Raw genomic sequence first — 144179 nt, forward strand, 5'->3', positions numbered from 1 at the left:
CATGTTCAGATTTGCAAGGAATTCAACATATTACATGTGCACCCTCTCTTGGGAAGGTTCTGGAAGATGTGCTCCAGAAAATGAGGGAATGAACCCAGAAAAGGAAAATGTGTTAAAAGATAAACTGAGGCACATTAAAAGTTTCAAGAGTTAAAGCCAAAATTAATTTGATCGGTCAGCGTCAAACCAGAGGTGGTTAGGAGTGCTCCCTCAACAGAAGCAAGGGAAAGACTTAGAGAAGGCGTGGAAGCAAAAAAAGGATATTATATAATTGGCTATAGCTTAAAGGCTAGTTGGCTGTCCACGACTGGTTTTCTCTAGTGTTTAAATTTTGCAACCTTGAGGCATTTACAGGCTTAGATTTCAGTTTGCTTGCATAGGTCACCACAGCATTACAGCCTCTTCAGTCTAGTGGCCTTCCTGTTTAATTAATTTAACACATGGGACCCAGGCAAAAGGAGCTCCAACAGAGTGAAGGGGTGAAGGCAAGTTGGAGGATGGGAGCTCTGCGAAGGCTGAGAGCACAAGCAGTTCAGCTTAGAGCAAGAAGACAGAGAATGGGAAAAGATATGTTTGATAATTTAGAAAATAACACTGGCATTTGACAAATGTGATGATATGCATGCAAAATGAGTGCCAAGGGCATAAAAAAGCTAAACCAATGAAAAAGTGAGACAACACCAGGTTAACCAAAGATTATATAAGAAAGGAAAAAATTACTCCAAAATTAAACTCAGCAATCAGGGATATGGTCTACAAAATGATGTCATTGTTATGTTTACATCACGATGTTGAAGACGGGAATGGGGAGTACAAGAGGCAAACAATCTGCCATAATACAAAGCCAGTAGCTAACGTCTCTGATTGATAAATTCAGAAATATGACTTAATCTTTTGCCTCTGAGAGACAGAGGTGAGAGGGAGACCATTCTCTGAATTCCTACTGGAAGCTTTTGAATTGTGAGCCATTTGTATATACTGCTTTTCTGGAATTATTCTATTTGTTAAAGACACATCAAATGGATTTCCTCTGGAAGTATAGTCAATGAACTGCTCCTAGTGGTTGTCACTAGTGAAGGGAAATGGGAGGCTGAGGAAGCAAGTGGGAGAGAAAAATATTTTTCACTAAGCATCCTTCTGTACTTTTTAAACCTGTACTTTGAGGTTGTATTATCAAAAAGACATATGATTTTTTTTCCAAGGCAAAAGAAAGAGGAATTGAAAATGGTTGCCCCTGGGCAGTAGAACTGAAGACAATGAAGGCGTGGAGAGAATAGGGATATTTCGTATCATTTTCTATTTTTATATACAAAAAGATTTGTTGTGTTAATGCTTGAGTATTATATTTTTAACATATGCATGTTATTCTATGTATAAATTTTTAATAATGTTAATGAAAGCTGTGTTGTTGCTTCTCGGACACCAAAGTTTAAACACTGTATAGGCTGCACCATCAGGCAGGCAAAGGAGATCCTGACCGCATTCTGTAGCCAGGGAGTTTCCCAATCATGGAAAGTTCTTTGGCCCCCTCTGCTGGTGAGTGATACCCTTGTCAACGAGTATGAAAGCACTTGCATGTCTTTGCTGAGAACCTCCTGTAAGCTAACAAATTCATTAGCTGAGTAGTTTCATTTCTATCAAAAATCCCATTAAATTATCTGAGTATGTTCTACATTCACTGGCAATGTCACAGAAGGAAACGTTACCATCTCACACTTTTCTGTGAATTCCAAAGAACTTTTTTCCCCTCAGCCATTATTTTCACATAAATAAAATCTCGGGGCACCTGGCTGCTCAGTTAGTACAGCATATGACTCTTGATCTCATGATCATGAGTTTGAGTCCCACACTGAGGGTAGAATTTACTTTAAAAAATTAAAATAAATCTTTTCTGGTGCTCAAAGATACTTTTTTCTCACGCTAGATCTGCAAGAGAAAACCAAATGGTAAATTTAAAGATTTTTTTCATCCTTGCAGTTAATTTCCAGATGCCATATGGACAGAAACAAGTCTCTGAAGACTCATTAGTCTTTGCTGTCTGAAGGGACTTTCTCCACCTCCTGCCTCAGATGGGAGGACTCCCTAGAGAGATCCCAGACGTGTAAAAATCCACCTTGCCTCATCCACATATCGAGAGAGAGAGTTAGCAAATACTTCCATGGGTTTTCTTTATTTTTGATTATACAAGTAATACATGCTGGCTTTAAAAATTAGACCTTTTTTTAATTGTCACAGCAACTTTTAAAAGAAATTCCAGAAAATCTATTTTGAAGCTTTTTTTTTTCACCGCATACCCTATGACCCAGCAATTTCACTACTTAGTGACTCTCCCAGAGAAACAGGAGCATGTATACAACGCCACAAGAGTTGGAGACTGTGGCACTGTTTGTATTATCAAAAAAATGAGAACAATCTAACTACCCATCAGCAGGGGCATAGTTAAGTAGATGGTGATTATCTACACTATGGTTGATTCCTTAAGCTATTCAGCATTTTAAAAGAATAAGGTAGTTTACATGTGCTAATGTGTGGATATATATTCAAAAACACAGTGAAGGGAAAAAAGTATATTGTAGAAAAATCCATATGGCATGGTGTCACGTGTTTTTTAAATACTATAAATTCTCTCTATGTACATATATAACCATGTAAATATGCAGAAAATACCAGGAAGGCCACATACTAAACAGATAACATGGGAGAGGGCAGGGAAGACGGCCAAGGGTGGTATTCAAAGGCGCCAGCTTACAAACATATGGATTCGTTAATTACTTGAGTAATTAAAAACTGATGTAAAGGTTATCTCTCCATCCCCATCCAATCCCACCTCCCCAGAAGTAATCAACCTTAACAATCCTTCTATAACTTTCTCTATGTTCATACAGAAATACACAAATACACAGGCACATGCACCTTCTTCTTTTTTTAATTTTCCAAAACAGGATCAGATTACACATAATATTCTTTCTTTTTTTCACTTAATAATATTTCAAAGATAAGGGTGCCTGGGTGGCTCAGTCGGTTAAGTGTCTGACTTCGGCTCAGGTCATGATCTCAGGGTCCTGGGATCAAGACCCACTTTAGGCTCTGTGCTCAGCTGGGAGTATGCTTCTCCCTCTTCCTCTGCCCCTCCCCCTGCTCATGTGAGCGTGCCACGCGCGCACTCTCTCTTCCTCTCTCTCAATAAATAAAATCTTTAATAATATTTCAAAGATACCTCTTCAGGTAATATATAGACATATTTTATTCTTTCTAGTAGTTTCACAATAATCCATAATATGGATGCATCATGATTTATCCCAAATTCCCTTATTCATGAACATTTCAGTTGTTTCTAGTAACTTTTTGCTACCGTATCATATAGATATTATATACACATGTATCATTTAAACATAATATGGTGACAAAAATACAGATACATATGTATAAATATATACTCATATAAAATAGCAAAAAGAAAGAACCAGAACTATTTATCTTTACATCCTGCCATTTTTTCTGAGGAATGCTAGATCAAAGGGCATACAAATTTATGGTTTTATTAGATAATGAAGGCTATTTGTTTGTTGACTATGAGGTTCCTAACTTCTGATAGAGTTAATGTTCCAGAACCAGCCTTATCCAGAACAAGGCCACCCTCTAGTTCAAAAGTTAAAAAACTTTTTCTCTAAAGGTCCAGATAGTAAGTATTTTTATGATCCTCAAAGATTCACACTCCCACCAGCAATGCATGGGGGTCTCCATTAATCCCAAACACTCACTAGTTTGGATGCTATCAACCAACTGCCAAATACAAGGTTTTAAGAGGGTCTAAGCAAAATCACCCACTACAACCACCTTGCTTTACAAGAGGGCAAGCTAAGACCCAAAGAGATTAAGTTATTTATCCAAATCACATAGCACCTAAATAAATAAACTGGTAACTACTTGTATTACAACTGGTTGTTAAACAAATTTTCTACTTTTCACTGGACTTTAGCTGAAAGCAGATAAGTTTGGAGCTGCCTGAGGACAAAGCATGCCTGAGAGCAGAATAACACAGAGATTGACAGAGCTGACAGTCAGCCAGCAGTGGTTCCCTCCCCAACAATTTCAGTTTAAAAGATAACTTCAGTTTGTTTTTCACCATTTGTAGCCTAAAAAATTCTGTCTAATTCACTAAATTCCCAGTCATATGGTGTGCCTTTATGGTTCTTTCTGAAGAGAATTTTAAGTTATTTTTTAAGAAAACTGATACACTAGAAAACTATACAAAACCATAGAACTGTCTGAAAGCTCAAGATTAATAACTATTTGATAAAACAGCCACCAAGTTCCCAGGTTAGTGAGTGTTCTTTTTCTTCAGTACAATAAGGAGGGTCATGTTTCAGTTAAAAGAAAAATGAATTGAAGTGTGACGGGGAACAAAAAGAACGTCTGGATTTCACAGGTTGAGGGACATAAACATATTCTAAAACTACAGTGTTCTCCAGAAATCTTTAATAATATGCGAGCCACTTGGAGACAAATACCAGGATGAATAGCACCTCTCTGCTCTTTATGCTGGACACTTGGAAAGTTCACGTTCTAAACCAGCTGATTGGTTGCAGATACGAGGCTGGCAATGTAGAGTGAGGATGGCCAACTGTTTTTGCAAATAAAATTTTATTCAAAAACATCCACATTCACTTGTTTTCATGTTTTCTATGGCTGCCTTCTCATTACAAAAGTAGAATAACTATAAGAGAGAGCAAATAGCCCACAAAGCCAAAAATACTATCTGGATATCTAGAGAAAAACTTTGCCAACCCTTGAGCCAGAGGGTTGCCTTGTCCTGGATCAGGCTGGGGAAGACTGGCTCCACCACCAATTAGGACCCTCATGGGTTAGACCCTCAAGTCAAAGCAAACACTCCATAATGCTGGAATACCCATTATGTGCAGGCACTGTGTTCCCGGCTGGGAACATAGGGGTCAAGACCACCTGGCCCTGACCTCTAGAAGGTTTCTATATATATAAACAAACAGCACAACATGATATGGGATTTGAGAGTTATACATTTAAATTAAACAATATATAAAGAATGCTTGGCACAGGGCCTAATATGTAGTAAGCAATTAATGAAGGATAGCTCTTAATTTCTCTTTTTATTGTAATTCCCCAAATGCCTTCAGAGCCACCTACTCCTGGCTAGAGAAGACAGAAGGTGTTTCACAAGGTTAGATGTTGAAGCAAATGAGCCAGAAGGAACCCATGACTCCAGGCCTGGGGGGTTAGGTTGTGAGTGTGAAAAAATACGTATTTGTCAAAGCGCAGCGAGTAATATGGAAGTCTGAGGCTCAGCAATCGCGCCCGGGAAGAACCTCCTAAAGCCTCTGAGACCAGATCCTGAAGGATTCCTCGTGTTGCTAACAAACAACGACCAAAAGGAAGAAGAAAGAGGCGGGTTCTGTGAAGAGTTGGTTTCTTTTTGGACAAAGAAGCCCTTAACAGGCTTGCAGGCTGAGCAGAGAGACGAAAGGGAGAGAAAAGGAGCAGACGCCTAGAGACCCTGGGACATAGGGGCTTCCTCAGAGAAAGCAAAAGGGGGTGCTGGTTTGCAGACCAGCCCGCACACGGGAGGCAGGGGGTGACGTGCAGGGGCGGCAAGGCCCCCCAGGAGGGCAGGGGCGGCAGGACGCACGCTGCCAGGGAACTTACACACCAAGCGGTCCCGGGCGCCGCCAGCCGCGCGGACCCCCGCAGCCGCCGCCACGGTCTGGAGTTGATGCGGACGCCTCCCTTGCGCTCGGTCACAGACACCCCGAAGTCTCCACAGCACATGGTTCCCTCGAGGCTGCGCCTCGGAAAGCGACTCCCGTTGCGGAAACGGTGCGAAGAAGGAACGCTCCAACGACTGGGCGGGGCGAGGGGCCTCTGAATGCCCGGATCCACCTGGGGAGTCAACTGGAGGTCATGACCTCTCCGTGACCTCTGCGGACACTGCGTGCCTGCGGAGGCTCTTACAACCCGGCGCTCCCCCCCCTTCTACAGTGAGTCCGGATCAGTCAGCAAGGGGTTCCCCTATCAGGGTGGTGGCTCATTTGGGGGCTGCGGGGTACAGTGGAGGCAGGTACTGCAGCAGCAGGATAGGAGTGTGCCAGAGAAGACTCGCATCAAGATAATGGTTCCCAAAATAACTAAGTTTTTCTGCCCAGAGTCCCATGATCCAAACCACTGATTTAAGTCCCACAGACTGGGGGTCCGATCACTCAGGGCTTTCACTTGTGCCCTCACGTGATTTAATAAAGATGATACATTGGCAGACTCATCAGTTATAAACATATTTTGTTTGGATAATGGCACAGGTGCGTCCTTGCAGGCAGTAATAATGTCCATTCTATTTCGGAGGGCCGCTTTTATCATTAGAGAGAGTTCAGTGCTCAGTAAAACCAGGCTTTGCCAACAATCATTTAAAGCTTGTTGGGAGAATTTAGTAAGGACTTCTTTGTGTCCTATAATGTCTTCCAGGTCAATGGAGGGAACATAGATGGCGGCTAAATGATCATACTGGTGGAAAACAGAATGCGCCCATCTGGCCTTGAGGAGATGGAGACTGGCAGCTTTAGGAATTTGATCTGGTTGTGCCTATCATACATGTTGGCTGAGGGAGGCAGCACTGTCTGCATGAAGAGATGGCCTGGGGGCAGTCAGAGGTAGGATTCAAACCAAAGTTTTTCCAAACTCAGTGTTAATAGCCTTAATATTTTCCATAATGTTCTTCAAGTGGTTGGCGATCAAAGTCAGGCCTTTGACACTTTAACTTAAAGTGTGATCTTCTCTCTTTAGCCACTTGCCAGCATTTGACATGATTTTCTGCCTCCTTACCTGACTCTAGTCTTATTGGCCACTGCTGTCCTGCCTGTTCACTGCCGTTCTGTACCCTGCACCTTGCCCTCCTTTGCTGGAACACCTCTGCCATGTTCCTCTCTCAGCCCTAACCTGTCTACAAAAGTCCTCATTAATTCCTAGAAAATACTGAAGGCACCAAACATAACCCCAACTTTGCCTTCTCCTTCCCCTCGGTGCCACTCCATATGCTGGATGGGGAAGCTACTTCACCCAGCTGACTCTGGGAATGTCATGGTGCTCCATGAGGGTATCCGGGTATCTGATGAAGTCTGCCACTCTCTGCTTGTGGGTTTTGTATGCTTTCTTCAGGGTCCTTTCCATTTGTTCCAATTAATGACATTAGAGGGAAGAGTGGATTGTCTTTCTAACCCACTTTAACAGAATATTGTCATATGAAAAAGAGAAAATGCAACCAAAAATTGTAGCAGAAACGTGTTGGAGAGGAATGCCAGTTAACTAATTTTAAAATGTCATTTTTCTGGATTTTATTAGTTTATAGCATTCGTCTTTCTTTTTTAAGATTTTATTTATTTATTTATTTGACAGAGAGGGAAAGACTGCAAGCAGGGGGAGCAGCAGAGGAAGAGGGAGAAGCAGGCTCCCCACTGAGCAGAGAGCCCAAGGTAGGGCTTGATCCCAGGACCGAGGGGATCATGACCTGAGCCAAAGTCAGATGCTTAACTGACTGAGCCACCCGGGCACCCATCATTCGTCATCTTTTTAAAATCTGCAATTTTTTGTGATTTGTTCTCATTCTAAATGAACAGCCTCATTCTTTTGAATTTCTCTTAAAGAGAGCCCCCCAAACTGTATAAGTTTTAGGCTCCACAAAACCTAAGTCACCCCAACTAAGCTGGGATGATGTTTTGTACAGCAGCTTTAACAAACTACCACAAACTTAGAGGTATAAACAACACAAATCTATTATCTTACAGTTGTATAGGTTTTAGAAGTTTGACATGGGTCTCACTGGACTGAAATCAGTGGCACGGCTGAACTCCTTCTGGAGGCTGTAGGGGAGAATCTCTTTCCTTGCTTTTTCCAGCTTTTATAGGCTGTCCACCCTCCTTGGCTTGTGGTCCCCTCCTCTATCTTCAAAGCCATAACAGTGATCAAATCCTTCTCACATCCACCACTCTGACCTCCAGTAGTCAAGTCTCCCTGACTCTCCTGCCCCCCTCTTCCACCTTTTATTTTAAAGATTTATTTATTTATTTATTTATTTATTTATTTATTTATTTATTTTTAGAGAGAAAGAAGGACGCGTGCAGCAGCACATGACTCAGGGGAGGGGCAGAGGGAGAGAATCTCAAGCAGGCTCCCTGCTGAGCGTGGAGCCTGACCTGGGGCTTGATCCCATGACCCTGAGATCATGACCTGAGCCGAAACCAAGAGCTGGATGCTTAAACACCTGAGCCACCCAGGTGCCCGCCTTCCACTTTTAAGAGCGATTGTAACTACACTGGGCCAGTGTGGATAATCCAGCATAATCTCCCCATTTTGTTAGTTGATTAACAATTTTAATTTCATCTTCAGTCTTTATATATATATATATATATATATATATATATATATATATATATATATATATATATATATATATTTGAAATACAACTTTATTCAGATTCTAAGTGAAACAGAATGGGAATAACAGTAACAAACAAGATTTTATCACTGGATATTGTGATGTGACTATAGTAATCTTATATTTGAAACTCAGAAAGGAAACAACTGCATTCTAAAACAGCTAAATGTGCAGGTCCAAAAAATGAGGGTACTTTCACTCTGAAGCCCATTCATCTCTTTCAGCATCCCAAAGATGAAGCACATGTTCTGCTCAGCTATATAATAAAGTAGCAAACATACTGCACCACTGACATCACAGAACCGTTGCCTATAAAACTGGGCTTCTGATGCCGGGCTCCAGATGCACGTTCTCACAGGGCACCCTCCTTCTCCAGGAGAGCAGTTACCTAAGCAAGCTCTAGATCATGCTCATTCTGTGCTGTCAAAGCTGGGTCCATGACAACCGCTAGGGGGCAAGAGCAGGCATGGCGACAAACTCTAAGCTAGGGTCTCCATTTAGGTCTCTAGCAAGCCATAGGAAGGGCTTTTCAAGTTGTAGTTACTTTTGGCAAAAATGTCATAGAACTGAAGGTTCTTCTTTCAGTGGAAAACAATAGATTTTGCCTTAACTTTCCTGTCCTTAATGTCCACTCTGTTGCCACACAGCACAATGGGGATGTTTTCGTATACCCATACCAAATCTCTGTGCCAGTTAGGCACATTCTTGTAATCCTTGATGTTACATCAAACATTATAATGTCTTGGATCTCATAGCCATCTCTCAGCCCACCAAATTTCTCCTGACCAGCCATACCCCATACACACCTTTGTTGGTATGGAACACAAGGAGGTGGACCTCAGTACCCAAGGTAGCTACATGCTTCTCAAGTTCATCAGTCAGATGACGTTTCAGGAACATAGTTTTTCCAGTACCACCATCACCAACCAAAACAAGTTTGAACTGGACTTGGGGTTCTCCTAGGACAGCCACTGTGCTCTTCCAGAAGCATCTCTGGCCTACCTGACCGAGGGCTAGAAAGATGGCAGAAGTGCAATTCAAGGGAGGCCTAGGTGGCTCAGTTGGCTAAATATCTGCCTTTGGCTCCGGTCATGATCACAGGGTCCTGGGATTGAGTCCCATGTCAGGTTCCTTGCTTCTCCCTCTGCCTGCTACCACCCCCTGCTTGTGATCTCTCTCTCTCTCTCTCTCTGACAAATAAAATCTTAAAAAAGAAAAAGTGCAATTCAAATGCCCCCCAATTGCAGTCTTAATTCCTTTTTGCTACGTGAGGTAACATGGTCAGAGGTTCGTGGGATTAGGACGTGAACACCTTTGGAAGCGATTCTGCTGCTACCACAGAGGGTGTAAGCCTGGACCACTCTGTACCAGTCTTCTCCCCATCTGCACCCACACTCATTTCCAAAGGAGGAAGCTATCAACAAACAGGACAGTAAGGGTAAACCTCAGGAGATAAGGCAGGGTATGTATGGGAGAGAAGGAGAAGAAAGGGGGAGAGAACCCTCACAAGTCCTGGTGATAAAGAATTGCTGACTACCCCCATTCTTCCTTACTATTGATCAAATTCCTTTTCTGCTTGACCAGTTTGAGTTCAGTTTCTGTCACTTGCCACTAGCAGACTCCTGATTAAAGAAGCAGTCATTTATTGAGAGTCTAGTATATGGCAAGGCACTGTGTGAAACACTTGCATTTTTCTACTGCTCATAACCACACTGCAAAATATTAGTTTTTGCATTTTAAAAAGGAAGAACCTGGGGTGTCTGGGTGGCTCAATCAGTTAAGCTTCAGACTCTTGGTTTTGGCTCAGGTCATGATCTCAGGGTTCTGGGATCAAGCCCCCACTCGGGCTCTGCACTCATCCGGGAGTCTGCTTGAGGATTCTCTCTCCCTCTTGCTCTGCCCCTCACCTTGCTCATGTTCTCTCTCTCAAATAAATAAATAAATCTTTAAAAATAAATAAATAAAGATAAAAATGAAGGCTTTAAGGATTGAAGTACCTTGCTCCAGGTCAGCCACTAAGGCTCCAAAGTAAGTCTGTCCAACGGATTTAAGCAGAGTTTATAGACAGAATTTGGAGCTTTCCTTCTGTGGGTCATTTCCTTCTGGAAGTCACCCCTAACTTTCTGTCCTATGGTCCTCCACCCAGAAAGACAGGTTTTCTACTGGTGTTTTAACTCTTCCTAACTAGGTCCTGACTCAGGCTAGAAGTCATCAAAACAGGAAACTGAGTCAGTCCCATTCATTTCTCCTAAGATCAACCCCCCTCCAGATTTTGCCGGCTCGTCTCTCTAGTGACCCCATTCTGAACTCCAAATCTGTATAACTAAGTGCTATCTAGATGTGGCCATTTGAATGCCTCAAGTTCAACATCCAAGGTGGACACTCTCTTTCTCTCAAAATATACTCTTCCTTCTCAATTTCTCTTGATCAGGTTCTTCTTTCAGTGGAAAACAATAGATTTTGTTTTTTTCAAGTAATCTCTACACCCAATGTGGGGCTCAAACCCACAATGCCAAGATCAAGAGTCTCATGCTCTTCCAACTGAGCTAGCCAGGCGCCCCTCTCAATTTCTTGTCTTAATGTATGATAGAACCATCTAAGCCAAGCAGAGGGCAGATAGCCTTGACCTCTTGACTCCCTTACCAACAAAATCCTAGTGACTCTCTCTCCTTAACACCTCAATTTCATTCCCACTACAATTGTCTTAGTTCACTTCTTTTCCATTCTTTGCCAGTATTACTGCAACACTCTTAACTATCTCCCTAATTCTCAGTGTACCCCCGTCCTAGCTTTTCTTTACACTGTGGTCAGAGTGATCCTTCTAAAATATATGTATCTTCTCATAGGACTTCTCTTCAGTAATTCCTCATTGCCTCCAGGATAACATCCCGGATATTTAGTTTGATTGTCGAGATCTCTGTCTGCTACAGTGGCCTTTGCCTATCCCTCCACACACACTCCTCTACCACTGCTTACACACTAGCCCCTCTGTTGAAACACTCTTCCCTCCTTCATCCACCTAACATTTAGTTATTTGTCAAAATAAGGAGGAGAATTTTCTGTATTTGCAGAGAATTTTCTGACATGTCTTTACGCAGGTCACAGCATTCATAATGCTATCTTGGTTTTAACTTCACTCTCTCCACACTAGGTGAAGAACTTCATGAAGGATGGGACTCCGTTTTCAGTATCTGTGTTCCCAGAGCCCAGGACAGTGCTGATATTAAATTCTCCGTAAGTACTTGTTGGCATAATGAAACAGCATACTTAAATAAGAGTAGTCATATTGTAAATGTACTTTGGGTATGCGTCTTCCCTAGATTTTTCCCTAGACAAACAATTTTAATTCTTCCAACCTTTCCTTTAATCACTTTGGTAAACATCCACAAAAAGAAAACAAACAAACAAACAACAAAAAACCACTGCACGTTCTTCACAATGAATTGAACTTGGACTGGGCATCCCTAACAGGTATCTCACACTCCTGCTTCTTTTCGTTCCTGGTTCTTTCCACTGCACTGACCATCGGGGTAATTGAATGATCTAAAAGTATCTCTAACAATTTTAGTAGGAAAAGGAACACAGTACACCTCATGTCATGTCATCAGGTTTACCAAATTCTTAAATATTACCTGGGAACAGCACCCACGTTTTCTATTTATCTAAGAGTTGCCCGTGAATAGGCAACTTTAGATAGAAACACGCAAACCTACAAATTCACAGAGTAAAAAACTCATCTATTTCAGAAGAGACAGTAACAAAAAAATATATAAAATAAAGGAAGATACAAAAATACCCTGGACATTCCTAATACGAAATAAATGTCTCTCTCAAAAGAAATGCACATCCATAAGGTTAAATAGTGAAGAATTGAATCAAAGGCAAAGGTAGCATAAGAACACTACCAAAAAAAAAAAAAAAGGACTCAAATATACAACTCACCTCTCTCATCAGACAACTAACTGCAACAATGTCAATTTTTTCTTGGCCACAAGAGAGCAAGGAATGGTGGGGTATAGTAGATTGGTCAGCTGGATAACTGTAGTGGGAAACTATTCACTAATGAATATTGATATTCCAAACTGTACCAACATGAAATGGGAGGTGTGGGTGGAATATATTCAAATAATTTATTTGACTCATGTGAGATAATTTGGAGTGGAAGAAAAGACTTATTAATACATAGAAGTAGCAACCTAAACTCAAATTGGACTCAAGATTTAAAAAAACTTCTACTAGTAGTAATAATAATACATGCAGTATTTTTCTAAATTGCTTTGCAACATTGTGCCACGTGAGGGCACCAAAGACTTAAAAATATTTTCACCATGTTTTCTGCTGAAATAAAAAGTTCCTCTAATTTCTTCAATGAATATTTATTGAGCATTGTTCATTTTTTAAGAACAAACAGATGTGATAAGGACACAAATACAAATCAAATATGATCAGTAGCCTTGGTGAATGAGTGGGAGTGGCCTTAATGCTGGCTGCTGAAGAGAATGTCGTATTTCACATTAATTACTGTTTTCATTTGGGGGTGCTGGGCCCATAATTATTGTCATTTGGTATAAGCATATTCAATCTAGCCTCGACATTACTTCTCTAACTAGGGCCCGGATTCCTGAGAGTCTCTGAGACTCTCGCAGGGTTGGTTCAGTTCACACTATTTTCATTATAATACCAACATGGTTTTGCTTCTGTCACTTCTATTTTCTCAGGCATCTGTAGTGTTTTCCAGAGACTTCATGACGTGATAATGTCATTGCTCTCCTCGGTAATGAAATGTGTTTGTAGATCGTGTTTTTAAAGAAATTTCTAAGGTACCGAGGTGATCACTCCCTCAGTGCCCTGGGGTTGGGGGCAGACGCACAAGACCGCAGGGTGTGCAGCGTCCCCGAATCCGTGAGCAAGTGAGGAGATTCTCTGCGCCCGCAGGGACCCTGCCCCCCCACAGCGATTCTGGGCACCTCGACACCGCCCCCCCAGCTACCCCCCTCCCCCGCCGCCACCCCTCCCCTCCTCCTGCACCAACTTTTCCTGCACCCGAAAGGGAATTCTCCTGTTTGCCCAGGTTACATCCTGGCTGGCGGTTCTAACCTGCTCCAGCACCTCCACACCAGGTCACTCCTCCCTGCCTGTGGCTGAGACGATCGTTGCTGCTATCTTATTTGCCATCTACATGTGTGACCTGCACACCAAGATACAGATCATCAACTGGCCTTGGAGTGATTTCTTCCTCTATCTGATCACCTCCATTGTCCTTGCTGAGAGAGGAAATACTCTAGAATCATCGCAAGGAGTACTGGGCCTAATCGATAAGTGCCTCTTCGGCTATGATGCTTATACGTCACCTTCCCCTAGAGGCAGTAAAGACTTACAGCCGCCCCCACTGACCCTGCGGATGGTCCAGTGTAGGTGAGCTCCCTTCATTTCTTTCTGTAGCCTGCAAAAAAACTTCCATGGAAATAACTCCTCCCCGCCCCTACAATACTCCCAGCCAACTCCCAGGCCCTTATTGAAGGGAAAGTGCCTTTATCATGAGACTGTCTTCCGACCTGCCTCTTGGTGTGGCCATCTTTATGTATGGGTGTGCCTATGCCCCCTTCCTTCTGCAGTACCCAAAAGGAGACACCTGTTCTGCCTGGACTATGTACCCAGTTAAGCCACAAAATTAGGGAGGAGGGAGCCTCAGATTTCAGATTCTAGGTCCCAGGTTGTGGTTCTGTGGAGGGATAAACAGATTGTTAGAACATATGATAATGAATAAATCAGTCCTGGTCAAAAAAAAAAAAAAAAAACTAAGGTAACTGCTTTAGACTATAAGTCTGTGCATTTTCAGAGATTAACTCTGTTCTCTGTACTCTTACTGGGCTCTTGCTAGCTATCTTCAGTTATACTCGCTATGGTCTCTGCTCAGTATGCAGTAAATCATGATTTTGGAGCCCACAAGGTTTTCTTACACTCTGTGGAAACAACAGTACTAAATATTCTCTGATACCTTGTTTCAAGATATTTTTAAATTCTAAAAAACTTTTTCTAGATTTTTTATATCTAAAATATTACTTTGTAACTTAATAGTTCATCCTCAAATTAACTATGTATTTTTCTTATGTTTAAGGATAGTTGGCTTAATATAGGGAGACTAAAAGACTGGTTTTCACAGTCCAGAGCTGCACCATCTACCACATAAAGATGTTGAAAGTAATGAACTCATGGAAGGAAGGAATCTACTCCAAAGAAACTGCACAAAGCTATAAATCAACAAAAGTATGATGAAAACATCTTCACTTTGGCTTTATGGAGGTCTTTAACTTATTGCGCCTTATGCAGAACATTTTCAAGTAGTTCTATGGTGTTGCTTAAATAGCAGCATCAGTTTGAGACCCAAGTTTAAAGAGTTTAAAGAAAAAGGAATGGAATACTGTACTGGGTTGAATTGTGTGCCCATTAATTCATGATCACCCTGAACCTGAGGATGTCACTTTATGGAAACAGGGTCTCTGCAGATGTAATCAGCTAATGGATCATACTAGATTAGGCCCTAATCCAATGATTAGTGTCCTCAGAAGAAGAGAAAGCAAAGACATACACACACCCGGAAAGCAGCCATGTGAAGATCGAGGCAAGAATTAGAGTTTTGTTGCCACAAACCAAGGGATGCTAAGGATTGCTAGAAACCACCCAAACCTAGGAAAAGTGAAGGAAGGATCCTCCCCCAGAGACTTCAGAGAGGGCATGGCCCTGCCAACACAATGATTTCACACTCCTAGGCTCCAGAACTGTGAGATAACAAAATTTCTGTTGTTTAAATCATAGTTTGTGGTACTTTGTTAGGCAGCCCTATGAAACTCATACAAATATTTTATTTTTTTAAAGATTTTATTCATTTATGTGACAGAGAGACAGCCAGCGAGAGAGGGAACACAGCAGGGGAGAGGGAGAGGAAGAAGCAGGCTCCCAGCCGAGGAGCCCGATGTGGGACTCGAACCCGGAAGGCCGGGATCACGCTCTGAGCTGAAGGCAGACGCCTAACGACTGCGCTACCCAGGCGCCCCCATGCAAATATTTTAAACATAGAAGTTATGAGGTCTTTAAAAGCCAAAACTTGTTTGTACCCGGCATTTCCAAACAGAAATACAGAAGTCACTGAAGCATCATACAGATCTTTTGTATTGTACTGCCTAGAGGAAACCACTTAAGTGGCTGAGAGGCTAATTTAAAGCCGTGATACAACTGACACTGCTGAATACCTGAAAATTCAGTATAGAAGTCACAGGAATGCCATTTTCCAATGACATAGTAATTCATCAAGTTAAAAAAATATTTTCTAAAGATTTTATTTATTCATTTGACAGCATCAGGCAGAGGGAGAGGGAGAAGCAGGCTCCCCACTGAGACTCAAGTTAAAGGCGCCCCTCAAGTTAAAAATTTAATTGTAACGTGAAGACTGAGTTAATAGCTCATCTTCAAAACTTGGGTGGCTCAGTAGGTTAAGCGTCTGCCTGCCTTTGGCTCAGGTCATGATCCCAGAGTCCTGGGATGGATCCCCGCATTTGGCTCCCTGCTCAGTGAGGAGTCTGCTTCTTTCCCCCTCTCCTCGCCCTTCCCCTCCCCCACCCCTGCTCTCTCTCTCTCTCTCATAAATAAAATCTTAAAAAAAAAAACTGTACTTGCCTTACAAGTGGATGAATCTATAGATGTGCTGAACTTACTATTTTGCTTATATTCATCTGATAATTAGCACCAATTATCAAAGAATATCTTCTTTTATGTGAATACTTACCAACAAACACAAGTGATGCTGAAGCAGTCAAAACACTAACTTTTTGAATCAGAGTTTATACTGCAACAATTGTGTTGAACATTTTCACTGATGGTACAAAAGAAATGGATAAACTGCTGGTACTTCACTATGAATCGAGGTGGTGACACCAAACAGTATTAGTAATTATTCTATTTTTTAGCTCCCTGGTACTAACAGTAAGGTTGGGGGGAATAACAGATTCACTTAAGAATGTTCTGTTAAAACAGTAAAAGTTATTGATTCTACTAGATTTCAACCCTTGAGTACATCTTTTTAATAGACGTGCAATGTCTGTGATGCAATGGGACATATACCTAAGGCTAAATATACCAGGTCATGTTACTCACATTTTGCCATCAAAAAGTATAAGGCAAATAAATTACACAAAACGTCTAAGTCAGAGCAGCTTACATTATTTATGACTTTGAGATGAGTTACAATGAAAAATAATGAAAATTTTAAAAGTATGAGCTAACAAATTTAATTTACTTAAGACCATACAATCTAAGTCAAAAGGACCATTACAGTCATCTAGGGCAAGATTTTCCCAAATGCAAGAAGTCTTTCACAGTATCTATGAAAACTGGTCACCAAGCTCTTGTTTGAATACTGCCACTGCTCACTCCCACTAACAAACCATTTTGTAAGAACTCTAGCAAAAGATTTTTCATTCAGTGACTGAACTCTGCATCCCTCCAACATCCTTGGATTGGCCCTAGTTTCTTTATTAAGGTAACCTGATATAGTAGAAAGCACACTGACTTAGGAAGTTAGAAGACCTCATTCAAGTACCAGTGCACTCCTACTCACAGGAAGACTTTGGGCAGATTGCTATCCTTCTTGAGTTTCAGCTTGTAAAAATGCGGAGTACTCTTGCTTTCCACTTCACTCCAGCAAATGGTCTAAGGTTCTATAAGAACATGTTTAAAACTTCTTGGTAAACATATGTTTATCCATGAAATACACATTTAGAAAATCACCTTGCTAGAGTTCTTTCCATTGAGATACACAGAAAAAAAAATAATAATAACAAAAGCTAATATTGCTGAGTGGACTGTCTGCCAAGCTCCCATAAAGGCTTTACATGTGGGTTTTTTTTTTGGTTTTTTTTTTTTTTTTTTTTTTTGAGATCGCTCCAAATACTATCCCATTTTACACTTAAGGAATTTGAGGCACATACAAGTTAGGTAATTCAGCCAACATCACACAAAAACTACGCAATTAATCTCTTTTCCTAATAATACTTGAAATACTTGAAGACAGCTTTCCTACCTGCTTTCTACTTGCCTTATCTTTCGGGCACTCTTGCACACGCAAAAATCTATTGCTCAGAAAAGCCTGGCCAGAAAGCTGGCCCAGAATCCTGGGGTCAAAGCAATGAGCCCTTCTGAGACCCAAGAATGCCTATGCTAATCAGGTACAGCAAGACAAATACCCAGGAGCAGCCACCCAGCCTGCAATGAGAGACATTCTGGAAGAATCTAACCTCTCTTCATAATTCTCTTCAAGTCAAAAAGAACAGCTTGAAAATTTGTCAGTTAACAACTGCAATTTCAGTGGAACTCTTCTCTACCAAATCAATAGCTAAAACTCAAGGCAAACAACCAATATTACTCTCAAATGTTTTCACTTAAGTCACATCTTAGAAAAGAAAGACATGTGATTTTTATTTTTTAGCAGACAGACACATTGGAACTGGACCATCCGAAAGACTAATGTTCCCTTCAGAGTAGTCACATTGGTAGGCTCTGCACTCACAAACGTGCAGGGCAGTGCTAGGCACTGAGAAGGCAGGCGCTCAATATGTGAATTATTTTGGTGATGCTGCCATTGCTTAAAGCATTTTTAGAATACTTTTGGTTAAGTCCTCCAAATCAAGACATATGTTTATTTTAATTATCTTTGACAGTAGCTCTTCTTATCCTTAGAGCTCACTATTTAACAAGTTGTGGAATTCCTTCTTCCTCTCAATTGAGAAATAAACCATAGAAAACTGCATAAGCCATGAAGAGTTTGAATACATTTTAATGTAAATTCAGTGTATTTTTAGAAATGCCAAAAGCACTATTCAAAGAGAAGTTTTTGAAAAATAATTTTTTTTCAGGTATTCTGAAATGTGCCTAGCTACCTACACAAAGAATCCAAGACTTACCTTCCCTGATCTTAGTTATATGGATACACATAACATAGGTTAAATAGACCATGTATCTTGAGGCAGGGCCACACCCTTTTATCTTTGGATTTCCCCATTCACTAACACTACATTATGTTTATGGTAATTGCCCCAAATTATTCAATTACTTGATTTTTAGTAAACTTTCAGATTTACTTTGGACACAGACAAAAGGCTTACTTGTTAAAAGAGAAAAATAACTTCTTAGAACCCCATTTTCCTTAAGTCATTATAGAAGGTATTACTGATGGACTGCCTTGGGGAATTTCTCTGATGCAGGCCAGATCCTTGTTCTGCTTTCCAACATGCCAGGAATAGTCTGCCTCTTTCATTGCTAACATACACTCCTCTACCCAGACAACTCTTCACCTACAGTCACACCTGGAATGAGGCATTCACAAGTTAACCCTTCCACCTGTCTCTGCAGGGTTGTTGTTGTTGTTATTATTATTATTTTAGTAATCTCTATACCAATGTGGGGCTCGAACTCATGACCCCAAGATCAAGAGTTGCATGCTCCTCCAACTGAGATGGCTAGGGCCCCGCCCCCACCCCGCTCCCTGCAGTTTTAAGCAATCATGTTAAAGGATTTTTAAAGCTAAACAGAAGCAACAGTGAGTCCTGCAGTCCAATTTTAAGGTCTTTGATGGTTTCCCACTGCTTGCAGGGTAAAATCAAAGTTTGGTCAACTTGGTAAACAAGGTTCTTCGTGATCTGGTCCCTGCAGCCTCACCTCCTTCTACTGCTCCTATACTTATACTGAACTCCGTAAGGTTTCCTGAACCCCTTTGGCTGTAGCATGCCTTTGCACAGGCCAATTCCTTTGCCTAAAATTTCCTTCTGCCTTCTGTGCCTTAGTAAATTGTTATTCATTCATTAAAACCAAGCTATGATATCCTCTGGAAAGCGTTCACTGAACCCTCTGACCCTGTAACCCTCTACACTACACATGCTTGAAAACTCATTTGCAATGTCTTTCCTACAAGGCTGTGATCAACTTCAGCTCAGGGGTTATCTTTATTCTTTGTACTTTCAGCAGAGAGCCTGACCTAGCAGGCCCTCACTTTAGTCAATTTATGATTTAACCTGAGAAATTGCAGATTCAAGAACATTTACTATTAGTCATTAATCATATTTAAAATGTAAACTAGTGTAGGCTTCATATGTACTTTCTCTCCATCTTCAATCGGATCCCTTCTTACCCAGGTTGGATAAAGCAAGCAATTTGAACTTCGCATCCAGTTAGAAGCTGTTTAGCTCTGCCTCCTCATTAGTATGGTAGAATTCTCAGTCCTTACTGCCGCAACTTGTTCCTTGTTCTGTGTATTTACAGTCCATGTGGCACTCTGGCGTATTACAGTCCATGTGGCACACTTACAGTCCACAAGCCACTCTGGCATGGCTTAACTGCATTATCACCTTGCAGCCTCAGTAGCTGAGGAAGGTGTTTCTGGTATCTAGTTCCTGGGTTCAGATTCGATACACTGATTTTACCTCTTTCCCCTATCAGACATACGATCTTTCCCTCACCTCCACTCCAGAAAGAATTTCAGTACTGCCCTCTTCTCTGTGCCCTATTGTTAGCCTGAAGCATGCACTACTGAGACTTAACTTCACCACTTGTCACTTTTTGTTACCTGAGCAATTATATGGGCCTTGTCTCACTGGCACCCACCAGACTTCAAAAGCAGGGACCAAAATTCTGATGGGAACCTAATGCCTTGGAATAGCAAGTTGCAATACCAAACCTCGGACCCTTTTTTCAGAGCTCTTGTTCCATTTTATGTCCTATTGCTGGTAAAGAGATGCTTTTGGTTCTCACTCATGTTCAGAACAAAGAGATAATATACTCTTTACCAAATACTTCTCCATCACGTCAGAGAAAAGCTCTAGTTTCAACCACAAGTAGTCTCTTTTCGAATAAATTGCCAATATTATTGTTGGCATAACCCAAATGAGACGAAGTCAAAACTTTTAACTTTACAAAAATGCAAAGTAGAGAACACTAGCAGAGTACCAATTCAGGAAAGAAATTACTTTTAGAGGAGAAATGGAAAGTAGGACTGCCCTTTCAAAACTGTCCCCATGATTTACTACGGTTTTCCCATTTTCTCACTAAAATACTATTTGTATTGCACCGATAAATGTGCACTTCTTTCAGTGTGATTCAGGGTTCCATGTATTTGATCCTGTGTGGACACAGTACTACAACCATGTTTACTAAAAGGGGCAAAATTAATTTTTTAAAAGTTAGGCAATTTCTAAGACTGAAAGACCATCCTGGTAATGGTGTAAAGATCAAACACCACATCTCTTTCACTTTAAAGTTTACAAAGAAAGACTTGGTCCTTAATATTTAGAACAGTTAGCAGCAAACTAACTGCTGCTTAGTTTGGCCCCCAGTTGGCCAGTTTTATTGCAGAAGACATATACATTCATTTACGTATTGTCTATGGCAGGTTTCATGCTACAATGACAGAGTGGCTGCATGAAATTATATGGTCTAAAATATTTAGTATCTACAATTTACAGAAAGTTTGCTTTCTGTAAAACTCAGAAAAAATCTCCCAAAATGGAACTCCACACATCTTAATAGGTGGTATGAAACCTCTACACCTCTATTTGGGCATGAGAGATGGTCTCTATTTTCCTTACTTCTCAACACATAGGTTTTATCTGTTCTGCAAAATGAGTAACTCTACAACTCATTTCACCAAAATAGTAAAAATTGCTTAACACTGTTGGGACATTACATCCAGATATAAGGGGGGAAAAACTCCAAATAAAGTATTTTTTCACCTCTGGGGCTTAAGGAGTGCATTTGTGTGAGGAGCACTGAGTAATGTACAGAATTGTTGAATCACTATATTATACACCTTAAACTAATATACACTGTATGGTATATTCTAGTTTAATTAAAAATTTTTTAAATGGGAAAAAATATTTTTTCACCTCACCAAATTAACTTCCTATAAAGCAACTACATCTACTTATTAACAGTACTCAGACTACCTGAAGGGAGATTCCGTTGAGTTAATCAATTGCTAGTTTGCCCTCTTCTCAGGCATTAAAGAAAACCACGTTAAAATGCAATTAAGACTATGACAATAAAAGCATATTCCCCACTGAAAAAAGCACTCATAGCTAAAGAAGAATGCTATTACAGGATCATAAACTTATGCTAAAGCTGACACCTATAATTTAATCTTCAAATCATCAATGTCACCTAGACTCACTGGGCTTGTTCTCATGATAGTGCCCATAAGAAGCCAAAGGTTATCTCCCTTTCATCACAATTCACCAGCCCGTTATCTGTTCCATCTTTAGCATCCCAGAAAAAGGAAAAAAAAAAAAAAAACATTGAAAGAAATGGAGTTGAACTCCAGCTTAGAATTGTCATTTCCACAAATAGCATGAAATGATGGAACTATTGGAGGCAACCCTATTTTTAAGGATTTGAAAGCACTGAGGGCCATCTGTGTAATTAATTCACAAGGACGTGATTTACCATTAAAGTGCAATGATTACATCTCAGAAAACTGGTAAACCTCACTTTAAAGATCAAATCAGATTATCAAGCTTAGTTCATAGCTGAACACAATACCAAAAACAAAAATGAAGCAGAGATTCAAACAGCTCAGTCTTAGTTCGAGAACTCAACCAGATGCTTCTCGTCATATGCAACCATTTGGAACAGGATCCACCTGTTTAATCTAACATGTAATTTTGAAAACATAACACTACATGCTCCTTGAAGCTTTCTATTGAATAACATGGTGTTAAGCAGTGATAAAACAGCTAAAATTTATGCAGCAGCTACTGTGTACCCAAGGTTTACACCAGGCACTCTTCATCATTTTCATCCTCAGAGTAACTCCTTGGGATATGAACATCTAAAGCATTAAGTATCTGAATTAAGGTCACAGCTCATAAGGGGCAAAGCCAGTTCTCACCGTGTTTTGAAGCTTTCCAGTGACAACAATGGGCAGACAAGTTGGGCAACAACTACTCTGTGGGTTCTTATGCATCCCAAGAATTAGGACTGCTGCATTGAATATGAAGCAAAAGTGTTCTTCCAAAAGGTCTTGTGATTTAACACACTATAAACTTAAATCACTGTGCCAGGTTTTCTACAAAACAAATACTACATAAGGGTAGGTGGAGGGAACTTAACAGGATAAATTAATCAATGATTAACTGCACAATTTATGTCTAAGTAAACAAGAAAAACTCAATTACAAAAAATTGAAAGTAGGTAATTACTGAATTACACATTTCCAAACTCTTTAACTACAAACTTTTCAGGTGCATGTGTCCCAAAATGACCAATCACCACATCTCTTTTGTTGGAGCACCAAACGTTTTAAATTCTAGCATGCAGTCCTTAGGCAAGGAAATAACATTAAGTAGCAAAACAGAATAACTGAAGCTTCTCTGCAGTACTTGGGAAGGCTCTGGGGGATTTTTCTATTGTTTGAAATGCCCAGCCCACCCCCTCCACCATGGCCAGGTGGCCATTATAACCTCCAGAAACATAACTGTTCAAAAGACAGTCATAATATCCAGCTCTCAATCAGTGATATCCTATTACTTAAAAGCCCTAGCAATGTATCCCTAAGTTTATCATGTAACTCTAAATAACAATTAAAATCTCACTTGAAAGAAACATTTCAGAAGGGTGTGCCTTTTCTAAATCCAGGTACTTAGATTCGAATAAAAGCACCTCTTAATAAAACACCTTTTATAAAGTTATGAGATTATGGAGAATCCAAGTAGAATGCGATGTCAGGTTAATGATGGTTTTTGAGTCAAAAACAAGTCATTTATGACATATTCCTAAGTTTAAAATATGTTCATATAACCACATTCTAACAACAGTACATAATAAACACTAGCAAAAGGAACTTAAAAGCATTTGTTTATAGGAACCAGGCCCTTCAAGACATTGAATTTTTAATAGTTAATATAAATCTGATGTTTTCAAATCAATCTGATTATTTTTAGGTTAACACTACTACATTTATTTCAACTTTAATAGAAATAGATTTTTGGAAATATAAATAATTCTAATTCTTATCTTAATATAAAGCAAGATACAATTTTTGAATACTATTTTAAACCCATTACCATAAGATTTTTGCTCATTAATTACATTTCATACCAAAAAAGGGGGAGGAAGTGCCGAGAGGGTGGTGGTAATAAGAGGGAAGAATTACAAAGGAGGGGACACCAAAAAAAACTTCTGGGGGGGTGACAGGTATTGTTCACTACCTTGATTGCAGTGATGGTTTCGCAAATGTCAAAGCTTATCAAAGTATATGCCTTAAATGTGTAGTTTATGTCAATTTATACTTTAAGTGGATTGTAAAAAAATAACCTGCCACAGAGAAACTGCGTAAGCAGCCCAAAGTACGTTTTTTTTTTTTTCCCCAGACCTCCAAGGCGTATTTCTGAGTTCAACAATTCCACACTGGGTGTGTAATTTAATTAGTTTCTGTACTTACAAGCTCCTTTTCAAACAATATGGTCCAAATTCTTTACCAGCTACCCATTATTCAGAGAGCAAGTTAAAATTATGCTAAGCTTTAATGGTTCTATTGAAATACTTTGTATGGATCCACCCACTCAGTAATCAAACTTAGTGCTATCATTTAATAAGTAGAATAACCACACCACTGTATCTTACCATGCTCATAAAAGGTAAACTACTAAACACATTCCATATCAACGCCATGAATACACAATAAACATTACTTAACTGCTGATGAGAATTAAGGCAAAAAAAAATTTATCTGAATATAAAGCAGAAGATGCCAGAAAACTTTTCTTAAAAAATCTTTTCTGAAAGCTATTCAGTGGAAACAGTGAAGGCAGATTTTTAATGTAAACCACATTTCTCAGGTCCCTTCTAGCTTATGTTAGCAAATACATTTTCTATCTGATAGAGTTCATTAATCTGTTAACCAGTCAATCTAAGAGTCTCCCAAACATTCATTATGTGATAGTGACAGAGCTTTGTCAAAACATACTTTATGTCCTCCTGTGGATGTAATATTACATTTAATGCTAGGTGACTGGATTGAACTGTGGTATATAAGAATCTATTTAAAAGATAACTTTAAGATCTATTTAATACTTTGTTACCACTCTTACTCATACTCTGAGTTTTGTGGGGATAAAACTGTGCTTTTGTTTTTTGTGGTTTTTTTTGGTTTTTTTTTTTTTCCTTAATTTCCCCATCACCACCAGTCTCGGTGTGAACAAAAAGTCTGGCTTCTCTTGAAAGCTGGGGAGTTTGGGCAGGATCTTGAGGTAGAAACAGCAAAAACACTGCAGCCTTCTGAGAAAATATAATTTAAAACAAGAAAAAACTCTGACGATTAGCTTATGGTAACAGAAAACCTACATTCTTACTCTGAGATTACACCCTTTACAAACAGCATATATTTAAACCGGGATGGAAATGGGATAAGGAAAGCTATAAGCAAATGCCAGGTAAACAAAACCAGAAAAATCAAAATACAAATATACAGAGCCAAATTACTATTCCAGTCAGCAATGAAACAGTAATGATTCTAAAATATGCAAGTGAAAAATAAAGTGACTATTTAACATTCATTTTAATAAACTTGTTAAGCATTTGATAATAAAAAGGATATTTTCCATTAACTTTCTTTTTGTAAACTAAGAAAGTAATCATTATCTTTGATAAAGAAAGTATAACTTTGTTTTAATAAGTAAATAAAGCATATTATGTGTTTAGAAACCAAAACCTCGAACACTAGAGAGAACAACAATATTCTGAAAATCCAGTTTATTTTCCATGTGTGGACAGATCCAGTCAGTGTGATCAGTTTTTCTGCATGTGTAATAATTTATCAAAATAAGTTTTCCCACAAGACTCTTCCATCAACTCTGAAAGTCCTGGTCTGACAACATACCCAAATAAAGTTCTTGAAAATCACCTCTTAAAATTTGGAAGAAAGTGTGTCAAGTCTTTCCTGTAACGTTTACCAAACTACAAATGGCTAAAGAGCAATTTATGTTTTAAAAGGTGACTAGTACAACACTTGAGTTCAGGAAATTAATGTTTTAGTGCACTTTGCTCCAGTTTTAGCCAACATGCTACATTGTCCTTTTGGGGGTGGGGGGCACAAAGTGGACTTCAGGATTTCCATTGTACGAAAAAGGTATGACTCTGCAAGCAAAACAGTGTAAGCTGCCTTTTTTTCTTAAGACCTGGACATTTTAAGACAGAAGCTTTGCAAAACATTACACAATTTTTTATTATTAAATGAGAAAATCTCATTTGTTACATCGTCACATTGCTAGTCAGAGAAATGCTGCAGTGATGAAGAAAGTCAATGTTGGATCAACCAAAGTCCTCATTTCTACAACATTCATTTACAAAGAAATAATGTTCAACACAGCCCAACACAACATTCTTGGTTTTCTTCATAGTGAAGTCCCTCAAAAAAATCATCTTCTAATGGGGTATTTTACTACATAAATTATAGTTCTTCATTTTTACAATTCACCCCAAACTGTATGAGAGATGTATCACACTAAAATTTCTAAAGCTGTCAGGAAATCCTTCACACATCGTCATCATCTGATGTGTCACTGCTACTTGTCTCTGTGTCATCATTCTCAATAGTGGGTTTGAAAGTGCTGTTTTTCCAGGGTCCAAACTTGAAGTCACAGATCAGGCCATTTTTCAAAATACCATTTTTCCTCAGACCATTCTTCTGTAACTAAAAGACCAAAAACAATATATTAAAATACATAATCTATCCTCCAGGGGTTACTTTATAAATTAAGAATACTGTTAATAATTCAATGTAACCATGAACACATTAATAAAATTGTATTCTACCCTGAAAATTCCAGGTATCATTTCTGGAAAACAAGTTAAATACAGTTTATTGATCCAACTGTCCTAAGGAAGTATTTCCTAGGAATAAATCCTTACCTTTTAGAGAACCACAATTAACATCTACCAAACCAAAAAGTAAATAAATAAAATTAGTGTTTATTAGCATAGTGGAAAGAGCACAGATTGTCAATCCAGACAGGGTTGGCATGGATAAAACCCTATCACTTGTTAAGGTACTAAAAAATCCTTTCCAAATTTTCACTTCCTGAGGTGAAAGTTGTACTGAATACCTTCAGATGCTAACCAGAATAAAAGCAGCAGCCATTAACCTTTAGCTGTTATTTTTATTATTCTGACCAAACTGGACTATTCCCTACAAACTGCTTTATTCACACTTTGCAGAATAAGTAGAATACAAACTATTCCAGCAGGTAAGTATTCTTTTTTTTTTTTTTTTTTAAAGATTTTATTTATTTATTTGACAGAGAGAGACAGCCAGCGAGAGAGGGAACACAAGCAGGGGGAGTGGGAGAGGAAGAAGCAGGCTCCCAGCGGAGGAGCCTGATGTGGGACTCAATCCTGGAACGCCAGGATCACGCCCTGAGCCGAAGGCAGTCGCCTAACGACTGCGCTACCCAGGCGCCCCAGCAGGTAAGTATTCTAATAAGGTGCACAAAATAACAAATTCAAATACAGCCCTTTGCTTAACCACAGAGATTCTAATACTGGGGGAAAATAGTCTTCCATTTCTGAAAATGAGAAATCAGAACTAAAGGGGTTAGATGGCAATAAATAAGAACTGGGCCCAAAGATCACAAATTGGGTGGGGGTGGTTGATCCAAATTAGAAACAAAATTTAAAGACACGAAATTAAGTTACATTAATAATAGTAACATTATACTCTCTAGTAACTCTGGTCTTCTGAATTTCTTTCATGAAAAACGAGTCTCTGGTAATTTACACCATAAAAATCTCTGAATAAACCTTCTTAAGACCAAATCCACTTATATATCATTATTTGGACCTGTCTAGAAGTTTCATATTATAGAGGGTCTTTTTTTTTTTTTTTTTCAGTCATTAAATCTTGAATATTAGGTTAGGATCCAAACGAAAAGAGCCACTTATATCACAGCTTATTTTGTTATAGACTCTGACAAACAAGAAATAACAAGTCTCGAGTCTCAGCCCTCAATTTTCCTTTTGCCCTCCCTATTTCTCTATTTTCCATAGCAGATTCTCTTTTCTACCTAAATTATACAGCTTACGCTACCTCCCTTTCACTCTGAACAAATAACCTCATACTACCTTTACTGAGAAAAACCAAAGCCCACGTACGTATCCCCTGGTGTTCTCAGCCACTGTGATGATTACGAATACACCTTGACCCTTTCTTAAAGCTACATCTTTACCATTCCCCAAAGTTCTATCCTTGCTTTTCACATATGTATAACATCAATGCTACCTCATCTTTCCACAGCCTGAAATCAGCTGGAGAACTTTGATTTTAAAAAAGGGGAAAGGGGCACCTGGGTGGCTCAGTCAGTTGAGTCTGACTTCAGCTTAGGTCATGATATCTCAGGGTCCTGGGATGGAGCCCCATATAGGGCTCCACGGTCAGCCAGGAGTCTGCTTGTGCCTCACCCTCTGCCGCTCCCCCCATTGTGTGAACTATTAAATAAATCTTTTAAAAAAAGAAAAAAACCTAAATCTTTTTCTCTGTTTTTCCTAGATGTCTGTACTGTGCCCACAAACATCTAACTTAGCATTTTCTTTTTAAAAGCTTTCTAAAAACCAGCTCCTCCTGTACTGTTTATAATCATACAATTATCAGCTCATAGGTTAAAAATTTCAAAATCCTGCTGATTCTATTTCAGATCTTAGTCTCATCAAGACCATTTTTTACTATCATTTCTCTATTTTAGGCCCTCACTTATCCCTCCTCTAATTATTACAATATATTCCCAACAAATCATCCTGATTCTGGTCTTCCAAACTACCCTTCCAATGTATACTTAATACTACACCTGTACTTCATTATGTACAAACAATTGTTTCACATCACACACACACACACACACACACAAACCTCCAGCACACTGGCTCGTTCTCTTCTGCTCTCACCTTCAATATTTTGAAATCAATCACATTCTGCTCTATATGGAAATCCCTCTACCTGCATTAAAATGTCACTCTATGAAGGAGCTCATCTATGTAAAAGTCCATAGTCTCTTGGGTATAATTTAAAAAACGTTGAGTTTGAAATCAGAGTCTCCTCTGTTATCAGATAAAATATAAAACCTTTAATAAACAGCATCAAGCCCTAATGGTTTTTCGGGTACCTGTGTCAAATGATATGTCATCATTAATATAAACATATCCATGTCCTTATTAGTTCACAAAAATTTAGACACTATACGTACATGCCACTACTCTCCAACATAGAGAATGCAAAATATTTTTATATTACTCTGTCAGATTTTATCTGCCTGCCTCAGTTACAAAGTCACAAAGTTGAAAGCCAACTATCTTGGTCAGACAGTATTTGTGTTCTTTGGAACTACTAACTTATGGTAATGGTACCTGGTGGCTTTCACCAGATTCAGAACTGTTTAAACAGATTCACAAACTGGTAAATCCATACAATGGACTACTTTCAAAAGGAAAAAAGCAGCCAAATCTAAGACTATACTGTACTTGGTTCAATTACTAAAACATGCCAGAGGCAAATTATGGCGAAAGAAAACAAATTGATGTCTGCCAGGGATTGCAGCTGGGAGTAGAACTGAATGCCAAGGGGGATGATGGTTATACCTCTGTCAAGACTTGTCCCACTGTATGCTTAAAGTCAATGTTTTTATGTAAAATATACAGTATAATAAACAAGACAAAAAATCCCTTAAAACTATTACCCTGCATTAGCTTCATAACCATGTTATGGAAAATACCATGGTTCACTAAGAATTTCTGAATAAAAAATTTAAACTGGGAAGGAAGAAGTATGAAATTGGAAAAGAAGTAAAATGATCTGTTCACAGACAACATGACTTTATATGCAGAACACCCTAAAGATTCCACACAAGAACTGAGACTATAGCAAAACTGTACACTGAAGATCAACACACAAAGTCAGCTGTGCTTCTGTCACAATGAATAATCCGAAAAGGAAATAAAACAATTCTATTCACCACAGTACTAAAAAGAATAAACACTTAGAAATAAACATACGGAATAAACTTAACCAAGAGGCCAAAAATTTGTACACTACTGACTATAAATTACTGCTGAAAAAATTTTAAAAACACCAATAAATGTATAAACAGTCCATACTCCTGGATTAAAAGACTTATTACTAGGACGTGAATATTATCTAAAGCAATCTACAGATTAAATGCAATCCCTATAAAAATCCCAAAGTATTTTCTGCAGAAGTAGAAAAACCCATTCTAAAATTAATATGGACTCTCAAGGGATTCCAAATAGCCAAAATAATGTTTTAAAAACAACAACAAAGTTGGAAGTTTCATGCTTCCTGGTTTCTAAACTTATTTCAGAGTTGAAGTCATCAAGACAATGTGGTACTGGCAGATTATCAAAGAGAAAATGCCAGTGGAATAGAAAGCCCAGAAATAAACCCTTGCATATATGGTTGATCCCTGAACAATACAAAGGTTAGGGGCACCAACCTGCCCCCTCCAACCCCATGGAGTCAAAAATCCATGCATTACTTTTGACTTAACTAACAGTCTACTGTTGACCAGTAAGCCTTACAAATAACAGAAAGACTGTTTTGTACACTTTTTGTATGTTATACATTTTATATACAGTATTCTTACAATAAAGGTAAAAATATGAAAATGTTAAGACAATAACAAAAATACATGTACAGTACTGTAAAATAAAATTTGCCATCTAAGTAGACTCATGCAGTTGAAATCTGTGTTCTTCAAGGAGCGACTGCATACTCAAATGATTTTTTTACAAAGTTCTGACAGATATATCCAAAAGAATGAAGGCAGGTCCTTATAACACAAACAAAAACTAACTCAAATGGATCAAAGACTTAAACCTAAGAACCAAAACTATCGAACACTAAGAAAAAAACACAGGAGAAAAGCTTCATGACATCCGGTTTGACAATGATTTCTGGAATACGATAGTAATAGTAGGGGGAACTAAGGAAAAAAACTGGTAAACTGGACCCCATCAAAAATTCAGAACTTTTATGCATCAAAGAATATAATCAAAAAGAGTAAAAAGGCTATCTACGGAATGTGAGAAAATATTTGTGTATCACGTAGGAGTTAAAATCCACAATATATAAAGAAGTACCACAACTCAACAACAACCTGATTTAAAAATGGGCAAAAGTACTTGAATAAATGTTTCTCCAAAGAGGATACACAAATGGCCAATAAGTACAAGAAAAGATGCTCAACATCACTAACCAATACGGAAGAAAAAATTAAAACCACAGTGAGATAACCACTTGGCAACCATTAGGATAGTGGTAATTTAAATAAATTCTTGAGCACCATTGGTGGGAATGTAAAATGGTACAGCTACTGTGGAAAAATGGTATGGTGGGTCCTCAAAAGTTAAACACAACCATATGATCCAGCAATTCCAATTCTATCAAACATTTCCTAATATTCTTTCAAAAAGGAAACGATGGAGACAAAAAACAAATGTTTCAGAACTTGAAATATTTTTATGCAAGGAAAAGGATAAAAGGTGAAGCTATCTGGGAAGCTACTCATGCTTTTTACTTCTTATCCCCATATTATTAAGAAAAAAAAAATGTCTGGAACATGACAAGTCATAGACATATTATTTATACTAATCCCTAAGCACTGCAGACTGGTTTAAAACAAAGGCAATTCTGACATATACTGTGATGTCTAATAAATTCCTACACAGAAAGGTGTAAAACCTCCCTTCCCTTTAAAAATGCTTAGTATAATATGTTGTTCTGATTAAGGAAAGGCAATTCAAAGTGAACTTGTATGATCCAAGTCCCCTCACCTGTTCACTAATAACTTGGAATTCTCTCATTTCATCCTCAGTTAAGGGAGCACATGTTTCATCATTCTCACTGTCTTCTTGCCAGCCCATCTCCTTTAACAATCTGAAAAGAAGGTAGGGAAATAGGTAAATTTAATTTAGAGCTCCACCCAAGTAGGATAATACCATTTCTATTGTGTCCAAGAAAACGCCATCCAGATCCATTATACACATAATGTATATTACATGCCACTGCTCTCCAACATAGAGCACATAACACAAAACACATAAAAAAGAACTTTACTCTATGCTTTCAATCTTTCTGAAAATGAACACGTAAGATTAAAGCCCAATAAACTTAGAAAAGATTAAGAATCAACTGTGCAATTGCTTTAACTTTGTTGTCAGAGGTTCTCTAGGCTGGAAATTTGCAAAAGGGTCTCCAGCTCAGAAACTGAAAAAAAAAAAAAAACTGCTAAAAACTTAAATTAAAAGTAAAAGCAATATTCCTCTTGGTTTTCTTTAATATCATCACAATCTATCATATTCTTAGCTACTCATTAGGTTTTTTACTTTGAAATGGTTGAGCTATCTTACCTCCTACTTCGCATTTTATAGTGTATTTATCTGTTGATATCACCTCTTACATGCATGCCAGTCATCAACCTCAACACATATTTCAATAAGAAAGGGGCATTGTGCTCTACAGTAACATTTCTCATATTTAGCTCTTAATTAGGATCAAAGTAAGTAAAATAAATAATACGGTTATACTCTTTTCCTTCCAATTTTTAAAGAGAATACCTCCATCTTAGGCAAAGAGAGCTTAAAAAAAATCATTAGCAGGGAACCAATGACTTTTTTTCAGTCAGGCAAATATGAAAATCATAGTCATAGCTGATGCATTTGACTCAACTATTTCAAAGTCTGTTTCTTACACAGCCACATATATTGTACTGATCTGTCTGTACTGGTTTTTTGTTAATTATCTCTCTTACGTATTTGTTATTCTAGTTATACCTACTCATCTTTCAACTTGAGCCTGCCACAAAGGTCTTGTACCTTTTCAAATAATCTCACAGAATACCAGTGCTCAGAGAATCTGAATAAAATTTAACACAACACCCTTATTTTACATATAAAGAATCAAGATGACATAAGTAAAATAACTTGCCTACTTGATGGCAAAGAAGCAGAGAATTCTGGTTTTCTCCTTCCAAGTTAGTTTATATTGCACCAAACCCTCTAGACCAAAATGTCACAAATGGTTGTCAAGTACTATTCCTCTCATTCCTTTCAATAGTTCAACACTTCTTTTCCAACACACTGTCTTCGCTCTTTAACCTAGACGGCTTCTTATGGAACAGCATTTCCATTCCCAATGCCACCTAGTTCAGAGTCTGCAGACCTAGATTGGTAAAACAATCTAACTACTTTTGCTAGATCCTTTGTTTCACTATTAAAAAATGAATGTTAGGGGGCGCCTGGGTGGCACAGTGGTTAAGCGTCTGCCTTCAGCTCAGGGCGTGATCCCGGCGTTATGGGATCGAGCCCCACATCAGGCTCCTCCGCTATGAGCCTGCTTCTTCCTCTCCCACTCCCCCTGCTTGTGTTCCCTCTCTCGCTGGCTGTCTCTATCTCTGTCAAATAAATAAATAAAATCTTAAAAAAAAAAAAAAAGAATGTTAGCTAAACAATAATGCAAATGAAACAGGTTATTTCAAACTGTATAAAAGACAAGCATTCCTAAATGCCCAATCTCACACCTTTCCCCTTCCTTCCAGTGGGTGTTAACTGTAAACTGTTTCTGGAATAGCTTTCAAAACAAATACTTTGCCCCACAGTTAGTAATATACTGTGACAGTGATCTGTACCTTTGCTTTTTCATTAGCATCTCTCCTCATTCTCTCAAACTATTACCATGTCACCCATATACCTTAGACTTTTATAATAACTACCCTCTGCTAAGTGTCTCCAATTGCTTCCCACTTCCTAAAGAACAAACTCCTTAACTTTAACACCATGACCACAAATTCAAATTTCTTACATTAGAAAAACCATAGGTTTAGAAGCAGAGGACTTGGGTCATAACTTCTACTCTATCACAAACAGGTATATAAGCCAAAGGCAAATTCCTTCACTTCCCTGAGCTATTTCTTCTTCTCAAGCAATGAAGATGCTTTAATAGATCTAAGGCCTGCCTCTTCAATGTCATCTCTAATTCCATTAAGGACTACGCACTCCCTCAAGAAAGCTCACTCACTGCCCCCTAAAACAAACTAGGTATGTATTCAACACTAAATATCCCTTTCACACCCACTTCTTGTCCTATTAATGTTTCACTTTTAAAGATTTAATTTAGCTCTGAATTACTCCTTCTGACTGGTACTCAAGTCATGAAATCATCCTAAACTCCCTTGAATTTCTCTGGCATCAAATGAGTGAAATGTGAAATCATTCACATTCAAGCTATCCTCACTATAGTGATGACATATTGAAACTTGACAGCAAAACTAACAATATATATGTTTTTAATATTTTATACGCTTCATGTATTTTTCATTTTATATTTTAGTTTACACATGTGAACTAAGAATTGTCCTCCTTGAGAACTGTACCACTGACACCTGATTTGTTAAAATTCAACCAATATAAGTACTTAATATGCACATAACTTAAGAATCACAAAGTTTACAGGAAATCTGAAGCCACGGAAAAATAGTTATCACTCCATTTTCAGAGAAATAAAACCCAAAATCTAACAGAAGGCATCAACTTTGTTACCTCAAAAATAATGTATTAATGTGCATCTGTAGAACACTTACAAACATATACTATACAAAGTACAAAGAAAACTCAAGGTAAGAAATTCAAATTAAAAGGGTTCCAAAGTAGTGACAGGTTTACTTCCTCTTTTTATTGACTTGGGATCCTTTTTAGCATGTGCAACATCTCCACAAAATAATATAAAGTCGTAAAAAAAAAAAAAGAGACATATATAATGTAATATTCAGGTAGTCATCACTGATAATCGCTTTATGCACCATGGGTTCCCCACCAAACGCTCCCCACCAAGAGTTTATTCCAATTTTGGATCTCCTCTTCTTGCTCTATTTGGCTTAGTTTCTAAATCCTATATCTCCCATTTTCTCCTGTTAGTAGTCGGCAGAGGACCAAACTTTGTTGAGGTATGGAACGTCAAGTCTCTCTTCCCTGCATCTTCATGGACCAAAGAAAAAACTTTCTTTGCTTTCTACACTACGTCTGCAGATGAAGAAATAATAACATTAAATCATTCATTGTAGGTACTGGGGTTATAAAAATATTTTCTAAGTAACTGTGGCTCACTCAACCTTCTTTTGCTAAAAAATACTGAAGGCAAACACAAAAACAAAAAGATACTAAGCTTCGACTTTACTATTAAGTTTCAATTTTTACTACAGCCTTAACAGTTTCTACAAGTAAATTATTTAACTTCATTCTTTTATTGCCTACACTGTATCTCCCTAAAAAACTCATCTTTTACTATCATTAGAACATCTGGCTTGTATACTTTCTTTTCTCTACACAAGACTTGTTCTCTTCTACTGTCTGACTAGAAATATTTAATGACTACTGGTGAGAATGGAAACTGGAAAAACATCTTCGAGCACTAACATGGCAGAATCTGATCATTTTAATTATGTGTGCCATCTGACCTATGAACTGCATTCCTAGTAGTTTGTTTTATACACACACAAATATTTAAGGATATAAATACAAGGATGTTCGCAAGGGCACTATTTTTTTTTTTTTAAGATTTTACTTATTTTGAGAGAGAAAAGATAAGAGCACAAGGACGGGGGAGGGACAGAGAGAGAGAAAGAATCTCAAAGCAAACTCCAGGCTGAAGCGCAGAATGTGACAAGGGGCTTGATCTCATGACCCTGAGCCAAAATCAAGAGCCGGATGCTGACCTAACTGAGGCATCCAGGTGCCTCACACAAGCACTATTTGTAAAAAAACAAACACAGGGAAGGATCCCTGATCAATAGGTAAATAGTTTCATGAATTATATCCATACTACAGAATAGTAGCTTCAAAGGAGGTATACAGTATTTCTACTAGAATGGGAAAAAAATACTGAAATGTCTACTTACACCTATCTTTTTAAAAAGGAATTATTGTTTACTAGTTTCTGCACATATGACATTGCAGCCATTACTCTCTAGGATCAGAGTCACAAGTCAAACTATATCATGAGGTAAAGGGAATTCTACCCTTTGGGGGTGGGTATAAAAACCCCATGTGGTTACTGAACCATTTATACTAAATGCATAGTAACAAGATAGTTTGCCCAAACAAGTAAATTTAAAGATACTACCTAGTTAAGTTAGCTTAAAATTAATCTAGTTAAATTAACTGTCATCAAATGGGCATTCACATTTATCATCCACGCAATAAATTATTTCAGGTAAAAGGAAGCCCCAGTTAGTATAGGAGGATTACAAAATTAAAACAAATGCCTGTGTTCTCATATACAACAGTTACAGCCACATCTAAAAAGAGCAAGACATGATTTGGTAAAGGGAAAACCATCATGGAGATAAAGAATAATGTATGAATTGGACCAGAAAGACAAAGACTTAAAGGGGTGTTTAATATAAATTTTTTAAAAGTTATTCCACAGAGGTATAGCCTACATCCCCACTGTCTTAGAATTAAATAAAGTTCTAAGAGAAATGGCATTAAACTAAACAGAAAGTAAAGTCATTTTATTTATTTGTCAGAGAGAGAGAACACAAACAGGGGGAACGGCAGGCAGAGGGAGAAGCAGACTCCCCCTGAGCAAGGAGCCCGACGTGGGACTCAATCCCAGGACCTTGGGATAATGATCCAAGCCAAAGACAGACGCTTAATGGACTAAGCAACCCAGGCATCTCAGGATGTAAAAATTTTTAATGGAAAAACAATTGTTTACACAAAGCAATTACAGGGTAATATATCACAATATTAAGTGTACATATTAGCATTGTATTGCTTTAGTAGTTACACTGAAAAACTCCAAAAATATGTATGGAAAAAAGCCTATAAACATGGAATCTGTAAGGGTGCTTGGGTGGCTCAGTTGGTTAAGCATCTGCCTTCATCTCAGGTCAGGATCTTAGGATACGGGGATAAGATCAGCCCCCATATCAGGCTCCCTGCTTAAAGGGAAGTCTGCTTTTCTCTCTCCCTGTGCCCCTCCTCCAGCTCATGCTCTCTACCCCCCTCTCAAATAAATAAGATCTTTAACAGAAGAAAATGAAAACTGTAGACTGAATAGTAATCTAAATTAATACGAGTATATATGGTAAAGAGGGTCATAATTTCTCCCTTCATGGTGCTTGAGTGAAACCAGTTGAACTGTTTTTCTTACTACAATTAAAGCTTCAATAAATCTGCTTAATTAAAACAACAAAAAAATCAAAAGGAATTAAGTAGAAGTCCACAAATCCTTCACTTACTAATGCTGAACCATGTGGTTTATTTCAAGACCACATAAAGGGTAAGTCATTTCTACAAAATACCTGCTCTTACCTCTAGAATCACAGGAGAAAAAAACCATAAAAGTTCACTCTGGACTTCATTATTCTTCAATTCTTAGACTAACTCACTTAAGAGTTCCCTATTTAAAAACAGTTTAAAGACCGTAATAATGAAAGCACAACTACTCTTGAAAGTTTGCGACAAAAAATAAATCACATGTTGAAACAACTGGATATCCACAAGGAAAAGGATGAATTTGGACCCTTATGCCTCACAACATGCACAAAACGTACAATAAGGAATAAACGCGAAAAAACTGATAAAAATGACTTCATTAAAATTTAAAGTTTTTCATTTCAAAAGGGACCACTGAAAAAGTGAACAAACTCAGAATGGGAAAAAATATCGGCAAATTATATAGGATTAAAGACTTATATTCAAAATATGTACAGAATACATACAGAATACATACAGAACTCTTACACAAGACAAATACAATTTAATAACAGGCAAAGATTTTCAACAGATTATTTCTTCACAGAAGACATATAAATGGCAGGAAGTAGTTGAAAAGATACTCAACACAGTCAACACTGATTTTTAAGGGAAATGCATTATCAAGAACTACAAAAAGATACCACTTCATATCCATTAGAATGGCTAAATCAAAGAGAGATGGTAACAGGTGTCAGTGAAAATATGCAGAAACTGGAACCTTCATATATGGTTGATAAGAAGGTAAAATGGTACAGTCATTTTGGAAAATAGTTTGGCAGTCTCAAAATGGTAAGTTTATGTCCTAGCAATTCCACTCCTGGTATCTACCCACCAAAAGAACTAAAAACATGTCCATACAAAAACTTGTACATGGAATGTTCCTACAGGAGCATTATCCAGAATACTCACCAAGTACAAACAACTCAATACTCATCTAAACTGATGAACAAAGTGTAATAGAGCCATACAGTGTACTGTTATAAAGATACACAAGGTAGTGATACACGCTACAACATGAATCTTGAAAGCATAATGCTAAGTGAAAGAAGCCAAAACATAAAACACTAACGTATGATTCTATTTATACAAAATATCCAGCAAAGGCAAGAAAATAGATTAGTAGTTGCCTAGGACATGAAGGAAAAAGGAGAAATAAATGCAAATGAGAACAGGGTTTCTTTTAGGGGAGATAGAAATGTAAAATAAATGTGATGACAGTTGCACAGCTTTGAATACACCAAAAATCAAGTAACTGTACACTTAAAATGGGGGATACTTGTGGTAAATAGCTCAATAAAACTGTTAAATAAATCACATTTCTATACTAATATCAAAATCCTGGATGTAAAACATGCAGAGAAAAAAAATAAAAATGAATACTAACCTGTGTTCTGCCTCAAGTGAACTGGAAAGAACATCAGTTTGTGGGAAGGTTGAAGACCGAATGATCTGCTGGGAAATTACTGAGGCATTGCCATTCTCCTGTGGAATTTCATTTTCATCAAAGTTTCGGTTTATATCCCTTTCTTGGTGAGTACTGTTGCTGTTATGCAAATTAAATGAATCGTCATCCTGATTTTTAGGGAGTTAAAAAAAAAGAATGAGTTAGAGAATACATAGCTGTTGAAATCTTTAATAGATTCTGGTTAGATTTCCATGTAATACATAAATATTATCATCAATAAATTTAGGAGACCTCAGAAGATATAAAATTAAGCTGTGAAAGATACCCACAGCTTTCTGTCTTCACATTTATTCAAGAAAGGCAAATCAACAGGATGAGGTAGGCAAGATGGACAATAGAAAAGAAAACATTATTTTTGCATAGAACAAGAGAATGATAAAAATCTACTTCAGAAAAGAAGTCATTCTTTATACAAATAGTAAACTAGCCTTCCTTTCAGGAAGATGACTATTTTGATCAAAGTTTATTCAAAGGTCTTAAATGATACCTGCCCAAATATTTCAATGACATGTGAATGTCAAACCAAGAGTTATTGCTAGTTCAATTACCTTCTCTGAGCCAGCATGACTTTCATCTTCATGTTCCTCTTCTACTCTGTCCCTTTTCAATGCTTTCAAAAATTCACTCTTCTTATCAGTGCGCATACGTGTCAGTTTGGTTAGACGAGGCTGCTGATTAAGTTTGTCAACAGGTGAAGTGGAATTTGAACGATTACACTAAGAAAAAAATTCAGAAATATTAATACGTAGACAATCTCAATATAAAGTTAACAACTACCACAACTTCCTATTTCACCCTATTCACAATACAAAATTGATTTTAAAGTCTGTTTTCCCCATCCCTGTTTTATTTATCCCAATGAATGAGTAAGCAACAGAATTTTCTTTAAAAAAAAAAAAATCTTTTTCTTACCCTATAAAACAATTAAGGTCTAACACTACCAACAACTATTGTTCTAAATTGAGAGCTTAAATACTATTTTCTAAAACAGATCCCAAACCTATTTAAATGTGCCTATAATACATATAGGAGTGGTTTTTATTTTATTTTATATATTTTTTAAAGATTTTATTTATTTACTCATTCGACAGAGATAGAGACAGCCAGCGAGAGAGGGAACACAAGCAGGGGGAGTGGGAGAGGAAGAAGCAGGCTCATAGCGGAGGAGCCTGATGTGGGACTCGATCCCACAACGCCGGGATCACGCCCTGAGCCGAAGGCAGACGCTTAACCGCTGTGCCACCCAGGCACCCCAGGAGTGGTTTTTAAAACTGTGTTCCACAGAGTTCTAAGGTTCTAATAGTAACTCCAATAAAATCTATTTTATGATTATTTACAAACAGATACATGGAGAGTTTATGAGGTAGGATTTCACCAAGGAAAATGTCTGTGGTAGGGCAGGAGTGAGATGGAGAGGGACATGTACTAGAGTCCTTTTGTTTTTGGTGTTTTGTTTTGACAGTGGAATACAACAGAACAGCTAGGATGTTCCAATACAGTACACAGAGCAATTTCAAATGTAGCAACATAAAAACAAATGCCTTTTCACCCTGCACTAATCAGGAAACTCCCTGGTCTAGAAGTTCAGAAACTTGGTCAAATGACAAAGAGATACTTAAGCTACCAGACATTCAAAGTCCATAAAATAACAATATGCATCTTCCCCTTCCTCTTCTCCTCTTTGGCCCCTTGAGTGTTAACACTAATAAAATGTCCATCATCCCCAAAAGATTATATGATACAAATCCTCATTTTTAGTCATGTTTCAATCTTACAGCATAGCATAACTATCACAAATGTCAAAATTGCAACTGTCATAATTCTTTTCTTAAAAATTTGTACTTGTGACTGATTGATAAGTGGGTATTTCTTTGACTTTTTTCTCTACATTTTAGGATACTTGGGAATTTTGTTTAAAAATATTTAAAGTGCAAAAATGATTAGTAAAGAACAGCTATCTGAATCAAGTCTTCTGAAAGAATAGAAATATCTCATTTTAATGTATTCATTTAATGAATCTATGCCTTCTGCCCACTGTTAATTAAATCATCATGATTAAGATATGCTGCCTTCCTCAGGAATAATTTCAGATGACATACCTCTTTCACTGAAGTTGCTGATGGACTAAAATTCTTGGCAGTTGATTTAAAAGCATTGAAATTGCCAACACCATATGTAGACTCATGAGGGAAAGAAGTCCCAACTTTATTTTCTTTAGTTTGGCTTTTCCATTGTGTAGGCTGAAGAAAAACATACAAACATTAATGTGTATCAAAAAGATTATACAGAGTATAACAAAGTGAACACTATAAAATAAAAATGACTACATGCAACTAACAAAACAATTATTTTTGTATTACATCTTAATCATTTCTACATATTTCTACCTTTTTCTACAAATAAAATCAAAGCCTGGCACTCAAATAAAAATACCTGGCTGCAACACTATTTTTTTCCAAGTTTTATTAACCTAAAGTTGGGTGTGCTTTGTCTATTATCAAGAAAACACAAGTGGGAACTCCAAAAACCTAAAACTGAACACCAAGGAAACACTATATATTATTAAGCACATGTATCACAGATTCATCTGGCAAAACAGAATTTTAGATTTCATTTACTACTAGTGAAACAAGAAAACATATACACAGATAAACACACATACCATTTAAAAGGTAACTAAAATTAATGACAACGAACTCTTTCCCCTTAAAAGTCAGTACCCCACAACAACCCCCTCACTTTCGTATAAAATTTTTAACATTCTTTTCCTAAAGTAACTCAACTGGTACCAACTTAAAACTTACATTTTTAACAATTTAGAACTTACTTTTGTAGGTGGAGCAGCCGGTTTGGGGACTAAGCCTTTATAAACACTTGGACCAGTCCCGTTCTTAACTGGTTGTGACTGAAGATTTCCTACCACTGGGAATCCAGATAGCTGTAAGTCTTTTGTATTACCTTTCTTAATGACCAGCATCCTTGGAGCTCTAGATTTAGGATTCGGAGGATATTCTGCATAAATAAAGCACGAGCAAGAGTTACACACAGCTTAAATTTTAGCATAAAATTAAACCACCAAAAAACCAGCATATTCCAAACCTTGATTGTATTTAAAAATAATAGCTGCTTCTTGGGTAAAATAATTAAGCTAAATAAGTATGAGCTGTATTTCTTCAGAAATAAAGCTACAACATAATCAAACAGAATACAGCAAGAATTGAGCAATGTCAAGTAATACAGATGATTTCAGCTCAACAGTGGCCTAGAATGTTAACTATGACCAAACCAAGATTAATTACTTTCTAACTTATTTTTAATTTTTTTTAAATGCACATTTCACCCTAGTTGCACCTAAGACTTGGAAGATAAAGTACATTATATTTTTGCCTTCTCCATTTTAAAAAGACATTTTTCCTAATTCCTTCTCATTCTTATCTCACTTACATAGTTATTACCAATAAACAAGGAACTACCGTCCCTCTATTTCTAAATTTCTACTAAAGTTATGACTAACAGAAAACAGAATTCTATTCTCATAATACCAAGTCATTCCAGTATTTCTTGGCCATCTAACTACAATGATGGCATTATGCAAAAGTTACAGGACAATGAAATCAATCCTTCTGAAGATAGTACTAGGAGTAACAGCTGCTAACTCAAATCTTTTTTCTCAAGACAACTGCAGTTTAGTTAAAATATGAAAAACTGCCCACAAAGTTTAGTTTATATATACCCCTAGAGTTTAGTTAGTGTAGGTGTTACACGTGAGCATGTTCACAATTATTGTGGTGAAGTATGTCTTTCCTCCCTTAGAAAAATTCTCAAAGTATCAGTTTCACAGTGGGAGAGCTCAGAGTAAAAGAATGAACTTAAGGGGAGAACGGTTAGAAAATCTAAATCAAAATTAGCATAATGTATTAAATAAAGTTACATCCTGTGAGATGCTGACTTGCTTACATGTTTGTGAGAATGCCCAACCTCAAACTAAACCAAACTTCCTACTGAATCATCTCAAAAGTCAACTACACAAGGATTTGTAGGGACATGAAGGTACTCTCAAAGTTCATCTGAGGCTTCAAACTCCTCAAAATACACAGCCGGTATGATGCTTCATTTATTATAATGGTGAAGTACGAAAGAACAAGGACCTAGAGCAAAAAAACAGCAATCTTCCTACAAGTTAAACACATGGCTCACCTACTAAGGCAAACATTCCAACTTCCTGGAGGCCTTAAAAGGCCCAAGAAATAAGGGCTAAGAAAGAAATCTTCGGGCACACAACACAGAAATTAAATCAGCAATACACAGCTTTTCTAAAGAACGTACACAAGTCAACAAAACAAAAACTAAGAATAAAGATCTCAAACACAGATGAATGCAGAACGCTAGAAATAGCACTAAACAATTTAAGTTTTGCAATTATTACTTATGGTGAACAGAGGATGACTTGAATAAAACGGTTAAAAAAAAAGATTACTTAAATTAGCAATTCTTAAAATTAAAAATGTAAGAGAAAATCTTAACAGCCTGGTAGTCAAACTCTAAATTAAATGAAACTCAGGAATCAGGAATGAATGGTGCTGGGAAATGCAAAAGGTATTAAGAGTTTGCAAGGTCTCAGAGAAATTCAAGTGTTGAAGCAGAGGACATTTCTATCAGTACACCACAATTAAAGAAATTCAAACATGACTGATAAGCACTTCCAGTTCAATATGGCCCATTAAGCACACATTTATCTTCTTTACCTTACCATAGGTCCTTATGTTAAAATTACTATAAATGAAAGAAGAAAACAATACAAGAGAAAAAGGGTCATCTGCAAGGGGTGACGTCAACCCACATTTCTAGAGAAAGAAGTAAAAAAAACTTTAGAGTATCCACAAAGCAACCTAACAGCTGAGGATGGGACTAATCTACCTTACATAATCTTGCATTTTAAATGGGACTTGAAAAAACCATACATGGCAGAGAGCAGAAGTGAAACTTTTGTTCAAAGATCAATCACTAAGAAAAGATCCCTACTAAAAAAAATCCTAAACAATGTACCACAGGCAGAAGGAAAATGATCCCACATGGAAGGCTGATGGTTCAAGGAAAAAAAATAATAAAATTTTTTGTACATAATCAATCAAAATTAAAAGGTAGAAGAGAAAGAGAATAGATGAGCAAACAGGTATATTACCATTAAGCCTCAACATAGTTCGTGACTACAAAATTCACTTTCCTAAATTTGGATTCTTAGACATCTAGAGCAAGAAATATTCTGGCTTCTTCCTCAAAAAGGCCTTCAGTGCAAAGACAAAATACTCTGTAAAGAAGGAATGTGAAGGGATGCCTGGCTGGCTCAGTCAGTAGAGCGTGCAACTCTTGATCTCAGAGTCGTGAGTTAAGGCCCACATTAGGTGTGAAGCCAGAAGAAGAAGGAGAAGGAGAAGAAGAAGGAGAAGAAGGGTGAAGTCTAAGAAATAAATCACAGATTTATGATAAAGGTACCTAAAGGAAGATGATAGGGTTTGGGAAGGAAAAGCAGCAGCCATAGTGCTAATGCACTGATTAGGCATTCATATTCAAATATTAACATACAGGTTAAGAACATGTACTTTGTATCAATTTATAGAATCTTGCTCCAATCTTATGAACTCTCTCATGTATAAAATGAAAAACAATAGGTCCTGTCACAGAGTTACTGTGAAAATTTTAAAAAATACTAGGAAAAACGTCCAAAAAAGTCAAATACTATCCTCCACTACAATACACTTCCAATTGTATTTCAATATTGTATCAAATTTTAGGTTGATTTAACATTATGGAAAATGAGAAAAATTGTGACAGAATGCAGACTAACTTATGTCCTGTGCAACTGCCCTGAATAAAGAGCCTGACCATTTAAAAACAAGAAAGTGGGGGTGCCTGGGTGGCTCAGTCAGTTAAGCATCCAATTCTTGGTTTCAGTCCAGGTCATGATCTCTGGGTCCTGGTATCAAGCCCCTTGCCAGGCTCCGAGCTCAGCATGGAGTCTCCTTGAGATTCTCTCCCTCTCCTCCCTCTCCCCACTTGCATGACCTCTCTCAAAATAAATAAATAAAAATAAAAACAAGAACGTGTTCTTAATAGCAATCATTACATAAAAGTAATGTAAAGGGTGATGGCAGCACTAACTGCCAAATTTAATTTGAGTCTTTTATATTCACTTTATATTACAGTTGACCCTTGAATAATAAGGCTTGAACTGCACCAGTCCACCTACATGCAGGATTTTCCCTGATAAATAACAGTACAATATTGTAAGTATATTTTCTCTTCCTTATGGTTTTCTTCTTAGTGTTTTCTTTTCTCTAGCTTACTTTAAGAATACATAATACATGTAATATACAAAATATATGTTAATCAACCCTGCTGGCAGTAAGGCTTCCAAGCAACAGTAACTATTAGAAGTTTTTTTTTTGGGGGGGGGGGGTCAAAAGTTATACATGGATTTTTTACTGGGGGGAGGGGCGTCAAGGCCCCTAACTCCTGCGTTGTTCAAAGGTCAACTGTACTTGTAAACGTGTTCAGCAATTCAAATTCTCTCTACAAATTCTTTTTTTTTTTTTTAAAGATTTTATTTATTTATTTGACAGAGATAGAGACAGCCAGCGAGAGAGGGAACACAAGCAGGGGGAGTGGGGGAGGAAGAAGCAGGCTCCCAGCGGAGGAGCCCGATGTGGGGCTCGATCCCATAACGCCGGGATCACGCCCTGAGCCGAAGGCAGACGCTTAACCGCTGTGCCACCCAGGCGCCCCTCTCTACAAATTCTCCTGACACAAATCTTCCAAGTACTGAAGCTGCTGGATTCAAACAGTATCCAATGTCTCCTTCTATACTTTCTCCATTTACTTTGTCAACTGGTAAACTGTATGAAAAAACCCAAACTGCTTATTATTTAAAAGACAAAATTTACATACTGGCGAAAAGACTTTAACACTTTTAAATAAAAAAACTAGAAAGTAAGTGATCTCAGGGACCTCCTTCTGTAAATTACATGACCTTAAGACTCTTTATGATCTAAGTTTAAAACGCCTGGAGGCAGGCCGCCTGGGCCCCAATGGCTCCCTGCTCAGCAGGGAATCTGCTTCTCCCTCTGTCCCCCACCCTGCTCAAGCTCTCTCGCTCTCCCTCTCAAATAAATAAAATCTTTAAAAAAAAAACAAAAACAAAACACCCTGAAGACAAATATTGGTTTAAGATTTTCATACCATCATTTTCCACTATCTTCACAAACTGTAATCTGACAAAAACTGACTTTAAATATCCCTTTATTATCTTGTTATTTATGCTCTCCCAAGACCTATAAATATTTTTTCCTTAAATACAGAGTCAATGGTGGGAGGAAGACTAGATCAATTCTTTGGAGACAGTTATAATTAAAATAGTGCTATCTGTAATACAAAGTAATTTGATAACATATACATGTATAGTTAAGAGCGGACATGTCAATTTTTTTTTCTTTTTTTTTTTTTTTTTTAAAGATTTTATTTATTTATTTGACAGAGAGAGAGAGACAGCCTACAAGAGAGGGAACACAAGCAGGGGGAATGGGAGAGGAAGAAGCAGGCTCCCAGTGGAGCAGGGAGCCTGATGCCGGGCTCGATCACACCCTGAGCAGAGGGCAGAGGCTTAACGCTTAACAACCGAGCTACCCAGGCGCCCCAGGACATGTCAATTTTTCATCCTCTGTGTTTCACTACACTCTCCATGTAGGTATCTTGTATGTATTTTCTGATTCAGTCCCTTATTATTCTTGGGCGATCTCTCACTTAGAAATTCCTCTTGCTTTTTAATAAATCTACTAGAATATGCAATGCTTACTAGATCTGAACATAACTTAGTTAACATTCATTATACATCTGTAATGTGATCAAAGATTTAATATAGGGGCTCCTGGGTAGCGCAGTCGTTAAGCGTCTGCCTTCAGCTCAGGGCGTGATCCTGGCATTCTGGGATCGAGCCCCACATCAGGCTCCTCCGCTAGGAGCCTGCTTCTTCCTCTCCCACTCCCCCTGCTTGTGTTCCCTCTCTCGCTGGCTGTCTCTCTCTCAAATAAATAAATAAAATCTTAAAAAAAAAAAAGATTTAATATAATACAGTGATTTTACACAGTTTAAATATTTTATACAATTTAATATTAACAATGCTTTTCTCATTAAAATTATTGTGATCATCCTCATCTCACAGAAAATTCACTGAGATTAACTCACCTGCCCAAGTCTAAATAACCATTAGGTAAAAGACCTAATGTTTTGACCCAGGTCTATCCCATCCCAAAGCAAATACCCTTATCCACTATATTATACGAACGGAGAAAAGGGAAATTAAAGTATGACTAGACCAAATACTTCAAAATGTTTACCATCCCCAACTAAAAATACTACTAATAGGCCTTAACTAAATGTTCAGAATGAGAAGCCTGTAGTGCATACTACCAAGTGAGATCAAAGTCCACTACTTTCTGATGCCAAGTTACTAATTTAGGTTCCTTATTATCTTGATCTAAGAAATGAGGCAATTTGAAGGTGTGAACAAAAGCATACAGCCAAATGAAGGGTGAATGTGAATTAAAATTTCACACTAATTTGAAGAGGAAATTTAGTAATAATACACAAATATCAAACTCAATCTGTACCACAACAATTAAGACAAATTCCTATTGTGAACATTAATTTTAATGCAGAAAATTAAATCTGTTTCTGATTTATATGAATTGATGCTGTTTTAAACTTTTTGGCTTTCAATTTTTTTAAATTTAATGTACAAATCTGTTTTGATTTATAGTAATTTGAGTTTCAAACAAATGAGAATTTAATAACTTGTAATTTATGCCAACAGCAGGGGTATGGTGTTTTTAACAAGGTCCCCTACATTATTCACACTTCTCAAAGAGTAACAACTTACATGACGAATAAATAATACTTATAACTCTGACCCACTGAAATTTACTTCTGTCAAACTGTCTAATAAAATCTTATTAATTTTCCCTTCTCAACCTTGACATATGTTGCAATACCTTTTTCTTCCTGTTGTTGTAATTTTAACAACTGTTTTCATATAAGATACTAGAGGAAAGTGGAGCCATTTCCACGTATAAACTACCAACAGAATGCTTTTACAAGGAAATTCAAGGATTATTCCTTTCTCTTAATTCTATTTTACAAGGTCATTAAAAAAAAAATTTACCGGTTTTCATCATGATCTAACTCAATATAATCATGTCACTCAATCTGTATGCTTTCGGCTAATATCATTGGAATTCTCTAGAAAATAACCCATCTTTAAGAAATAGTCACTAATTTGCTTTTAGAAAGCTAAACAAATAAATGCTTAAAAATGAACCTCCACACTCTTAAGTAGCATTATCAAATATGAGAAAAAAATCAGGAAAGCTCGAGTTATCAAGGAATAGACACGAAAATAAATGCTGAGCTAAAACAAAATTATGCTTAATTACTAGTGAATGAAATTTTTCATTATTTAGTATCTTAAGTACTAAATGTTAGCCTCTGCAAGTAATACATTGTTGACATAATTCATCAACACAATAGCCAGTAGGACTCCTGAAAACACACAAATCAACAGTCACTAATTATGTCTCAAATAGCATACAAACACATACACATCATTTTTTTCTCTTTCTCACCTCCCAAATAAATCAGTCACACAACTTAGTACTTTAAAATTGTTACAGGCACACTCAAGTACCTTTTTCTTTTAAATTATTAAGGACCTAGAGATAGATTAATTTAGAAAGCATTAATCTTAGGCACCCAACAACAGTGATCCTAATTAAGATCAAAATAAAGTCACAGATAAAAGCTACATGAAGGTGTTTCCAAAAAAGCTAATTAAGTTCTAAGCAGAATTAAACTTATGTTAACTGTATTTTAAGCAGGTTAATTACTTTCCCTCAAGGCATTTTTTTTTTAAGCTGGGATATTATATTTAAACTACTGCAATTTCTGATCTACAAAAGGACAGTTTCAGGGACAAATTGGTTTGTTTTGTAATACATACTACATTTCCATTACAAATTTTTACTTACCTGGATGGAAGTAGCACTAGAAAAGTTCTATTGAAGTCTTTCCTAAAATTCTCTCATGTCTTCCTCAGGAACATTGCTATTTTAAATGTTGCAATGGGCAAAACAGTATTTGGGAACCCAGGGGGGGAAGTGAGAAAGGAATAGTGAAGTGTAATACAATGAAAACTTCTTCATTGTATTCCTATGGGAAGTACTGGGAATTTAACAGTTATTCAAGCCACAATTAACCATTTTCTTTTTTCTAATGCAGACACACTTCTTAGTTTACCTAAGGCACAGTAAAGAGTACATCTTCCTTTTAAACATCTTTCAACTAGTGCTCAAAATCCTTAGACCAACCCTGAAACAGTAGAACCAAAATCTTTATATTAATACATTTTATTCTCAATATTTTCAAAGATGTATTTGCCTTTAAATCATTTCTAAAATTATTAAATTAACCAAGGATCAGTACCAATAGTATCTATAGGTAGTTTTATATGACAAATGCTCACTGACATTGATTTTTTTTATTTACTTTCATTCTGATCAAATCCAAATTATTCCTAATTTCTTAGAGATTCTATTTAACACCTTCCAGGTGGTTCTATATTCTTAAGCAATCAGTTGTTCCCAGAAAAACTGAATAATAAGGAAACATACCTAAGAGAGGAGCTTGGGAGATTTTTTTGGTTGGGTATGTGTGTGTCTGGGCGTGTAGGCCTGGGGAGAGTGGTAGAAATACTAATTTGCAATACAGAAAAAACAATGCCATTCACATGGTTCTAACAAAAGTGTCTGACCACCCCCACCCCCACCCTCAAAAAGCCCTTAAATAAATCGGGAGATTAAAAGAAAACAAAGTAATTCCCCAGAGTATCACCCCATAAATACAATAAAGAACAGCAGAGGAAGTGGCAAAGTTTAAAATAATGCCTTTGTCATTAGGACTAGTATGCTGTCACAAGCCACAATCCTTTTGTTTTGGTAAGTTGATAATTTTCAATAGGAAAATACAAATGAACATGTGTAGAAGTTCCAAAGAGGATTCAACACCTTTGAATTTGGCATCAAATAATTAATTTTTCAGGTATCAAATCTTCATATTTAAAAATTTTCCATTATTTTAAACTTCACTTGAATCTTTAAAAAGCTGTCTGATTTGTACTATGAGTGCAGTTTAATCTTCTGTAAGATGCTATCAAATTAAACTCAGCAGTTTTAATGAAACGGGAGTTATTACCCAAAAAATGTCATTAAGCTTTGACAATCAAAAAGGCAAATAATTTCAAACACAGATTAGTTCCATAGGCAAATTTATACAATTATTTAATACTCTCTATGTACAACCATTTTCGTAAGTAAAAAGATTAATTTTATGTCACACGATGATTAGAAGTACTTATCTTTCCAGTTAAGTAAGTTTTCAACTGTGAAAAACTAAAAATTAATTTAAACTAAGTTTTTTGTTTCCTTAGATTATCAGGCTGCTCTTGAAATGACATTGATTCATTACATTAACTTACAACCCTTAAAAAAAAAAAAAAAACTAAACTCATGAGTATACTTAATGGTACTAATATGTGCAAATCAAGTATTTCAAATCAAACTCTATCCCCAATATCTCGTTTTTAAAAGATAAGTGCTACTTTTTTATGTAGCTGAGCACTCAAAAACATATTTAAAAGAGTAAGTTTAATTCTAGCCTATTTATTTCTAAAAACACAAAAAAGTGAAACCTACAAATAACATTTTATACCCCTCAAAGATAGATTAAAAATTACTTACCCCATACACCTGCAGCTAAAGATTTATTCTGATTTGGTTCTCTCTCATATTCAGGATTTAAAGACGGCTGAAAGAAATCGGAATAAAAAGAATAAAACAAATGTTCACACTGCCCACATATTTTAAAAATAAACCTTTTAGGGGCACCTGGGTGGCTCAGCTGGTTAAACATCTGCCTTGGGCTCAGGTCATGACAGGGTCCCTGCTCAGCGGGGGGCCTGCCACTCCCCCAGCTTGTGTGCAAGCTCTGTCAAATAAATAAATAAAATCTTTAAAAAAATAAACATTTTTATTTTTTTTAAGATTTTATTTATTTGACAGGGAAGGAGAACACAAGCAGGGGGAGAAGCAGAAGGAGAAGCAGACTCGCCGCTAAGCAGGGAGCCCAACGTGGGGCTCAATCCCAGGACCGTGGTATCACAACCTGAGAAGGCGGGTGCTTAACCGACTGAGCCACCCGGGCACCCCATAAATAAACCTTTTAAAAGTAATCTCAAAGCGATACTGAAGGGGCACCTGGGCGGCTTAGCTGGTTGAGCATCCGACTCGGTCTCAGCTTAGGTCATGATCTCCTAGGTCCTGGGATGTAGCCCCATGAGGGCCTTGGCATTCAGTGTAGAGTCTGCTTGCTACCCACCCCCGCCACCCTCCCTTTCCGGCACACACTCGGCACATGCACTGTCTCGCACATAAATTAATTTTTAAAAAAATACTGAAAAAAAAAAAAAAAAACCTGGTACAATACAATCAACTCTTAACTATTAAAGACTAATTATTAATAAATCTTACTTTCAGTTTATTCTGCTAACCATCAAAATGGTTACTATCTATTCTCACTTCTAGAGGGAAAACAAAGAAATAATCTTTAAATATTCTTATTCTCGGGGCACCTGGGTGGCTCAGTGGGTTAAGCGTCTGCCTTCGGCTTGGGTCATGATCCCAGGATCCTGGGATCAAGCCCCGCATCGGCCTTCCTCCTGCTCCCTCTTCCCCCTGGTGCTCCCCCTGCTTGTTCTCTCTCTCCCTCTCTCTCAAATAAATAAATATTTTTTAAAATAAATACACAAATATTCTTATCCTCAAGTACCTAAGAATGTGTGATTAAAAAAAAAAAAAAAACAGGAAACACAAGACAACATGGTGTTTGCACCAACTAGAAAAATTATCCTCTCAGCGCGCCTGGGTGGCACAGCAGTTAAGTGTCTGCCTTCGGCTCAGGGCGTGATCCCAGCGTTATGGGATCGAGCCCCACATCAGGCTCCTCTGCTATGAGCCTGCTTCTTCCTCTCCCACTCCCCCTGCTTGTGTTCCCTCTCTCACTGGCTGTCTCTATTTCTGTCAAATAAATAAATAAAATCTTAAAAAAAAAAAAATCCTCTCAGCCTAAGGAAGAAAAAAAATCAGGCTACTAACCAACGCTTGTTAGGTTTTCACTACTGAATGCATCAGTTAACACACTCATTCTCAAAGCACAATACAAATTTTTATTTCAACAAGTGATTCACAGGGTATTGAAAAGAAAACTGAGTTCAGCATTGAATGTGTACGCTAAAGCTAATTTTAGAATCCTAAACTTCCAGTCAGATATATACCATATTACCTAGTAACACAGCCTGCCTTAAAGGTATTTAACACGTTGAATAAAAGGAATCCTTATTTTACTCACAAAAGTGAACTATTAACACTGTATTGACATTACTGTGAAGTCCCAAGAGAGTATGCATGCATACCAGCATGATTTCTTGATACAAACTAAGATACCAGAAGACTCTGGTGGAGGCTATAGGTGATTTCTAAAAAATACAGTATTAGAAATTACACTGTAAGCCTATCTATCTTCACGGCTAGGATGACCATCTCGGAAGTGGGGGTGAGACAATAAGAGCAGCAACAAGGTTTTATTCAGTGCTTGCTGTGTGTCAAGACCCTGTTTTTAAGTGATTTACTGTATATTACTCATTTAACCCTCATAACACTGAGAGCATTCTATGATCATTCCTGGTTTATTTATATTATAAAAATTCCATTTTATGGCAACAAGAAGGTGGAAAAAATGAACCACCAAAATGAGAAGGCATGGCAATTCCAAAGTTACTTCATTACAGGACTTATGAATATTATTCTGTTCTTCTCTTTTTCTCAACACTCCCCTGCCCTAAATCCAGTTTATCAAATTCTTTGACTCACTTCCACCCTCCACCCAACCTAAACACTATCTTCACTAATCACAGCTACCCAGCTCAAGCCATCGTCTTCTCCGATACTACTGCAACTGCTTCCTAACTGGTCTCCCTGCTCTCACTATAATCCACTGAAGAGTCAATAACTGAAACAGTCTTCTAAAAAATTTAAATGAGATCACATAACCTTCCTCCAAAGAGGCTTTCTCCTCCTGCCATCTGTAATTAAACTGAAAGTCTTTACCTTTATCTGCCAAAGTCCTAATCAAGCAAAACCCCCTGCTACCTCTCTAATCTGGTTAAATAGTCACTACCAATACTGACCCAACTTTTATCCCTTAAACATTACAAACTCACTCCCAACCTCAGTTAGGCCTTCACACTAATTCTTCGCCTCTTCCTTCCAGTTTCAACAAAGCTCACTCCTTACCAAGTAGATCCCAGGTTAAATGTCACTTCCCTAGAGAAACCTCTCCTGACTTCCCAAAGTAGCCACCCAGTCACTTCTTGTCTAAATTCTCAGCAAAATACTGATTACTTTTTCTTTTTATGTGGTGAATGCATATAATAGAATAGAAACGCGAGGGGGTGCCCTGGTGGCTCAGTTAGTTAAGCGACAGCCTTTGGCTCAGGTCATGATCCCAGGGTCCTGGGACTGGTCCCCGTGTCAGGCGACCTGCTAAATGGGGAGCCTGCTTCTCTCTCTCCCTCTACCTGCCACTACCCTTGCTTGTGCTCTGCCAAATGAATAAACATCTTTAAAAAAAAGAAACTCAGTGAGGGTAAGCACCTTGCTATTTTTGTTCCATGTATCAACAGCTAGACTCATAGAGCCACTCAAACAGACAAGAAATGAAAAATGAGCATATGGAATGAAAAATGAGCATATACAGAAAAATAAATTACCAGGGATAAATCACAAAAAATATTAGATAAATAAAATTGTACACTAGAGATCATTTTTTTATGCAACTGGAGAAGCACAGTGTTTAGATAGCCACATAGTTAAAGAATAAAGAAAAGTTAAGAAAATTCTATTTTTGATTAGTTCATACTTATTTTTTTAAAGATTTTATTTATTTGAGAGTGAGTGAGCAAGAGATAAAGAGCATGAGCCATGGAAGGGGCAGAGAACAGGCTCCCCACCGAGCAGGGAACCCAACACTCAGGACTCGACCCCAGTACCCTGGGATCATGGACCTGAGCTGAAGGCAGCCACTTAACCGACTAAGCCACCTAGGCACCCAGATCATACTTGTCTCTAAGAGTGGAGGTAACATTTCTTTTTAATCTTTTTTTTTTTTAAGATTTTATTTTTTTTATTTGAGAGCAAGCAAGCACGACCAGAGGGAGGGGCAGAGGGACAGTGAGAGGAAGAAGCAGAATCCCTGCTGAGCAGGGAGCCCAAAGTGGGGCTCAATCCCAGGACCCTGGGACCCTGACCCGAGCCAAAGGCAGACGCTCAACCAACTAAGACACCCAGGTGCCCCAAGAGTAAACATTTCTAATTGTATCTAACATAGGCTTAGTTTGCCTTCCCTGACTACTAAGAAACTTTTGAATAATACTGAAAGACAAGGGGAGTTATCCTGGAATTAGCTTAAAAGTAATAAATGAATAATCAAGTGTTATTTAAAAGAGACTATCTAAACAAAACGTACTGGTAAAATATTCTTTCCAAAAGCTTAAAAGCTTTTTAGAGATTAAAGTTTTTAAAAGATCATATCGTAAGACACAGGAGTAAGTAGAAGGAGGGAAGGGAATTGGGAGGGGAGATATAAACAAAGAGCCTCACAAAAGTAAGGATTAAAAATAAGTGAACCTGGTTTTGGCGGGGGGGAGTGCTGGGTGGTGCTCAGTCAGGTGAGTATCTGACTCTTGATTTCAGCTCAGGTAATTATTCCAGGGTCATGAGATTGAGCCCGGACTCAGGCTCCAGTCACCAAGGAATCTGCCTGAGATTCTCTCCCTCTGCCCTTTCCCCTTGCTCCCACTGATGCATGCACCTGCCCACTCTCTCTCTAAAATAAATAAATCTTTGAAAAATAAATAAAATTTTTTAAAAAATTGAACCTATCTGGTGTGATTTCTATAGAAAATGAACCATAGTGATAAAATCTCATGAGAAAGCCTTGATACTAAAATGGCGCCTGCGGAAACCTTGTTTGTATAAAAACTACAAGAAACTTACAAAATCCTCAGCCTCAAACTGTTTGCGTTCTCTCTTGTCTTCTTTCCTCCCCGTTTCATTGTCAGGTATGCTGTTTTCATGTAGTCCTTGGCTTTTTCCAGAATGGAAAATACTGCTACGAGAACGGGAACTTCCACCATGGTATCCCCCTCGATGATTTATGTTTTCAGTACCATTTCTTCCATGCATCCGCCATCCATTTTTTTCTTTCCTTCCAAAATTACCTTTATTTAATAATTGTAATAAAGTATTATAAATTCAAAGATGGTTATGCTTAAATACTGAATCACTATCAACATTCTTAAAAGAACTGAAGAAAATTATCCTTAAACTTCTATTTCTTAGCAAATTTTACCTCCATTAGGACGTCCAATACCAGAATCAAAGCCATCTGAAGAGTTGTGTCGTCGACGATTCACATCATAACGATTTTCTGTCCATGAAAAGTTTTCAGAATGCTTCTCAAAATTTATTGACGACTGAAACAAAATAAGCACATAGGTAAACATAAATATAAAACCTGGCTTAATTTATTTCGAAGATTCTAAATGGTTAAGAACATTCTGTAGTTACTTTCAATGTATTTGATAACTGGTAACTTATCAAGAAAGATTCCACTGTAAGTCTATTTTGTCTAATGGAAATCATTCCGAAAAAGCTTAAAGACATCTACTTACCCAAAAACTTTAAAAGTAAAATGCCACTGGAAGGGAAACAAGGTAAAACATAGTGTACTTCTCTTATATAACAAAACGTAAAACTCCGTATCATACATTACTTGATTTAAATAGCTCAAGGTTTTCTTCAGTATCAGAAAGTTATGGCAAATGAAGCTAAAATTCTAAGTTCTTCAAGATTTATTTCCAAACTCCTTTTCCCCAGAACAAATATTTCTAAAAATTTATCGAGATAATATATAGAGGTGCCTAGCTGGCTCAGTCAGTGGAGCATGCAACTCTTGATCTCTGCATTTTGAGTTCAAGCCCCACGTTGGGTGGAGGGATTACTTATGAATAAAATCTTAAACAGTAATGTATAAAAACGATTTTTAGGGGCACCTGGGTGGCTTGGTCAGTTAAGCATCTGCCTTCGGCTCAGGTCACGATCTCAGGGTCCTGAGATCAAGCCTCACGTCACGGTCAGGCTCCCTGCTCCGCAGGGTATCTGCTTCTCCCTCTGCCTCTCCCCCTGCCCCCGATTTTATGTATTTATTTGTCAGAGAGAGAGAGAGAGCATGCACGCACACACCAGCTGGGGGAGCAGCAGGCAGAGGGAGAGGGAGAAGTAAGCTCCTTGATGAACAGGGAGCCCTACCATGTAGGGCTGGATCCCAGGACCCCGGAATCATGAACCGAGCCAAAGGCAGACGCTTAACCAACAGCGCCCCTAAATAAAATCTTAAAAAAAAAACAAAAACAAAAAAACCCTGTTTTTAAAAATTAGGAATCTATAAAAACCATAAAAGTCACAAATATTTCTAAAGGTTGCTGTTCTTTCCCTGTATTATCCCATTAATCCGATAAGATCATAATCAAAACTTCGAACCTTTTCTTAAAATGCCCTGACCATTTCTCTGGGCTGGACTTATGTTACAACCACCTCCAGGACAATGAGCAGAGTCTCTCAGCTGCAATGTAAGCCCACTGCACATACCCATGTCATCCACTGGGCCCCTCCACATTGTCACTTGGGACTTATTGGTGCTGCTCTCCTATTGCCCCCAGCCTCATCCTCATGCTGCTTATGGTGCCATGAAAGATAAAGTCCCTTGATTGTCTCGTATCTTCAGCCAGCATCCATGAAACACTAAGAGCTTACCATGGTAGGCCTCCAAGCAGGGTAAAAACCCAAACCATTCACAGACCCCTAACAGTTTGGGTGGTGAGGTTGTAATGATAACAGAGCTTAAATTTTCTGGAAAAAATAAATACAAGGGTCTCCAGGCCACATTAGGAGCATATGGGAAGACTCTCAAGATTCTGGCAGCAACTGCTGTCATCCAAGTGATGGGTGGAAGTAAGGGTCCCTCAATGTTTAGCGGCCAACTGGCAAAGAGTATAATTGAAACAAGGTGTCCAAACAGTGATTTAGGTTTGGTAACCCTCCCAAGTAGAAAAATAGGACTTTTTTATGATGACAACGGGGGTCCCACCTGAAAGGCAACACTGCTGTGGCTGCTAAGCCAAGACACTCCAAAGATGAAACAGAGGCCGGCAATGAGGATACAGAGTTTTAAAAGATTAAAAAGTCATTAGAAGAAAATCTGTTAAGGCTACGGTCTACTTGGAAACAAAATAAATGCAGACTCTAGCTTCCCTGCAATGGAAGTGTTCTGTGCCCTTCTGTACTCCCTGATCCCTCCCTTCCCCACTGTATCAACTTCAGCATTTTTAATGAGAATGTCAAGTTTGCTGGTATTTAAGGAAAGGGACAAACTTCTATAGCTCTGGTAGACACACATGCTCAAGTCACCATCTACCCACTCCCATGAGGAGTGAGACAGTACTAAGCATGGGGTGGCTGAAAATATTGAGGAATGTGGGAAAAGACATGTCAGTACAGTGCATGCGGGCAGGAAAGGCCCCATCTTGGGAGTCTGCTGAAGCCAGAAGGTACACAGAAGCAGCAACATCAACCCTGGGTTGCGGATTCAGAAGAGAAATAATAAGCCTACAAACCACGTAATAATCCCCAAAGGAGTTATCTTCTCCTCCACCCTGTACTTTCCCACATCCACAGATGAAGAAATCATGTAATCTCCTGAAAGCTTGGATTCTAAACCTGAAGTGCATAATTTCTTAGTCTGTGCCACTATAGTGAGAAAAGGTGCCCCAATGACCCAATTTGACTGATTCTGGAGTCTGAAGAAAATTCAGCAGGAGGAAAGAGAAATTAAAGTTATCTTGCAGGTGAGGCTTTTAGGGCAATTCAATATACTACTGTTTTTTGTGTTTCAACCTGGTACTAATTGTTACATGGTTGTACTGAAAATGCTCAAGATTCTTCCATTCAGGGAATACCACAGGATGACAGGTGATTCCTGTCCCCTTTCAGGTAGTCTAGCAAAAACACTATAGGCTCCCAGAAGGAAAGAAAGAAAAAAAAAAAATCAGAGATATAGTTGGAAAATTTGATAGGTAGTGGAATATTCAGATGAAGCTATTTACCAGTACAGCAGTGCCATGTGCCTGCCATGTACACCCCTTTTTTAAAGGGTATATGGTTCTTGCCCTACTGAGCTCTTAAATGAAAGTGAACTCAAACTAAGAACAGAAAAGGCGGTCCATTAGGGCTCTTGATCAAATGTAATTTGAGCATGCAGCTAACCTGGCCACTGGGACATCTGTTTTGCACAAAGAAGTGTCAACTACCCTCTGGAGTAAACCTTATTGACACCATAACAAGCTTCTGGTTCAATAAAGCTCTCAAATCACGGTCCCTTAAACGCCTGGGTCTGGTTCACTGCTGATTCAACTACATTAAAAGAGGACAGTGTCCTCTGGGTGGCAGCAGCCATCTGGTCCCACAACTCTGGAAGACCAAGTGGGTAAGCGTCATTCGGCACAATGGGCCATTTGTCCCACTGTGAAAGAGGCCATATTACACATCAAACCTTTGATCACTTCTTGGAGCTATCAACAGTGTTTCATCACCGTTGAAATTTTTTCAGGTTACAGTTTTGCTGTTGCAATCTGGTCACATGATTATGACCCTTGAAATTAATCCATGTCATTTTTTTGGACCACCAATACTCCAGTAGTACTGCATCTTTTGTCATAAAGGTCAACCTGCAATAGGTCAATATTCAAGTACTACTAATCAAGACATTCTACACCCTCTACTATCCACAGGCATCCAGTACTACTGAACAACAGGAATGGTCTCCTCAACATTCAACTCAGAACAATCTGCAATTCTACATTCCTCAACTCTTCACACACTTTGAGACACTTTGGTCAATGAATGCAGCACACCCAAAAAGAAATCATCTCTTCTTAGCCACTTCCTAGGTAATGATTAGGATTAAAAAAAAAAGTTATGAAATTATACAGACCTATTTTTAAAATACCAGGATTTTGCCCTGATTATCTCATGACATGATGTTTCTTTCCTCTAAGAGAAACTACAGGCCAAGCTACCTCTCAAGGTGATGGTCTGGTCAAAAAGAAACCTAATGAATTCAAACAATCTGGTTTGGCCACCTGGATTCTCTTTTTGGTGGGACGTGGTCCTGTATCTGAAAATTGTGACCATTTAATTCAGTATACGTCTCACCAAGTACTCACTACAGTGTCCAATGTGGCCCAGGGTGAGCATTATAATGGGTCTCTGCAATTATATAAAAATGTCCTTATCCCACTTACATCCAACTCTTCCAGATAAAAAATCCGGGTGTGAGTAGGGAATTTTTAAGTGAAGTCAGCTATCCAAATAAGACACACCAATTTCATGGGTATAGAAAAAAAAAGACCCTAGCATCTGTGGAAGGAACAGCTTTGACCCCAAAAGGTGCTGGAAGGAAGAAGAACAATTAATGCTCTATCCCCTAGAACCAGCACCACTGCCTGAATCATACAGAAGCTGGAGAAAACACTGAGCCACTGCTAGATGTGCCATCCTCATACACTTTGAAATCAGAAAAACTCATGTGACCATAAAGAGTCCCTAACTATTCTCCTGTGCTTGATGTCAAGTGCAGCTCCTGAATGTGAATGTGTAAAAACACTTAAACCAGCACAACCTGGGGGCGCCTGGGTGGCTCAGTTGGTTAAGTGTCTACCTTCAGCTCAGTCATGATCCCAGGGTCCTGGGATCAAGCCCACACTGGGCTCCCTGCTCAGTGGGGAGCCTGCTTCTCCCTTTCCCTGCCACTCCCCCTGCTTACACTCTGTCATATAAAGAAAATCTTTAAAAAGCAAAAACAAACAAAAAACCCAAAAAACCCCCAGCACGACCTGGTTGCATTCCGATAAAAAATCATGATTCTCCCAACACCTGAATGGTCTTAAGTTCTGCCATATATGGCAAATGATTCTGCAATAATGGTGACAATGTCCATGATTCCTAACCAAACTAATGTAATAGTAATCCAAATCATGTTTAACAACAAATTCCTAACTAAAGTGATCTGTGCCCCTTCAGGTGGAATGTTTTTTGTGAGGGAAAATAAGCCACAAGCTAGCTTCTAGGGAGGATCAGAGTTGTTTTTTGGCCCATTTATTGTCCTTATAATTGTAGGTTAATGACACCAAAAATCAGGTCAGTTTAAACCCTCTTAAGTGGATTTCAATGGGTAACAGAGGAGCCTTAGACCACATACTGGCTGGCTGAAGGAAAAAAAAAAAATCACTACCTGTCTGTCCCCTCTAGGATTTGCTCACAACCAGCTAGATCCTGGCCTTAGCCTATTATTTGGCATGTTAACAGAAGCCTTAATTAAATGCTGTATAAAACAATTAAATGGATTTGGTTTTAGCTTTGGTCAGAATAATCAAAGTGGCTGACAGAGTGGTATAATCACATGAAAATTCAAGTTTGGCCAAGAATATGTAGGGCTGATGGGTTGATTGTTGGGACAGCAACCCATCAGGGGCCCTGAGCATTTCCTTCCATTCTTCTTGTATGCCAAGAAGGCCTTCACTGCTCTTTGTAATGGCCCATTTCTCAAGGTATGGCTGCAGTGAGCAACATTTGAGGGATGACAGGTAACATCCTTCTCTGGGACAAAAAGCAGGCTTATTATAAATGTGGTAGATCCCCAATCAGCACCACAGGTAGCATCCACCTGGACCCTCCCATGTCAACTATCAAAGGTTTTTTGTTTTTTTTTAAGATTTTATTTATTTATTTGACAGAGAAAGAGACAGCCAGCGAGAGAGGGAACACAAGCAGGGGGAGTGGGAGAGGAAGAAGCAGGCTCATAGCGGAGGAGCCTGATGTGGGGCTCGATCCCATAGCGCCAGGATCACGTCCTGAGCCGAAGGCAGACGCTCAACCGCTGTGCCACCCAGGCGCCCCAACTATCAAAGGTTTTAGGAGGCATAAAGAACCAGTGCTGACATCATGCTCATTCTGCTTGTCGTGCTATTAAGTAATAAATAAAGTTCTTGGCCCTTGATCCAGGAGTCTCATGTCTCCTGCCAGCATCTATGTTAGCTTGCTAGTAGGATAAAATCCAGACCCTTCACAGATTGACATATACACAACAACACAAGAAATACAAGTAATAAGGCTAAAAAGGCAGACAGGAAACTATTAGTGAATGTATGACTGCCCATATTTAAAAATCCAAAATATAATACAGAGTAAGAACTAAAGTTGCCAGAAAAAACACGGACACAAGATGTAATATATCTGCAGCAAAGACTTAATAATAAAGCTTTTCATTATTTTTTAAAGTAAACTCTATGCCCAATATGGGCTTGAACTCACAATTCCAAGATTAAGAGTCCCATGCTCTACCAACTGAGCCAGCCACAAACAATAATAAAGCTTTTAAAAATAACATTTAGGGGCACCGGGTTGGCTCAATCGGTGGAGCTTAAGCCCCATGTTGGACAGAGTTTACTTAATAAAAAATAAATTAATTAAATATTTAAAATAGCCAACAAGTAGTACAAAGTACTTGAATTCACCCAATGAAATATATATGCAAGACTGAAAAACATTGTAACTTTAAAGATGTTAAAAATGACATATATGCACACACACACCAATACATATATACACATATACAGATGTATATTATCCTAAACTAATGTGAAAAGAAAAGGAACGCAAAAGAAGTAACAAAGGATGCAAAGAGGCATTTCACAGAAATATAACTCCATGTGCAAAAAAAGTGAAAATGCACTTTACGACGAAGATTGGCAAAAAAACTGTGATATTTGGCAAGAATTTAAAGTAAAGAGAATAGTTAAATAGCATATAGGAGTATAAATCAGTACGCTATGCAGAAGAGGAACTTGGCACTATCTAACCAAGTCCCAACTATTTTTTTTCTAGATCTATGTTGGAGCCTTCTATTGAAACTGTAGTCCATAAATAAGCAGAATCAACATCACTTTGAAGACTGTTATAACTCGGGGCCCTGTCCAAGAACTACTGAAATGTGAATCTGCATTTTAACAAAATCCCCAGGTTATTTTCTTATCCATCGAAGTGTGAGGAGCAGTGGCCTAAAGAATTCTAATCGATGTGTACAAGAAGATATCATAAGAATATTCAATGCAGTGTTTCTCTAGAGTAGCCAAAAGTTATGTTGTAAACAATCTAAACTTCAATGGACAAATAAAATGTAGTACAGATAAACAAAAATAGGATACCACATAGAGTTTTAAGACGGTTACACGACATTTGTGAATATCAACATGGGGGGGGAGAAAATCTCAAAGATACAATGTAAAAGATGCAGATATATATATATGAAAATCACTGATAAAAATGTTTAAACATACCTAACAATACTATTTGACATTCAAGTAAGTAGTTTTAAGAACATACACTGAGAATACTTCTGGGGAAAAATGAAGAGAAAGAACTGTGAAGAAGTTAAGACAGTGGATTTCAATGTACACATAATGCTTTACTTCCAAAAGAAATAAAAGCTAATATAGAAAAATGTTAAGATATCACTATCTTGATGTTTAATAAGTATTTATTATCTATCCTTCTTTGTATGTTTCATTAAAACCTTCAACAAGGTTTTTTAAAGAATTATCAAAACATGTACAGAACTGCTAAATCACTACACATTGTACACCTGAAGCTAATATAACACTATATGTTAACTACACCAGAAAATTTTAAACTTACAAAAAAAAAAACCTTACCAAAACAAATAAGCAAATTACAAATTACCAAAGCAAATATATTTCTAATATATATGCCAAATTCCCCAATGTGAAAAGAGCTATTACAAAATCACTAAGAAACAGATTACATGAACAAGCAGTTAAGAAACCATTCATAGGCGTGCCTGGGTGGCACAGCAGTTAAGCATCTGCCTTCTGCTCAGGGCGTGATCCCGGCATTATGGGATCAAGCCCCACATCAGGCTCCTCCACTATGAGCCTGCTTCTTCCTCTCCCACTCCCCCTGCTTGTGTTCCCTCTCTCACTGGTGGTCTCTATCTCCGTCAAATAAATAAAAATAAAATAAAAATCTTAAAAAAAAAAAAGTAATCATTCATAACACCAAAATATACTCAACCATAATTTAAAAATGCAAAGTAATGAATTACCATTTTTCATCTAATTGCACAGATTAAAAAATGTGAAAACACCCAGTGTTGCTGAAACTGAGAACACTAGCCCCCTCATAAAATTCTGATGGGATTATAAGTAAGTATAACCTTTCTTTTTTTTAAAGTAGGCTCCAAGCCCAACATGGAGTCCAACACAAACCTTGAACTCAGGACCCTGAGATCAAGACCTGAACTGAAATCAAGAGTGGGACACTTACCGACTAAACCACCCAGGCACCCCAATACAACCTTTCTGAGAGCTATTAGGCCATTACCTACCAAAATGTACAAACCCCTTGATTTGCTGATTCTACTAAGAATTTACCCTACAAATATATTCAAGAGATGCCTAGACAATCCTGCAGCTTAGTCCATTAACTGGTAAACTAATTAAATAATCCATGTAGATCCACTCAATAAAAGATTACGTAGACACTGAAAAGTTAGATCCATACGCAGAAGAGACAGATACCAGAGATGCCATCCCTAAAGAAAAAAAATTTCGTTTATCCAAACCAGGATAAAAATACATTCTGGTGTATGTATAAAAGCACCCTAATATTCACTTCTGAAAATTAGTCTACCACCTAAAAGTTTAGAAAATAAATTTATTAAGTTGATAAGCATTAAAGTCAGGCACACATGGATTCCTATCCTAGCTCCAGCACTTTAGGGCACATTACTTACCTCTCTTAACCTTAGCTCCCTCCTTTGTATATGGGAGAAAGAAAACAGAATTTACCTCTTATGTTTTCTGTTAGCATTCACATGAACCGTTTTATACAATCACTGGTATGTAATAATGACTAAAAATTTTTAAAAAAAGGTATTACCATGAATAAGAAAGAGACCCTCTCCATCCCTTTACCATCTTTATCCCTTTACATACTTAAAATCTTTTCCTAGATTCCTTTAAAAAATAATTTAGCAATTTTTTCTTGGATACCCACAGTATGAGTCACTAGTTAACAAAAACTCTACCGAGTAAACAAGAAGTTTCAATGAACTCTACTATCAGTCTGACTGAATTTTCTGATCTTCTCTTAGCCTGGACTTTAAATACACATTTTCAATGCAAGCCAACACTGTTAATGCAACATTAAAAGAAGTTTTGGTAAAATATTAATCACTATTGTTTAGATGTTGCCATGAAAGAATCCATAATGCACTAATGCTACACTCTAGCCATAGAACTACAGATTAATGAATGTGAATTTACTGTAGTGGAATGTCATCATAACAGGTCTGTATTATTTTGTACTTAAAAAGAATAAAAATTCCTATATTTTCTATATCGTACCCTGTATTTGCTCTTTTAGTATCACACCCTTGGAATCAACCACCTCCTCCCTCCTTCTCTTAAGTAGGCTCCACACCAATGTGGGGCTTGAGTTCACCACCTGAGACCAAGAGTTACACGCTATTCCAAATAAGCCAGCCAGGTGCCCCAGGAATCTTCCTTCTTCTAACAATACTATAAAAGGATAGCTCAACCTGATTACAGGGATCAATTTATCATCCTTCCTAAGGTAAGATGGCCAGAAGGAGAACATCTAATACAAAGAAGTATCTAAACTTTTCCAGTATCTACAACCATTTCAGTTCAGTATTGCTTCAATAATAAAAATACTACCCAAAATGCAACTCAGGATCTATTAAAGAATGATAGTATCAGTGGCAATTTACATTTTCTAATAGAATTAAAGAAAATAGAAGACCAAAAGAGAAAATATTAGTGTACCACAGATGTATGACTATTATTATAGTTAAACCTATGTGTACACAAAAACATTATGTAAAATTTGCTTTTTATTGGGTCCCAATCAACAGCTCAAATGTCAATGCCCTATGCCGCATATAATCAACCACATGCAGTTTAAAATTTCACCACATGATGGGGCTAAAATTCTACACACCTCAGAAAACTACTAAAGTGCACTTCCAAGAATATTACTTTTTATTTCAAATCCTCATCCCTTTAAACAATAAATCAAGACTTCCATTACACTGAAATAGAGAACTCCACAGTAAATTAACGTCTGTTCCATTTATTCAGGGTAAGATTAAAAGGGCTCTGGCAGAAAACAAGAGGTTAATTATAAATGAGAACCCATGAATAGTGATTTGTAGACATGAAAGGGTAAAATGGAAGGTGTAAGAAGTCATTACTAAAAGGTCTGTATTTGTCAAAACCACACTGGGTAAGGTCTAAAGAAATAAGTTCAAGGACTGCTAGTTAAGAGTTCAAATATAAATACCATTTTCTGTAGGTAATTTAAAATAGATTTGAATAATTGAGATTAAGAGGGGAAAATCCTAATTCTCGAAATCTTCATTCATGAAGACCTCTATCCAGATCAAGGGTCAGGTTCTGGAAAGCAGTAAGGATTTAACCACATAAAGCAACAGTTAATCTTAATGAATCTCAGGATTAACATCTGAATGAAGACAAAAATTATTCTCAATCTTTTTAATGTTTTGTAGCTAACTTTCCAGGTGCTGCTAATTTTTTATCAATTCGCTTGAAAATGAAAACAAGTCTTATACCTATTTCAGAGAGAGTAAACAAAATAGAAAAAAGAAATAAAGGTGGGTAGCAGGAAACTCATGTAGTCGGGTTCAGAAGTAGGCCTGAAAAAAAATAAACAAACCTGCTAGAGGGCTAGATTAGAGCTGCTGGGTTACAAGGAAGGGGGAGGTGGAAGTAAATTGCAGAGACCTACACCTAAGAGGAAAAGGGGCAATCAGAGAATCTCTAAGAAGTGATCTCAGTGCTTAACCAATACAAGTCTCCATTTTCTAACAAGTTCAAATCCCACTGCACAGGCTATGAAATGAGATATTTAATCATTTGACAGCATTCCAAAACAAGTCCTATGTAAAGAGTATAGAATACGAAATGCATCCTAGATTCTAGTCTAGGCTCACAGTAATTCTATGAAAAACAGGCAAGTCAATTAACCTTTCAGAGAATCCATCTGTAGAAAATTATGGGCCAAAATTTGGGCCAATTTATTATGATCTGACAAGTCCTTACTGGGGACCGACTTTCCAAATTATAAAAGTTGTTCCCATAAGAGCTGCTTTTAATAAACCAGTTTTGTAAGAACTGCCTGTACCCCCAAAGGTCCTAGATGAACGCCTTAGCATGGCAGAGCATGATGAACAGGCAAACAGATGATCAAGACTCTCCCCTGATTCCTTTGCACTATGGGAAAAAAGTCAAAGACAGCTATTAAGCCAGTTAGATTGATTCTAAACAATTTCAAGGTCGGTCTCTTTCAGCAAGTCTTTAAGTGGAAGACAACTGCAATGCCAGCAAGTCTAATACAAACTACTGTTTTGATTTTTGACTAAAATGAACATTTCTTAGATTACTGAGGCCTGATATGTAGCAATGTTGCAAAGCTTTCATCACTCTTGAAATTTTAGTGATGTGCCATTCAAAGTGTTATTTGTCTGAAAAAGAAATCGTCTGGGTACAAGCAGAGACTTCAAAAACCTCAGATTTTGGGGCGGCTAGGTGGCTCGGTCGTTAGGCATCTGCCTTCGGCCCAGGGCGTGATCCCAGGGTCCTGGGATGGAGCCCCGCATCGGGCTCCCTGCTCCTTCCTCTCCCACTCCCCCTGCCTGTGTTCCCTCTCTTGCTGGCTGTCTTTCTGTCAAATAAATAAATAAAATCTTTTAAAAAAATAAAAATAAATTTAAAAAAACCTCAGATTTTTCTTTTAACGTATTACCTATAGAACAGGAAATAAATCAAGTTACTATCTAAAGAATAGTACAGATAAAGGTAAGACGCAATGTATCTAACGGGTTTGCATTAAAATGTATGGAACTCTGGTTAGTACAAAAGACAACTGAAGTAAATGGTGTACAGTATGGTGATAAAAAACTGACTTTTTAAATATAAAAACTAACAGATTCCATATGAAATAACTTAGATGGTAATACAAGAAAATTTTCTACACAAAAATATTAAGGCTTCACGTTTCAACTACATTTGTGTACAAGAACAAATGAGAAGCAGACACAAAGAAAGAAATGCACGAAAGAGTACCTTTGTTGATGATGGTGGAGTAGGAAAATTAAGCCAGGCTGGAGCAAAGTCATGCTGCGCCATTTAGGTCCAGTCTCTCCAACTCAGTGAAACAAGGCTTCAACACCTCATGGCAAGTCCCTGTCATATAAAAATGGAAGGAAATTAGACCTGGAGTTCCTTGCCAAAATTTTCTTAAGCTCTATCTCTTCTGAGCGACAATGATTTTACTACTCTAAGATTCCAATTATAATGAAATTCTAAAATAGGCAAAAATATAACAGAAACTAGATCACTGGAGTGGATGGGCGGGGTCCAGTGGGGTAGGGATATGACTGCAAAGGGAAGGTCATTCTTGAGGTAACGGAATTTTATCTTGATTGCAGTTATACAAATGTACACATCTGTCAAAAATCAAACTGTACACTTAATATTTGCCTATTTCACTACAAATAAACTGTATCTCAATAAATGTTATTTTTTTAAATCACCATGGTCTAATCACAAATAGACATCAAGTGTCTCTAGATGTGACAAACTAGGATGCACATTACACCATCTATAATGTATTCTCGCCCCCACCCCAGATGGAATCTGAAATCTGATCTAACTACTAACTTTCACAAAGTTCAACACAGACAAACAAATTAAAGAAAATCTGAGGGAAATTATCCAGCAAATCCAGATCACAGGATACTCAACAGGTGAAAATAATCGTGTTTTTTTTCCCCCAACAAATAAACAGTTTTCAATATGCAGATCAAACACATGTGGGCCTTACGCAGATCCTTACTCAAACCAACCAACCTTAAAAAAATGAAAATTATGAAACAATCAAAAATTTAAACATGAACGGAACATTAAATGACATTAAGAAATTATTACTCATTTTAGATGTGACAATGGTAGTGTGATGGTGGTAAATAAAAGACTGAAGTCTTTACAGTTACACTGACATATCTGGAATCTGTTTTAAAAACAGATAATGGTGGGGCGCCTGGGTGGTGCAGCGGTTAAGCGTCTGCCTTCGGCTCAGGGCGTGATCCTAGCGTTATGGGATCGAGCCCCACATCAGGCTCCTCTGCTATGAGCCTGCTTCTTCCTCTCCCACTCCCCCTGCTTGTGTTCCCTCTCTCGCTGGCTGTCTCTGTCTCTGTCAAATAAATAAATAAAATCTTTTAAAAAAAAAATAAATAAATAAAAAACAGATAATGCTAAATGGGGATAACTGGAAAAAGGCTGCATATGCATTTAGAAATGATAGTACAAGGAGGTATGCAAATACTCTTTTCTCTAGTTATATGTATGTTTGAAAATTTCCATAATCAAAAGGCTTGTTGTTTTTTAATTACAATCATCACAATGGGTATCAAATATTTTAGGCACTAATGCTTTTCTTCACTCTAAATTTAACTTTTTGGGAGCCTCTATCAACGGCATCAATAAAGTTTCAGGTTGCCAGCCCAATCTAAACAGCAAATTCATAGTTTTGTTTTTTTTTTTAAATAAGGCAGAAGCCAACTGGGCAACTGTACTCATTTCAATACAAAGCTTAAAGGCTATCAGCCAATGAAGGAATCTAATTTTCTGTGCATCACAATGCCTGAGTTTACTAATAGCAAATGTTTTATATTTACAACTGCATAACCCCAAAAGTGAAATTTTAAAAAACAAAATAATCAATACCACTGTTAATCTTCCCTTTTCCAAATTCTTTCAAATACTGTTTCTATGAAAAAATCCTTTATGGTCGTATCAACTTGCTAAAATACTTTTTAAGAAAAATTCTCAAATATCATAGAAATATTCTATTTTTTACTATCCCAAACTGTAGAGATCTATTCAATGAAAGGTTAAGACTGGCCAGATACAGGAAATGGATACAAATGATTAACTCACCATGGTAATGAAAACGTTTAAATGGTATAAGTTCATATGCGCCATGAGTGGAAGGTGGAAAAACCTTGATCCAATCTGAGTAACCTGACACCACCAATTCCAGTAATACACTTATGAAACAAGTATACGAGTGTACCTAATCAAAATAAACTACATAAAAATTCAGGCACTCTAAGTTCTAATTCTTCTACCATCTTATTCTACATTTTGAAGTCTTCAGAAATTAAAATGAAAACTAAAGTGTTTCTGGATGAATAAAGGATTTTCATTATCTATTTTGACATGAAGCTACATACTAAGCTGCTTTGTGATGTATGTAATAGGATGTTACTTTCCCAACAAGTTTTTGTTGGAAACTCTTAAAATTACAGTTTCAATAACTAAGTGGGAATGAAAAACCGCTTTTATAGTCTGTACCAAGAAAAAAAAAATCACAAGAAATTGCAAAGAATCTAAAATAAATAAACCTTATCATTTTAAACAATAGTCAAGTAATAACCTATATACTAAAAACAATCCCTAGGAGGCAAACCACTAATATTACCTATTCATTTTCTACAATGTCTTTAGAATTCTCATTTAAATTTAGTTTTCAAAAGATAAAATATGAATAGCTTTAACTATTACCTAATACTAAGACATTTACACAAGTGTGTGAAGGAATCATGACAGGGCACCCCAAAATATGCTACTTTAACATAAGAATAGTTTTGAGCTGAAAATATTTTAATTCCTACAATTCCTTATCTATCTAAAAGCAGAGCCTCCAAAAAGAACTTATCAGTCCCCCTCCCCTGGAGCAACTCTTCCCTACACACACACACACACACACACACACACAGCACCACACACAGCACCACACCCAGACACTGCTACAAATTATCGTTTCTCCCATCAATTCTCCTAAGGGCCCATTTACCTATCTTTCCAAAAAGTCATCTGTTTTTCCATTAAGTGTCCTTAAATGGAAAATTCTAAGTGTCCTTAGAATTTAGCAAATTCTAACCACCCCTGAGTTACTCTGAGGTAGAAGCACACTCTAATAAACTTCTCTATGTTTTCTCTTGTTAATCTTTCATTTGTCAGTCTAATTTACAGGGCCCCAAGCCAGGGAACCTAGAAGGATAGAAGAAAGAAATTTTAACCCCTTACCTCTATAAAGCCAAATTAAACTTTCAAAAGCGCCACCCTATCATTTTCTTTTAACTACACTTAGTGCCATCCAAATTCATTCTATCTTTCTTTCCCTGGTAATATTAGGAGTGGAACTGTGCCCCCCACACACAAATTCATAGCTCTAAGTTGCACCTCTCCCACCTCTAAATACAACCGTATTTGGAGATAAAGGCTTTAGAGATGATTGACTTAAATGAGGTTGTTAGGGTGGGCCCCATTCCAATCCTGTGTCCTTGTTAAGAGGAGGAAATGGCGGGGGGGGGGGGGGGGGGGGGGCGCCTGGGTGGCTCAGCCATTAAGCGTCTGCCTTTGGCTCAGGTCATGATCCCAGTGTCCTGGGATCGAGCCCCACATTGGGCTCTGTGCTCAGCGGGAAGCCTGCTTCTCCCTCTCACACTCCCCTTGCTTGTGGTGTTCCCTCTCTGGCTGTCTCTGTCAAATAAATAAATAAAATCTTAAAAAAAAAAAAAAAAAGAGGAGGAAATTGGGACACATTGAGACACCAAGGCTGCACAGCAAAGAGACCATGTGAAGAGGCAGCAAGAGGGCGGCCATCTGCAAGCCAAGGAGAAAGGTCTCAGAGGAAACGAACCATGCTGACATCTTGATCTTGGAATATGAGCTTCCAAAACTATGACAAAATCAATTTACTTAACCCACTCAGTTTGCAGTATTTTGTTATGGCTTCCCTAGCAAATGTTAAAATAAAATAAAATAAAATAAAAGGCCCAAAATTGAGTGAACTCTCCTAAGCCCCACATAAACAAACCAAGACTTAATACCTAACCTGATTACACTTTAAGACCCTCTCAGAAAAAGGAGCACCTGGGTGGCTCAGATGGTTAAGCATCTGCCTTCAGCTCAGGTCATGATCCCAGAGTTCTGGGATCCAGCTCTGCGTTGTCAGGCTCCCTGCTCACCAGGGAGTTTGCAGCTTCTCCCTCTCCCTCTCCCCTCACCCCCATGCTCTGTCTCTCTCAAATAAATAAATAAAATGTTAAAAGAAAAAAAAAAACAAACCCCTGCCAGAAACAAAATCTTAACTGGTCATTCTGGAATTTCCTGGTCAGCAGTAGTGAGGTAATCAATCACCTGTAGACCCCCTCCACCATTTTCTAATGAAAGATGAAGTAATCCACTTTTTCCTTGTCCCTGGCCCCCTCTGCCTGTAAAAGCCTCCATTTTGTACAGCTCCTTGGAGCTCCTTTCTACTTGACAGATAGGATGCTGCCCCATTCATGAAACATTGAATGAAATCAATTTCATCTTTAAATTTCCTCTGATGAAATGTTTTTTAACAGACTAATACAAACAAGAATGTTAGAAATATACTAATCAAAAATGTTTGTATCAACTAGTACTTACAGGAGACTGCGGGGGTGCAAATTAGCAGTCTTATAAACAGTAATCCCAGGTTATTAGTAATCTTCCACCAGATTCCATTATAAGGTCTGATGATCCCATATAATACAGGCATAAACAAAAAAGATTCGTAAATGCTGACGGCATGAAAATCCTAATTTTTAATCTCAACCTATTTTACAACCTGTTGATGAATAAATGCCTGAAGTCTAAAACATCAACTATAAGAAAATCCCTAAGGGGAAAACTGGTTCTGAAAAAACCCTTATTGAAATACTGTATGTTTTTAAGTGCATGCGCCTGACTTAAAAATCACTGATTAACTAAAAATCCAAAACAGAATTCTTTAGACTGAAAAATGCACTTTGGCAAAAAGTACACAAACAGTAAGATACTTCCTATTTCCTATAATGTTTTTACTTCTGAACCCACCAAGTTTGTGGCAAATGTTTTCAATGAAAAAGTCAAACTGATTTCATCAGAATGTACATCGAACACCAGCTTTATAATGGTTTACATTTCAGATACCAAAAACTTTAAAAATCACAAAGCCTGTCAAAAACATGCAACATCAACCAACAGGTAAGGCATTTTAACTAATTAAGGCAGATTTTTATGAAAGAACAGGCTTCAGAGTCCAATGGTCCTGGATTCAAATCAACTCAACCAGTTACGAGGCTGGACGACTTTGGCAAGTTAACATCAGACTGTTTCTTCTCTTCACTAAAATTTAGGTAACTACTACTTACCTTTTAACTTGAAAACTATTGAAGTTCTAAAAAGACAACTACTATCTACATACAATCCTTTAAAAAGGTTGTTTTTCATTCAGCCAAACTGTTCACAATCCTTCATTAATAAGAACCAGAAGACGGACTATTCAAATTCAACCTTAGCTCTCTTGAAAATAAGCCTGTGAAATACTGCTTTCATATAAGCTTAATGTATTAACAGATTTCATTTAAAAAGTGGGTTTCTCTTCCTGATTCAGGACTAAAGCCATTTATATGAGGAAACACAAGAGGGTTCCAGACTGTTAAGAGTCAGAGTAGGGACAAAAGGGTATCAACACCTGGGAGCGGCCCAGCACAGGATATCAGTGTCAAAGCAGGGTGAGGAAGGGTATCCGTGCAGGGGGACAGCCAGAAATGGGGCACTGAGCCCAAGAGTGAAGAAGGTATCCATGGGTGGAGGGAGGATCAGTGAGAAGAGTCAAGATGCTAAGCAGGGGGAGGTGGGTGTCCACACGTGGATGGTGGCAGTGGCTACAACAGAAGATTGATTATATACAGGGGAAATAATCAAATAAGTATTTAGAATAATTAAAGTTAAGTTTCACACTGTCAAAGAATACAGTAACTAGTAACAGAAAGGGTGAAAACTAGAGTGAATTTTGTGGTGTTATACTCTATCAGTATGATTAATGATTAATTCACAATCATATACTAATAAAATACTTACATTCACATATACCACACAAAGGTAATATTTATGTATATATACCTCTCCCAACTCTGCACTGAGAGGGTCTGAGCATAGTGACTCCAGTAAATGAGCATACTTAACACAGAATCTTGGCTTTTTAAAAAAAGATTTTATTTATTTGACAGCGCGTGTGCATGCGCACACACAAGCAGGTGGAGCATCAGGCAGAGGGAGAGAGAGAAGCAAGCTCCCGCTGAGCAGGAAGCCCTATGAGGGGCTCGATCCCAGGACCCTGGGATTATGACCCAAGCCAAAGGCAGCCGCTTACCCACTTAACAAGGTGCCCCTAGGATCTTGGCTTCTAAAAACAGATTTCCACTAAACAAAACCAGGGCTTTGAGAAATAGCTGATTCCCAGGGCTGGGGAAAGATGACAAAATAAGCCTAGAATATTTTATCTTAGCAAAAAGCAGGAAATATCCAAATAATGATTATGAAATATCAAAAGGGCACAGAAACCAGCTTGAATCAGTTCCCACTGGCCAAATCAGGGACAATTTGAGAATTAAAAATGAAGAAAACACATGTTTAGGCCATGAACACAAAATGGTGAAAGAGGGAACTCCAAGAGCCTACCCCTTCACAGTAACAGCAAAAATCAAGCAAAATCTGTCAGAATCAGCTTTGTCAGAGCTCTGTTAATAGTCAAAGGCCTACCGCAATCAAGCACACTAAATCCAGAAAACAGAAACTTTAAAATGGTAGGAAAGCTTTGTAGCGTTTTCCTTGCCCTTGACCCCCATCTCTCCCAGGCACAGTGGAGGTCCCAAAAAGCCAGTGTGGGACCCAGGTCTCTGATTCTGGAGTGAGCCCTGTAGAACTTAGTCTCACAGGATTATGTTTGGTCTGTATAAACCTGTCTGGGGGCTACCTAAGGATTGACAAGAGGTACTTGCCTTTGTTTTACCTAACATGGAAGGAAAAGCTGCTATGCTAAGGGCATTCCTCCAAAACAGTCTAAGGTGCAAGAACCTCCTCCTCCATGGGACAAAGGTTTATAACTGAGTGAACAACAGCACACCCAAAGCATGGAAAGAAAGGCTAAGACACCATTTGGGAAATTATGACATTGCAAAGAACTCCCTTATAAGAGCAGGCTTAAAAACCACACATATCTCCAGGGCAAGACATATGCTCAAAAAAACAAACAAAACAAAAACAAAACCTGAGAAGACCCTCTACTTCCACCTTGGCCTGATCTTAAGAGTCAAAGAAAACAGGAAATGAAGACTAAGATAGTTATAAATTATGCTGTGGTTAATCATTGAAGAAATGCCCTAACACAGACCTAACGGGCAACAAAACACTAGCTGAACATGGTGAAGGTGAAAGTGGCTCTTATTTGAAGAGCTCTCAGAGCAGCAGTACCCATGGACAAGAGAAATAAAACTGCTATTGTACTGAAATTACTTTCTGTAACAACATTCATGAACCTTTAAGTCAAGTCTTATAAAAGGCCGCAACCTGTGCTGTGCTGTGAGCACTAAGAGTTGATTCCTTGTTTGACCCACATGTGAAAAGATTTGTCATCTTTAGACAAGATAACATACTGATCTTGATGATAAACTTTTATATTTTGTTCATCATGGCTTTTTGCATTAATTTTTTAAATTTTACCAAAATATTATCTGAAAAACCAAAAACAAGAAACACTAAGTGACCACAAGCTAAGGGACAGTGACTTCAGAGACTAGCCAAGATAAAGAACACAGACTTTACAAAAATAGTTTCAAAAAGTCACTAAACAAACACCCAACTACAAATCCACAGTAAGCAACCCTGAGGACAGGGAGGGAAACATTCGGTTCCCACAGTCTCCAAATTACAATATTAAAAATACTCAATTTTCTACAAAAAATTACAAAGCACTCAAAGAAATATGAAAGTATGGTACACTAACAGGGGGGAAAATGAAAATTACAAAACAGTCTCTGATGAAACACAGACATCAATCGTCCTAAATACAAAGAGCTAATAAAGGAAACGGAGAGCAATGTCTCAATAAATAGACTATCAGTAAAGAGGTTAAGAATTATAGAAAGGGGGGCGCCTGGGTGGCACAGCGGTTAAGCGTCTGCCTTCGGCTCAGGGCGTGATCCCGGCGTTGTGGGATCGAGCCCCACATCAGGCTCTTCCTCTATGAGCCTGCTTCTTCCTCTCCCACTCCCCCTGCTTGGGTTCCCTCTCTCGCTGGCTGTCTCTATCTCTGTCAAATAAATAAATAAAATCTTTAAAAAAAAAAAAAAGAATTATAGAAAGGAACCAAAGAAATTCTTGGGCCAAAAAGTACAATAACTGAAACAAAACAGAAGGAAGAATCAGATTAAATGGAAGATAGGTCAATTAAAATTATCAGTCTGAAGCAAGAAGGAAAAAAAAAGAAAACTACAGAAGTCAAACCTCAATTTTGACCTCAAACTTTCTAGTTGGATTCTTCTTTCCAGCTTGTCTCTTGGCTCAGTCAAAAGACCGGGAGGCCAAAGCATACCCAGAAGGGAACAGAAACTACCCTCTCATGCACTAAGAACTATCCTGAGCCAGCAAGACACCTCCATCAGTGAATGACTCCCAGTGATCGATTTGACCTTCACTGCCTACCTGCACATACCCACTCATCTTTGCTGCACATTTTCCTTATAAAAACCTGGAAGTATTTTCAGCATTTTGGAGACAGTTTTTGAGATGCTAGTCCACTGTCTTCCTGGTGTTGGACTCACTGAAATAAATTCCTTTCTTGTTTCACCACTACTTATATCTCTGCCTTTTGATTCTGTCAGCAGGGAGTGGGTGAGCTTAGTCTTTGCGACCCCCAGAGATAGATGCTCTTGCACCTCTGCACCCCAGCTACAGAAAGACCTGTGGGAAACCATTAAGCATACCAACATACACATAGTGAAAGTATGTAACATAAACATACTACCTATTAAAATTCCAACATTCTTTTTTGCACAGAGAAGCCATTCTCAAATTCATTTGCAACTGCAAGGGATCTCAAACATCCAAAACAGTACTGAGAAGGAGAATACAGTTAGAAGACTCACATTTCTGTGTTGTTTTTTTTTTTTAAGATTTTATTTATTTATTTGACAGAGATAGAGACAGCCAGCAAGAGAGGGAACACAAGCAGGGGGAGTGGGAGAGGAAGAAGCAGGCTCATAGCGGAGGAGCCTGATGTGGGGCTCGATCCCATAACGCCAGGATCACGCCCTGAGCCGAAGGCAGACGCTCAACCGCTGTGCCACCCAGGCGCCCCACATTTCTGTGTTTCTAAACTTATTACAAAGCTACAAAAATAAAAATCGCAATGGCATAAGGATAGATACATAAACCAATGGGATGGAACTGAGAGTCCAGAAAAGGTCATACATGTATGGCCAGTTAATTTTTTACCAAAGCACTAAGACCATTTAATGGGGGAAAGAATAGTGTTTTCAACAAATGGTACCGAGACATATGGATAATGGACTCTATTCACACCATATACAAAAATAAACTCAAAATGGATCAAAGACCTAACCATAAAAACTAGAACTACAAAGCTATAAAAAGAAAACATGGAGGTAAAGCTTCATGATCTTGGATTTGGCAGTAGGTTTTTATTTATAACACCAAAAAGACAAACAAGAGAAAAAAATGGCCTTCAAAAAATGTGAAATTTCTGTGGCAATGGGTATTATCTAGAAAGTGAAAAGACAGATGAATGAATGAATGAATGAATGAAAAGAATGGGATAAAGTATTTGCAAATCTTATCTGATTAGGGTCTATCAAGAATATATAAAGAACTCTTACAACTCAACGACAAAGACAAATATCCCAACTTTAAAATGGGCAAAGGATTTGAAAGACATCTCTCCACCCACCACTAAAAAAGAACAAAGAAAAAAACAGCATATAGCAAGTACTGATGAAAATATGGGAGAAACTGGTACCCTTGTACATTGTTAGTGGGAAGGTAAATTGGTACAAACACTGGGAAAAGTTCAGAAACTCCTTAAAAAGTTAAATATATACCATATGACCCAGCAATTCTATAAATATATATATACATATACCCAAAAGAAGTGAAAATGGGTATTCAAGTATTTGTACACCAATGTTCAATACCAGATCTATTCACAATAGCCAAGAAAAGGAAGCATCCCAAATATCCATCAATACATCAATGAATAAACAAAATGTGGTGTGTGGGTGTGTACATATATATATATTCATTATAAAGGAATGAAGTACTGACACATGGTAAAGGGTTAACCTCAAAAACATGCTAAGTGAAAGAAGCCCGACCAAAGATCACATATTGCACAATTCCAGTTATACGAAATAACCCTGAGTAAATCCACAGAGATGAAAAGCAGACTGGTGGTTGCCAAGGATCGAGGGGAGGGAGGAACGGGGAGTAACTGCTAAATGGATAGATTTTCCTTTTTGGGTGACAAAAATGTTCTGGAATTTAATAAAGTTGGTTTTACACCAGTGTGAATATACTAAATGACACTGAATTGTATGTTTTAAAATGATTAATAACTTCATGTAATGTGACTTTCATTCCAATAAAAATAAATAAGAGTGCTGCTGTATTCTAACCCCTTGAATAAAACACCATCAATACAGATATAAATGCATACACTGAAAAATTAAAGGAAGAGAAAATCATTCATACAATTTCTAAGTACCTCTTACCCCCCAAAACAAAAACAAACCACTTATTACAATTCTGTGGTGAAATAACCAGGCAAATAGCCTGGGAAATCCTTAATGAACAGATCAAAGTGAACATCATGAGTTATAGAACAAACTGAAATCGTGTGCCAAATGACAGAATGCAATGAGCAGAGAGCACTGTTTTACTTCTGTAATATTCTAGCCAAAGATGCATAACCCAAAGAAGCACAGCCTGTCAGAACACAAGAAATGCCAACTAGAGAGATGTTATATCACAATAACTGGCCCATAATCTTCAAACATCAGATTATAAAAGGAAAATCATTTTTAAAAAATGATCAGTCTGTGACACATGCTCATCCTATATCTTTTGTGAGTTGCATTTTAACTTTTAAAAACTATACTATGACATTTTGTTCCATTGAATTTTGTTTTCATTGCTGTAATACCATAATGAAACTCTATTAAATATTTAGTGGACACATAGTAACTACTAAGTGATTTACAGACCTTGCTAATAAAAAGTAAAAGAGGCCCCTTCCCTGTAGATTCTGACTCCACAGGTCTTAAGCAAGACCTACAATTCTATTTTTTTTTTTAAGATTTTATTTATTTATTCGACAGAGAGAGACAGACAGCGAGAGAGGGAACACAAGCAGGGGGAGTGGGAGAGGAAGAAGCAGGCTCATAGTGGAGGAGCCTGATGTGGGGCTCGATCCCAGATCACCGGGATCACGCCCTGAGCAGAAGGCAGACGCTTAACAACTGCGCCACCCAGGCGCCCCCTACAATTCTATTTTTAAACCAGCATTTAAAGTGATGATCATCAGGAAAGGATTGTAAATACTGCAATAAACATCAAGAAAAAAATCCTTGCCTAAGGAACATGGACTCTGAAGGAAAATATTCTATTGCTTATTTTTTACAGTTTGGACCATGAAACAATGTTCAGTATCTTCTGTTATCAATATAGTTAAAATAAAATTAGATTAGACATTCAGATGTAACAGAACATTAATAAATTTCACAAGAAATCTGGAATATTACAAATTTCCATCCTTTAAGAAGTTTTCATCTTAATGTTTCCTTTAACCTGGAATTTTCTTAGACCATTTTCCTCCTCAGGTTACCCTTTAAAAAAAAAAATTATTTATTTGAGAGAGAAACCATGTGTGCAAGTGCAACCGCAAAGGGGAAGGGGCAGAGAGAGAGAATCACAAGGGGACTCCCCGCTGAGCATGGAGCCTGACAGGGTGTCGATGCCAGGACCCTAAGATCATGACCTGAGCCAAAACCAAGAGTGGGATGTTTAACCGACTGAGTCACCCAGGTACCCCCTCAGTTTACCTCTTAAAACTGTTCAAAACCTGTCCATGCTTTGCTTACCAGAAAAAAAAAATCTTAGAGAACTGTGATTGTTAAATTGTTACATCTAAAAATTCCTATGTTCACCCTCAAAAAGAACTTTAAGGAGAAAAAAAGAATTACTGCAAACAGGATGCTTCTAATTCTCAAGTTTCTAGACTACTAAAGGTAAAGCACACAAGGTAACTCAAGAGCTGTGAAACTTAAAATTAACAGACTTAAATTTCATATAAAATTCACTACCAAAAAATATAAACCCTACTCTATAAACAAATTTTTACACACTGCGCTTCTCTTTCCTCATAAAACTGAAGTTAAGTCAACCCTGAAATTTTTTCTAATTCAGCTTATGAGACCCTTTTTCTTATAAGGGTTGGCAACCGTACATTTTAATTAAGAATTATACTGCAAACAAATTGGGCTCAATTGGAATAAAACTGAATTCAAATAAACTCATTTACTCAATAGCCAGTGTGGTCAAAGCTAAGTGCTAAACAGTGAAGATACTTAAAAGGCTCAAGATGGCAGTCCCCCGAGAACATTCGAACAGTTAACAAATAATTGCAAAAAATAAAAATAAAAAATGCACCCTTAAACCCACAATCAGAAAAGTTGAGGTATAAGCAAATTATTTATCTGAAGTATTTACCATGAGAAAAATACCAAAGTTACAAGGATTCAAATGAGGTAACTTAAAAAGAACAACAAAACATAAAATGTAATCAGCTTCAACTTGTTCTCTGAAAAAGGGGCAGATTCACAAGAGATAATTCACCCCTAAGCTACACAGCCAGTAAGGGGAAGACCTGGACAGTAAGAACTCTAGATCTGCCTCAAAAGCCATGCTTCTTCGTTCACAATCAGTACCGCTAGAGTGCTCCCACAGAAAGTACTAAAAGTTAACTCATTCTCCTGCTCTGCCCTTGCTCCCACCCCCAAACCCCATCACCATCCTCCCCCATCCCCCAAATATATTTCAGAAAATAACCAAAGTAACTTATCTTCAAGTTTCATTTTACTTTATAAACTTATGAAAATTCTCCTTCCCATAAAGAAACATTTCTGATACATTTGTTTGCTGAATGACTTAATTCATCAACAAACATTTATGGAGCAGCTACTCTAAACCAGGACTTTGACCAATATTCTCCTCCGCAAGAATGCATACTATTAGGAAGGAACAAAGGGAGGAAGAAAATAAAGAAGGCAGCGAGATTAGCTCATTTTTCCTGGTACCAGAAGTGGCAATTACAGGTAAAAAAAACAAAAGGGGCAATTAATGGTAAGGATTATCCTCAAACTACCAACATGTGAAATGCAGCAGACTAAGTTATGATAGTATCAAATTAATTCCATAATTGGTTACATTGTGCTGAAACTCCACATCAGACTTATCTACAAAGAACAGTAGAAATCCTGAATTTGAGGACTGAAAGCGATAGAAAATGACTGACAAAAGTTAATTGTGAGAAAATGTGGGAAAAATTTTTATAATCTCAGAAGGTGGAAGGAAGGCCTTTCTAAGTACAACACACAAAACAGAAATGATAAAAATATATTTATATATTCAATTATAAATATAAACACAAAAAGCATTCTACATGACAAAATTCACAACCAAGGTCAAAGAAAACAACATGGGGGAAATACTTGTCACAAATAGCACATACAAAGGGTTGACTTCCCTTCATATGTCAAATGTTCCCACAAATCAAGGGAAAAAAGAAGTTAAAAGATGAAGAAAAAATATAAAGAGCTGACAGGAAAGGGTCTTATAATATGAAATGTTTTCATCCTAGCATTGTTCCTAGCAGTAAAAAAAAAAGAAAGAAAGAAAGAAAGAAAGAAAAGAAACAATGCACAGCAAAAGAGATCTGGTTAAGTTGACATTAAGCCATCAATATAAAAATAATAGGGTAGCTTTACATATATTAAAATGGAATAACCCTCCAAGATACTTCCTTAAGTAAAAAAGCTGTAGAGCAAGGTGGACCTCATGTTACTACTTACATTATAAAGAATACAATGTGCTTATATAAACATAAGTTCTCTCCAGAAAAATACAAAAACTAAGAGTGGTTTCTTCAGACAAGAATTACAGCTAGAAAATAGGCATGAGGGGGTGACTATTTTCTAAAAACCTTTGTACTTTTCGTAATTTCCACCGGATATATGTATTCAAAGTAATTTTAAATTCTCTTTACTCTGACTCAACTTTACCATTTCTTGAATCCTCTAACTTTAACATTACCTACCTTTTTCCGAAGTCAAGTAAGCCTAAAAGACAGCATCCCAAGAGCAGCAAACGAGCTTCAACAAATGAATTTAGAAAATGAGCCTAACACTATGAACTAGTCATTTCACAAACAGTTCCAACAGACAGGATCCTTGATATGAAATGAAAGATTTGGAAATTCAAGTACCTTAACTTTTTTTTTTTTTAAAGATTTTATTTATTTATTCGACAGAAATAGAGACAGCCAGCGAGAGAGGGAACACAAGCAGGGAGAGTGGGAGAGGAAGAAGCAGGCTCATAGTGGAGGAGCCTGATGTGGGGCTCGATCCCATAACGCCGGGATCACGCCCTGAGCTGAAGGCAGACGCTTAACTGCTGTGCCACCCAGGCGCCCCAGTACCTTAACTTTTTGATTATGAAGACAATAGCCTAAAATATATACTGAACACATAAACATGCATATACAAACACACACACAATTAACTAAGCAATTTAATTAGGGCTTTACAAGTATTATCTCATTTAGTGCTCAGCATTTCCCTCTGGGACTGACATAATCTTTTCTTCAAAAAACAAAACAAAACAACAGGTTTTTTTATACAGAGGCACCTGGGTAGTTCAGTTGGTTAAGTGTTTGCCTTCAGCTCAGGTCATGATCTCAGGGTTCTGGGACTGAGCTGTGCATCAGGCTCCCAGCTCAGTGGGGGGGGGGGGTGGTTCTGTTTCTTCCTCTCCCTTTCCCCCTCCCCGTTTGTACATGCAAGCTAACAAATTTTTTAAAATATTAAAAAAAAAAACCCACAGGTTTATATATATATGTGAAACACATTTTATTTGTTTAAAAGATTTTATTTATTTATTTGACATGGAGGGGGACACAAGTGACAGGGTGGGAGAGGGAGAAACAGGATTCCCGCTGAGCAGGGAGCCTGATGTGGGGCTGGATCCCAGGACCCTGGAATCAGGACCTGAGCTAAAGGCCGACCCTTAGTGACTGAGCCACCCACGTGCCCACCAAACACATTTTAAAGTTCCCAATGTAAGAGTACTCATCAGTGGTAGGTCAAATTCTTAACCACTAAACACATACATACATACTGTAAATAACCGAGAATACGTTAGGTAGAGATGTTACCTTATACAAAATTTTAGCCTTAATAACAGCTGTTTAGGTAATTCTCTAAATTCTACATTTTGGTTTCACATGTCAGGCACTGCCTTGACCTATAGCTATAACAAACCTTATACAAATTACAGATATTAATCTCCCAAACACATAGACGAGGGGCAGTTTGAGCTACCACTGCAGTCATTAACTTTCTACTAACCTAAGCCAACTTTGTCCCCAACAGACTCTATCCTCTCATCAGGCTGTCCTTGAAGGTCCTAATGTAAAGGACTAAGTTGAAAACATTTTCACTCACATTTTCCCATTTACACAATGTCCCTATAAGGACTCATTTTTATGGAAGAGACCAAAGAGTAATTCATGGGAAAAATCTGAAAACTACTAGCTGACTTAGAGGGAAAAACAAAGGCAGCTAAGTTACATATGGAAAGTCCTTAAGACATCTTGACTATCAGGTGAATGCACTTGTCAAGTAGTTTTCAACCTAGCCAGTATTCCATGAAACAATTATTTCATCACTGTAACAGCCTCAAGTTTAGCATCCTTGTAGAGCTTTACTAACTAAGGCCCCTTGTAAGAAACCTATAACATCCTCTTCTTAAAAAGAACCAAATCAAGATCACACTGAGAAAATTTGTAACATCAAAAATAATTTAAACTCTGTGGGCACAAATCTCCTTTCGTATCTCTGAGGAGTAAAGATTATGTCTCCTCTTCAAAAAAAAAATTAATTAATATAAATGAATTCTCATGGCCTTTCTCGTTTCTGATAGTGAGCCAAAAATTCTGTTCGCTCATTTATTTCAAAGTTACTCCTTGAAACCTAAAGTGTGTTTTATCTTTCTAAACCTGAGAGGGCAATTTCACTAGGTTTTAATCTCTCCAACTCAGTAGTTCAAACTAGGAAGCATTTTTATTTTTTTTTTAAGATTTTAAGTAATCTCCACATCCAACATGGGGCTCGATCTCACAACTCTAAGATCAACAGTCAACAGTCCCTACCGACTGAGCCAGTCAGGCACCCCTAGGGAACATTTTTAAAGGCAAGGTCATAATGAATAAGTCCTTATCAGTCAGTCCCTTAAGGGCACTAACAGCAAATCCAAAGCCAGCCCTTAATCTAGCAAGCCGGCAAGAAGCTCATATAACAAATTATTTAAGTCTAGGCAGATAAAACAGCTTCTATATAATCTGACAACAAATCAACTAGGCTACAAATAATCTAACAAATTTCTCCTAGTCCCCAAACAGTTAAACTGTTCTATAATAAAAATACCAACTGCACATACTGAAGTCTAGGGAAAAAATAAGTTAACCCAAATCATCTAAGATGTTAATTCTTTTACTCTGCAAGTTAAGTGTACTAAGAATATAACAAATAAACAAGGTCCCCTGCCCTCAAAAGAGTATGTGATAAATGAGTGAAGCCAGATAATTAGACTATGTTTTGAAAGAAATAAATAGGATAAAGAAATAAGAGAAACCAAAGGCTACAGGAAGGGGGGGGGGTTGTCTACTTTGCACAGAATGTTTAGAGAGTCACCTAGAATCTAACAAAGAAACTAAAACTGAGCTAACAAAGGGAAAACAAGAATGAGCAAGCATAAAGGCCCTAAGACAGGAAGGAAAATGGCTAGGAAGAGAAAGAGGGCCTTAAAAGGCAAATGATCTAGGAAGACATTAAGGAAGGTTGCAGAGAAATGGAGGGAAAAAACAATTCTTACAGGCTAGAGTCTACATGTTATTCTTAGGTCCGATGGGAACACTCTGCTCTGTGAATAATAAACTACAGAGGTGCAAGAAGGGCAGAGGAACAAAGTTTTAAGACTACAGCAATAGTTCAGGTTAGAGAAGATGGTGGCCCGAACAAGTCCAATGGCCGTGGACTAAAAAAGGACTTATTTCAAATAGATTTGCTAAATGACTAGATGGGAGGAAAAGTAGAAATCAAAGGTGATTTCCAAGTTTTTTAGCTTGAACAGATGGACTCTGTACCCATTTACTGAACCAGAAAAGAATGGAGAAATTATGGAGCTAAGAAAGACTCAAAAGAGTGCAGTTTGGGATGTATTTGTCAACTAAGTGGAAAGGCTAAGAAGGCCGTTAAATTATAAGAGTAGAATACAGGGAAGAGATCTGGACTGCAGATTTAAATTTGAGATCATTTGCATACCATAAACTATGGTACCATTTCCCAGGTTACACAAATATTACCTCAAAAGAATGTAATGCATTGTGTTTTCATCAATTTTGAACATTTTATAAAATGCAACCTAAATATACCTGGTTTGGGGTGCCTGGGTGGCTCAGCTGGTTAAGCATCTGCCTTTGCCTCAGGTCATGATCCCAGCCAGGGTCCTGGGACTGAGCCCCATGCCAGGCTCCCTGCTTAGCAGGGGAGTCTGCTTCTCCCTCTGACCTTCCCACCCCCCTTCATTCTCTCTCTCTCTCACTCTCTCAAACAAAATATTTTTAAAAATAATCAATAAATATACCTGGTTTCTATTTAGTTCTGTCCTTTCAATTTACATTTACCTATGCTCCCGATCTAGTCTTCTCCCTCCTGGTTGATCATAATGGGCCTCAACCACTACTATCTATGTGATGCAGCCATGACAATACTGCTAAATAAATTCTGTATCATTTTACAAATTCAAAGCATTCAGCACTCATTATTTCACTTGAGTCTAATGATAACCTTGTGAAGCAGGGAAAGAACCAGTTTTATTAGGGCAGGAAATAAGTCTTATAAAGGCTGCCCTGGCCATCATCAAATAGCTATTATTTACTAGAAGAGATGAAATCACAACTCAAATTTAAGAACTCTATTTACTCTACATTCACAGAACAGAGCAGACCAAGTAAGTGCAGGAATCTTACATTTTTGTCTTGTTTGCTACTAAATGCTCAGCACAAATGAAACAGCAGGCATAGAGTAGGCACTAAAACATACTGAGGCAATGGACATCTTCTCTAGCCGACGAACACTCAAGAAATCCCAGAACCTCTGCTGAATCAACGTTCTGAAGTCAGTTGAGAGCCTGCATCCTCCTTTCTCACTTCCAACACAGAAATATTGTCATTTATTTCAAAGTATGTTCAAATATCAACTAGATAATTCCTAACACTTCAAGCCACACAAAAGATTGCTCTATCAATTCAAGATGGCATTATTCTGCAATAGGTCTTACTTCACAGGCCCATAAAAACAATTTCTTTTAGTCCATATTTCCTACAGAAGATTTTAAAAAACAAAAGATGTCATCAGGATTTTAAAATAAAGCAGAAAAAGTCAAATGCTAGCATCTGTATTTACCAACTACTGACTTAACATATACAGGAATGATAGTAAGTACACCAGTAGTTCCACACATATAGGCAACTGAGTTTCAACAGAGGTATTTCGAAGTGATTCAAGGGGAAACACAGCCTTCTCAACAAATGATACTGTGACAACTGGACGTCGTTTACAATATTAAAAAAAAAAAAAAAAAAAAAGGAAAGAAAGAAAAATAGAACCTCAACCCTTTGCTCACACCACAGGCCAAAAAGAATCATTCAAAATGTATCACAGACCCAAAAGTATAAGCTAAACTACAAAATTTCTATTGTGTTAGAGGGAAAGATTTCTTAGGACACAAAAAAGCACAAACCAATTTTACTTCAAAATTTAAAATACTTATTCTTCAAAACACACTATTAAGAAAATGATGGTGGGGCGCCCGGATGACTCACTCGGTTAAGCGGCTGCCTTCTGGGGTGCCTGGGTGGCTCAGTCGTTAAACATCTGCCTTCGGCTCAGGGCGTGATCCTGGCGTTTTGGGATCGAGCCCCACATCAGGCTCCTCTGCTAGGAGCCTGCTTCTTCCTCTCCCACTCCCCCTGCTTGTCTCTCTCTCACTGGCTGTCTCTCTCACTGGCTGTCTCTCTCACTGGCTGTCTCTGTCAAATAAATACATAAATACATAAATACATAAATACATAAATAAATAAAATCTTTAAAAAAAAAAAAAGCTGCTGCCTTCTGCTCTGGCATGATCCCAGGGTCCTGGAATCGAGTCCCGCATGGTCCTGCATCAGGCTCCCTGCTCAGTGGGGAGTCTGCTGCTCCCTCTCCCTCTGCCCTTTCCCCATACTAGTTCATGCACTCTCTCTCTAATAAATAAAATCTTGAAAAAAAAAAAAATGATGGCAAAACACAGACTGAGAAATTATGTGCAAAATATGTATCTCAAATACATGTATCCAAAATACATAAATAATTCTTACAACTCAACAAGACAATCTCATCTTTTTTAAATGGGCAAAAGATCTGGACACCACCAAAAAAAATCATTATTAGGTAAATACAAATTAAAACCACAATGCAAATTCAAACTATACACCCATTCCACAGATGAAATTGAAAGACTGACGTCAAATACTGGCAAGAATGCAGAACTATGTAATATATATTGCTGGTGCAAATGCAAATGGTTCAGCACTCTGTAAGACACTGCCAAGTTTTTAGCAGAGTCAAATACACAAAATTCCTATGACCCTGAAATCACATTGCTGGGTAATTTCCCCAAGAGAAATGAAAACCCTTCTAGTCACCAAATCCAGTATGCAAATGTTCATACAAACTTTACTCACAATAGCCAAACACTGGAAACAACCCAAATGTCTAGTATCCAGAGAATGGATAAACATTTGTTGTGTATCCACACAAGAGAATACCACTCAGCCATAAAAAATATGGATTAAAAATACTTGCAATAACATGCATGAAAGAAGTCACAAACAAAAGTATACACAGTGTTTGGTTCCCTCTATAAGAAATTCTGGAAAACAATACACAATAAGAAGAGAAGAAAAAAGGACTGGTGGTCTCCAGAGAATAGGGGTAAGGGTAGAGGACACTCTGTAAAGGACAATAAGGTAACTTTCTGGGTGATGTAAATATTCTACATTCTCAGGTGCTGTGATTACACAACTCATTTGTAAATAAATAAATAAATAAATCTTCAAACTGTACACTTAAAGAGTGAATTTATTCTATGTAAATCATATCTCAATACACCTAGTTTAAAAATGGGCTCACATTCCATTAAAAAAAAATGAACAGGCACACCTTTTGTAAAGACCAACTACTAAAATGTTAATTTTTATTTAAAAAAAATTAGTTATTAGTATTTCCCTGTATTACTTTGAGCCTAAATTTATGTTCTCTACTCTGAGGAATTATTAAGTAATCCCACAATTTTCCCTCTATCTTCAGGACCAAGTCCACCAATCCAAACTGCATACTAATTTTTACCTTCTATTTGTAGCAAAGGAAAACTGATAATTACTTTTCTTTTGGACACTTCTACAAATACCATTTCAAGAAATACCAAATACTGTCACTACACTATATGATAGCTTTAATGTTGGCTGACTGCCCATTCAACTGAAATGACAGTAAATATTAGAAAGGTAAATGAAACATATTCTAATTAATATATTATTAATCCACCTGAGGTACTTTTCTTCCTAGAAGGACAGAAGTATTTAAGAACACTAGTCGCTTGTTTCTTTTAAGGAGGCCAAATAGAGAGTGTTTTGGAAATTTGCGAAAATGTTTTGGAAACAATAGCCTTCTAGAACTGTCACATCTGTGCTACGACATATTATAATTCATTATTATGACCATCTTATCTTTTTCACTTTAGGAGCGTATTAATATGATCTTATGTACATAAAATTTTATTTCAGGTTAATAAAGGGGACTTTAAAAAGTACTTGTTATAAAAGTTCTATGGATCTGATTGGATTCTGTACTACTGTCTCTAGAACTGTGCTGTCCAACACTGCAGCTAGCAGCCACACGCTGTTGTTTAGATTTACATTAAAATTTAACTTAAAATTCACTTCCTCATCTGCACTAGCTACACTTCAAATAAGGACATACGTCTAGCAATTACCATACTGAACAGCTCAGACACAGAATGCTTACCTCATCTCACAAAGTTCTATTGGACAGCGCTGCTCCACAATAAGATCTACTTAGAACACTAAGAAAATTAACTGTAACATAGGAATACAGATAAGCAAACTTCAAATCCCAACTCTGTCACTTACTGATGACCTTAGGTAAATTAATCAATCTCAAAGCTTCTTAAATCATTAAATGGAAATAGCACTTATTTCACATGGCAACTAGGAAAAGCAATTTTTAATCTAAAAAACTGTAAACACTGGTTATGAAGTGATCCAAAAGGAAAACATTCCTGAATGAGAATAAACCCATGTTAACAGTATATTATAAAAAAGACATAACTGTATCTCACTAAGGAAAAGAAAACTTAGTAGCTGGCTAAGAATAAAATAAGTTATCTTCTCACTCCTGAAACAGTAGTACTTATACTTTCCCCATATTATCACCTTAAAAACTTTAACTATGAGCCATCATAGTTGGAAGTCTAGGCTCTGGATATACAGAACGTGTAGGTTCAAAAATATCACTTCCTGATTGTGTGACCTTGGTGACTTAAATCTCTGTGCTTTCATCTTCTCATTTGTAAAATAAGAACAAGAAGACATTCCCACCCACACGATCCAGGAGGATTAAGTAGTTAATTCACTTAAAAGGCTTAAAACACAGCCTGCAATATGGTAAGCGTTGATAAATAGTAGTTATCAAAATCTAGTCATCATGAGAGGGGTTGATTTCCAGAATATATCAAGAACTCCTACAACTCAAATTTAAAAATGTGCGAAGAACCTGAATACACCTTTCTTCAGAAAGGTAATACGGCCAATAAGCAAATGAGAAGGCATCAGTCATCATTAGAGAAATGCAAATCAAAACCACAATGAGATACCACTTCACAACCACCAGGATGGCTATTACTGAAAACAACAAATGTTAGAAAGAATACGGAGAAAGTGGAACCCATGTACATTGCTGGTAGGAACAAAAAATAGTGCAGCCTAGAAACAGTATGGTGGTTCCTGAAGGAATTAAAAATAGAATTACCATATGAACCAGCAATTCCACTTCTGGTTTATACCCAAAAGAATTAAAGGCAGGAATTAAAAAAAAAAAAAAAAAAAAAGGCAGGGAGTCAAACAAGTATTTGCACACCCATATTCACAGCAACATTATTCATGATCTCAGAAAGGTAGAAATAACCAAAATATCGATTTACAGACAAATGGATAAACAAAATGTGATACACACACACAATGGATTGTCTTAAAAAGGAAGGAAATTGATTCTACCACACGCTACAACATGGATGAACCTCGAGGATATTATGTAAGGTGAAATAAACCACTTACAAAACAAATAACTGCACAATTCTACTTATACTAAGTACCTACAATAGTCTAATTCATAGAAATACAAGTAGAATGGAGACTGCCAGGGGCTAGGGAGGGGGAAAATGCAAAGTTAATGTTTAACGGGTACACAGAGTTTCAGTTTGGGAAGATGAAAAAAGTTCTAGAGATGGAACGTGGTGATGAATGCACAGCAATGTGAATGTACTCAATGCCACTTACATATACGCTCAAAAATGGCTTAAATGGTAAATTTTATTTATTTTTGCCACGATAAAAAAAAATTTCCCTCATTAAGGTGACTGTAAAATTAGTATGTAAGGGGGAAAATACCTTACCTCCAAAGCTCAGACTGTGGCTATAAATGCAGAAAGATTTAAATCTCGTAATTTATATTTAGAATATACTTTCTTCTCTAAAGTTGTAACAGCCCAACCTACTAATTGTGGAGTGAAGACTGCCTAAATCTAATTATACTGACAACTTTACTGGGTGGGAAAGATTACCTCCTACTGTGGTTTTTGTGAGTATGTCCACAAATTCTTTTGAGAAAAGATGAAATCTAACTACACTCCCTTGGTTTCAGGCTAGACTTAATTACTTGCTTGGAACAAAAAGAATGTGGTAGAAATGACTTCTGGAATAGGTCATAAAAGATATCTCAGCTTCTACCTATCTCTAAGATCACTTGCTCTAGGAGCTGCAGCTGCCACATTTTAAAGAAACTCAAGGAGAAACGCCTGGCTGGCTCGGTGGATGTGACTCTTGATCTTGGGGTTGTGATTTTAAGCCCTAAGTTGAGAGTACAGATTACTAAAAAAACAAAACAAAACAAACAAAAACAAAAGAAACAAAACAAAATCCAAAAAAACAAAAAACCCAAGGAGTTGAAAAGAGAGCCACATGTGGTAAGGAACTGAGTCTTCCAGACAACAGCCAGCATCAACTGCTGCCAGGCCAATGAGTACACCATCCTGGAAAAAGATCCACCAGCCCCGGTCAAGCCGTTGAGCATCTGTAGCCCTAGTAACCATATCAAAGACTTTATGAAAGACGTATATGGAGCCAGAACCACTCAGGTAAACTGCTGCCAAACTTCTGACCCACAGATATCACGTGAGATAATAATTATTTTTTTTAAAGATTTTATTTATTTATTCGACAGAGATATAGACAGCCAGAGAGAGAGGGAACACAAGCAGGGGGAGTGGGAGAGGAAGAAGCAGGCTCAGAGCAGAAGAGCCTGATGTGGGGCTCGATCCCATAGCGCCAGGATCACACCCTGAGCCGAAGGCAGACGCTTAACTGCTGTGCCACCCAGGCGCCCCAATAACTATTTTTTATAAACTCACTCATTAAGAGAGTATTTAATACTCACTGAAAAGCAAACTAATTTAACTAGTATGCATATGTAAAGACAAAGACAATTTTTCAGTTTAAAAAACTTTTTTTTTTTTTCAGTTTAATAATTTTTTTTTTTTTAAAGTAGGCTCCATGCCTAGCCTGGAGCCCAACACAGGGCTTGAACTCACCACCGTGAGATCAAGACCTGAGCTGAGGGGTGCCTGAGTGGCTCATTCAGTTAAGCACCGGACTCTTCATTTTGGCTCAGATTATGATCTTAGGAGGGTTGTGAGATGGAGCCGGCTTTAAAGTCTCTCTCTCCCTCTGCCCCTCCCCCTCCCCTCTTCTCTCTCTCTCTCTCTCTCTCTCTCTAAAAAACAAAAACAAAAACCTGAGGTGGGATCGGGAGTCTGACACTTATAGTGACTGAGCCATCCAGGTGCCCTCAGTTTAAGAAATTCTTAAAGTATATTTGCAAGTTTAGAGTTTCAAAAGAAACAGAACATATTTAACAACTTTAAAACTTTTTCTTGCTAAAAATAAGTATGAAAAAAAACTTTTTTAAAAGGTTTCAAAAAATATAATCTGTAAACTGAATTAAAGGACAGAAAATGAAACACCAGGGGCGCCTGGGTGGCACAGCGGTTGAGCGCCTGCCTTCGGCTCAGGGCGTGATTCCGGCGTTATGGGATCGAGCCCCACATCAGGCTCCTCTGCTGGGAGCCTGCTCTTCCTCTCCCACTCCCCCTGCTTGTGTTCCCTCTCTCGCTGGCTGTCTCTATCTCTGTCAAATAAATAAATAAAATCTTAAAAAAAAAAAAAAAAAAAAAGAAAATGAAACACCAAAACATCACACTCACCAAGCTGTGAACAGAAAGATGACTCAAGAACAAGAAAATGAGTGGGATACCTTGTATAAAAAGAAGCAGAAACTAGCAATTACTTGAAAGGATATAGAGCAAATGCCTGTAACTCTTCTGCTGGGTGTGGCAGCCAACAAAAAAGGGGAAAAGCAAGCAGGCAAAACTGAAAAACAACCAACCACAAAAGGTTTATCAGTAATTCTAACATTCTGTTTCTCAAGAGGCTCCCGTTCAAAGTAATGGACCTGCTCCCCAAAAAAGTATACAAGCAACCCCAAAACGATCATTTTAGAGAATTTCCAAACCACTGTCTCTAATTCTTTCTAGCAAAAAAAAATAAATAAATAAATTAAAAAATTGACGTTAGGAAACCCTGACATATAAAACATTTAAAAAGGGGGAAGACGGGACAGTGAATACATCTCTTTCCAACCTGCTCTCCCTAAATATGCCAAATCCACCACCCTAACTAAGGGTTGCTTAAGTAACAAAACCAAGAGCTATACTTTAGGTAGATTTCTCTGGCCACATGAGAGACTGTGGAGAAAAAGAGAATGGAGCTAAAAGGCAAAGAGACGAGTTAGTTGGTCACTGTCTTGGTCAAGGACCAAGTTAGGATAATAAATGAAACTGGAAATGGGGAGGGGCAGGGCACGGATGGGTTTCCAGAAATGCCATTAACATATATGTATCAGAATCTCAAAATACTGGAAATTAGAATAATATGTTACACATATATTACACTTCACAATTAACAAAAAGCCTTCATATAAATTATTTCCAACAGCTTTCTGGAAAAGCTAAGACCAAAGAGGTTAGGTAAAATACAGAAGGTCACATAGGCCCTTTTCTAGACTTTCCAAACACTAAACCAAAAATCCCCTTTTTAACTCCCAGCTATTTCCCTTTTTCTATATTACTACCCTTGCCCGGATCTAAATTGTTATCTAAAAATTTTTTATCAAAAATTAAACAGAAAAAAGGTGGTTATGTCAAAGACAAATAATCTGGCTTGGGTTTAGGTTCTATCCTCACTTGCTAACTTTACTCTCAGACTAGAGGCTCCCATCCTTATTTCCTCTGTAACTCTCTAAATTTCATTTTTTTTCCTTTCTTCTGCTCACTCCTATTATTTCCTTACTATTCATCCCTTCCTCCATTCTCAAATGTCAGGAACTTCAAGCACAAAAATCTATGGAGTAATCTCAGTTCAAAACCAGAGAAAAAGTAAAACAAAGCTAACATGCACTGAACTTCATACATGTGCAAAGAGGATGCGGGTGTATAAGATAGGAATATAACCTGAAACTACATTTTAATTTTTAACTACTGAAGTTTTACCTGATAGTTACTAACAAATACCAACGTTAAAAATACCTTCTCTTCCTCCTTCTAGCTTAACTCCAAGTTCCACTAGTAATAATACTAACCAAAGAGAAGCAGTATATCGAAGAAAAAACAAAAATATCAGGAATAATGCTCAAAAAGAAAGAGTTAATGAAGTACAATTCACAAGAAAGCAGTATAGCATAGTGATTAAGAGTATGGAGCCCTCCAGTCAGAGTTGGAGATTTGGTCAAGACTTCTACCTAACCTTGGGCCTAACCAAGTTACTTTCTCCCAGACACAATCTCCCAAAATCTTTTCTCAACTGTACAACTGTAACTATAATAGCACTTTCTTCACAGAATTATTCTAAGAGCTAAAGTATACTACATAAAGTTCACAGCAAAATATGTGACACAATCATCTATAAATTATGTTAATTACTATGATTATTATTTTTAGACCTACAGTCTAGGCACAGAAGACAAAAAAAAAAAAATGGAGAAGGGTACACAGGAGAAAAAAAGGTGGGGGAGGGGAAGGGGAGAAGCAGCCCAGTAATTGTGCCCATTACTATTGCTATTTATTTTGATGCCAAGAAAATAATATTTATCAAAATGTTCAAATCTGTCCATGAACAACTGCTGTAAGCAAAGTCCACCAATGTTAGACTATTCAAAGATTAAAGTTAATTCTTAAAAACCCTGTCTCTGAAATTATCTTTATACTGTAACATGGCTCTGGGTAACATCAGTAGGAATAATTTAGAGGAAAATAATCATAATGTTCTTTTCTATGAAAAAAGATCATTTTCACTTCAACTTTTTAATCACATTTAAGAGGCATATTCCTAGACAAGTAACTTGAAAAGCCACTAAATGGAGAAATGCATACAAATAGCAGTCTCTCTGAAGCAAAAAGGTGTAGAGTGGTCTCGTCATTTGTTTTTTTAATATAAATCAAGGTGGAAGCTCAACTGGAAACACTACACACAGCTCTGACAGACAATACACAAATAACCCTGTCTATTTTAACAGAATTACTTAATTCTAATCTCAATTTTATATCAGAAAATAAACGCTTTATTTGGATACCTACATTCTTCTGGACTCTACTACCTCTTCTACTCTAAGTAAGATAAAAGGATTCAATAGCACAGGAAAAAAAGTTCTGTTTTGGAATAAAGGGAGCAACTGACAAGTTTTAAAGCCACCGTGGCAAAATATTCAAAATTACAATCTTTTATCTAAGAAAAGTAATTAAATGAAATAAACTCTAATTTTAGCTACACTGATATATTCACTACTAGTGTCTAAAAAATACATTTTAGTAAGTTTTTTAATAACAAACATTCCCATGCCTAAGAATCACTGAAAAACTCTATATGATAGCTAATGGTAACCAAAAACACTACTATTCAATACTGAAAAATTTAAGTATTATTAAAACATAATTCTCATTTGTCAAAGGATCTATTATTACGGCAATACTTCCAACTTCTTAAAAAAGCTTTGTTTATAAACTTAAGTCAGCATAACCTTCCAGAGAAAATATATCAAGTGACTTAAAAGAATTGTAAATTATTATGAAAATCAGGTTTAAAAACCAAGTCACACGTTATAATTTACTCTAAACTACCTTACTAAACAGCAACACTAAACTCCCTTCAGAAGCAGCCTAAAGTCACATTTAGAAAGTAAACTGGCTAGCAAGACACATGAAATATTTGTTTTTTCCTATCTTTGTACCAATCTATGAATCCATAAAACTAAAGGTGAATACTCACCACAGGGATTTTCTTTACTTCATAAGCACAAAAACGTAAAAATATGTATGGACCATGTGATCTGAAATATTCTTAAATTAACTCTTCCTATATTTCAATTTACTTAATGGTAGTCTTCAGACTGTCCAGGAAATTGAAGCCAAGCAGTATTATTCCAAGAAACTGAAAGGCTTCCAACACAGAATAAACTTGACTCTCATTACAATTTACAAATGAACATTTGCTCACCATATAATACTTACAAATTCCAACAGGACTGCACAGGAAGGTGTTGGGTTTTTCTCTGTAATCTTTATGTTTTCCAGTTTGTTTTTTTATTTTGTATCCTCTGAAATAATATCCAAGTTCTTTGAAGATACTTAACCTATGACTATTTGACATAGAGTTACTTCAAGTCAGCTACCCATACTTCTGTTTTAAAGTTTTCATATGGCTATCTCCAGAATTAGCCAAGTTCCTTGGATTTAAGATTTTAAAGTCTTCTTTATTATTCCATGTACTTGTCACTGTTGTACTTATCCACTCCAGATGAAATATCCAATTTATGAGCCAAAAAGCAAAAACAAAAAGAAAATTTCACATCTGAAGAGCATTCCAGAACATCAGCATACAGAGGGACACATAGCTATCTCAATACTACCATGCTGCTTGAAAACTGCAACATCTTAAATTTCCAGGTAAATAAAAGATAAAAGGGAAAAAACTCTGTATTCTTTCAATGTCTTCATTTAGAAAAGCTGTCCCATTGTGACATGAAAAGGGCTGAGGTCAAAAATTCCTAAAACTTTTAATAAAGGAAAAAATAAACTGCCAAGAAACTTCAGCAATATTTAAACAGTAATTTGAAACTGCCTAAACTACTCAGTACACAAATCAAACATATCTTACAGTTTTGGCTGAAGGACTACTACAGGAGGGGGGTGGGGGGGAAGAGGCAAAAAAAAAAAAAAAATACCACCAGCTGAAATAATTTAACCAGTTATATAATCCGTTTGAACCAAAATACTGAAGAAATGCCTGGGTCTCTTTAAGTAGCTTGTAGAACTGTTCACTACTATAAATTCACTTCAGAGATGATTCTTGCCACTTTTAATAAACTTCTGGGGCAAAATTATCCAAAAACATTGTAATCCCAATATGGCCACTTCAAATATCCGGGGCCTTTTACACAAAACCTAGAAGATGATCTTCATATATGAGTAATTCAATCACCTGTAAAGTTATAAAAAAAAAAAACTTGAATTACACACTGAATTTTAATTTTGAGCTAAAAATTAACCCCCATCTTGAAGAGTCAACTTCTGGAGAGAAATTCACTTCTACGTAATTCAACTGGGGTCGGAAAAAAGGCTCAGCCAAGCAAGCTCCCCAAAACAGTCTACTAGATGAAAAAGACTTTAAAATAAAAGAGGGAAAGGTGGGGAGATGATGTTACGGAGGACAAGGAGTGATTTCAAATGGGAAGGGGGTGCGGATATAATACATGGGGATTATATAAACTTCCCATACTTTTCGAGTAAAAATTAGAACTATGAAACTGGCCCACAACCTTATAAAAGATTTTCTCTATTTTCAATTCACTGGGCCCAAAGAACAGGCAGGTGTGGTGCCATGGAGCATTAGTAAATACAACTCAGGAAAAAAAGGGATATAAAGAGAAAGACGCTCTCTCCAAATTAGAATGTTTAAAGAAGAGACGCATTTTCCCCACTAAGGTAGAAAGTAGGCAGGTGAGAAATGGGGCAAGAACATTCCTTAAATTCGCCTGAGGGTGAGACTTCCCTGGCTTCTGAGGGCAGCTGTGGAATAAAGGTGTCGGTTCCCATTTCCTTGAATTAAGAAAACAGGTTTCTCCCAACACTGAGGGGGTGGAAGGTACCAAACCGTTCTCGTAAATCCCATTAAGAGTGGTTCTCTCCAAAACCAGAATAGGTCCCTTCAGGCCTCCACAGGACTCCGGGGGCATGGTAGCATTCGACTCAATACACAGCTACGGCCACCGACCCGGGCGAGGAGGAAAGAGCGGGCGCGCTACTGAAGAAACAACTGAAGGCCACAACTCGGCCTCGACTCCCTCAGCCCTCTGAGAGGACCAGTAGTGCCAAAAGAGGCAGGCGTGTGCGAGAGGCCGGAGGAAGGAAGATCGTGCACGGAGGGCGTCGGACCCGTTCTCAGCCTCCGCCAAACATCCCCCAACCACCAAGCCTAAGCCATCCACCCCCTCCCCACAACCGCCACCCCCACTCCACCGGGGCCGAGTAAATATTTAGAGGGGCCTCTCGGCACCGTCCTTCCGTCTCTCTCCTTGCTCTCCGCCACCCCCCCCACACACCGCGTCCGCGGGCAGCCTCACACCTCGCGCCGCCAACGCCGCTCCCGACCCCCTGAAACCCCAAAGCCGACAGGGGCACCCCCCACCCTCCCCCAGACTCCAGCGCGGAGCACAGAAGACGGTGTTACCTTCTGCCACACCAGAGGTGCCCCTGGCCTGGGGGTGCCGCTGCGCTCGATCCCCGGAGGAGGTTTTCGGTACTTTGAATAATCCCCTTTTGCCGCTTTTCCCTCCCCCACAACCAGTCTCAGTCCCAAAATGGCGCCGACCCGATCCGCAATGTTCTGGGTCAAGTCTCGCGAGATCGTGGAAGGTGGCGAGGCGGGGAAGGAACTAGAGGGGTTGAGGAGAAGGGAGGGGAAAGGCGGGGCGAGGAGAAGGAGGAGGGAGAAAGGGTGTGGAAGAAGCGGTGCGGACGAACCTACTGGGCGGGGCAGCAGGAGGAGCGCCTCCACCAGAGAACCTTCTGGCCCAAGCAACCGCTCACGCCCCGGCCGAAAAAGCTCCGCCCCCTACGTCGGGCGGCTAGGGGGAAGGATTAGGGCGTGGCTACGTCTGGGGGCGGAGCGTCGAGGAAGCCCGGGAGGTAGGGGCGCGTGGGGGGCGGTGGCTCCGCGCAGTGACGTCAGGAGCAGCTGGAGTCGGGGATTACCCCCTGCTGCTGACGTGAGGACGGTGAACAATCGGGAACGTTCGGTGGAAGGGGGAATTCCCCGCCGCTCCCCGAGGAGCCCCTCCTCCCGCCCCTCCCCCGCCCGGGAGCCGGGGATGGTGGGGCCTCCGGGAGGGTGAGAGGGGAAGGCTGAGCCTGGAGGCAGCCGTGCGAGCTTGAGTGGCGCGCGCCTCAGCGTCTTCCCTGGCTGGACGCTCCGAGCAGCCGGTGCGCGCTCTACTCGCCGGGTACCGCGCTCGGGCTTGGGCGGAAGGGAGATCACATGTTCGTCAGTACACATCCCTGCGCAGGCGGAGCGCTGGCGGTGCAGCCGCAGGGCAGTTGGGCGCCCTGAAGCAATGGATCCACCATCGTATGCAAATACGAGTGTGTCGGACGTAAATAATACGTACAGGAGGCCGGTAGCTGACCAGAGACTAACTGGGTGGAAACTAAGCTCAGATTCTCAAAGGGTAAAAATGACTACTGGATGTAATTGTGCCTATTATTTTTCTTTCTGCCAGGTCTACAGGAGGTGAGAATTATTTCAACAGTGTCTCTAGCCCACACACCCCACAAAATTTTGTGGTTTTTTTTTTTAATGAATTTCATGGTATTCACAGTTCTCTAATTGCGATACTTTTTCGCTTTGTAACTGAAGTCTCACTTTGAAATCTGTGAACTTAGCTTTCTAAGAGGAAGAAAAGTAATCACATGTGCTCAGGGGAAAATGTGGGGGGAGGTGTCTCAATGAGAGAAAATTCCGTAAATAAAAAGTCCGTGGCTCTCCGCACTTCCCCAAGCCACAAAGGCTTCATACCCAGAAACTTTATGGTCCTTTTATATGCATTATGGGGTTTGTAGTTTAATGGACTGCTTCTAAAAGCTCCCTGATAGAATCTTTGACTGTAAACTCAACAAAATTACACCTCCCAACCTTTAGCTTAGTCTGCATTGGAGAGATACACACTTCTGGCAGTTAATATCTCGCCGAGAGCAGAGAAAAGAAAAGAGCATTAACACAAGCAAAATGCCTTGTCTGTGCTAGGCATTTTGTCTTTATACCAACTTATGAAGTGGGTGTTATTTGTCGCGTTTTGCAGATGAGAACACTGGTTCGGGTTAAGTAATGTGCTTAAGGTTGCACGACATGGAAGCTGAGCACCACCAACTTGGCTGTCCATCTTAAATGTGCTAGGGTCTGAATCCACATTCTTTCCACCACACCACAGTGCCTTAGTATAAATAATTTATGTACTGGAACAGGACCTACTTCTTCTGTATTTCTAAGCATGATGTGCATTCAAGAAACAAAAAAATCGGTAATTTGAGCACATACACAAATTGTGCCTTTCCAATGGCACAAGACATAAAATAACAAAATAACAAAATGGAGAAACAATTTTAACATTTTCGACAAACTGCTTAATATTTAATTATACTCAGTTACTACCCGTAATATCGAATAATGTTTGATTTACAAAATAAATATATCAAGAGCTCTTACAAATCATGAAAGAAAAGATAATCATATGATCTCTTAGAAAGTCAAAGGACAAAAGCTAGTCATGTGTATGTCAGAAATTATCTGAAAAGACGTTGTACCTCAATAGAAATTTTAAAAAATGAAAATAAAACTAATAATGAGTTACTACTTTTCACCCATTAGACTGGCAAAGATTTTAAAAGGACCTAGATGAGGGTAGAAGGAATAGGTATTTGCATTAATCATATGAAGAATCAAAATCTGTACAGCGTTTCTGGAAGATAGTTTGGCTTTCATTTAAAAAAAAAAAAGTTCTTAGGGGCGCCTGGGTGGCACAGCGGTTAAGCGTCTGCCTTCGGCTCAGGGTGTGATCCTGGCGTTATGGGATCGAGCCCCACATCAGGCTCCTCTGCTATGAGCCTGCTTCTTCCTGTCCCACTCCCCCTGCTTGTGTTCCCTCTCTCGCTGGCTGTCTCTATCCTGTCGAATAAATAAAATCTTAAAAAAAAAAAAGTTCTTTAAGATACCCTTTGCCCAGCTATTCTAAACTTAGAGTTAATTCTAATAAAATAATGGAAAAGGTGTCCAACAATTTTAAAGATATTCATTGATATATTGCTTATAACTACAAAAAAACTGACAACAACCTAAATTCCTATAAATGAAGAGACTGAGTAAATAAATTATGGTACAGCACATCCATATATAAAATACAAAGCCATTAAAAATGATGATGTAGGGCCAACCTGAACCCCTCGGTTGGTAGAGCATGTGACTCAATCTCAGGGTAGTGAGTTCAAGCCCCATGTTAGATGTAGATTACTTATAAATAAGTAAACACCATGATGTACTTCTTCCTAAAAAGAAAATGGCTGGGAAGCCTGGGTGGCTCAGTCCATTGAGTGTCTGCCTTCAGCTCTGGTCATGGTCCCAGGGTCCTGGGATAGAGACCTGCATCCCCCATTCAGGTTTCTTGTTCTGCGGGGAGCCTGCTTCTCCCTCTACCTGCTGCTCCCCCTGCTTGTGCTTGCTTGCTCTTTCTCTCTCTGACAAATAAATAAGTAAAATCTTTTAAAAAATAATTAAAAAATAAAAAGTAAAAAGCAAACTGAACAATTAAATATAAGAACCTATCTCCAACCAGCATGTTTTCTATTCTTTTATTCTATTCATATAGTGAAAACTAAAGAAAGGATTTATCACATAATTATTTTAATTTATTAATGAATATAACATTATAGTAGTTTAAGAGAACATTTCTTTAGCCAAGCTCTATTCAAGAAATTTTAAATAAATAAGTTTGATAATTCTCTCAATGATTGTGTAGATAACAGCCACAAAGAGATTAAGTAATTTGCTCCAAAGTAATGTTAGCCTCAGTATACGATGATGTATAAGCAAAGGTATTCATTTCCAATGTAACTGTAATAGAGAAAACTATGAAACCTAAATATCAATGGAGTACTGGTTTAAAAACTAAGATATAGAAGGGGGAATGAAACATGAGAGACTATGGACTATGAGAAACAAACTGAGGACTTCAGAGGGGAGGGGGGTGGGGGAATGGGATAGACCGGTGATGGGTAGTAAGGAGGGCACATATTGCATGGTGCACTGGGTGTTATACACAACTAATGAATCATCGAGCCTTACATCGGAAACCGGGGATGTACTGTATGGTGACTAACATAATATATAATCATTAAAAAATAAAATAAAATAAATAAATAAATAAATAATAATTAAAAAAAATAAAATAAAATAAAATAAAAACTAAGATATATCCATACAACAGAATACCATACAGCTCTTAAAAAAGAATATGGTAGACTGACATATACTGATGTGGAAAAATGTTCAAAATATTTTGTTAAGAGATAAAAGCATAGTGGACGCCTGGGTGGCTTGGTTGCTTAAGCGTCCAACTCTTGATCTCAGCTCAGGTCTTGATCTCAGGGTCATGAGTTCAAGCTCCGCACTGGGCTCCACGCTGGACATGAAGCCTACTTTAAAAAAAAATATTGAGAGAGAAAAGTGTAGCACAACAGTATATATATATGTATATGTATACATGTGTACATGTATATATGTATACATACACGTAAATGTATATATGTGCATATGCATATATATACATATATACACATATATGATGAACTCATATATATATGTATATGGGTTCGTCAGCATTATGTTGCTTAAAGAATAACTCTTTAATGTTCTTTAAATCAGGATTTTTTGTTTTATTCACTGCTATACTATCTGAATATACTATTTTATAGTAAGTTAATGTTTAAAACTTAATTACCCAAATATCTGCAACAGTTGAGGAAAATAAAATATTTGTGTTGGAAACCTTGAATCCTGCAAAACCATATCCAGTGTCCCTTTGTGTTCCCATTGTAAAATCCTACGCTTACCACTTCGATTAATCATCTACCCATTCCTACTTCTACCTTGAGCCTGAAAAGATGTCCAGGACCTTCCTTATCATTTCTCCTACACTTACTACACTAGATTGTAATTGCTGATTTTATTTCCTATTTCTACCACTGAATTCAAATATCCTTGAAAGCAGCAAGTATGCCTTTTTCTTATTTATTCATAGCAACTAGCGAAGTTTCAGCCACCAGGTAAATTCTCCAATTTTTGTTAAATGCATCGCTTCCCCATATTTAGTCTTTGTTTTAGCCCCATACTAACTGCAGATCTCAGAATTTCCCTTGTTCTTAAACATTCTATGCAAATATTATTCCCTTTAACTAGATTGCCTTTCTCCTCTCCACTCTCTGCTTTGCAAATTCTTATTTCTTGTCCTTGGAGAAGGAGTTATTCAAATAACACTCAGGTAAAACACAATCAGGTAAAGCTCAGAACTTCCTTCTCTGGACTCTCACATAGATTTACACTCACTTGTATCAGCATTCCTTCTCCTGTATGTCCCCCTTTCAAGATGGTGTGACCCTTGTCAGGGACACTATTTCATTCATCCTGTTTCCCTGAAACAATGCTCAACCCATAGAAGGTCCTCAGTAAACATAACTGGCAGGACAGATGACTAAAGCATCCGTAACCCACTCAGCTCCTTTTCCCATGCACCAGGACAGCCTTACCTGTTTCAGGTCACTGCAGAGGTCCTCTCATTCTCTGTTGACTACTAGTTGTGGTCCTGCTATTGCACTCTCGTGGTTCACAGACAGTCTGAGTGGAGGCTCAACTACCTAACTTGGAAAAAATCAGAAACTCACAAAGGCGTTCTCTTTCGTATAATGAAAAATAATCATAATAATACTTTCGTGCTCCTCTTTCTTCCTAGCAGGTTTCACAATTTTGTGCTGATCCATTTAATGGGTCTCTCTCCTCAGTGGGTTTCATAAGGCAAGAGCCCATGCCCATTTTGTTCCCTGCTGTGTCCCCAGCACCTGGCACAAGGCTGAGCACAAAGTAAGTACTCCATAAATACTACCAGGATGAAAGAAGGATTGGTTAATGAAAATAAAAACATTCTTAAGAGGAGTATTTCAGAAACATCCGTGCTCTACAAGAAATAGGGTTTTTTTAATTAAAAAATTATGTAACAAATGAAAAAATAATAGAGTATAATTTTAACTTTGAAATGATCTCATCCTTAATTGTGATGACATGTAATGACAAATTGGATCGATAAATTTGGTGTTCATTCATTTCAATTTTTTAAGTATAAAAATAGTATAAATTGTAGAAAGCTTGACAGACACAGAAGAGTATAAACAAATGAAAATTACCTATAATCCACGCTCCAGAAATAATGAGCCTTAAATATTAATGTATTTCTATTAAGCATTTGTTCTTTGCATGTTATATCATTTGTGTCATAGTGTATAGTTTTATATCCATTTATTATTTTGTGTGTTCTAAAATTCCCCATATTTTAAAAAGTCTTCATTTTATCTACATTTTAAAGATTAACAGAAGATTTGATTTCTTAATTTAAAACATTTTATACTAATCCTATTATCTCTTTATTTGAACATAATAAGGATGATTACTATTTTTGAGCTTCTTTTCTAACCTCCTTTCCGTTAGAAAATGTTCCTGATTATATTAAGGTTTCCTCAGTTTAACCCATGATTATAAATTTAAGTTTATCAAGATTTTCTTCCTCTGATCAGTTTTTTTAATTTCATGTAGGATTGGGGCACCTGGGTGGCTCAGTTAGTTGGATGTCTGACTCTTAGTTTCATCTCAAGTCATGATCTCACGGGATCCAGCCTCATGTCCGGCTCCCCACTAAGCAGGGGGTCTGTTTGAGATTTTCTCTCTTTTCTCCCTCTGCTCCTCCCCTGCTCATGCTCACATGCTTGCTTAGGAACACCATTAGCATGAACACAAATTATCAGCAAAAATGTTTAAATATTCTCTGCCCATATGTGACTTTTAAAATATAGCCTCTTTTTACACAGCTTTTATAATTTTAAACCTACAGCAGGACTATAAGCTTGTAAATTGTTGTAGATAAGGTGAAAAACACATTTTACAAGATTTTTAAAAGATTTGTGGTCTATTTCAATATGCTGTATCCTTCATCATCTCTAGAAATAGGAAACAATGAACCCTGGAGGTGTAATTGACCCCATCCCCTGCACCTTGTCACAGACTGTGTAATATGTGGAGAAATTGAATTCAGACTGGGTTACTTTGCTCTCTCTTGATTCATGCAGGACACTGCTTAGGAATATTCTCTGTGGTGAGATTTCCCTGGTATTTATCCTCTTAGGTTTTCCAGTTCATTGTTAGATACTATCCTTCACTTTTGACTCTGAACACCCATTTAATAAAAAGAAATCCATCATGCACATTAGAAATTTTACTGAATCAGTCAGTAGCTTCCCAAGTGCAACTGTGGCAACCCTCCCAAACCATCCTACTTAAATGCATTAATGCTTCCCATAACGCTGAGCCTAATTATCTAATTAGCATCTGGAGATATAGACAGAAGCTAAATGGCATGATCAAAAGCCAATCAAAGGAAATAAGAGCTGGAAGTAAAATCTGAAAATTTCTCCTTCTGTTACCTACTATTAAGCCTTTAAGTTTCAGGATCAGAGTAATCATAGATCACTCCAACTTTACTAAGACTATAAACTGTGTTCCCACTAACTGATTTTATTAAAATTTATAGGAATTTGAGTAGTAATCATTTATATTATGAGAGCATCTTTGATTATATTTTCACCTTTTTCTTCCTTTTTAATTATGAAAATAATACAAGCTTGTTATAAAAAATTCAAACAATACAAAAATATATAAATTAGAAGTAAAGTCCTACTACACCTCTAGAGTGCAACTTCAGTGAAGTTTTTGTAATCCTTCTAGGTTTTTTCCTATACATGTAATACACACATATATTTTAATAAAATTGATATATACATACTATTCTGTAATTTGTTTCTTCCACTTGATGATATATGGACATCTTTCCATGTCAGTACACTTGATACTAACTTATTATTTTTAAGAATTATGTAATAATAAAAAAGGAATTATGTAATAACTCTTTGAAAGAATTTACCTTATCTGATCTAACCTGTGCCTTCTGGAAAGATATTTAGGTTGCATCTAATTTTTCCTCCTGTAAACCATAAAGTAATAAATGTTTCTGAATTTAGAGTGTGATTGGAAAGGAAGGAGAAGGAAGTGGTAATATGCCAGTGGGTAAATCAGTAAGCCAAGGATGATAGTTTTAAGGAAGATTTGGCAAAATAACATTATTTACTTAGCATTATGATGAACCAGGTCCCAGTTAGTTGTGATCCATGCTGCCCTTTTTCTTAATAGTGCTACTATTTTTATATTAATAGACTCAGTTTAATCTGGATTCCACATAGTACTGAAAATAGCATGAGCTTTGGAGTTTGGCCTGGGCTTGAAACCTAGCTCAGTTCAGTTCAGATTTATTATATTAGGCACTGCTGCTATGCTATCTGTTGAGTATACACGAATGATTAAGACACAATCTGTGCTCCAGATTCTTACAGCCTGAGGGATGAAGCTGACGTAATATTTATTACGTTGAGTGCTGTTCCTCCAGTGTCTAGAGCAGGGCCTGGTAATAGTAGCTACTCAATATTATTCTTTGCCGAGTGAATGAACTTCAAGACTGTGTCAAGTACTATGTAAGAGGCATGCACAGAGTGCTATAACATGGCTTTCCAAGAAGCCTTAAAAACTGAGTCTGATGGGGGTGCCTGGTTGGGCTTAGTCAGTAGAGCATGCGGCCCTTGAGCTCAGGGTCTCGGGGTCGTGAGTTCAAGCCCCATGTTGGGTGTGGAGATTACTTTAAAAAGAAAACAAAAGCAAACAAAAAAACCCTGAATCTGAACAGTTGAACAGAATTCCAGGAGTAAAGGACTTTCCAGTTAGAAGCGGTTGTACAACTGAAAGTGCCAGGATGAAAATTAGCCAGAACGAGACGTTCACAGAGATGCAAAGAGAAGTGACTGTCACTATACAGGCTACTGGAAACTGTGAGAGAGGGCTGGAGAACAACACAGAGACCACATCAAAAGGGCTTTAACCTTGTGCTGGAGAGATCACGTTTATCCTGAAGGTTTTGGAGAGTCTTTTACAGTTTGTCCCCTTACCTGCAGTTCCGCTTTCCAAGGTTTCTATCTTTTTTTTTTTTTATGATTTATTTATTCATTTGGAGAGAGAGAGAATGAGCGAGCAGGGGAAGGAGAAGATAGAATCCCAAGCTGACTCCCAGCTAATCCCAACTCGGAGCTCGATCTCAAGACCCACGAGATCGTCACCTGAAGCAAAATCAAGAGTCGGTCGCTTAACTGACTGAGCTGCCCAGGTACCTCTCCAAGGTTTCAGTTACCCACAGTAAACCTGGATCCGGAAGTAGATGATCCTCTGTATAGTCAGAAGGTCAGGAGTAGCCTGACGTCACAATGCCTGCGTCGTTCACCTCGCTGCATCTCGTCGTAGAGGCGTTTTCTCATCTCACATCACCACAAGAAGGGTGAGCCCAATACAATAGCATATTTAGAGAGAGAGACCAGTTTCACATAACTTTTATTATAGTATACAGTTGACCCTTGAACAACGTGGATTTGAACTGTGCAGGTCCACTCGTACGCGGGCTTTTTTTTTTTTTTGTGGTAAGTACAGCACTGTAAACGTATTTTCTCTTCCTTATGATTTTCTTAACATTTTCTTTTCTCTAGCTTACTTTATTGTAGGAATATGGTATGTAACACGTACACAAAATATATGTTAATTGGCTGTTTATGTTCTCGGTAGGTAAGGTTCTGGTCAACAGTATTAGTTAAACTGGGGAGGAGTCAAAAGTTATATGTAGATTTTTGACTGCACAGTCAGCAACCCAAATCCCCACATTGTTCAAGGTCTAACTATATTGTTGTAATTGGTCCATTTTATTATGATTTATTGTTGTTAATCTCCTACTGTGACTAATTTATAAATTAAACTTAAAGAAAATTAAACTTTATCGTGGATATGTATGTATGGGAAAAAACGTTATATATATATATATATATATATATATATATATATATATATATATATATATATATAGGGTTTGGTACTATCCATGATTTCAAGCATCCTCTGGGATTGTTGGAACATATGTCCTCTGGGTAAGGAGAGACTAGTGTATTTTAAGGAAGAGAGTCATGACTGGATTCACACTTTATGAAGAGCCTGCTTGTGATCCTGTGAAAACGACATTAGGAAAACGAAACTCCAGGAAGAGAAAGAAGCTAAGAGGCTATTTCATAAATCCAAATGAAAGGTTTCAGTTTCTCCTACACATCGTAATCCCCGTCCATTTTTCTTCTAACACACGCATTTGAGTTAAGGGTCATCATACAAGCTGGTCTTTCTGCCTGGAACACGTGGTCTCCCACCTTCTGCCACCAGTTCTCACAAGCTTTAAAGTGTCAGCCTAAACGTCACTTCCTTAGGCATCCTTCTCTGACACCCTGCTCCCCCTGTACTCTCCCTTATAGCACTGAACATAGTTATAAATTAAACAGTTATTCAGATGGTTATTTGTTGGATATATGCCTCATCCCCTGGACTCTAAATTTCATGAGGAATGCGTGAGTAAGTGAATGGGCAGGGAGAGATGTGAACAGATTCAAGAGTGGATACAGAGATTGTTATGTTTAAATGTTTGTGGGGGCACCTGGGTAGCTCAGTGGGGCGCCTGGGTGGCTCAGTCGTTGGGCATCTGCCTTTGGCTCAGGGCGTGATCCCGGCGTTCTGGGATCGAGCCCCACGTCAGGCTCCTCGGCTGGGAGCCTGCTTCTTCCTCTCCCACTCCCCCTACTTGTGTTCCCTATCTCGCTGGCTGTCTCTATCTCTGTCAAATAAATAAATAAAATCTTAAAAAAAAAATGTTTGTGAAGATAAGGCAAGAAAGAAAGTCAATGATTAAATGTAGTTTCTGGGACAGCTGGGTGGCTCAGTCGGTTAAGTGTCTGCCTTCGGCTCAGGTCTGGATCCCAGAGTCCTGGAATTGAGTCCTCAATCAGGCTCCTTGCTCAGCAGGGAGGCTGCTTCTCCCTCTGCCTGCTGCTCCCCCTGCTTGTGCACACACTCTCTCTCTCTCTGATAAATAAATAAATAATAAGTAAAGTAAGTTAAGTAAATAAATAAAATCTTTTTTTAAAAATGTAGTTTCGTAGTTTCCAGTTTAATCACTTGGGTTGATGCTGGTGGCATTCTGAGTTAGGAGATGGAGGCAGAGAAATAGGTTAGGTGGAAGATGGAAATCATGAGTTCAGTTTGGGATATGAATCTCAAATCTCAAACCACAAACTCAGGCAAGAAATAAAACTTGGCAAAATTTCCATAATAAGCTCTATATCCCGGTGTTAACCTCAGTCATCTCCAGCACTCACTCCAGTGATAACTAAGGCTACTGATTATTTTAGAACCATGTTTCTTTACTCTTGGAGTTACTTTGCATCTATTTTATTTGTGCTTTTCCTCCTTGATTTTTCCTTTTTCTTTCTAATTTTCTCTTTTTCCAAGCTATAGAGTTTTAAAGAAAGTTTGTCAGTGCTGTTTGACTTCTCTATCAAGATTATGACAAAAGTAAATGTGCTTATAAATTAAAACATGAGTGTTTTTCATTAGAAATAAGGAGCTGATTTCTGAAAAGAAGAAATTTATTAAATATTGGAATGGATAACAGAGAAGTGTAAGAAATTGCCATCTTTTAAATCCTCACACTTAGAGGGAATTTAAAGAGGAGACCTCTTTGTAAAACAAACAAAACAAATATATATGTGTAAATATATTTACATATATATGTGTGTATATATATATATTTATATATACTTATATACACCCACATATATCAGCAAGGGAAATGTCTGGCCAGGAGTTCTTTTCTCCTTCTTCTTCTGGTAACAGAATGCCAGTTTATGGAGGGAACCCATTTTGTGTAGTATGAGTGGGATTGACACCCCCTCACCCTTGAACTCAGTTCCAGGTGTGGACATGTGTCCTAGACCTGTCTAATTAGAATACTATCTCCATGGCCATAGTGTTGATTTGGGGCACCTGACTCAAACTAATTACAACAAAACCTCTGAGAGTTTTCTACAGATGCTGTCAGGAAGCCATTCTCTTTCTGTTGGGGTTACTAAAACTGAGAGGGTATAAATCTGAAATTTCCAGTAGGAAAAATATGGAATGTCCATCCTGCCTGCCAACTGGTTCTCAGAAACAAACATAATCAGAGCCCTAACAATATCCTTTTAATCCTTGGATCCAGTCCTCCGGGAAGCAGTGATCGTCTCTGGACTTCACAGTAATATAAGCAAATAAATTCCCTTTATTGCTTTACTAGTTTGTGTTGGAGTACCTATGAATTCAGGGTCTTTGTCTTGTAAGGTGACTGATACTATGCAATGTTTTTCTTTCAGCCATGATATTCAAAGTCATTTGTGAAAGACTTTCTGTTTCTGGTAAAGAAACCGGACATCTGAAACAACCAATGGGGTAAGCGTAACAATTCTGGTGTTTTTCTCTCCTTTTGTACCAACTCTATAACTAGCCCAAAGAAGAATCAAATCCACTTATTCTATCTATAAATAAGTTTTCCTTTAAAGCAGGATCCCTTTTGTGGAAAATAAATTGAAAAGGAAACAAGTTATCCTATCCAATTTTCCTCTATCATCCAGGGCAGATGCTCTTTTCACTTTAGTAGAATGAAAAGGGAATCTGAGAAAGATTGGGAAGTCTCCTTACAGTGAACCTTTTTTTTTCTACTGCAAAGGATGAATTCACCCAAACTTCTAGAAGTGCAAAATGGATAGGCAGTGAAGGAAGGCAATCACTTTGCTGGGAAAAAAGCTGGTGACTCCAAGAGTGAGAGAAAAGTAGAATTGCAATGAGAAAGTAAAATCGGTTAAGAAAGAAAACTAAAACAGGAAAATAACTTTACTCAGTATTTTTTGTTGTTGTTCTTTCCTTTAACATACATAAAGTATACTTTCCAATGGCATAATCATTCATCCATTAAACAAATAGATATGAAGTCTGCTCTGAGCTAGGTGCCGGGTGAATGCTGAGGATGCAACAAAGAGTAAGATACCTATGAGTCCATCTATATTGATAAGAGTCGAAATTTGATTCTAACAAGGAAAGGGAATGAATATCAAACGCCACTTTATTATTGTAGTGCTGTTCTCCAGGCTCCCCAAACGCCCTGAGCAATGGGCAAAGGGAGGAGGGTGCTTAGTCTATCCTTAAGCCAATGAAGAGGGAAGATTGGAAGACATGGGACACCTGACTCAGGCCTGAAAGTCTCAAGACTCTGATGACCTGCTTTTCTGACAACAGAGCTCAGCAAGGACACTCTGTTGGGAAAGAGCTGCATGCAAAGTTTGGTGGGGTGGAGGATACATGAGTCATCCAGGAGCCAGATATGGACTCAGTGAAGGAGGCTGGTCTTACCCAATGAGACCACTTGAAAGATGTGGTGACTCCAGCAGAGAGATGGGTTATTGGAAACTATCAAAGATAGACAAAGCCAGACCCTGATTAAAGTGGTAAGGACAAATTTTAATCAATAATATATTACCACAATAGGGAAAAGAGTCCAGTGTGAACTGAACTCAACCTCAGTTTGTACAGAAGCAACTGGGCATTTTCAAGGGAGGATAAAGGAATAGGGAGAGGGGAGAGCAGGGGCTCCATAGAATAAGGGAAATGAAAACTCACAAAAAGCTTGTCTGTGTGAAACACACCTGAGTTCCTTAACTGGCCCTAATCAAAGTTAGAGTTCTACCTTTCCACAGACAGTGGGAGACAGGGGCTCTATCTTCAAGTGTTGACTAGAACAAATAGTAAATTCTTCTGGCAGCATTGAGTTTCCTCAGGCGGGTGTTTTAAGCACGGGGGTGGTGGGAGGGGGCAGGGCTATCATCATCCTAAGGATGTAGGTTTGGAATGTTGGTAACTGTCAGTGTTTGTTCACATTTTTGTAGACCAAGGTTGAAGCCTGCTTTCTCCAGGCTCAGAGGCTCAGAGGAGCCTGGCCAGAGTTTGGTCAAGGAGAGACTCTTTGTCAAAACCAGAAGCTAAGGAAGGCTCACACATAACCAGCTGGAGGAGCCAGTAGGAGTCCACAAATACAGTTTTTAAGGTTAGAAATTCTCAAAGTGAGAAGGGTTTACTAAGTGTCTGGAAAAGCACTCTGTGGGAGAGAATCAGCACTTGGAATATGTCCAATCTAGAGGGCACCAGTACCAGATTACAACTGTGTGAAAGCTGTCTGCTCCTCATTCTTGTTTCCTCTCCCCATCCCCTGTCTCAGTGAAACCAGAGGAGGCCATGAAATTCAGGGCAGGGAAATAGTAGGGAAGACACTGATCACAGCCCTCCCCCCACCAAAGGTTTAAAACCTAAAAGGATTAAAGTTTGAGGGAAGGAAAAACATGAATTGGTGAGAGCCTGGAAAATAGATGATCAGAAAGTGATGGTGAAAATAGTATGGAATGTGCCCGAGATTTTGTCCTGAGAAAGACAAGAACCATTCTAGAGAGAAGGTTTAAATGCAGAACACAGAGCAGGAATAAAGTTGTTTTCTGTTTGCACCCTACAAGAACCATTCTAGAAAGAGGGTTTAAATGCAGAAACCTGAGCAGGAATAAATCTTTATTCCTGCTTTCTGTTTGCACCCTACCAAGTCTAGTTTATTTATTAAGCTATTTACACACCCTCCTCTATTATTTCACCTTCCAAATATTCCCCTAAGAGTGACTTTATTTGCACAGGGTGCAAGAGTGCTAAAGCACCCTAAAACACACGGTGCTTATGCAAATGCTTATGCTTATGCATGGATGGGAGATTTCCTGGTGTCCATCATATTCTGAAAGGGGTCTGTTGATTCCAAAATGAAAAGCTCTTATTCTAGGCCACTGGGTCTCAGCTCCACATACCTACATCCTTCTTTTGTTAATCACAAATATTTTGCTTGCCCCCTTTACTGTAATCAACTGGAAGTAAGTTAAAATAAAACACAGTTCAATGTGTAAATGCTTAGTTTCACTGAAATGCATAATGAGATACTCATATGTTTGTACAAGAAACAAAAACAAGAGCAACAACAACAACAAAAACCAAGAAACAGGCCCAGATGGTATCCTAAGTCCCACCTCACCGAACACAGACTTAACTTGATTACATTTGACCCTCCCAGAAATGGAATCTTAAACCAGTCAATCAGCAGTCTCTGAGCAGCACTAGTTAGGTCATCTGCCTGATACACCCCTGCCCCTAAGGGCAAGTAACCTTGCAATAACCAACCCCCTTTATTGTTTAGTATAATTTCCTTGTTCCTGCTCCCTTCTGCCTGTAAAAGTCTTCATTTTCTACAGCTCCTTGGAGTGCCTTCTCTCTGTTAGACTGGATGCTGCCCAATTCGAATCAATTTTAGGTCAAATAACTTAAAATTTTTACTATGCCTCAAGTTTATCTATTAACAGTCCCACATGCGGAAGCATTGACCGCAAAAGCTACAGATGCAGTCTAAACCAAGTGCATTATATTGACTTAAATGATTTCAGCTGATGTGTTGTTGGTGGTATTATCTCTTAAAGTTCTGAATGTTTCTTGGTAAAAAGGTTCCATGAAAGTAAGTACGATTTTCTTTCAGTTTACTCAGTAGTTGTATTCAGTGTACGTTAATAGCAGTGTAGGAAATGGTTAGTGTCAATCTTCTAAAAGAAGTTAGATTGGGGCCCCTGGGTAGCTCAGTTGTTACGCATCTGCCTTTGGCTCAGGTTAGGGTCTCAGGGTGTCGGGATTGAGCCCTGCATCAGGCTCCCAGCTCAGTGGGGAGTCTGCTTGTCCCTCTCCCTCTGCCCCTCCCCCCTCACGCGCATGCACACTCTCTCTCTCAAATAAATAAATAAATTCTTAAAAAAAAAAAAAAAGACGTTAGATTGACAAAATTTGGGTTTACTAAGTGCTATCTTTGTAACAAACAAAAACACCCTTCCAGATTCCCAGGTCACCCTAGGGGGATGAACCTGCCGTTCAGTGTTCAGAAACTGAGCAGGTCCATGAAGATCATCACCCCCACTTCTCCCTCAGGCCTTTTCGGTTCTTCCCTATCCCACCCTCCTCTCTTTCCTCACTGAAGGGGAATTCGTGGACTAGACAGAAATCTCTTTACAGTATTTTTCTTTTAGAAATGCTAAGGAATTGAGGAAATCACTAGATCTGATTACTTGATAAACTTGATAAAGGGAAATCTGTATGTGTGTGTGTGTGTGTGTGTGTGTGTGTGTCCCTGGGTGGGCACAAACTAAAGAGAAATCTTGATTGGATCTTGGATGCTCTAATACTCCCCAAGTCACTTATATACTCATCGCTATAAAAGAGTGTACTCTGCCATTCCTTTATATGGATTTTGTTTTCGGAGGATTGTCTCTCTATACTTGAGGACTCCCTTGTAGAACCATGCTGATTGGCCCTATTGCAAGTTTGCAAGTGTCCAATTTCAGTTCTCATGGATCTGTGTTTTTTCCTGGGACCAGCTTCTCCCACTTCCCTAAGCACTGCTTCCTTCCTCCTTTCTAACCAATGCATCATTCTCCTGAAAAGCTCAGTTGCTTCTCTCACTTGCCAGAACAACTTTCTGTATCAGCCTGCATCCTGGCACCTTATTAAGGTGGAAAAATAACAGAGACCCAAGATGGAAGAGTTTTTACTGCTGAGCAGGGGAACCCCAGTCCAGCTGAGTCTAGTCTCTAGGAGATGCAGTTTGGGGAAAGGGAACATGGTGTCATATTTTAAAGCCAGAAAACCACAAACTGACTCTATCCTGTGTTAGGACAGTTGCTGTGAGCAAACACCAGGCGGGGCTGGAAGGGATCCTCTGCCTCTGTGGGGTTCCTACCTCAGGGGCATAACTTCCAGCAGCCACAAACCACCGTTTGAGATCCCCTTCCTTTAGGTGAAATCTCCATGCCATTGGTTCCATGTAGAAAGAGCCAGGAGTATAATTTTAATCACCCAAGATGTCCACTTGTGTCAGTGGACATAAACTCGCAGAAATTCCTGTAGAGATAACTTTATGACTTACAAGTTGGGTGAAGACATAAATTTACAAAAAGCATTCTGCTACCTGCAGACCCAAAGGAAAAGTAAAATTGTTTTACAAGAGTGGATATTTTATAAGTGAATGGTTCTGCTAATTAGAATAGCAAAGTTCTGAAACATGTTCATATGAAATTAAAAGGGTGGCATAAATTATTCCCATTGTGTTGTAATGTTGATTGTCTTAAAATGTCACCTTTCTGCCTCTGTGTCAAGTACTCTCTTATGCCCCCGCCCCCAGCTTATTTTGAAGGACCTGATAACACTTGTTCTCAAGAGCAATGCTTCCTCTGCTTTCAGATGCCAACTCCTTAACCTTTATAAGATCTCTGGAAGATTGTTTCATTTTCCCTTTGCTAAGAAATGGGTACTGACATTTTCAGAGTAATGACTTCCAGGCTGTTAAATTATGGGTGATCGTTTTGCTATTTTGTATTTTCCACACTTTGAACAATAAACATCTGTTTTTTTCTTTTTTTAACTTTGAGAGATGTTAAAAGTACAGACAGGTGCTCACAAAAACATAATACTTGCATTCCCCATAACCTAGAGCTCATCTATAATGTTTATAATTAACAGAGTAATACAAAATTAGCCTATATTACAGAATGGGATGCAGGAGATGATATGCCGACCAGACAGCTTCAGATCCAGTCAGTGGCCTTTCAGCATGAGCTTCATTTCTTTGTGCTGCTGATTTTTCTTTTTTACTTTTTCTGATTATCAATAAAGTAAAGCATTATCCTGTAGAAGGTAAAGAAGCAGACTGATAGTGGAATCCTAAAAGAGAGGTCATTACTAGACGTGTAAAAAGTAAGATAGGATTTTCTCAAGCCCAGCTTCTCTAGAGAGAGCAAAATTTCACAGGTGAGGGATAATTTAAAAAGAGGAAGATGCTCTTGCTCTGGAAATAATGGTATAGAGCCTACTATGTGTCAGATACTCTTCTAAGTACTCATTTAACCTTGACGACAATGTCGTAGGGATGTCATTATGTTAGTGTTCTATTTTATGGACAAGGAAACTGAGGAATAACAAGTATAAGTGTCTTGCCTACAGTTAAACAGCTGGTAGATGGTGAAACTGGGAATAGTAACCAAGACAATCTAATTCCAGGGTCTATGTGCTTAACCTCTGTCCTCTGTTGACCTCCCACGGGTAAAAATGCTGGAACTCCAAGTCCTAAATCAAGTCCTAAATCACCTTTTTCCCAGGAGAACCCAAGGAGTATATCAGTTATCTATCGCCTCATAAAAAAAAAAATGCCAAAACTTGGTTTTAAACAGCAATGACAATTTATTTAGCTCAGAGTTCTGCAATTTGAATGGGGTTCGGGCAGGGATGCCCATCTCTGCTCCGTGTGGTGTCAAGTGAAGCAGCTAGCTCAGCTGGAGGCTGGCAGATCCATTGCCCATATAGCTCATCCTCATTGCTGGTTAGTTGGTGCTGATCGATACTGAGAACTCAGCCAAGGATGAAACTAGGGGGACACAATTCCTTTCTACGTAGGCGTTGGGTTTCAAGAGCCAGCATCCAAAAGGGACAGGAAGTGGAGCCTACCAGTGTCTTTTTTTTTTTTTTAAGATTTTATTTATTTATTTGACCCAGAGGGAGAGATAGAGAGAGCACAAGTAGGCAGAGCTGCAGGCAGAGGGAGGGCAGAAGCAGGCTCCCTACTGAGCAGAGAGCCTGATGTGGGGCTCGATCCCAGAACTGAGCCACCCAGATGTCCTGGGCAAACAAGGATTTTAAAGAGGCATCATTTTACTTATTTTAGCATTTAAAAACTTATCTGTTTTTATTTCACTTCCTTTTTATAATGCTATAATGTAAACTTAGATTATTTTATTCTTTTCCGAAGAGAAATTAGAGCATAAATGTAAATAAGGGATCCAAATGACTACTTCCTTGGGTAGAGGGTTTTTTCTGGGAAGATAGAAATGGCTTGGAATGAGATAGAGGTGATGGCTGCACAACTTTTTCACTTCTTGACATGTCTACATATATTATACCAACACATTTTACCTTCAGCTTTCTGATAAGTAAGGAGTGACTAAAAGGGAAAGATAAAACAAGTTTCCCTATATTTCCCTTTCCTTTTATGTCATCATGTTCACATGGCTCATACAGGGATTGGCAAAGGTAAGAAAGGATATGGTTCATGCTTCTTGGAACACCATTGCTTTTATTTCTGTTTTGGAAACAAGTTTCAGTGTAAGAAGGTAACATGGCCCTGGGAACTGTCAGGACTTCTTACTCAGTCATAGATGTACTGTGCTATCTAGTACCTGGTTTGAGTCACAGGGAACTCCCGCACCTTGTGTATGGAAGAAATTCTGTGTCCATGGGCATCACAAGTTGTATGCGCAAATGCACAGCAATGAACAGCAGACACATATAATGCTTGCAGCTCCTCTGCTTCTGAGCTGGCTTCATTGTCCCCCTGAAGCTCACTTGCCAAACATAAGTTCAAAAATAGAATTTTCAAGAGTTTTAAGACAGTGACAGCAGAGCCCTAAACCAAGTGCAGAGCCCTTCTGAACATGGAGCCCTGTGTTACTTCATAAGTTGTATATCCCTGAAGTCCACTTTGGTTCCAGGGCCAAAATTCAGCCCTCTCAGGATATTTACCAGGTCATGAGCAAAGGCAGAGCTGGGAAAACTGCTGCAGTATTTGGGATGTCTTTTGCAATTAAAATAAATTTTAAAAATTATTCTATTTTTAAATTGGATGAGATATTTAATAGCATTATGGGTTGCAGTTAGACATTCTCTAACTGGCGGCTCTCTTTCCTAGTCCTGTCACTGTTTGATGTTCTGATTTCCTTTTCTTTATCTATGCTCTTTAGTTTAAATTGAGATATAATTGACATTTAAAAATGCTCAAATCTTGGGGCGCCTGGGTGGCTCAGTCGTTAAGCATCTGCCTTCGGCTCAGGGTGTGATCCTGGAGTCCTGGGATCGAGCCCCACATCAGGCTTCTCCACTGGGAGCCTGCTTCTTCCTCTCCCACTCCCCCTGCTTGTGTTCCCTCTCTCACTGGCTGTCTCTCTCTCTGTGTCAAATAAATAAATAAAATCTTAAAAAAAAAAAAAAAGAGAATGCTCAAATCTTGAATGTATAGCTCAATGGCCTTTTACCTATTTCTATACCCATGTAACCACTACCTAGGCATGATATGGAATATTTCCTTCACCACAGAAAGTTCTCCTGTGTCCATTCCTGGTGACCATCAGAGGTTGTCACTATTCTGATTTCTGCTACCCTTCAATAGTTTTGCCTATTTGTCTTTTCTAGAACCTCATTAAAAATGGACTCAAACTGTGTGTATTCTTCTATGTCTGTTCTGCATAATATTTCTGAGAGTCATACAGGCTGTTGCAGCTGTTCTTTTTTTTTTTTTTTTCTTGTTGCTGGTTTTCCATTATACGAATACATCAGAATTTGTTTATTCATTCAAGTGTTAATGGACATTTGAGTTGTTTCTAGTTTGGAGCTATTATAAATTAAGCTGCTGTGAACACTCTTGTACAAGTGTTTCTGTGGACATTTGTTTTCATTTCTTTTGTAAATACTTAAGAGTGGAAATGGTGGGTCATATTTTACTTAAGTAGAAATTGCCACAGTTTGCCAAAGTAGTTACACTCCCACCAGCAATGTATGATAATTCTTTTCTTTCTTTCTGTTTTCTTTTCTTTTTTTTCTCTTTTTTATTTTGCCCCCTTGCTTCCCAGCCTCATAATCATTTCCATATAATTGGGAAGAGGACTCTTAATTTAGGGACAAACTATGTTCAAAGCTAGAATATAGAAAGAATTGAAAGTCTGAAGGTCCTAAGCAATTTAATTCCTAATAATATTTCAAGGAAAAGGTGTGAGTGTGTGTGTGTGTGTGTGTGTGTGTGTGTGTATGCATGTGTGTGCCAAGGGGGTGTTCTTAGATAATTCGTGGGGCAAATTGGGAGTGGGAACTTTAGGGACAATAAGTGTATTCTTTTACTCTGCATATTTCAATTTACTCTTTAAAAATTAGCTGTCCCGGAATAGTGTAAGGGATGATTTTTGTTTAAATTTTGAGATATTTATAAATGGCTATGATGTTCAACCTATATGTGATATTTTTGGAAGAGATGGTTTAACAGATGGGGCCAGATAATGTTATCTATTTTTATTGAATTCACTTAATGTTTTACTACCTGAGAAGCCTCAGCATTTCTTTTTTCCCCCCACAAAATCTTCCTTGTTGGTAAAAGAGCTACAACATTTTAAGAAATGAAAAAAATATATATGTAGGTAAAATAACATTGTTAAGATTCTATGGAAGCAGAAGAGAGTTAAAGATGTACACCTGTGGTTACCCGACCTATCCCAGCTCAAAGGGGAAACTGGGACTTAGAGGGTTGCTGGTCAACAGCAGTGAGTGGCTTAGGGACCTGATCCAGAAGAGGGCAGGCAAGAGCTGCCTTAACTACTGCAGAGAGCGTAGCTAAGACCTTCAAGAGTGATTATGAAAGTGTTTCTTGTCCCTTGTGGAAATTCCAAGAGAGACAGAGGACCAGTTTGGGGCCTGCTGAGCTCAGACTTGACTAGGAATAGAAGTTGATAGAGGAGGCTAGGAACCAGCTCAGGTACTCTAGAGTGAGATTAAGGAAAAGCAGAAAGTTGCTGGCCTGAGTCAACATCAGGGGCAAGAAAGATGATGCAAGATTGCCATCATGAAAGGAACAGGTTGGCTGGCAAGCTTTTTCTATTTTTTCAAAAATATTTTTCCTTTTAAAATATTTGTGATCATTATGACACACCGGAAATTACAACAAAAGCTTGTTCTAGAATGAGTTTGCGGGCCCTTACAGGGCTTGAAACCAGAAGGAAGTTGTGATATACCATTGCATCAGGTCTTAAGCCTCCTTCTGAGTATTTCCGGGAGTAAGGGGGTAATGCCTTTTTTTTTTTTTTTAACTAGAGTCCTTTTTTTTTTTTTTTAAAGATTTTATTTATTTATCTGTCAGAGAGAGAGAGCCAGCACAAGCAGGGGGAACAGCAGGTAGAGGAATAAGCAGGCTTCTTGCTGAGCAGAGAGCCTGGTGGGGGGCTTGATCCCAGGACCCTGGGATCATGACCTGAGCCGAAGGGAGACCCTTAACTGACTGAGCCACCCAGGTGTCCCAAGGCTAATGCTTAAAAGCTCTCCGATGCTACCTGAAGTCTCCTATGTTATAAGATCTAGCCAGGATTGGCCTGAACGCTCACTAGTTACTGTGGGAAGTCTAAAGCCCTCCCTAAGATATTTGTGCATCTCTTGGAGAGAGAGGCAGGTGTTGGGTGTTAAGTTCTCATGGTCACCATTACCTATCTAAAGCTAACCATTTAGAGCAAATCCTGGCACACTTTACAAGTGGTACTCATGTCTCTGTCTTCATTCTTCTTTCTCCTTCTCTTTTTGCTTCCTCCTCCTTCTCCTTGTCATTGTTATGATTTCTGGCTCTGAGTTCCTGTTTCCACCGAACATGGTCAGTTAATGGATTGTCTCACTATTTCTTACCCAGGTTGTCCCATTTGGCACCATGTGAATCAATTTGTCATCTCCATTCCCTTTTTCAGTTGATACGTACTCATAACACCACCACTCCCCTCCTTCCCCTCGACACACATAGTTGAGTGTATCTGTCAACATGAAACACTTTTGTTTTTGTCAGGATTTAGTGAAAATTTCAGGAGACAACTGGGGTGTGAATATTTACAGCTCAACAATATAAACACATTCTACTTGAAAACTGGGCACTTCATTTGTTTGTTTGTTTTTTTCTTTTAGTGGCTACACTAATGCTTCCACGAAGCTCAATTTTTTAAATTACTTAATTAACTAATTAAGTATTTTAAGTAAGTTCTACGCCCAATATGAGGTTCGAACTCACAACAATGAGATCAAGAGTTCCATGCTCCACCAACTGAGCCAGCCAGGCACCACCCCGAAAACTGGGCACTTCTTAAAAGACCTTTTCTCAGGAATTGTTCTACTCAGTTCCCACCCATATAGGGGCTCAGCAATACACTAGCTAGCTTGTTTCTCTTCGTGTTCTCTCCTGGGTCTCTTAGGTCATTAGCACCCTCTCCTTCCTGGACTATAGCTCCCAATGCAAATTCCTGTTCTTTATTCAGAGTGCAATTCTTGGTGGTGTCTATTTCCAAGCTAAGGTCCAGACCCACTTTTGCATATCCAAACCCATCCAAATATTCAGCAGGACAAAAAAACCTTTATTTACCATGCTCCATTCTCCTAAAGATATGCTGGTTGTGAATTTCATTCCTTACCTCTTCTTTGCACAAGGCAGAAACAATGAGGGAGATTAAGCAGGAAGCTACTCGGAATAAGACAAAATGGTAGAGAAGTCACGTATCCGGAGGAAGAGATTAACATTTGGAGGACAAGTATTTGCAGTAACATGGCCTTTTCAGTCTGGCAACCCGAAACCTAGAGGAATTCAGTTTGTAGGGAATTGGGCATACTAAGAATTGTATCCAAAATAAATTAAGTCAGCGGGAATGTAGAAACGAGTACCCCTCCCCCCCCCCCAAATGGGACTAGTAAGTAAGATGATCAACTAACTGCATGCAATTACTAGGGGACCTGATAAAGCTCAAACATATTCATAAGGAATATGGGGCCTCAAGAAGGGGTAAGGAAGAAATCCCAAATGTGAAAAATCCATGTGAAAAGGATTTAAAGAAACATCCTAGCTAAGCAGCAGATATGGACTTAAAGACACTCCAACACTCATGGTGTAATTAATAATTTTTACATTCTTGGGGGAAACAACTGTGATTAAATACAAGTTAGTGCTTTTTATCACTACTAAGGGGTCATACTAATCACTATGTGCCCCTTCCAATTAGACAAATTGTACCAATTGCAACAAGGGAAAAGAAAATGTAATGGTATTATAACTTCACTGAAAATCTATTTAAAAATTGACCAAGTACAGGGGCGCCTGGGTGGCTCACTCAGTTAGTTAAGTGTCTCCCTTCGGCTCTCATCGTGATCCCAGAGTCCTGGGATTGAGCCCCACATCGGGCTCCCTGCTCAGCAGGGAGCTTGCTTCTCCCTCTCCCTTTTCCACTTCACCTACTTGTGCTCTCTCTCTCTCTTTCTTTCAAAATAAATAGATAAAAAGCTTTAAAATAAAAAAAAAGAAATTAACCAAGTACAACAGAGATGTAAGATCAGTCATGTTTATCCAAAGTCATAATAGTAACAATAGTATAGAGCTCATGTAGGAAGACAAACAGAACAATGGAACAGAATAGAGAGCTTAGAAATATGTGGAAACTTGATATTTGATAAAGGCAGCACCACAAAACAACGTAGAAAGGATTATTTCTTAGGTAGCATGAGAAAACTGGCTCACTATACAGGGAAAATCAAGTTGAATACTGCATTGTTACCATATGCAAAGGGGATTCAAAATGAATTTTATAGCCTACTAAGGTAATAGAAAATACAGACTATCTTTATGAACCAGACGGAAAGCTTGGTAAGCAAGACCCAAAAATATAAACGTAAGATGAAAAATGGTTATTGCAACTGCATGAAATTTAAGGATTCCTAGTCAATAAAGTACAAACTTAGGAGACAGATGACTGACTAAGAGAAGATATTAGCAATAACTCAAATTTACAGGACATTAAACTAGAATTTACAAAGGGCTCCTGCAAATCACTAGGAATAAAATTGGAAACTGAATAGAAAACTAAATAAAAGATATGAATAGGAAATTTGAAGTAAGGGAAGACCAGAGGGCTAACGAATAATGAAGAGGTACTCAACCTCACCAGTAGGTAGATAAATAAAAAATTAAAGCAAAAATGATACAAAATTTTACACTCATCAGATTGGCAAAATTTAGAAAGGATGACACACATTAGTTTGGCAAGAATATGGGGAAGTAGTATAAACTGATATAGGTATTCTAGAAAGCAATCTGGCAGAATTCAGTGAAAATGGGGATGCCTGGGTGGCTTAGTCAGTTGAGTGTCTGCCTTCTGCTTAGGTCATGATCCCAGGGTCCTGGGATCGAGTTCCACATCAGGCTCCCTGCTGAGCGGGGAGCTTGCTTCTCCCTCTGCCTGCCTGCTGCTCCCCCTGCTTGTACACATTCTGTCTCTCTCTGTGACAAATAAATAAATAAAATCTAAAAAAAAAAAAAAAGAAAGAAAAAGAATTCAGTGAAAATGAGGTAGTGTGTGCCTCAAACTCACTTATCTCAAAGCCTACATATACCAGAGAAATTCTTGCACGGATCTGAAGGAGAGTTATACAATGATATTCATTGCAGTGTTTTCGGTAATTGAGAGCCAGAGGCACACTAGGGATGGGTACATAAAATGTGGTGGATACAGAATGTTATGCAGGTACAAGCAATTTTATACACACACACACACACACACACACACACACACACACACACACAGAGCAATATGGGTAGATCATAAAAAACTAATGCTGAGGAGGAAAGAAAGGACTAGAGCAGAATACATAACATATATCATTTATGTAAATTAAAACACATAGACATGGAATATAAAACTACATATTTTATAAGAACATAAGCATATTTTATAACATGTACCAAACATATTAGAGTGGGGGAAAGGAAAATGGGATTAGGGATAGAGGTGGGGTTTTTTTAGGGATAGCATTTAAAAGAAACTAAAATAAACCAGTAATCAACATTACATAGCTGGTCTCAATATTAAGCAATGAACTGAGAGGTATGATCAACTAAATTTTCTACAACTGAGGTCTAATATGAAAGGTAATAAATAAATGATAAAAAACATTCATTTACTAGAGACCTGAGTAAGATCTTTGGGGTCTTCAAGACCTTTGTTTTAATCCAACCTGGAATACAGGCGATGTGATGGCATCCAGAATGTTCCTTAGGGTCTTTTCTAAAGGAAAAAAAATAGGTCTGCTTGAGATGCTAAATACAGAATTTAGCTCTGTAGACTCCATTTTGGCAACTGAAGAGGTTTGTGTGCTTTTTTATGACAATTAAAAGAATCACCTCTTTCATCTCTCACAAGACCCAGAAACAATGTTCTTTTAATTTTGTTGCTTTGTTTACTGTTTTCTCTTTTTATTTAAATTCAATTAATTAACATAGAGTGTATTATTCGTTTCAGAGGGAGAGGTCAGTGATTTGTCAGTCTTATGTAATACCCAGTGCTCCTTACATCCCATGCCCTCTTTAATGTCCATTGTTTACTGTTTTTTTAAATTGTTTTTGCCACCCCCTTCCCCGTTGTTCTTAAAATCTGTATCTTTTTGGCTAGGTGCTATATGAGTTGTATTTGTGCCTTCCACAGATATCATAGAAACATGTCTTCAAAGGAGAAACATCTCAAAGTTCATGGCCTCTCTTTCCCATTGTGCAGTTAACTTTGCTTCCAGAAGAAGTAACTGCTTATAATTTTAAAATATGGAAAAGTAATAAATTTAACCAAGCAATTTTCCGGTATTACTGAAACTGCAGATTTCAAAATTCTGTCTCTCTCTTTTAGGAAACAAAGATTAAGATGAAAGTATTGTGCTTAAAAATTAGAACAAAATACAGTTGACCATGAACAACGCACAGGTTAAATGCACCAATACCCTTTTCTCCACGCTGTGCACTTAAAAATCCATGTATAACTTTGACTTCCCCAAAACTTAACAATTAATACAATCGCTGACCAGAAGCCTTACTGATAACATAGTTGGTTATATATGTATTACATACTGTATTTTCAATAAAGTAAGCTAGAGAAAAAATATTACTATGAAAATCACAAAGAAGAAAAAATATATTTACAGTACTATACTGTATTTATGGAAAAAAATCCTTGTGTAAGTGGACCGGTGCAGTTCAAACCCATGTTGTTCAAGGCTCACCTGTAAAAATAACTGATAGAATAAGATCAATGAAGCTAAAATCACATATGCAGAGGGATCATAGCAAGGTACTCCCCAAATTAAAGTTAATGAGCAATGAAATTAGGTAGATTCAAAATTTTACAGATGAGTTCAACCGCTTGTACAAATGATACAAAGAAATTGTCTTCAAATACTAACTGAAGAATGTGGAAAATATCTAAAATCTAATCAAGGAGGCTTGTGTTAACTCAGGGAGGCATGTTAAATGCTGTGTCTAAGAAAGTATCAGCTAAGGGTCAGAAATTCAAATGCCCAAAGGGACCAGGCAGATGATATAAATATGTCTTTCAAGCTGAACTTAAAAACAAAAACAAACAAACAAACAAACAAAAAAAACCCAAGCCCCCAGGAACCTATGGGATGGGATAAAATATTTGCAAATCATAGATCCTATAAGGGACTAATATCCAGAATATATTAAGAAAAAAAAGTTCTACAACTCAACAATAACAAAAAAACAACTAAAAACGATTTAAAAATGGGTGAAGGGCTTGAACAGACATTTCTTCAAAGATCTACAAATGGCCGACAAGGACATGAAGAGAAGCTTAACATCACTAACTGTTAGTAAAATGCAAACCAAAACCACACTGTGATATCACTTCACACCCATTAGGATGACTACTATCTGAAAAGCAGAAAACAAGTCTTGGTGAGGATGTGGATAAATTGGAATTTTTGTGCACTGTTGGTGGGAATGTAAAGTGTAGCCACTATGGAAAACAATGTGGTAGTTCATCAAAAAATTAAAAATAGAATGACCATGTGATTCTACTTCTGGGTATATACCCAAAAGGATTGAAAGCAGGAACTTGAAAGATGTTTGTACACACATGTTCATGGCAGCATTATTCACAATAGCCACTATTCACAGTAGCCAAAAGGTGGTTACAGCCAAGTGTCCATCATCAGGTGAATGGATAAACAAAATGTGGTATATTACAACAACATGGGGCCCACTGAGATAATCCAGGATAATCTCTGTATTTTAAGGTCAGTTGATTAGCAACTGAATTCCATCTGTTATCTTTAATTCCCCCTCTCCCCAGAATATAACAGAATATGACATATAGGGGCGCCTGGGCGGCACAGCGGTTAAGCGTCTGCCTTCAGCTCAGGGCGTGATCCCGGCGTTATGGGATCGAGCCCCACATCAGGCTCCTCCACTATGAGCCTGCTTCTTCCTCTCCCACTCCCCCTGCTTGTGTTCCCTCTCTCGCTGGCTGTCTCTATCTCTGTCAAATAAATAAAAACAAAAAATCTTTAAAAAAAAAAAAAAGAATATGACATATAACATCATTGGGGGGGCCATTATTCTGCTTTCCCACAGACTAAAGTTGGTACCATGTCTCTCTATCTAGCAGCAATGAGGGCACACTAGCTAGCCACAGAGAAGATCCCCATAGTGTTGACAGGTGGACCTCTCTTTTATATACAGGTGTGTTTGTCTTTCATACATATGGGTATCTTTCTTACATAGATAGGTATATCTGTCATTTTGATTACAATAGATATTAAAACCATCTAATTTCCCAGGCCCTAATTCCACATTAACCACTTACCTTCTGGTTTTACCCATGTATATATTTTTTCAAGATACAGAATACTCTGACCAGGCAATATTAATGGCTTCTCCATTTGGCAGTTATGTTTTTCATCATAAATTAATATCTTCGGGATACTGGTTTCAGCTTTTTGTTGATTTCCTGGACAATGAGAAGCTGATTCTCTAGGTTGGTATATTTTAAAAGGTGGAGTTTTTTTAACTTGAAGACTCAACTCTAGATTGTGGTACACAGCAAAGCTCTGCTATTTTCTGTCACCCTTCTCCATGTGACTTGTCTCTGTCTCACTAGGCATTTCTTTCTTTCTTTTTTTCTTTCTTTCTTTTTTAAAGATTAATTTATTTGAGAGAGAAAGAGAGTGAGTGCAGGGAGGGGTAGAGGGAAAGGGGAGAGAGAAACTTTAGCAGACTCCTCGCTGAGCTCGGAGCCTGACACTGGCTTGATCTCAAGACTCTGAGATCATGACCTGAGCCAAAACCAAGTGTTGGTTGCTTAACTGACTGCAGCACCTAGGGGCCCCTCACTGGGCATTTCTTATAACCATAGCAAGGATCGTCAGTCATCATAAATGGAAATGAAAATGAGGTATGACCTTTATACAGAGATGACATCGTAGGCAAAGGAGAACCATGCCCCTCATGATATCAAAGCAAGAGCGAAGGCTTTGAAGGTTAAGAAGGCCATGGTGATAGGCAGCCACAGCTCCCAAAAGGCCCCAGAGTTACCTGCCTTCCCATGGTATTATGCACTGCAATTCCAAAGAAAACCTAAGGACCGAAGAATAAATTAGACCACAATCCCATCATCAAGTTCTCGCTGACCATAAAGAAGATGGAGAACAACAGCACATTGGTTTTTTTTTTTAAAGATTTTATTTATTTATTTATTTATTTATTCGACAGAGATAGAGACAGCCAGCGAGAGAGGGAACACAAGCAGGAGGAGTGGGAGAGGAAGAAGCAGGCTCATAGCGGAGGAGCCTGATGTGGGGCTCGATCCCGGAACGCCAGGATCACTCCCTGAGCCGAAGGCAGACGCCCAACCGCTGTGCCACCCAGACGCCCCAGCACATTGGTTTTTACTGTAGATGCCAAGGCCAACAATCCTCAGATCAAGCACTCTTTGAAAAAGCTGCATGACATTGATGTGGCTGAAGTGAACACCCTGGTCAGGCCTGAAGAAGCCCAGGAGGCATACACTAAACTGGTCTCTGACTATGGGAATTTGATGCTGCCAGCAAAATTGGGGTCATCTAAACAGTTCTAAACATTTTTATCATCCAAAAAAAGTTGGGAGAGTGCACATCATGAGCAGAAACCATTATCTCCAAAAAAAAAAAAATGTCCAAACTCTTTAATATATGCAGCTGATGATATTTTGAGATATTAGTTTCAAATTTCTACCCTTCTTTTCCCCTGTTCTTCCCTCATTCACGCAGGTAGCCAGCTCTTTGTCCCTGCAACAGTGCAAAATCATAAGCTTGTCAGACTTCCTGTCTTTATGTCCCAAAGATCAACCAATCCCATAGAAGAACTCTGGTATTTTTGAGCAGTGGAGAACCTCATGGTGCTCCTGGATAGTATTCAGAAAATGCAGCAAGCCTTCCAAGGGGAATAACTACATGGTGTATGTAGGGCAGGATTGCAAATTCAAGTGCCTTCAGGGCCAGGTAGGTTACTTAGTTCTGGCCTAGAGATGTCAGAGGAGAATGTAGACCTAGAGTTACCATATCTCTCAATTTAAAAAAAGAATAAATCTGGATGTTGTAGGATAAATCTTCTGATGCTGTGTGTTGCAATTCATTCACATGTCTGAATGCCACTATGTGGACCGAAATAAAAACATCTGCAAAGTCCCATGTCTTGAGTGTGACATAATGACTACACAGAGCCACTGGACTGGAATGAGTTATATGGACAGGAACAAGGGCCAGCTCCACCAGGGCCTGTGTGCAGAGATGGCCGTGACCAGAGGACCCTACACCACCCCTGCTTCTTTGACTGTCTTAGAGCCTCCTTTTTGGCATATCCTGAGGGGAAACTCAAGGAGTGACTGAGGTTCATTTTTTATCAGCCCAGCAGGATGGGACTCGTAGAAATAATTAAATTCATTCGTAAGAAGTAATTGGTTGCAACGTATCTTTTAGGTGTGAGTCTGTGGACTGAGATTCATGCCTGTTACACAGCTATAGGCATCTACAACTTCTGTAATCAGGCATATGTCCTATCTTACAACCTCTTCTCCACTTCAGTCCCCTACATGCTAACTGAACTCAATCCCTCCATGCTCTTCAATGCTAGAGCCAGAAATGCCGAACTACAATCCATTCCCTTTATGTGCCCTCATATTCCCCTTGTGCTTTGCTTACTTGGTTCCCTCTCCTGGAACTGTAGTCAGAATTCTAGTCAGAATCCATCTTCCCCCTTGTGTTCTCAAAAGCACTTTGCCTTGCTTGTGCTGTGGCTCTTGCCAGAGTGCTCTTGTATTGCACTTAGTTGTATGTATGTTTCCCTCTGCTTTACGGAACCTCTTCTTAGAATCGTTGCTTCTGCCATGGTCTCAGCATACGGCTGAAAAAAAGACAACTGACTGCATATGACTGGTGAAAAGTGTTGTTGCTTAGGAGATTCAGTGACGTGACTTTTCTTAGCCTCTGAAAACCAAGCAGGGAGTTACATTTAACTAGTTTCTATGTTGAACATTGTCACACAACACCTAGATCCCCTTTCAGGAATGAAGACCTGACCCTGCAACTGGGAGGAGAGGCTATGAGAAGTCACACCTCGGGTCTCAGCTGTCTTTGGTGGTTGTCTGTGTTTCAAGAAAATTCGTTACCTAAGGTCACCTGTCTCTTCAGGGCTGGCCTGCAGCTAATGACTAACAAATGTGGGGCTGTAAAGGCCTGGTTCCCTCTCCTCAACTCAGGACAGTTCTGAAGGGTCCTCTGTCTTCAGGACAACCTTGTAAGGCTAGCTGAGTCCTTTGTTGGGCCTGCCTCTCAGCTCGACTTCCTAATCCTGCTTTCACACCTCTCTCCTCAGGTGTTGGTTTTAAGAGCATTCATTCTCTAATGAAGTCACAGGCTAACTTCTGTTGCAGAGTCTATTTCTAAGAAACACAACCTGGAAAAAATGAAACAAGATGAAACCAGAGAGGGAGACAAACCATAAGTGACTATTAATCACAGGAAACAAACTGAGGGTTGCTGGAGGGGAGGAGGGTGGGAGGGTCGGGGTAACTGGGTGATGGGCATTGGGGAAGGCACGTGATATAATGAGCACTGGGTATTAAATACGACTGATGAATCACAGACCTGTACCCCTGAAACAAATAATACATTATATGTTAATTAATTGAATTTAAAGTAAAAAAAAAAGAAAAGAAACACAATCTGGAAAAGTGTTTCATATTAATTAACTACTGTTTTCTTGAAAATTTATTGCTGTTCATACAGATAGCACAAGTATCAAATTCACATTAACTGTGTTTATTTTGTAATATAAATTCAGTGAGTGTTGCCTGGCCAGTATAGTTGATAGAGCATGTGACTCTTGATCTCAGGGTTGTGAGTTCAAGTCCCAGGAGGGGTGTAGAGATTACTTAAAAAAAAAATCTTAAAAAAAAATAAATTCAGTGAAAGAATAATGGGGGGAAGAAAAATGTGTAGGGTGGAAAAATAGTAATTACTACATTTTAAAAGAACATAAATTGGTGTCATGAATTTAAAATTGAATTTATTACTATTTTGGTCACATTAAATAGCTTCTAGTAGTGATTGTTTCAATAAAATTAACATTGTGCCCAGCAGAGATTTGCAGACCATTGTAGCTTTTGCGCTGCTTGCTTTATATCTCTCTTTTCAGTCTTCTTTAATCAACAGCTCTTTGCCATGAAGTTTTGGGTTTGGGTTTATTACTAGGAGCATCCAGGCCAAATGTGTTCTGTGCGGAAAAAATAAAAAATAAAAAGCTGAACTGAACTCCCTTTCAGCCCCTTCATCTCTAAATGTGCCTGACAGAGATAAGGAAGTGAGACTCATCTATGTCAAGTAGGTAGGCAACAAAGATTCTGGAAAGAAGGGTTCACTTTGTTTTGCTCTTAACTGTCACTTGTAACAGCAGAGACAACGTGAAGATGCCCCTTAGGCTCCCGGTGTGCAGGGAAGTGCCGAATGTCACAGAACTACAAGAGGTGGAAAGAACAGAAAAGGGCAGGGTGGTCAATTGGAAAATTATAAGCTCTTCATTATTAATATTTGAGGGTACGGGTTTCTGGATCAGACTGCTTGGATTCAAAATCCTGGCTTTCTCTCTATCTGTGTGACCTTGAACAAGTTCACTCAACTCTTCTGAGATTCAGATTCCTGAAACTTAAAATAGGAATAAGGATAATTCCTATCCCTTAGATTTGTCATGACGAGTAAATGGTTTATTACATGTAAAGCATCTAGAACAAAGCCTGACAATGAAATTGCTTAGTGAATCTTAGGCAGAGCCCTTCTAGACTGTGAATTGGAAGCTAAGTGGCCCAACCCCACAGGGAACAAAAGTACATTGGAAGGAGGGTCAGCAAGAGCAAAAGATGGCCTGTTGTTTATTGTATTAATTAAGTCAACAGACATTGATTAGCACCCAAGAAATAGGGTGTCCTGTGGGGACACAAAGGTGATTCAGGCAGAGACTCTATGACCGAAAAGCCTGTTGGCAGGTAAGAGTCATATGGTCACCTGGTTCCTGGTGATCAGAGACCCATTTTTGGGGATTCACAGTGGAGTGAGTGTCAGGGTGACACTCCATCAGCCAGTGTTCATTCGATGCAGAAAACCCTTCTTGCATGAGGCCACTGTGCAAAGAACATGGGTTTTAGAGTAAAACAGGCCTGAGTCTCGTCTGCTTTGGGCAAGTTGGAAGATTGCTGAGCCTCAAATAGCCTCATAAAAGAGGGATGATATCTACCTAATAAGGTTGTTGTAATCATTGAGATGATGCAGGTTAAAACACCTGGCACAGATAGTGAGAGTTAAGTCACTGAACAAGTATTTATTGAAAACCTACTCTTTCAGGCAACCAAAGCAAAACATAACAATAGAAAAAAAAAATGGTTCCTAGAGTACCTGGGAAGAAAAAAACATTCAGAGAGAGAGAGAACTATGTCCAGAAAGGCTTTCTCATAATATTTTTGAGGGCTTACTATTGCCAAGCACTATGCAAACTGAATGCTTTACACAGGTTCACTCATTTGATTCTCATATGATTAGTGGTTATGAATTGGACACTGTTATCTCCTGATACCCCCATTTTATAGGAGTGAGGCTAGAGAAGAGGCTAGACAGGTAGGCGGTGTTCAGATCATGGGGAACCTCATGCACAAAAATTGAAGCCTGGGCTGGACGCTTTGTGTTTGCCCCTCACAATTCATGCTTTGCCCCACTCAAGGCCCAGTAGCAAGGGCTGTGTGCCTGTCTCACACTGGGCTTCCGCCCTGGTTATCTCTGCAGAGGACAGAGGAATAAGTGTAGGTCAGGATATTGGCTCCCCCGGCTCCCTCTCTGTGAGCTGTCTTTGCGCTGGCTGTGTTCCTCACTGAAGGCCATGTCTCTAAAGCAGGCCAACTCTACATGACTCTCCCCCTTGGTTCCCATTTATGCTCCTTCTCCTCAAATCTCTACACTTGAGGAAGCTAGCATCCAGTCTGCCACCACAGTAGATCACTGCACTATCCTTGTAGGTTTCCCTACATCCTATTGTGGGACTCAATCCCAGGACCCCGGGATCAAGACCTGAGCCGAAGACAGATGCTTAACCAATTGAGCCATACAGGCGCCTAACTCAAACCCTTCTTAATCCATCTCTACAGCCACTTACCCAGGCCAGGCTGCCCCTTCACCGGATGACAGGAGTAGCATTTTAACTTGTTTTACTGCATCCACTCTTTTGGGGGAGGTGAAGGGGAAGACAGGAGAGGACGGAGGGAGGGGCATAAAAAGGAAATTGTTTTATTCTCCAGTCACTGAATTTTGTTGTTGGCGGTGGTAGTGTTGAATCTTGCTTTTGTCTCCTCCAGGGATATCTTGGGTAGATTTCACAGCCTAATGGTGACTTTCAGTTATTAAAATGTAGTCAGCTTTAATCCCAAATTTCATTAATATATTTTTTTGGTTGAACAATTTATCATAAAAATCTTTTTATTATGACAATTTTCAAATGCATAAGAATAAAAAGAATATAATAAAACCTCCCATTACCCCAAATTGAACGATTGCTCACATTTTGCCAGATATTCTAATTTCCTTTTTTTCTTTTCTTTGAATTGTTTTAAAGCAAATTTCAGATATCATATAAATTCATTTGTAAATTTTTTGATATGTATCACTAATATATAAGGTCAATTTTGTAAAAACAAACTCCAATGCCATTACCACACTAACAAAACAATTGCTTCTTTTTTTTTTTTTAAGATTTAGTTTATTTATTTGAGAGAGAGAAAGAGCTGAGTGCAGATCCCACCATGGGGCTCGATCCCAAAACCCTGAGACCATTACCTGATTTGAAATCAATTGTCAGATGTTTAACTGACTGAGCTACCCCGGTGCCCCGCTCCTGTCTCCACTTGTATTTGAATCCCTGACCTCGTTTACAGCCTCATCTGACCAAGGGACTCCAATTCCACACACAAAATATTCAATCTGCTATAATAAGCAGGGAGACGGATATGTGTTTCAGACCAACCTAAATAGTAAGCATTGCAGACACCTGGTACAATGGCCAGTCAGCTGAAAGAACAATCAGGCTGAGTGATGCAAAAGGAAAATGTACCATCCTAAGGATGCCCCTGATACATGCGAGCATTCAACCCATGGTATTACTACTCGTCTCTTAGTCTAAGTGTATGGGGGTCAGTAGCTAGTTAAGCACAAGACTTTGATAAGAAGGGAACAACAACAATAAAAAAATGGTTGGTGTGGGTGTTGGGAGTGGGCAGGACAAGACACTGGAAGGCTGGTATGGTATAAGGACAAAGCTATGAGGGATTAAAGATGCTTACTAAAGAGGAATTGAAATGGTGGACTATATGGAAGGAAAATAATTGATATAAACCCAGTTTGGGCCTTGAAGAAGTAATCAAGGGAGACAGACATAAAAAGTAACAATAAGGGGCACCTGGGTGACTCAGTCAGTTAAGCATCCGACTCTTGATTTTGGCTCCAGTTATGATCTCAGGGGTGTGAGAGAGAGCCCCACGTGGGGCTCCATGCTGAGCATGGAGCCTGCTTGAGATTATCCCTTTCCTTCTCCCTCTGCCCCTCCTCCCTCACTCCCCCCCAAAAAGTAACAATAAAAAAAAATCAAAAATAAAAATTATAGAAGTCTGTATAAAGTCTTTTGTGAGAAAGCCAACCTCTGCTTGGAGGAATTAGAAAAGATCTCACTAAAGATTTTATTTGTTTATTAAAGATCTATTTATTTATTTTAGAGAGAGCGAGCATATGAGTGGGGGCAGGGGCAGAGGGAGAGGGAGAGAAGCAGACTCCCCGCTGAGTGAGAAGCCCAATGTGGGGCTCAATCCCATGACCTTGAAATCATGATCTGACTAAAAATCAAGAGTTGGTTGTTCAACCAATTGAGCCATCCTGGCACCCCTCACTAAAGATTTTAAAGAGCAGACATTTGTTATAAACTTGAAGCAAGGTGAGGTTTCTTGCATGCCTAGGGGACAAGGGTCATCTGAGCCGAAGCAACACATGAGCAAAGATAGGGAGGCATAAGAGGGCATTATGGGTTAAGTGTTGGACAGGTGACCATGTTTGCAGGAATAGTAGGCATAGAAGTTGGATGTGGGACAAAAGTACAGTGCCAGGTTGTTCAAGGTATGGGTGTGGCAGCAGAACATTTAGGCTAAGAATTTGGGTTTCGGAGAAATACCACCCTGGCTTTGAAACTCAGATGCAGTGTAAGAGCATCACATTGTCATTCCTAACCCACACATTGGGAGCTGACTGTGCAGAAAGCTGTTAGGAGCCTCAAATTCATGTAACAGGTGCTCTTCTCAGGGACCAACCTCACTGCCCAACTGTTACCTGATTTCTAGTCACTGGTTCAATGACTCAGAGGTGACATTATCAGCAAGGTCATGTCTGATCTGGTTTCTCTAAGACATACGCCAGTTGACCCGATACTATAGATTTACCCTTTCGAGACTTCACTTTTTAATGTCAGAGATGTAAAAAATCAGAAAGTGGAAGGCTGGATTGCAGTAGACAACATTTTTGCTTCTGTCTTTATTAGACTCCCTCCAAGCTTTACTTTGGTTAGCACATACTTGGCAAATCCCATTGTTTATCTATAGAACCTTGGCTCATGGGACCCCTAACCTCCTCTTAAGACTATAAATGGCCTTCCAGGAAGCTTTTGGCTTTACAACTTATGTTGACCTCACACTGGACCTGATATCTTCATCACATCTGCTGTAAATGGGACCACTGCCTGATGTGGGCTAGCCTGTGATTAGTTAATGTTTTGTTTCAATAATGTTGCCAAGTGCTTACACACACCTAAATATCTTTTTTACTTTTTATTTTATCCCCTTCTTATTTTTTATTTTTCAAGAATGGTTTGCTAAAAATATGAAAGTTGCCAAGATCATGTCTTGTCATCCCTACAGCATGTAAATCTTAAGAAAAAAAACAGATACCTAACTACTGAGTGATGACCTAACTCAAGAAATTTAATATTGATAAAATACTATTATCTAATATATACTCCATATTCAGTTTTCACTGATTGTCCTAATATCATACTTTATAACAACTCTCCCACCCCATCTAGGATTCTATCATGTCCTATTACTCTGAAGCATTTCCTCAGTCTTTTATTGATACTAAGGTATACTAATATTTTTTGTTAATGAAGAAGCATGAATACAGAGTCCAAATAATATAAGTAATGAGACATATGTTAGGGGGTGAATATTTAAATATCATTTCATTTTATAACAGGAGGCCTTTACAATAATCCACATAAGAAATGATGAGGAAGTTAAACCAAATGAAGAGACATCACTTTCAAAAGAGGCACACAGAGGACTTGATTAATTTTGTGTGGGAGATAGGTGAGGAGGAAAGGTCTGTGATGACTCCAAGATTTCTAACACAGTAGTCAGCACAGACAGGGTACTGGGTACTGCTGGAGAGAATATTGTGAGGAACTGTGTTGAGGGGGAAGATGGTCAGTGACTTCTGGATATGCTGAGTGTAAGTCACCTCAGGAATGATCAGGGAGAGTTATTCAGTAGTAAGGTGTAACCTGTCCCAGTGTCCTTGGGCCCTGCCCAGTTAGAGCACTGAAAGTCTGCATCCCGGAAATCCCCTCATTCCTAAGCAAAATGGGACAGTAGGTTGCCCTATAATTAGTAGGCCGGTAGTGATGTGAGTCTGGGCTCAGAGAGTGGATGAAGTTTGTGATAGAAGGGCTCACACCCATGTAAGAGTGATCATTTGAAACTTTGGGAGGGATTGAATCAACCCAAGAAGAAAAGCCAGGTGAGAAGGCCTCAGACCCTCTACTGGAAGCTGAGACCCAGAGCATTTCTCTTTCTGGTCCAGCAATTTCCCTAGCTCAGCAATCATAAAAGAAGCATTGATTAACTTACTGTGCCTTTCAATTTACTTTTCATACCATTGTAAGCTGTTCATAAACTTGCTGTCTTAGAAACAGAAATGCAGTCAAATTCACTATCCATCAAGGTGGTTATTATCGTCCCTTCAGTCTGTGACTTCCTTACTAAACTCATTATTAATTTGGGAAATTTAACTTCCTTTTTAGTGTTACTCATTTTTCATTCAGTTTTTTTACAACTACTTTCCATAGGGGCTTATGATCATTACTTTTCAATTTTCAGTTTCCCAATAGCCTTTTCTACAATATGGCCCATTTTCTGCATCATGAAGTTCAGTGGAGTGGAATATTGGTTAAATAAAATGAGAATAAGTTTAAAAGTTTGTTAAGCTCTGGATCTATAAAAATGATGAGAACTATGCTTCTTCTCTTTTATTTTCCAAAAATAATGAGTATACTTGGACTTCAGTTGATCTATATGTTTACTGTATCAATGCTAATATTAAACATAGTTTTGTCATCTAATTGTTAGTTGGTCCTCAGTTGGTCAAAAATGTTTTAATTCAGTAAGTCAGGTATAAGTAATTTGTTTGGTTCAAGGTCTTTATTACAGATCTGATAGAGCCTCAGAGGTCATCTACACTGCCTTCCCATCCAAAGCTGTTCCTGTCTTTGCTTCTATACTTAGCCTTCTTAAAGATAGCACATATTAAACTTGATGCATTTATATAATATTATAAAGCTTTATGCTTCCACAGCGTTTCTCGTACTTACCTTTTTTTCCAAGATTTTATTTATTTGAGCGGGAGTGAGAGAGCACAGCGGGGGCGGGGGGAGAGGGGGGAGAGAGAAGCAGACTCTCTGCTGAGCAAGGAGCCCGATGCTGTGCTCTATCCCAGGACCCTGGGACCATGACCTGAGCCGAAATCAAACACTTAGCCGACTGAGCTGCCCGGGCACCCCTCTCACACTTATCTTGTTTGATTCACATAGCTGTCAAATGAATAGGTCAAGTATTGTTATCAAAATAAATTGCTTATTTCAAAAATGAGGCCCCTGAGACACAAAAGTGACTTGACCAATGTCATAAGATGCAACACTGGAGATGCCAGTGGAAGGAGACAGAATTCTAAACCTTAGCTGATAGTCATCTTATTGCCACATTAGGTGGCCAGCACCTACTCTGCATTTATATAATGTCACCAAAGTTTTAAAGCACACCTGAACTGTGAACAGATGGTCTTGTCAGCCACATTGCTCTCACTCTTTACCATAATTTTCTAGAAATCCAGTCCATATTTAAAAACCTAAAACTCACAGGATAGAACTTAACCCATGAGATGCATGAGATAATGAGAAGCACCTAAAAGGATGATTTTCTTTTGCTGTCCCTACCACTCCCCACCTATCACCTATATGCTCAAGTCCTTGGGGTATCTCAGTAGGCTCTGTATAAAACTGTGACAGATTGTATGTTCCAGAAATGGTCACAACAATATCTCTCATCCTACCCACTCTTCTTACAATGTGCCTTTGATAGTTTTCTCATGGAGACGTGGTATTTAGGGTTCTCTTCCTTGAATCTGGGTGACTGGGTGATGCTATGTGACATCCAAGGTTAGACCATAAAAGGTGACACACTTATGCCTGGTTCTCTTGGGATGTTTATTCTTGGAACTCAGCTGCCACGTGGTGAGGATTCCCCAGCAGCCACATGGACAGTTCATGTATAGGTATTTCAGTTGATGATTCCAACTAAGTTCCCAGTCAGCAGTCAGCATCACTGACCAGACATTGAGCATTTAGGTGATTCCAGTCCCGAGTCAAGAGGGACTGTCCTGACACCACCATCCCAGTCCCAGGTAAACTAAGACAGTTGGTCACCCTACCCTAGGTGATGAGTCATATCCCCTCTCTCCTCAAAACAACTTCTGAGGATTTAGGATCCTCCACTATTACATGGCCCAAACTCCAGGCAAAATACCTCCTTCAAAGTGAAACAATTCAGGCACAACCCGAACTCAGAGATATGATTGCAAGGGACTGAAATGTCCTCCTCAGCCTAGCAGTCTGGCACTTAACTTCCATAGTAGGAAATTTACTCCATAGTCCAGTTAAGGGCCTGGAAATGCTAACAGCTAAACTGTTATCAGTCTTTTTATGCATCATGATGAGGAACTGGAACATACGGCCTCTAATGGTACATCCAATCCCTAGAATTTACATGTTAATGTAAATGAGTTGATCATTTGTCTCCTGGAGTTGGTTTCCTATATAGGATCTGGGAGGGAGAATGTGAGAATTATAAAGATAATTTCCTAAGTTACTATCTAGAAACTTCACTGTTTTGCCTTTTACATTTAGAACCGAAATCTATCTGGAAATAATTTTTGTGTATTGTGTGAGGTGGGGGTCAGTTTTGTTTTTTCCTATAAGGATACCCAACATTGGAAAAACTGTCTTTCCTCCACTTCTCTACATTGCTACCTTTAATGTAAAGCAAGTGTCAAATGCATATGGGTCTTTTTTGGACTCTGCAATTTTCTGTTCTTGCACTGATACCTTATAGTCTTTGTTGTCATAACAATCCTCGATATCAGTACAACAAGTCCTCCTACTTTATATTCTTCTTCAATGGTTTTTTATTATTCTTAGCTGTTTGCATTTTCATTTAAATTTTACTATCATCTTCTCAACTCACAAAATTTCTGTTGCGATTTTTAATGAAATCACATTGAACTGGAAGTCAATTTAGAAAGAACTGACATTCTTTCAACATTGAGTCTTCTAATCCAAGAACATGTTGTATCTCTACATTTCAGGTTTTAAAAATGTATCCCACTAACATCTTGCTTGCTATATTTACGACCATGTATTTGATATTTTTGAAAGTATTGAAAATTGTGTCTTTTTAAAAACTTATATTCTATTTGTTGCTGGGATATAGAAATAGAATTGAGTGGGGTGTCTGAGTGGCTCAGTCGGTTGAGTGTGGGTTCCAGCTCAGGTCATGATCTCAGGCTCATGGGATTGAGCCCTGCACCAGGCTCTGTGCTCAGCATGGAGTCTGCTGGGAATTCTCTCCCTCCCCTGTCAGCCCCTCCCCCAGCTTGCACTTTCTCTCCCTAAATAAATAAATAAAATCTTTAAAAAAAAAAAAAGAAATAGAATTGAGTTTCATATATTGTCTTTGCACCCATCAGTTTTAATAAACTCATTAAATACAGTTATCTGTAAACTATTTTGGATATTTATATTTAAAATCATATTACTTGAAGTTAATGACATACATTATTTCATTTCCAATCTTTATACCTTTTTTTCTTTTTCTTGCTTTATTGCACTGGGTGGTACAATACTGAATGAAAGACAGACATCCCGTTCTCATTTTTATCTTAGGGTTAAGTCTGTCAACATTTTATATTAAGTATATTGCTGCTGTAGATTTTTTTGTAATAGTATTTGTCATATTATGTAAGTTCTTTATTATCTCTAGTTTTCTAAGAGTTTTATCATAGACATGTAATGTATGGATTTGAAATCAGAGGCTCTATCCACTATCAATGATTGTAAATTATTTAAGAAGTAGTAGTATTGGGGCACCTGTATCTACTGTATTTATTTATTTTTGGCTCAGGACATGATCTCAGGGTCCTGGGATTGAGCCCCATGTTGGCTCTGCCCTCAGTGTGGTGTCTGCTTGTCCCTCTCCCTCTGCTCCTCCTCCTGCTCTCTCTCTCTCAAATAAATAATTAAAATCATTACAAAAAAGAAATAGTAGTATTTATTTTTTTTTATTGAAACTTTACATAGAACTTCAATATATAGAGGATAAAAGTTGAACTTCTCCACTTCAAGCTTAGGTGAGAGTTTTGGAGCTCCACTCATACAGTTGTTTTTTGTTTTGTTTTAGTTGTCTGGTTTTTTGCCACGAAGCAGCAGCAGCAGCTGCAGTACTGCACCAAACCAACTTGCTTCCTTCAAACCATTTCCTTACTCTCTAAAGCTCTTACATATGCAATTCGATAAAAATGAAATAATGAATTGCTAACATCGATTGAACGTTTACCCTGTTCCCGATATGTTTGTTGTTAAGTGGATTATCTTGTTTAATCATCATACCCATCCCAGGAAGAAGAGAAGACTAAGTCTTGGAAAGTTTAAATAACTTAGCCCAAGATCACAGAGCTAGGAGGTAATGAATTTTATTCTGTTATCTATTACTCTTAATAGGTAAAGTAGTCTGTTTTCCAGTGCCGACACCTTTCATCTCTAACCAAGGTAGCTAGCCATGTTTGAAAACACCTCATGGTTTAAGTTCTCAGAGCATCTGTTACATGTTTGCTTTTGCCTACATAGCAGCACAGCTGGCTAAATAGGTGATGAAAGACAGATAATGGGAGGTGACAATAAGAAGTGCTGTTTGCTATTTGAAAATTTGTATCCAGAATAACACATTCCTTCTGAAAATGTATTATCGAGGCTAAACATATTATTCAGATGTCATCTCAGATGTGGTACTTGTCAAAAACAGAGAGCTGTTTTCCCCTAAACACCTTACACTTAATGTGCCTAGTATCAGAAGCTGTTCATGTTCATTCTACATCACTGTAGTGCTTCACTTTGGGCCTTTTCTATTAAACATGCATTGCTTTGGTGAGTTATTCATTGTGTTAAAATATCTGGGGGCTGAATTACTGATTTATTTTATGTTCTAATATGTTGCAGTGTAGATGACATTGAACCTGGTCTTTCATTTCATTAATTTTTTTAAAAAGTAATCTCTACAACCAACGTGGGGCTTGAACTCACAAACCTGAGATCAAGAGTTACATGCCCTACTGACAGCCAGCCAGGCACCCCATTAATATTTTGTCTTGTGGAATTTATGAAGGATTCCTCCCTCTGTCTCTCATGAACATCTCTCTCTTCCTCTCCCTCTCCCTCTCCCTCTCCCTCAAAAAGCATCAGTTATTGTATTTTCTTATCAGAGAATTATCAAACCATAGTTTGGAGCTATATGGAGCTGTATAGTTGGATGTTAAACATCAATAGCATTTTTCTATTTATTACCATTCATGACCAACATTTCTCACAAGACTAGGCAGACAGCTCTTCCTTCTGAGATAGAAGTGTGTTGATGGAAGCCCCCCAAAGGAAATTCCATTTGAACCCATCTAGGGCATAACCTCTCTTAACTTGTCTGTCATCCGTCTCATTTCCTCCCCTCTTGGGGAAGACCAGACATTCCTAGTCCTACCGACCCTCTTCTCCTCCTCCCTTTCCTTTAGTTTCATAAAGATTCTCTTGGTTCATCCCACTCTTTCCATTCCCAGTGCAGATCAAGGCCAAGAGAAATCAAGTCCAGAAAAAATGTGTCATTTATCCCTTGGTTGGAATAGGCAGGGTATATACAGAAATTTGCTTTGAGCACAAATATTTCTAATATTTCCAAGTCTATATCAGCCTTTAAAATTAGATTCTTTACAGACCATTGGCCACTCAGACCCTTATCCTAGCTTTAGAAGTTACTGTATCTTTACTACTTAGATGCCTAATTTGTTGTGAATCTAATTCTTTTAATGTCTAGGAAAGGAAATTTTTGCTTTCATTAACAACTCATGTCAAAGTTTAATGGTCTTAATTGTTCTTCTACTTCAGTCATGGAACACTTGGATCTGCATTCCAATTTATGCATATGTGAGTAAGAGTCAATCTCTTTCATAGGTTGTCTGCCTTGGCTACACCTGGGGAATTTTTAAAAAAGGTTTTATTTATTTATTTGAGAGAGAGAGGAAGAGAGAGAATGAGCAGGGGGGAGAGGAAGAGGGAGAAGAGGCTTCTGGTGGAGCAAGGAGCCCGCTGAGCAGAGAGCCCAATGCGGGGCTGGATCCCAAGACCCTGGGATCATGACCCGAGCTGAAGGCAGACACTTAACCGACTAAGCCACCCAGGCGTCCCAGGAATTTTTTTTTTTTTTAACATTGCACAAATGCCTGGGATGCTACCAAATAAGAATTCTAGGAAAAGCAAGGCAGATAAGAAATATGAAAAGATTGAGGGAAGTACTGTTTGAGGGAAAATCAAACATGAAGCTAAGTTTATGAGAATAGGAGTTGGGTTATGTATGAAGATAATGAACTACTCAACAAGAGGAAAAAATTGAAAAACAATAGGGCCAGACAGAGGGGAAGAAAAATGTTTCCTCTACTCTCTTAGAATCTCTGGGTGGGCCTTAGAATTAAGCTGACTTAAAGCAGAATAAATAGAAAAGCATGTAAGTTTCATTAGAATTTTACATGTACATGGAAATCTTATAAGGAAATGAAGACCCAGAAAAGTGATCAGAGCAAAAAGTTTATATACCTTTTAAATAAAGAAATAATACATTTGAGAAGAAATGATGAGGCAAAGGGGCTTGGGTTAGGGGCAGTAAATTATGGAGAAGCAACTAAGAGATATGGGGGTGGGACACTAGTGGAAGATAAGGGTTATTTTAGTAGGTTTATTTGTATAGATCTGTTTCAGCATCAATTCTCAATTTCCGGTGATTAAGAATGTTCTTTTCTTCCTGTACAGGGAGGGCACCTTTCTCATGGGAGATTTTATGGACTGTTTTTAGGTAGGAAAGGGGAGGTCAGAGAGCCCTTCCTGCATCTGCAGTTCCTTTAGCTCAAAATAGTCAATTTGCCAGAGTAGGATATTTGGGGGTGATGTTCCTGAATTCGAAGCCGTCTGTGTGGAAGTCAGAGGATATTCTAAATATCTATTGCTATGTATCAAACCCCCCAAAACTTAGTGGCTTTGTACACTAATAGTCATTTATTACTTTTCACTGTTTTTTTGGTTTAGAAATCTGAAATGAATTGACTGAAGTGTTCTGGCTTGGGTCTGTCATGAGGTCACAGTCAATGATGGCTAGAACTGGTGTCATCTAGAAGACTTCACTCACATGCCTGACACTGGGTTGGGAAGACTCTGAGTCTGGAATAGCTAAAGCACCTTGGACATCTCTCTCTATCTCAGTGTGATCTCTGCTCTGTCTCTCCAGGCAGCTTCAGGTACCAGAGTTCTTATGTGATGGTTCAGGGCTCTAGAGCATGCATCCTGAGAGAGAGAACCATGAGGAAGCTGGGTCACCTCTTCTAATTTGCCCCAGAGGTCGCGCAGCATCACTGCCAACAAACATATTCTGTTACACACATTCTATTTGTTGAGAGTCATAAAGCCAGACTATATTTATGCAAAAAGGAATTAGACTCCATCTTTGATGAAAGGATTGTCAAAGGATTGACAGGCATGTTTTAAAACAATCAGAGAGGCCTGGGCTGGAAATATAAATTGGGGAGTTTTTAGCATATAAATCATTGAAGAAGTGTGAATAATTGAAGGTAGGGGTATGATGAAATGGGAAGAAGAGAAAGAGAGAAAGAGAAAGATAGCAGAATGAGGAGAAAGAGAAAGCAGAACTGAACCTTTAAAAATGTCTAACATGTAAAGATGATTTGGCAGAAGAGAATGAGAAGCCCTGACTAGGGAGACTTGGAAACCAGCAGGAGAGTGTAATATCATACTAGCAGTGGAAGAGAGGATCTATAACAGACACAAAACTGATAAGTCAAGTAAGATAAAGACTGACGTCCATCCAATTTAGTAATACTGAACTCAGTGGGAACTAATTGCACGTTTAAATGCCGGAGAGGAGAATCCAGTAGAGAGTGAGGAAGTGAAGATGAGAGAGGATTCTGTCTGGAAATTCAAAGATAAACAAATTGTCCACTTAATACATCAATTGTTCTGCCCACATCGCTGAGCTAGGGCTAGAACACCTGAAATCGGGCAGAGGTATTGATGTGGGGTGCCAGCTTCAGGAAAAGCAGAGAACGGAAGTCCTTCAAATTTTCTGTAAATGAGATCTAATGATTAACGAGATTTACACTGGATTTTTTCCCAAAACAACTTCATGAATGGTGCTGTGTATTCTTCTATTAGGTGGGACAGAAAGTCTGGTTGTTGTTCTTTGTGATATTAACATCCATTGATGATCGCTGACTAGATCTGTTAATTCTTTAGGCATTCTAAGATGGTAATATTTGAATTCAATATTATTCATTCTTTCTATCTGTAATTCCATAAAGAGAAACTTGTTCATCAAATAGTTGGTTATTCTGAGGTACAGTGTATAGGAAATACAGGAGTAATGATTAATCCTTTGCTCTCTTTCAGTTTTCAACTAAACGTGTTAGTTCACTAGCATCCTCCAAAAGTGATCATTATAGGACAGTGGTATGTATGCTGTGCTTCACAGAATCTTTCAGGGGCTGCTGGACAAGGCAGCGTATGAGTTGTTGGCCAAGTTCTGTGTCCTCTCCCCAATTCACTCAGTGCAGCTTTTATATGTTCCATATGGAGCATCAGTGATCTTTTACTCGAAAAAAGGCTTGCATGGCTTAAAAAAAAAAAAGAACTGAAAATAATCAATCTGGAAGATAAATTGGATACCCAGAACATTATAGGCTCAATAAATGTTGAATGATGAATGATGAACAAATGAATGAATTAAAAAACGATGAATAGATTTTCAGAAATGAGGTTTATAAGGGAATGTCTGGTTCTTTACAGCTATGGCCTTTGTTCACAGAAAGATAGCCTGTAGGAAAAGATTATTTGAATAATAGGGGTTTGTCTTGCTTTTATTTCTACTTTCCAATAATCCAGAGAAAAACAGACAGCAAGTGTGAGAGAGAAGAGGGAAAGAGAGGATAGAGAGATGAGAGGAAGGAGAAGAGGGAGGGAAGAAGTGAAGAAAAAGGGTAGTCTTTTTCTCCACGAGTCAACCTCTTCCATTTCACTGAGTTAGTTCCCAGAGTACAATCTGAAGACCAGGCAGACACCAGAAACTCCCCCTTCTCAGTCTCATCACAACTCAGTCCCTTCATCTTTGTGTTATTCTGTTCTTGATGCCCCTTGGAAACTTGGGTTTGTGTTAGTCTGGAGAACCTTGCCATACCCCACTGGTCTCCCCGGGTAGCCTTTGGCAGGTCCTTACAACTCCCTTAAACACAAGTTACAAGTGCTTCTCCATGACTGGGCCACACTGTTCCTCGGGAGCCAAGGGCCTCCAGGAATTGTCCCTACCACTGATGTCCTACTTGTTAATGTCCTACTTGTTGATGTCCTTCAACCACAATTAGCTTGTAGGCTCTTTTCTTT

The 144179-nt window shown here is 38.3% G+C and overlaps 1 protein-coding gene and 2 pseudogenes across 4 annotated transcripts; 1 reads left to right on the forward strand and 2 right to left on the reverse strand.

Annotated features, from left to right (window-relative positions):
* Positions 1 to 8807: 8807 nt before the first annotated feature.
* Positions 8808 to 9188, reverse strand: LOC123790512 (GTP-binding nuclear protein Ran-like; annotated as a pseudogene).
* A 1239-nt stretch (positions 9189 to 10427) lies between these two features.
* Positions 10428 to 13870, forward strand: LOC148110087 (proteolipid protein 2 pseudogene; annotated as a pseudogene).
* Positions 13871 to 25231: 11361 nt separating this feature from the next.
* Positions 25232 to 97419, reverse strand: GPBP1 (GC-rich promoter binding protein 1). 4 transcript variants are annotated; one of them, XM_087862137.1, is made up of 14 exons: positions 97178 to 97419; positions 94960 to 95929; positions 85829 to 86019; positions 66799 to 66918; positions 54849 to 54972; positions 54494 to 54717; positions 50123 to 50189; positions 48998 to 49057; positions 41107 to 41291; positions 40379 to 40519; positions 38828 to 38995; positions 38199 to 38386; positions 31331 to 31433; positions 25232 to 26186 (listed from the first exon to the last, which is right to left on the reverse strand). In XM_087862137.1, exons 4-14 carry the CDS (start codon positions 66859 to 66861, stop codon positions 26028 to 26030), a joined length of 1482 nt encoding a protein of 493 aa, XP_087718263.1. In that variant the 5' UTR covers positions 66862 to 66918; positions 85829 to 86019; positions 94960 to 95929; positions 97178 to 97419; the 3' UTR covers positions 25232 to 26027. The 4 variants fall into 4 exon arrangements, with proteins under 4 accessions (XP_087718263.1, XP_087718264.1, XP_045650272.2 ...); XM_087862138.1 differs by having other exon boundaries at positions 85829 to 86035; XM_045794316.2 differs by lacking the exon at positions 85829 to 86019 and having other exon boundaries at positions 97178 to 97418.
* Positions 97420 to 144179: the final 46760 nt, after the last annotated feature.

Source organism: Ursus americanus, chromosome 5, assembly GCF_024610735.1.
Source record: "Ursus americanus isolate L20-20 chromosome 5, mUrsAme1.1.p, whole genome shotgun sequence".
NCBI classification, from domain to species: Eukaryota; Metazoa; Chordata; class Mammalia; order Carnivora; family Ursidae; genus Ursus; species Ursus americanus.

Excerpts from the sequence above, each read along its gene's own strand:
- GPBP1 (XM_087862137.1), bottom strand. The coding sequence starts at position 66,861 with ATGGCGCAGCATGACTTTGCTCCAGCCTGGCTTAATTTTCCTACTCCA. Across the intron at positions 38,996-40,378 it reads CAGCAACTTCAGTGAAAGAG|TGTAATCGTTCAAATTCCAC; the intron begins GTATGTCATCTG and ends TTTTTTTCTTAG. Across the intron at positions 26,187-31,330 it reads TCCAAGTTATTAGTGAACAG|TTACAGAAGAATGGTCTGAG; the intron begins GTGAGGGGACTT and ends TTGGTCTTTTAG.